Source organism: Scatophagus argus, chromosome 15 (assembly GCF_020382885.2).
Source record: "Scatophagus argus isolate fScaArg1 chromosome 15, fScaArg1.pri, whole genome shotgun sequence".
Lineage (NCBI taxonomy): Eukaryota > Metazoa > Chordata > Actinopteri > Scatophagidae > Scatophagus > Scatophagus argus.
The window spans coordinates 10,985,891-11,128,506 of NC_058507.1; the positions used below are offsets into that span (position 1 = coordinate 10,985,891).

The 142,616-nt window shown below is 42.4% G+C and overlaps 1 long non-coding RNA gene across 1 annotated transcript; it reads right to left on the reverse strand.

Moving 5' to 3' along the window:
• Positions 1-29,465: 29,465 nt before the first annotated feature.
• Positions 29,466-118,279, reverse strand: LOC124072030. The gene is made up of 4 exons (XR_006845437.1): positions 117,755-118,279; positions 69,404-69,643; positions 53,300-53,395; positions 29,466-30,091 (listed from the first exon to the last, which is right to left on the reverse strand). It is a non-coding gene; the product is annotated as an uncharacterized LOC124072030 (long non-coding RNA).
• Positions 118,280-142,616: the final 24,337 nt, after the last annotated feature.

Here is a 142,616-nt window from a genome sequence, read left to right on the forward strand (position 1 = left end):
AATTGCAAGTGATACTCAATGAAAAAATATATATTGTGATGTGAAATAAACCACTCTAACATCACAATCAAAATTCCCTTTTTATTTCCTCAAAATGTCAAGAGGCAAGAGGGCACGAGCTGAAAGTACAAAGAGAAGGAGATCAGAGAGCCCCCATACCACTTTTGTGCTGACCTTAAAAGGAGCGGCGCACTGTGCAAACATCTGGTCCATCAGCTGGATCCTATGCATCAGCGGGCACAGGGACACACTGGGACAGGTTGGCGGCTGCCTTTGACAGCAACAGTTAATTTCCAACATAATCAATTTATGTGCAGCTCCATAATAACCATCTGTGTTCTGCACGAGGAGGACAGTCCTGAGGAACAGAACAGTGCTGGCTGCTCCTCCTTTCCACCAGCTACAAGAGGAGCAAAAGGGTGGAGAAGGAAGTGGAGGAGGCGGAAGAAAGGGAGACACAACGTTAAGGAGATGGGGGTGGGGGGGTTGGGGGGGCGGTGAAGAGGATGAAGATATGAAGGGATGATGATGACAAGAAGAAAGAGAAGGACAACAGCAGTCATAATCCACAGATGTAAGTGAAGACATCGGGGAAAGGATGAGAAGGTAGAAAGGGGAACAGAAAGTAGGTGATGAGGAGTAGGTGGAAAAGGAAGTAAACAAAGGAAGGAGGAAAGAGGACAGATGATGAAATTGGATTTTAAACATAGCCAACAACAAGGACAATTCCATAGTTGAAGCCAACAAGGTTAAGAGGATGAGAAAAAGTTGTCCCTAGTCGTTGTGCTTTTTCTTTATATGATGCAATAACACTGAATGAAGTGGGTCTCCTCCACATTTCCCTGCTGTATATTTGGTTGTCCTACAAGGTTAGCTCCCCTGGCACTTGAAGCCCACTGCATCCTCATCCACCTCCAATGTCAAAATTTGCCAGGGAAGGTGTCACTCAGGCGATTACTGAATCACCTTAGTGAGCCAATTACACAGCGCGCTGTCAAGGCCAATAGCACACAGTGCCTCACACACAGACACCCACAGCTTGGCTAGTGTGAAACAAAACATGAAAACGGAATTAAGCTCCAGTGACCCCTCACCCCACTACATGCAATTTTCATAAGAGTAATCAGCATAATGTGCTAGCTTCCGCACATAACTTCTGAGTTGCTTTGACCTTAAAAGGAATGTTGCTGGGGTTTTTTTTGTTTGTTTGTTTGTTTGTTTGTTTGTTTTTTGGTGAGGGGGCAAAACTTCCCATCGCCTTTGAACAAAAATACCAGTAGACAATTTGGGTATGCAAACATACAATTGTTGCATTAAGATTTATATCTGTTATCATCAGTTTCATGTTAAGTAATTTGCCTTTTCTGTTTGGCAAAACTTTGTTTGGCAAAGGATGGACATTATTTCTCTAGTGAGCGAAGATCTTTTATCACTTCGTATTATGTTGCTGTTTTGGTTTAGGCAAGAATGAAAATGAAAATGAGGGTAGATCTGGGGGAATTAATGGCTGTTCAAAACAATTTCACTTTCTCTTTTTCCAAGCAGTGCACTGCTTTCTCTATTTTATTTCTGTGTACATGTGAGCAACAAAAGAAACTTGACTTCTACATATACCCTCACATAAAAATACAAGAACACTCATGCACACGCATACACACAAACGGTGCTGAAACATCACAAGCCAACTGACATCAGATCCACCTGCCAGTCAGGGCCTCAGGTGTGTGAGGCTGTCTGAAATATATTTTTTTTATACACCAATACTGCAGAATCCAATCTACTAGTGGACCTCCATACAGTCCATCCAACCTGTCATGCATTATACATGTACTGTGTGAATGTCCATGTGTCCCTGTACATCCTCTGCTGTCCTAATTGACATGCAGTGGGCCCTAGCAGCTGTGGAGCTTTCTGTGCATGCACGTGTGTGTGTGTGTGTGTATGTGTGTGTGTGAGAGAGAGAGAGAGAGTGTAGGGTGTGTATAGCTCTCAGTAAAGCCCCTGCATCCTCTAAGCCACCTGGACATAATGGCCTTCAGCTGCCACCATCACCACCAATACAGGCAGCAACAAGAGCCGACTTAGACACACATTGCACCCATTTATGCCATTGTCCATATACCAAAATAGACAAGGCATGCAAACACGCAACTGCAAGAGTACAAATTCTGCATATGCTCACATGCATAAATATATTTTAAAAGAATGATATCCTCCAAATTGATGATCATGACCACATATGACCACACAATTTAAGGTGGAACATAATTCTGTAAGACATAATGTGACTAATATCAAAGGTTAGCTGCTGTTTGTGCATATACTGCAGGTTCAGATGTTACTGTGCTTCACACAGTGGCAGAGATGTTATTTTTCTTTAAGCTGTAGGTTTCAGGTGATGGCCTCTGTGGCAAAGAGATAAAGAAATTTTCAACTTCAGATATGTCTTTTGTTCGCAGAGTATGAGGACGGTCTCTTCTTCTTTTTTTTTAGATTTTCCCTTTTTTCCTCATCACTGAGTCTTGATTCTATATTTTTTTTCTTCCTTTCCTATATCAGAAGCCTTTGATTCTGTCCTGCTTCTCAATTCTTCATGGAACTCCAACATTTCAAAGAGTTCTTCTCTCCCCTCCTCCTTCCCAGGCGGAGTGCTGGCCAAGTCTGGGAGAGGGACTGCCCATCAGAGGTTGGCTGCTATCAGCAGGGGGCCGCATGTCTCCAATTCAGGTCAGCCTTGGCTACAGACGAGGACTTTAAAGCAAGCCACAACGCGTCCTGTGATCCCAGTAAGCACGCTTGTTAGTGGAATTGATAACGGACCCATACACCTGGGTCCTCTGAAGTTGGCATGGCATTTTAAAGGGGAAGACAGGGAGCCAGGGCAGCCAGATACTGCATGCAAACGTGTCGAACCGAAGAAGGGAGGGACGGGGGGAAAAAGGTCTTTTTGGCATGTGACGAAACAGAATATGTTTGGGGGAGCGACCTAGAACATTGTGGAATTATGTACAAATACAGGGCATATGGCATGGAATCATTCTGAGAATCCTAAATATGTTTTGGCTCTATCATGTTAGCCCCTGAAATGTTTTTGCACAAAGTTTGCATAATATGTAAATCAATACAGAACAAAAGCATGCACACATACTGCAGCCCTGTATGTTGCATTTTTACTTTAACATGATGAAACACAAACCTGCATGTCTGTATGTTTAGCACTGCAGCTGATACAGTATGTCCCAGCATTTCCCTTTCAAACAACACTAACACAAGCGCCATGCTCAGATGCCACATTTATGATAATCAGAGTATAATTCATTTATTGGGTCTACCTTTGCCATGTGTTGACCCCACGGCCATGTTGCCAGCTCACATCTGGCTACATGGTACAGCGCTCAGTCCTGGATGGGATTTGCCCCTGGTGATGGGGCATCTGGGAGGCCAGATGAAGCTGAGGCTTGATGAGTGCTTTGTCTATTATGGATATGGGGCTTTATGGAGACATTGACAGCTGCACATTGACAGTCTCCTGAGCAGGAGGCCTACTTCAGCAGTTGTGCTCTATCTGTTGTTTGGAACACAGAGAAAAAAAAACCCCACAGAGCTCTGAATAGTAGCTGGATTCTCTGTTACCAAATACAGGTTTTAAGCAAAACCTTAAATTGAAGAGACGAAAGGAGATGTCAGCTGAGTCAGAAACCTTTTAACACATTTTACTGGACTGATAAAAATGTTAAATCCGCAGTCAAGAAAAGCCTCCATATCACACACATGTGAAAGAAATATTTTCGGTAATTGCAACCTTCCTAACATCAGACACCATGCACATATTTACTGCTGCTCCCCAAAAGTCTGCATGGTTAAGATGCACCCACCAGTATCAATGCATGTTTCTAAAAATTAAACCAAAACGATGCTGTAACTGAATGAACCTATCAGCACATCCGTTGTATGCCCCGGCACTCATAAGTGATAGGTTCAGGGTCGGAGCGGTGGATGGAGAGAGCTTGACGGTGAACGTGAATGAAAGATCATCCAACGACAAGAGACATGTAGCTACAGACCAGGCAAGCCGAGCTGACGTTCTCCAACCTTCCCTCCTGCCCGCCATTTGTGAAGGATTTGGGGATTTCATAATTTCCTGTTCTTTCTGAAAGGGGGATGGCAGCACCTGGTCCACACAGCTGTACTTCATTTAGAGAGCAATTTGAAAAGAGCGAGGGGGAGAGGAGAGGAGCGGAGCAGCCTTGTCATTAAGGGCTCCAGAATGGCCTCCGTTTGTTAGACACATGGCACAGAGTTAATGCTTCTGAATAGGGAATAGGCGCTGTTGATGCTGTCACAAATTTCTCATAAGTGCTACGACATCTGAAAAAGCCACTCCAAGTGCAGGGAGGGGGGGAAATTCAAATTTTCCTTATCAAAGAGGGTTTTTTGTAGGTAATTGACAGCTGCGGCTGGGATGTAAGCATGTGTTTCTGTCTGTTAAGATGGATATTCTATTTGTGTACCATTTTCATCTTTTACACACCTTGAAGTTTGTTGTGCATGCAGGTGATGGCAGTGCTAGAGTTTGTATCACTGAGTTGACAATGAGAATAATAACCAGATTGTTGGTAAACTAAGGTGATGCAAAGGTTTGTTGTGCGGATGCGCAGCTGTCTCGCCTCTTCAGAGTTGATCTAATTGATTTTGACGTGCACATGTGCAGGGGAGAAAAAAATTGTGAGGCGGGATCAAAGGCAAACGCTTTATTGCCACATCACAGGCCCCTGCTGCATTTTGAATTCTACCAATCTGTCCAAACAGTCAGATAAAATCCTGCGATGACAAGATGTGCTTCTCTCTCTCTCTCTCTCTCTCCCTATCTCTCACTCCCGCCCTCCCTTGCTCCCTCCCTTCCTGCCTCCCCCTCTCTCTCATGCTCTGTCACTCCCTAAATCGCTACCTCTCCTGCATCCTTTACTCTTTCTCTCCTTTTGAGTTCATCTCCAGTGGTAATATGCGATGCAGGAGCCATGAGGGCAGTATGAAAACACTGATGCACAAAAAAGGTAAAAACAACTTCCACAACAACTTGTCAGGGTGTAGGCAGATGTTAAAGACCCAAAACAGCATTGCATTGCCGCTTTTAGTCATGATATCAAGAGGCAGTTTGTCATCTAGGTTTGAAGAGATTAAATGATGAGTAAACAACAGAAAGTGGCAGAACAAAACCCATTCATGCAAGGAAGTGACAAATTGTGGGTTGTGCAGCAGCTACTGTAAGTTGTATTTGTTGAACAGTGAATACGAAAAGGAAAGCTATATTGGCTTTGGTTCTCATTCTGCAGGGCAAATGCTGGTGCGACTGCACCCTAAACTTGATCATTCCAAACCTATACCAAATGTCTGTAAAATAGGCTCACATTGAGGCAGAACAAGAAGGTCTTACACAACAGAAACTATCTTGCTTTCACACCTCACAAACACACAATAATGCACACAGATGTCTTTTTCAGTAGTTAGCCATCTTGACTGCTCAGTGAGCAATGGGCCTGCGCTCTGTTCTCATTGTTAATGGGATGTTTGTGTGCAGCTCTGAATGAGTGTGCCTATGTCTGTGGGCAGAGTGTAATAACACAACCACAGTTGGACTAACCATGCTGAGCGGAAAATGAGAGCTACAATGACAAGACGAGGATAATATACAGACAGGCAAATGCACGCACACACAAAGAGACACACACACACCTGCCAGGTGTGCGAGGAGGCTGTGTGTTATGGTGCTGGGCTCCCACAGAAGACCAGTCTCAGAGGGCTGTGCTACAGAGATGAGTCAGAGGCAAATCGTGGTAACAAACAGACCTGTAGAGAATATTTCAACTGAACCCAGCCATCAAATGCATATTGTATAATACATTTGTTCACAGTCTCACCTCATAATGTCTGCCTGTTCCAACATTCACTGACACTGACATAACCATGACGGATTCCTCAGCAAGAACTGGAACTAAGAATCATCCTTTACATCCAACAAACAACTTGATGAGATCTGTATGGAAACTTGAGAGTGGGCTCTGCTGTTTTTCAAGTGTGTCTTTGGCAGGGCAGTGGTGGTAGTGATGGCGGTGGGTGGTGGTGGAGGTGGAGGGGGTCGGGGAGGGGGCTCTTGGCTGCTCTCCTCCCTCCTGTCAGCCCCCTCTCTCGGCCAGGCAGGCAGGCTGTGTTGGGCAGCCCGGCTCCTCGGTAGCAGATGCGAGCCCTCATGTCAGAGGCAGGCAGTGGCCCGACGGAGTGCCGCTCGTGCTCATACCTCATTGAGCCATCTCCCCTAGCAGATGGCGCGCTGCTGCGGGCGCTCCTCTCCCCGATAATTACCAGGCCTCGCCACAGATGGAAATGTCAGTCAGCCTCACAGGTCCTGGTTCCTGCCACTGCCTCCGTCCGCGGCCCCTCTACCTAGGCCGGGCGCTGCCAACACTCACCATGTGTTCTGTGACTGCTGACTAGGCAGGCAACAAAAGAGAAATCCGCCCACATGAATATTCATGCAGGGATGTTAGGTGGCTAGCTGTAGACCAGACTGGGCACCAGCAAATAGTTGGCCAGGTGCAGGTTGTGACACCAATTTCCAACCCCTTTTCGTCTCCTGCTTCTATACAGTGTCACAGTTTTACGTTTCATGACACAGTGCAGTGAAGTGTCCCTCGATCAATCTTGTGCAAACTAAAGAAGGAAAGGTGAAAATTATACCTACTGCTTTGTACAGTTGTAGAATGACATATTTAGGAGATTAGGATAACTGTGTTTGCAAAATGGATTAATTCTAGCAGATGCCAGGACTAACCCCCACTTATCTGTGATAAGGTGACCAGATGTCTCAGCTTGGCAAAGGCAACACTCTCTGAGTTTTATTACTCGGCGCCAAAGCATCCCCCGAGAAATTTCTCCGTGCATTCACAGATAATCTACCTTCGCAGAGAACAAGGCGACAGGGTTTTGCTTCTTTGTGTATTTGTCCATGTAAGAATTTATGTGGACGTGTTGCCTGGTTGTAGAAAGCTCAAGAAGATTAAACTAAAGTAAATACCGTTGTGCCTAAGTGCCAGCAAGGCAAGGGAAAAAGACAGAGAAAGCAAATACCGACTTACTGGATATACTACATTGGTGTACACATCATATAATGATGTTTCCCAGTGGAAAACAGCAAAGAAATCATTATCAGGCATCTAAAACGAGCTTTGGTCTATTCGTTTCTCAGTAGGAATCACTTACTCATATTGTGCATGAATTTGATTTTGAGAGAGAGAAGGATTGTTTTGTGTAATCCTCATTTATTTACCTTTAGTGCATAAATATACTATGAAATCCAGCGTGTCAACACTGCATCATCACCAAAAGAAAGGCTCTTGTTGGCCCTTATGATATATTTTTACCACTGGTGTTTAAAAAAATCACCGATTACAAGTGATGGCTATAAATGCATGTCGTAGTCAAACAGTAACATTTTATGGCCCACATGTCATTATAAACACTGAGATGTGTGTGTGTGTGTCTCTGTCTGAAATGAATTCCTCTTGCTCTTCAACCAGGGTGCGCTTTCGCACCACAGTACTGTTTGCAGGTTACAGAAGCCCACATGACAATAAAAACTGGCAGTGGTTAACTGAAGAAGAGAAATGAGTCATCTTGAGGGTGAATAGAAGCTCATGCGGACAGTGATGTCTTGCTATTTGCAGTGCATCACTGCTGACAGTTTGGAGTCTCAGCCACAGAGCCCACTGTGCAGGTGGTGAGGAGGCTATGCTGTTGCAGAGCAAAGTGTACAACAGCTTCCAACTTGATAACTTGACTTTGTAGTGGGTTTTATTTTTGATTACCACCCAGGCGTAAAAATAAGTAAAAGGCACTTTGGTGGTCAAAAGCATAGGGAGACTGGACTGCACTATAAAATCAAAACACATTAACTACATATTTGGTCAAAACTAAGTCAGGACAAAAAAAAATCGAAATTTCTGACCTTTCTTACTAACTAAAAATGACTATGCCATAGAAATATGTAACTGCAAAAGAACTGTAACTACAAAACACAAGGACATAAAACCAAACAGCAGTGACAGAACTCCAGCTAGCTTTAACTAGCAGTACAGTCACAACTAGCCTTAACTAAAACTAGTGCACAGCCTCTTTCTGAACTGTTTCCTGTAAATCAAAGATACATTTTGATGCTTCAACATCTTCGTAATAGAGTTTGTGATACCGCCCAATGAGGGCAATGGTGAAATGTAATTTAATGGCAAAAAAGAAAAACTGGGCCTTCTCAAAGCTAACTAGTATGGCTTAGATGCCCAAACAGATTGTTCAAATATACTGGCTGGTTTCAGGGTGATCATTTGGGGAAAAAAGATTAAAATTAAGCAACTTAAATAGCTGGTGTACCCTTTGATTAAGTATCCTTCAACTTCACACCGTTTTTTCCATAACTTTTTGAAATGCCTTGAGCACCCACAGGAACGAGTGCCACCGTTGTGTGGCTGAACTCAGTTTGACCTCACTGTGGAGGGTTAGCTGAAGTTTTGATAGTTAAAGTGGTGCAGAAGAATCAGTTTCATCGTAGAAATGAATTCCAGCCCAACTGCCAAGCTCTCGCTCGCTGATCTCGTTAGGCAGACTGAGAGATGAAACTTGAAAACATATGATGCAACATGAGCGCAACGCAGTCAGCATAAAATAACCACAAGTATCCAGCCCTCTACGAGACTGAAAGCTATCGGCGTCTCATTAACTCATACACTGTAACAAACAGTAGCCTGAAAACTGAAAAAGATGCTTTTGTAATTAAAAACTGTCTAAATCCTATTAGCAGCTAACAAAGGAGGACATATAGACAAGCGTGCACGCTTACATCATCTGTCCCTACGTTGTTTGATTATTCACCATTCAGCAGCCACTTACAAGGCCTTTGTCAAACCATGAGAGTGGCAGTGCTCAATATAACCTCTGATCATGATTAAAAGTGGTCAAATGAGACTCAAGATATCACACCTTTGTGTTGTACAGATGCAGTTCAACAGAATGGCATCAGTCTGCCCCCCTTTTTTCTTTCTTCTTTTTGTCTTGGGCTGACAAAGCTGGCCCCTCATTTCCATTCTGCCCATTATGCAAATGAGGACGGATCACATATTGGTTCAGATGAGTAAAGCAAGTGCAGAGGCCAGGTCTCCTTTAGGACCAAGTGGAAATTTGCACTTAAAAGCTATTTTGTTGGATAAAACAATGGCCCAGGTGCTGTGCCCTTGACCAAGGGCTTTATCGTCTCCTGTGAGGCAGAAAGTTGGTGTCACACCTGTTTCAGCCCCTTTCTGTCAGCTCGTGGCCCAGCTCATTCACTCTGGCTGACAACTGAGTACAGATGATGCTGTCAAAATGAATTAAAGGTTTCACTGCTTTCTCACCCCTCCACTCCACTGACTAACAGCAAATTCATTGCTTGTTAGAAGTTAGTCTTATGGGCACACATTCACAGTGATAACTGTGAAAAATCAGGTGTCATTAAATACACACTTGATAAAACAGTTGACATTTTCATTAACTGTTTATTGTTGTCAAGAGGGCACCATGTTTGACAGATTAACAATGGAGGCCATATGTTATTTGTTCCCTGGTAAGATTTTCTATCTTCATACAATCCTGTTGTTGGTCTGTGGACAAAGCTAGATCAGAGAGATTAGCACCCATGACCCAATGCATTCAATCAGCAAATTACCTCAAACGCCATCAAACAATACTGACGCTTGGCACTCAACCAAAGAAGAAATCACCCCTCTGAGGATTTCCTCACATAATCTGGCGAGAAGCTGATGATTTGAGCATAAACAGCAGACCCTCTGTGTCCAGGGCTTTAAATGCGCACTCTCTGAATGTCACATTAACTACACTCTTCAAAACATGCCTGCATACTGGTAATTAATTGAGCAAGAATGTTTACTTTTCATTTTAAACGTTTTTGGAGGATATTTTGATCCATGATCCAAAACACTTTAGATTGCAAATCCTTTCATAAAAGCCTTTCTCTCATTTTTGGGCTGGCGGCCTCACAAAGACAAGTTCAGTTTATGTACCAAAACATAAGCAGAAACATACATTATATACATATAATGTATAACATTTTAACTAGTGATCTTTAAGTCCTGTTCAGAGCAAATATTCTTGACAAGACAATGATACTGACATAACCACTGCCTGCCATTGCAACAGCTCCCTGCACTTTAATTCAAACTGCATTTCTAGTACTGATGAAACAGAGAATTTGACCTGCTGACTTCACTACAAGCTGACTGGCTGTTGAACAAGGTGACCTGCCTTACGTTCTAAAACCAGCCACTGGCGACTTAACAAGCTGAGACGCATGTGACGCCATCAGACAGTTGACACCACTGCAACTTCTTCCCTGCAACGTTCCGAAACTGTTTTGCCTTGCCGTGATTTTCTTTAGAGGTGCTGGCAGATGGATTTTTTTTGTTAGAACCATGCAAGCTGCTTCCCCCCATTTAAATATTTATGCTAAGCTAATGGGCCGCTCACTCGGGCTTCATAACGAACGGACAGAAATAAGATCAATATTGATCTTCAAATCTAACTCTCAGACTAGTCCAGTAATAAGCTAATAATAGCTTTTCATTATTTTCAAGGAAATTTTGGTAAAGTGATTTAGAGCCTTCGCAACACCTTACAATGTTGTTCATTATAAGCCACAAATAAAAAACATGCAAAATGTCCTTTAAATACTTCATGACTTAAGGCAGTTCAAAAAGGAGTCCTATCAGGCCAGTCTTTAAATAGAAGTTAATGAATGTCAGTTCCGCAGTGAATACACACACAGCTACAAGTTCCCCATTGGAATTAGAGCATAATTATAATTTTCACTAGTTTGATAAGATAAGCAGGAACAATGGTTGTAAGAAATATTTTTAAAAAAAATAGTTCTCCAGATATTGGAGCCAATTCTTTTCTTATGATGAAAGTGTTCCTTTATCAACAGGGATCAAACTTTGCAATTAACATTGGGCGCAGATAACTAATGAACCGTCTCTACAGTTTGAAAAGAAAAAGCTGCTCTGTGGTGCTGTGCGCGCTGGAATTGCACTCACATAAAACTCAATTCAGTCCAAATATCACATGCACTCGTTTTTTGCAATCTGCACTGCACTAGAGGCCTGCTGCTTTCACAACCTGTCCTGAAGAGAGAGCGAATGAGCTGTCTGCAAAGGAGGGAGTGAGCGAAACAGGAAAAGAAGTGCAGAGTAGTTCAGTGTGGGTGTGCGTGAGTGAGCGAGAGAAAGTAAGAGTTGGGTGACCTTGTTACCAGTTGGGTTGAGTTGGACAGGCTGGTAGGAGGTTGCTGTCTACGGGGAGGGACAGACAGATGCTCGCTCTTCTCCCTGGGCAAAACATCTCGCCTGGTGCAGGCAGCACACAATCTGGCCCGGGCAGCTGTAACCCTAATGATCACTGGTGGCGCTGCACCTGACCGACCGACCAGCTCCATACTCACTCAGCCCTCCCCCCCTTCCCTTTCCTCCACTCCCCGGCCCTCAGTCTCCTCTTTGACCTCCAAAGCCTCTCAACTCTGAGTAGAAACTAGTTGTGTTTGCAAAGCAGAGATGAGGCAGGGGTTCTCATATGGGAAGGTAAAGAACACAGGAGCTTTTGCAGGGGTGCAGCGATGCAGGAAACAAAACACACAGAGGAAGCATTGAGCAAGTTTGACACATGCTGCAAGTGGGAAAAATACGAGCAATCAAGCCGAGACTGTTTGTGGATGTAAGGAAAATCACAAGAAATATACAGTAATTTATAAAAAGAAATAGATCAAGGAGTATGGGTATAAACAAGGGCGAAGGAATGAGGATACTGAGGAAGGGGGGTTGTAAGGAGCTCCCATGTCCCCTTCCTGCTACCACTGATCCAGTCTGAGCTGCTTATCGGGTCTCTCCCACACCGCTCTCTGGTGCACGAGCTCAAACTCCTGGGGCTCTGACTAGCTGCCTGAAAATGTGTCTGGCTGGACGCACAGTATTTATCTATGGATGGATGGACGGACAGACAGAGATGAATGACTAGATGGATGTATACGTGTATTGTGATGGCTAAACAATGACTGGCGTGTTCGATACAGTAATGTGTGTGACTGAGAGATTCACCAGCAGGGGTCCAACACATTCAGACCAACCAATCAGCAGTCAGTCTTTGTTTGATTTTCTGACAATAGAACAATAATAGATAGAATAAAGTCCTGGACTTAATTCAACTGTTGTCTCTGGTGTTTTACGCAGTTCACTTTTTATCGAGGCAAAGAGTGGCATTCATTGTCTGACACTATAATACATTAGAAAACAGCCCCAAATTCCTGGGAACAAACATCTGATAAAATCAAATCATGAAATCACATCTTAAAACACAGAGAATTTAATAGAGTTCGAGTTGTCACATCACATCAGTGTGCTTTGGGATTTGGAAGAAAAACTGTCACATTAAACCCCTTAATGAGTTGCACTTCCTTTCTAAATCTGCTGTTTTAATCACATAATATCGCTCATGGCAGCCATAGTAGGCAGCTTTAATAACAACTCCTCTGCATACAGAGGATTAACTAACTAACTTCTCAGGAAACTGATTCACATCTCAAAAAATACACAATGTGCAATATACAATAACATTATTTTATGTGACACTGAGTAATAGTTGTGAAAGTTGACTCAGCTGCAACAAAAAAGGTTGTACACATTCAAACAGTAATTATTTTTCTATAGTATTTTTTTCATATTTGAAAAGAATTATGGTTTTACCAAACATGTTTTTGTTCAGTGTGTGAATTATGAGTTGTAAGACTCCTAATCCATATTAATCAAAGCTGAGCTGTTTTCTGTAGCTTGCATCCCATACACACGCATACACAAATTGTACATAAAAGGTCATCCAAAACAGCCTCCTGTGGTAAACATTTTAATCCCAATTAATCGCTAATTCAGCTCATTGCTCTATCCATTCATTTTCAGTGCGATGCTCCAATCTAGATTTGCCTGAGCAACAGAAAGCTCTTCTGCTTCCTAAGTCTCAAACATGATGAAAAGAGGAAGACAGACGATTTTTCTTTTTCTGGTCAAGTGTACGCTTTCAAAAGGGGGTGCTAGTTATCTTCATTTGGCTCCTCTGCCTGCACTACACTGAATGGGTTACAAGTCCTGTTAGACTGAACTACAGAGAACAGAGTATAACAGAGACTAGATGAAGCAAACAATTCAGATCTAAGCACGTTAAGATAATGACATTTAAGGGTTTTTATTTATTTATTTATTTTTTTAAGTTTTAAAATAATGCTCAATCTTTCTATATGTTTTTGGATCATTTTGGAACATCTGAGACTCCTCAAAGTAAATTATTCTGTTGTTAAGTAGTGTATCCTGTCAAAAATAAAAAAAGCCACATGAGAGAGAGTGTGTGTGTGTGTGTGTTTGCTGACAGAGACAGAAAGAGCAAGAGGTCTGTGGACGCAACAGAGAAAGAGACAGAGAGCATCTGTGAGTGAGAGAAAAAAGGGAGGAAGCAGAGTGAGAGCCTGAAAGTGTGAGAAGGGGTATCGTGTGTTTGAAGACCGGCCCGGGCCAAGAATGTGTCCATGACTGCTGCTCAGTGTATCTGCCTTGCCTGGGTGACACCAGTGACACAGACATTTCCCAGCAGCCTCCTCGCAGTCCTGAGCCACTGGTGCTCTTCCGGGAGCCAATCCACATACACACACACACGCACGCAAGCGCACACACAAACACCATCACCACCACCACCACACACTATCTCTCTGTCTTTCTCCTCTCTGGGCCAGGCAACAGGCTCTGTGTTAGCCTAAGTGGACCAGGACTGTCAGAACCATATGACCCCGGCAGGGCTTCTCAGACTGTGCCGTTGCTCTGTAATCATACTCCGCCGGCCAAGACTGCTCATGTTCGCAGTATGTTTCCAGCACAGCAGTTCCTCCGCTAGGGATTGTTATCCATCCATCAGCTTGGTTTGGTGATTTATGAGGCTCTATGTGCTCACTCTTGTGTGCCTGAGATGTCAGTCGGCTCCACAGTCAAATCGGACAGCATGTGAATGAATTCTGAAAAATGTATGCATCTAAGTTGAGAAAACACACCATCATCTTCTCTCAAGAGAAACATTTTTCTCATTTAATTTATGAATGATGTTAGTGGACACATGACTGGACAGGCAGACTGTCTGTCGGTCTGTCTGTCAGGACACTTAGCTAGAATCTGGAAAGAGTTCACATCCTCCTCCAGCAGTGCAGCTGTCTATCTGCCATGTTTTCTTTATCAGCCCCTCGTCATCCGGCAGCCCTGCACATGACCAAATTAGTCCCAGTATCAGCCGTTATCTGGCCGCGGATGGCCTGCCTGCCTGACCAGAATCACTCTCTTCCCAGCCCTTTGCTACACCGACTGCTTCGGACTGAGGAAACCCAGGCTACGGATCCTGCGTTTGAGCCTCAACAGACTCCACAGAGCTCCGGCACAAGGAAAAAGGCCTCGCTTCCTTTTAAGGCGGCTGGCCTTTCTTTGGTTTATAAATATATGAGATCTAAATTATATATTTATACACCAAGTGAGGGTCAGTCAGTTCCCTGAGGTAAAATGAAAAGTGCTGGGAAGGTGGAGGAAAAATAATAAATGAGATTGTTGGGGTATAGACCTGGGGATATTTGCTTACTTTAGGTTCTGCCGGCAGCAGATGTACACCGACCTTGTAACTTTGAGTTTCTGGAATGGCTGTGCTCAGTGGACGCCCTGGCAGAGTGCTCTCTCCTGCATAAGCAGAGCTGAGGGAAGATTAGAATTTGCACTTGGCTGGTATTACTACATGAGTCACTCATGCCCTGCATGTGACGTCTTAAGTAAGTTTCAAGTAGCAAAGTCTCAAAGTAAAAGATTAACCACTGGAATATGTATTCATCTTAATTCATGTAGAATGTTTCTTCTTGGAACTTTGAGCTTTGCAGTCCCATGACCTTAGGTGCACTGGAGATTAGTTTCAATTTCAAAACCGCTTTCTGAATAACTTCTCACGTTTAATTAGAGGAGCTAGTCCTTTCTGAAAAAGTAAAGATAAAAGACTCTATGAAAAATTGATATAAAGCATTGCAGCTGCCTGCCTCTTCTATGTGATATTCAGTGTAGAAAATATTTTAACCGTAGTTCAAAGAATATGTAAACAGGAGCACACAGCATACATGCATAGTTCCAAACACATGCAAATGCATACATACACTCAGGCACAACAGAGATGGGGAGAGTGTATGTCAGGGGGACAGGAGGGATGCAAAGAGGTGCCAAAGACCACAGCACACTGTCTGTGCCAAGCAGAACTGAGCGCCCGCTGCCATCCAAACATAAATAAAGTGCTTTTGGCTCCCTGCAGCCACCAGTGTGTGCCGTGCATCCGCCAAGCATGTTTTTTCTAACAAAGTTAAAAACAGGACAAATTTGATGCAATCACTTGCTGGAAATAAATATGTGCCACGTCTTGGACAGATATGGTGTGAATCAGATGGTCGGTCAGTTATTAAGTTTCGTAACATAACTTCAGGATAGATTTCCTCTTCAGACTTTTAGAGCTTGGAGGGAAAAGACTCAAACTGGGCACACTACATGAGTCTCTCCTTATTTACTTCTTGCAGCTACACAGGATGCCAACAGGAGTTGCACATATTGAACCATACGAGCAACATACTGATCCTCTTCCCTGGGGAAATGAAGCTTAAATGCTAATGCATTGAGCTATTACTGATGGATTTACTCTTTAAATTCCCTTCCTGGTAACTAAGAATGATGCTGTATTTCAGCTAATCAAGCTAGACACAAATCACTAATTCTCCCTTGTTTTTATCTAATTTGTTTGTGCATCAGATGCTGTGTATCTAAGGTTGTGTGGGTGTGTATGCACATGTGTGTACTGGTGCTCCTGTTCCAAATAGCCCCAGGCTCTATTCCCACTCTTCACCCGCGTATCAGTGCTGACTGATTAAGGCCCTGATCTCCACTGCTCCTTGAACAATGCTCACACTGCTGATGGTGCCCTGGCCCATGACTCCTGGGTGGGTAAAAAGGCATATTGCCATATCAACTCCTCATTTCTCTGCCAAGGAGACGACTCGCTACTCAAATAACTAGCCAAAAAGTCTCCATTTTGTCTCGCTCTCTCTCTTTCTAAGATAGTGGTCACACAATCAAAAACTGCACTTAGACTAAGCAACCTCAGTATGCAACGGCAGATTTTACTGACATGGGTCTGCCATGTTGAAACTAAAAATGTGCCAAAAACGTATATTATTATACGTATATAATATAATATAATATATAATAATATATTATAAAATATTATTATGTGTATATATATATATATATATATATATATATATATATATATATATACATAAAAACCTTCAACTGGCCAAAATGTGTGATGCAGATTCGCAGCAGAGTTGGGGTCAGGGGTCATGTGGACAAGCTGGAGAGAGAGCATGAGAATTATTTTGTGTTAATTTGTCTGTGTGTGGTTTATCAGTGAGCTGTAGCTTGTAAAGATACTGCAGTCCTGTGTCCCTATTTGTGGGTCACATATCTAGCCCTTGTCCAGGTGCTGTCTCTCCCTCTTTATCTCCTTATAGCTGTTATGCACAAAAGGTTATTTAGGAACAGACAGGAACCCTTCTAAGCAAAAAAAAAAAAAAAAAGTATTCTATTCAACCACAACCTGATTCTCACTGTCTCTGCCCCAGCAACTCTTCACTGCCAGCCATGATGCCTCTATTTGGCCTCAGATAGCTCCCTGCATGTAGAGGAGGGTATAAAGCCCCATAAGCCCCTGTTCTACTCTACACCCTGTTTGGTTGCTATTGACTTTAATACCATGAGATCAAAGTTGTGCACAGAGAATAAATCTGAGAGTGTTGGAATAAGCTGGAAGAAATCATGGCGGCAACAGTCACCACTGTTAACACTCTGATGCCACATAGCAATAACACTTATAATACACTGACATTTGTAAGCCAATGCCATGTTAAAATGAGTGTGCTATATACTGGGAGCCACATACAGTATTTGCATATGCTTAAGACTAGTTAAAAGATAGAAAAATGTACTGCATAAACCATATTTGAAACAGCATTAACTAATCGTCTTGTGCAAAGTAGGTGAACTCCTTGGTTTCAAACCCTCTATGTGATGTGGGCCAACCTAATTTAGACCACCAGGTTCATTAGACTGGGTATCAGGTTACACAGACTACTCTACTGAAATCCATCTCCTCCACCACGGGTGGTGGAAACTGACTGGCCAACTGTCAGGCTAGCTGAGGCTGGCTAAGTGAAACCCTGGCTGGCCTGCAATCACTCTGATGTGGGGATTTTTTCCGGCATTGGTCACTCGGCTCCATTCCGGAGTTGTGACTCCAACAGGAAGTAACACATTAACAGAACAATCAGGTTCCTTGTTAGGGAGCTTTACACTGCCAGAGCCTACCATTAACACCACTGGGTAATCTGGTCAGCTGATAAGGCCTGACAGAAGAAAGCCACAGTGGGTTTCACAGGATGCAAAGCTATAGGCTCAAACTGATGGCTGCATTTATTTGCATTTGTTTGACTGAATCAGTATCTTGAATTATAATTTTCATAGTGTATGGGCACACTTTGATGGCATAATGACATAATTGGAATTCATTGGCTGTCTTTAATGGACAGCAGTGAATTATACTATGACCTTATGGTATCATTTCAAAATGGTTGGCAGTGATGTAAAATATACCAATTTGAACGACTGGAAGGACCCATTAAATCTATTTTGCTTCACCCATTATTCCAGCACAATAACATCACCCACAGACTAACAGATAGAGGTCTACAAATCATGTAGCCAGATGCCGTAAACATAACACTCGCAGCAAAGCTAACATAAAGCAAGTAAAAACAAGGGCAAGAGCACGTAACCATACTATTGGATTTCATTCATCAGTTTTCGTCTTGGTTTACTCAAACCTCCCCATGATGATGTCATGTGTTAAATGGGAACTCCAGCACCATGTTCAAACTATATAAATTCTCTGTGGCAAGTTGTTATGGCTAACACCAGTCCCAGCAATCACCAGATAAACCAAACTCCTGAGACTAATAACAATGACATGTAAATCTTTCACAGGTCATCAACCAAAAGACACACATCAAGGCTGATTCAGTGTTTGGCATAGCTATAATGGCACTGTTGAGATAATGCTGTTATGTTCTTGTCAGATAACATTCATTTTGACATTTATAAGGCTCCCAGAGCTGCTTAAAATTCTTATCTAATGGGCTATTTGCTTTTTAAATATTTATTGTTGAGGCAGTTATTTAAAATATTCGGTTTGGTATCAGCAGTGAGGGTACTGTATATTCTGTGTGATGACGTGCTTTTTTGTATCACATACAAGGATGCAAGATAAAAGGAAAAGAAAAATCATGCAAGCTGTGTCTCGCTCCCTTCTCACCCCCCCCCCCCCCCCCCCCTCTCTGCAGAATCTCTCCAACCCTCAGAGAGGAGGAGAACACAGCCGTATGTGTGGCAGGTGGACTTCCTGTCTTTGTAATTAGAATCAAATTAGGTTAAACTGCAGTTCTTCCCCCAGCCCACAGTCCGTGGAGAGTCTCTGACCCCGTACCTCCAGGCACACAGAATTAGCCTGGCCACACACTGGGAGCCTAATGGACAACCGCGTACACCATGGCTGCCACTCGTGAGCTAGATAACACCCTGCACCTGCACATATCACACATCCCATGCTCTCTCATCATTAAACATTGCATTATATAGCTCCTGAGTGTTTACACAGTAGGACTGCTGCTGCTGCTGTTGTGGTCATGCAGGTGGGGCTGGGATGTGAATAAAGCTGGGGTCCTGTTGGTCTGAGATGGAGTCTTTATTTTGGGTGTGGGCAGAGCACTAATTGAAGACTGATGGATTTACATTAATTTCCTCCTCACACCTGCCTCCTTTATCTGCTCTCAGATAGCACAGGAGCGATGGGTCTGCTGGCAGGACCGCCAGCCTTTCTATTATGAATAATGGGCAGACCCGAGCGCGTGCCTCTCTTCAACGTACACAACCACACGGAGCACCATTATTCAGTGCAGTTGGTAGCACAGTAGCAAATCTACCTGAGAAATTGTGAAATCCTGCATGTTTGGGCTGCCAATAAAAAAAATGAACAAAACAGAGAAGAGGACAGGTGCAGCTCCTCTCCTGTTGTTGTCTGTGTATATTCCATACAGCTCTGACTGGTCAACAAAACGAGCAGCTTTTTCAAGTGACAACACTGGAAACAGTAGTAACTGAAATACGTTTGTGCAATATCTGGCAATTATGCAGTGCAAATACGTGATAATGAACCATATATCACCCTTTCAAAAGTGGCAGTATGAAGTTTCAGTGTACAACTGAGAGAAACATTCAACCATCCCTCATCTGTCTGTTTGGTGTTGGGGGGGTATCTGACCTAACATGGAGTCTGAAGGCTGGGAGGCCAGAGGCTAATGGTGAAGAGCCCCGAGCTGTCAGATGTGACTGACAGAGCTAAATGCTCAGCAGAGGAGGAGGAGAAGGAGGAGCAGGAGGAGGAAGAGGAGCATGGGAGGACAAAGCAAGCTGCTCTGTATGGGATGTCAGGAAGGAAGGGGGAGAAAGATGAGGAGAAAAAAAGAGGAGGAGCAGAGGTGGAGGCAGTAGGAAAAAGAAATGATGGAGAAAGAGGAGTGCAATGTCTCCTCGATTGGTTCAGGGCAGACCCCACCAGCTGGAGAATAATTGCTGAGTTGGGGATGGGAGAGAAGAACGGGCTCACATGATTGACTTGTCATTGATCATAATCTTAATTGCATGCATCCAAATCCCTTGGGTGTGATTTGTCCACTTGGCACGTGTGTGTGTGAGAGAGAGAGAGAGAGAAAGAGTGTGTGTACATGTGTGTATTTATGTATGGTATGTGTACTTATGTGTATATGTGAAGTTTTGAACATGTTTTTCTGTAACACACAAAATGAACTATAGATATAATAACATAATAACAATTATTAACTACAAATATATTAGAACAGTTTGACATTTTTGTGCTCCCTGACTGAACTTACTGGAAAATATGCCCTTCTGTATGGTAAATATGAAGCTATCACTAGTAACCCATCACTTTGGCTTATGGCAAAGATCAGAAACAGAGACACAGTTAATCTGACTTTGTTGTGCAAAATAGTAGTGCAAAATATGCCTATCTGCATATCTAACTAAAGTCGTTAAAATAACATTTTGTAGTTTTTACAGAGGTTCATATGCCTTTCTTGAAGAGCACATAACAGACTCTAGGAGACCAAAAAAATAATCTAGCACTTAACCCTCTCTTTAAAGTCACTTATATTTACATTCGGGCATTTCTCCACGAACTAAACAAACTAGATATAACAGATTAATCAATAAGCTATAGAGATGCAAATAAAACAAAGGCTGGTTAGTTTTTTCCATCTGTTTCCAACTGCTATGCTAGGCTAAGCTAACCAGCTGCTCGAAGTATAGCTTCATATTTACTGCACCACCATGACAGGGGAATCAATCACCTCATCTAACCCTTAGTGAGAAAGCAAATATACAAAATTCCCATAATAGGAAATGATCCCTTTAACAGGAAATGAAAAAGAAAAATATACTGACTTAAATTTAATCATCACTCCAGAAGCCTTTGATTTGTTTTAACAAAGTTAAAGTAAAGACAGTGTGGTGCTGACAGCCTGCTGCATTTTAATTTTTCTAAGAAACACACAACATTTAGTTGTACTACATCATAGCTTAGTAGTATGTAGACATAACATAGTTTGCCAGTTGTCCATATTTGGCAAAGTCCACTTCAGTGTAATAATTCACAGATGTTTCAGAACGCAAACCTTTACTTAGACATCGTCATTCTTTCAGACTGGCAGGGTATAGAAAATAAGGCAGTGGAGTGTCAGTGGAAATGTCAGGCAATTCTTACATGTAGTTTGATGAGTAAGAGAACCCACTGATTCATCCTTCTTTCCAAATAACATATGTATGTTTCTTATTAGTGACTTGACAGAAAATGATCAGAAAATGATCTCACTCACTCGCTCTCACACATACGAGCACAGAGAAAAGTGTCAGCTTTCTCCCCATGTGTTTTCTCATTTTATGGAGGGATTGATGTGTTGTTAAATAGGAATCCTACAGTGAGAAACTGACCTTTCTTTAATGCCTTCTTTTAGCATTTGCACAAATGAAATTTTCATGTACGGGCCCTGGTGAGCATTTACACAAAGGCCAACAACTGGAACAGTATTGTCAATGCCAATGGAATTACTGCGTGACTAGCAGGAAAAAATATCACCAATCTGCTCAATTGTACACACTCACAAAAAGTGGGGGTAACATTCAGAGATCCTGACATGTAGGCCTGGTTGTATTATGTATATACATATTATATGTACTTTTTGTACATTACTTTTATCTTATTCTGAGAACACAGAAAAAACGTTGTACTGCAGAGGATGTCTTATGTAAAAAAAATATTATCAATGTCCTTTGGTGTGTAAGAATGTAGCCACGAGTGGTGTTAGCTCATAGCGGGTGATGTTGTTGTGTGTAAGTAACCTCGGGGAGCTCAGGTCTGGGACAGCAGGAAGGCCTACAAACGACCAGTCATGTGACCTTTGACACTGAACAACCATATGTTGTGTGAAAAAGAGAAAGGCAGATACTGTGAAAAGACAATGTTTGACAAGAAGAAGGTGAAAATTTTTCACCTTGTGAATTATGGTATCTTAGAAGTCCACAGTAAGTTTATAATTAAACAATTTTTTGCTGAAAAAACACGAATGAAAACGACGCTGAAAATTTGCTGCTGAATTTATGTTTTTTTCTTTTTACTCCATACTCGGGTGGAGGCCCGGAAAAATTAAATCAGTTTTGCTTTTTGTTCTTGGAATTTGGTTGAACTAACCCTTTAAAAGATAAATGGACATATAAAGAGTTCAAAGGATAGTTTTCCCGTGTGCAGAAATGCATGCACACGTGTGGAAGTTATGGGGGGCGTGCAATAGAGCGAGTATATGCGTCAGCGGCCCGAGAGAAGCAGGAAACAGGACAAGGTTAATGTTCTATGACAGACAGAAGCCAGCAACTCTCTTTAACGCTGCTCCCATTAGGGCGCTCCTGGTGCTTGTATCCCACTCTAGCATCCTTTAGAAGACGCCTCTGCCAACAACTGGTGGGAGAGCAGCAGCGTGCCAGCTGCCAAACATGACATTTGCTGGCTAGGCCACTGAACCCCAGCGGGTGACATCTGCAGAGCAGCCTTTCATCCCCTCGTTGGGTACCTGTGTGGCCCCCGGCCCCTGAGAGCCAGGATGAATGCATTCACTCTTCCTCCCAGCTGGGTTCCTCATAGCCACAGGGCCACAGCACTGACACACATGCATAGAAACAGATATACAATACACACACACACACACACACACACACACAGAGCGGTGCAAGTACATGTGTTCATGCACCCACACACAACCAAACTCATACTCACACAAAAACACACCACCTCTACGTCACAAACACCTTCACACAACAAACAGCTTGCAGCATCAACATCTGCAGCTCTGGGGGTTGCTTTTGTTTCCCCCTGTCGTTTCATCATCAGGGGCTGGCAGTTAAGTTACGGTGCTATTGTTATTATTTCAACCACAGGCCCCACTACAACTGGCACCTAGCGACGCTATCAAATCCTCAGCAGAGTTTGATCAAATATGCAAACACAAGCTGGGGCCGGAGTGGGTGAACACAGAAAACAAACAAGCTGATAAAGAGATACAGAGGGGAGAAAGAGAAGGTATCTGAGCTTTAGGGAGCTGGTAGAGGGCTGGTAATGGAGGGAGAATAACAATAACAGCAGTAACATAACATCCAAACCATTTGAAAATATGATTCAGACATCTGTCTACAATTGTTTTCATCATGTGGTTCATCTTAATGATGTATAAATCTGCTGATTTGCAACTTGCTGATGTTTTAGTTGTGCATATAAAGAGCTGGTAGTAAAATAACTTGTTTGTGGAAACATGTCAAAGCATTTCCAAGCTGTGGGTTATTAAAATGAAATGCTAGCATTGTTTTTCATATCCCAATCACGTATCTAATTTCAAAACCATAATGTCCCACTCTTCCTCTTCCTATCCGTGAATGCTGCGATATATCGCTGATAGTCAGGATTCATAACTCCCAGAAGTGTCTGCTTCATCAACACTGGCAACGTTCTCCTGTTTGTCTTCTCTATCTCTTTAATCAGGCTTGATCTTTGACCACTTGTTGTTATGAGAGGTTCTGTGTAGGGGTTCTGCTCCCGGCTGACATCCCATTAGCCCCACATTAGGAAATTCTAATCACTGTGCCACCGGGATGCTGGGACTCACAGCTCCTATTTCACTTAACCTCCAGCAGGAGAGATCAGACTCTGCGTCTCAATGTTTGTCCCTAATTACCTCCCTACAGTGAGCTGCCACACACAATTTAATCCAATTTTCATCCCCTCTCATCTTTAACATCTCGGAAAGCAATCGCACATGCATGCTATGGTTTATATATCTACAATCCTGGTGATGTAATCACATGTTGGATTTGCATAATTCCACCAGTGCTTGAGTTGACGCCTGACACTTATGGTTTTATTTTGTTTTGAGGTTGGTCACCTCTGTAACATGATCTTTGTTGCAAAAAAAGCCCAGTGCTGTTATCAAGACTAAAACTAAACTACTTTAATTTTTAACTCAAATTAATGAGGCTAACTTAGCAGTTAGCACAGCTGGCATTCACAGCAAAAAGGTTCTGGTTTAAAAGAGAGTAGTTTTTCTGAGTAGAGTAGACCAGACGTCCAGCTTAGTGAACTGACAACTGTAGATTATCTGCAGGTTGTCTAGGAGGATGCTACGTACAGTAGAGTACAGTACCATACATACTGTACACAGCCCTTTGATAGAATTGCAACCAGCCCACAATGTACCCTGCCCTCTTGCCCGCTGGATGCTGGGATTGAATCCAGCCACCCACAAACCTGCAAAGCATGAGCAAAAATGAAGTTTGAATTCCTAACCAAGATATCATTGTCACTCCTTCATCTCTGCTGTGCTAAACTGAGCTTAGTGTATACTTGCAGTGAGCACATTTGATCATTTTGAAACAAATCACTCATTTTTGCACACAGATGACTAATTCAAGGTTTGTTTCCACACACAAGTTTCAAAGGTTTTTCAACTGTCCGGACTGTTGCCTACTGAAACTAAATCTGCATCAACACAAAATTAAAGGAAAAAAGAGGAAAGGAAAGAGTGACAATACTAGTCATTCTGACTAAATGTCAAGTGATCTCAGGCAGTGCAAAGAAAACACGAATCTCCAACATTACCGCTAACAAAGAGACATGACAAATCATGGAAAATAGACAGAATTTTACCAAGGCATAATGACTTCCCCCAAACTAGATTACAACATTGTGTGTGTGTGTGTGTTCGATTATTTGCATCCCTGCCAGCCTGATTATGAGCAGGCGTGCTTGTGCACATATGTTTCTATATTTGCATGTTTACATCCTGGTGTGTGCGTGTGTGTGTGTGCGCGCATGTGTGGTTTAAAACCTGTGATGGCGTCCCTATGTGTTATCCTGTGTAACACAGCCTTGGTCCTCATTATCATTTCTCCCTGGGCCTGTTCTGATGTTCAGAGCCCCACCAGAGGGGCCTTTGGCTCGGTGGGAGTGGTGTTGGAGGCGGCCTGGCCCCGCTGTGCTCCTTCCTTCCCCCTCCGCGGGGTGCCAAGCACAGCGTGTACCAGTGGCAAGCCAAGCCTGACGACGAGGCTGCCTGCACAGCCAACGCCGTGTTTGAACAGGGCAGGGGGTTGCCACGTCATGCCGAACACACACACACAGGAAAGGCCTACGCGCACGCACAAATACATGCACGTGCACACACGCACATGTTCATAAGGCCGACTCCTGGTGGGTTCGACACATGTTTGGAAGATGCTGCAGAGGTGAATGTGCGGAGCCTAATTTAGAGTCTATCTTGCAGTTTGTGAGAAACATCACAGACGCATACTTGAGAATCGGAGGCTCTGGATTGAGATTGATGGTACTGAGTATATTTCTGGTCTATTGTTATATTAAGTACACACATTAATTTACTCTGTTATTTATGCAGCAATGAAATTCTTTAGAAAGTTTCAAATAAATACTGACTGCAGTTCAGGTTTTACTATCCAACTCTGTCATCTTTGATGCAGCAATTCCATCTCCTCCTCCCCCTGACTTCATCATTTCAGCATATTGCGTGTTCCACATTAAGTTTTGATTCAGTCATATGTTCAGCTCTCAGGTGCGCCTCCGAACCATGAAATATTAAACCTATGAATTCAAGGAGATGTCACATTCTGTGTTTCATGCATTATGTATACTTACACTACATTGTTGACTCTTTGAATTCTAATAGGTGTGGATAGGAAGAAGTAGCGCACTCTTCATGTTGGCTTTACAACTTCTTCCCGGCATCTGTTTTATTTTATAAAGTCTCAACTTTCTCGCGGTTTGTTTCAGTCGTCTTCTGGATCAAAATGAAAATCTGCTGAATGTTAAAATGTTAAAAGAACACTAGGAAGGCATCCTAAAAATGTGAATATTGGCTTGAAATGTGTTAACAAGTGAGCGAGAGAGTGTGTGTGTGTGTGTGTCTATGTGCGAATGTGTTTATGCGACCTCCTTCTTTTTGCAGTCTCTAAGTGTCACATCTCTTCTCACAGCCATCCGTGGGAGTCAATCCCACTCAGTCCCAAATAAAGTAGGGCCACTGGTATCAGATATCAAACAGCAATGCACACGCAGACACACAAGCACCATGAGGACACACACAAATCACTGCAGCCCTCACGTATCAGATTGAAACAACAGAAAGAGAACATTGTGTCTGTCTCAGTCCACCTCTGTTCTGCACAAACATCAGCAGCCCTCACAGTCTCCCTGCACTCCTAAACTCTCCCTCACTCTCACAGGCAGTCAGGGGAGACGGGGAGTTCAGTAGGGGAAGAGATTGGGTTACCATGACATAAATCTCCACAACTCCCGTCTCCTGTGTGTGCATGAGGTGGGCAGCAGGGTGACGAGGCTCTTAGCACCAGTGTCTTTGGGAATGCCGGCATGTTCCCCAAAGGAGATAGAGGAGATAGGCCTGGCGCCTCCAGAGGAGTCCTTCACCGCCCCAGCCCCCCCACCCCACCCCTCCGCCCTCTCTGCTTATCTCAGGGAAACCACAATAGGGTTTTGTACACTGGAGCAAAGCACGGAGGCTTCAGATGGCAGCCAAGTATGATATGCAGGAGGACAGAGGGCTAGAGGATCCCTCCCTCTCTTCCACACAATGGTGCAGTGCAATGCAACACACCACACATCTGTAATAATGAAGCGCAGCTGCATGTTCACCCTGCATAGATTACATACACAATGCTTTTGCTGTTTGAACAGGCCCATCATGGGCAAGATGCAATGCTTGTTGACTCCATGTCAACTGTTCAATAAAATCATGAGTGATTCTACTTTTAGTTTGAAGTTGAGCTATTTTACAGGAAAGTTTTTTTGCTTTTGCAGCAGTTAATGTTGTCTGGCAGCCTTTAACCAGACTTTGAAATGCTTCCAAATATCTTTTTGCCCACCATGTCTGGATCAGGCTGTTCACATCACTGGCTCCAGTGCCATACTATTATTTCAGATAAATGGTTGCTGTTATTGTTAGCGGGATGGTACAATGGGGACGGGATCAGCCACAGCAGGGCCGGACCAGGTACCAGCTAAGCTATGGGGAATTAGATCTGGTTCAGTAAAGATCTGTCTACCAATCACCATGCTTACAAATGGGCTGTTTGCTGCTGCATGAAGGCGCACAGGGCATCAAAGTGGTGATGACACATAAGGACGGGCTGCTGTCGGCAACAGGAGTGAGCTTGTGTCAGTATTTGTCACATTAGCACAAGGAGTGAAGACTGTCATGTTTCTGCAAAGAAGGTCCGCTTAGCCTGCATGGCGCTGCACAACCTCAACCTACAACATAAATATGTTTGGCATGGTTTCCACGAGACGATAAAAAGTTAACATGTCATTTATGTTTCCGATTTTGTGTCGTAAAGGTCAAACATTATCAATCTGCAGAATACTGCCGGCCGATCACACTGAACTCACCATAAATCTTATCTGCAGGAAGCTTCACAACCTTGATGATCACACAGGCCAAAGGCTGTGCCCTTTCTGTATTTTCTCAGGGCAGGTAAATTGGAGAGCCAGCAGCTGTAATAGGAAAAGCCTTGGAGACACTTGAGTCCCCCTGACGAAGAGAATAGCAATTATTCTGGAAAATCAATTTTCAACCCAATCTCTCTCCCTTATCGACCGAGAGGCTCCTTGGAGGTAGAGAAGGTGACAGGAAAATTTATATCCCAGATTCTATTAGTGAATCTCTACATTGAAGAGAGGCCCCCTTGTTTTCAGCGACATTTTTACTAAATGTAAACACTGGAGCTGAGCACATTCAGCCCATTTTTTATTTTCTTTTGAGCAGCTCATTCATTTTCATTGATTGAACACTTGGATAGACTCAGCTTGCCATTAGATTACTGAAGATTACTATGAAAATGGGCACGATGATTTCTACCACGACTATCTATGGAAGCAGACTAAAACACTGGATATGAACTCTTCTCCATCCTCTCCTGAGTAGTTTGCATCAAATGACATCCAAACAGCACTGTAGGTGCTGCTGTTGGCTCTCCCTGTCTGGCATGTGTGTGCACTGGCATGAGTATGCAACACATGCACCCAGTGCCGTACCTCTTCACCAATATTCCCACAGTCTTATCAGTGTTTATTTTCCTACTGTGGAAGGCCTAATGCTCCCGCATTCTTTGCATGTCCCTCTCTGACCAAGATTTATTGTTGTGTTTATCCCATTAACACTTGAAGCCATTATGTCAACCGGCAACAGAGTGTCGCAGTGATCATCTTGACTGGCTCTCCATCACTTAGGTTTGCTTTATATATCTTTTCTCTTTTGTCTTCTGTGCATTTGTCTTCACCATTGCTCTTACTTGACCCACTCCCCTTTCTGTCCTCCTCACTTCTGGTACTTGTATAAATGTGCACATTAAGCAATGTATATGAATAGGTGTGCATGCATTAATGTGTGTGTGTGTGTGAGTGAGAGAGAGAGAGAGAGAGGGAGAGAGAGGGAGCGATAGACGCTTCATAGACGTAAATCACAAGTGGCAGCGCTCTGATATGGGCTAATAAAACTCCCTGATCTGGAAATGCTAAGAGGCTCCTTCAACATTCACCATGCAATACAGCCCACAGGCAGTTCCTCTCTATCTCTCTCTCTCTGTCTCCCTCTCTCTCTCTGTCTCTCTCTCTCACACTCATACTTCCCCCCAAGACTACTATGAGGCCATTTTCATGATTAAGCAGGACTCCTCGAGAGGAAATTCATTATATGTTTTCTGTTACCCAAATACACACAGTCGTATGAACAAAAACACACACACACACAACCAGCATGGGGGGAAAAGACAAAAACACACAAATAAATGCTGTCCTCCCTCGCATGTCTTAATATCCTGATGAAACACTGAAAAAAAGGGGATTGGAGGATTTACAGTGCTGATTCTGAGAAGTTGCATTTGCTTTTGGTTACCAGGGACCTCCCTGCACCCCCTCATCCATTCCTCAGTGGAGAATAAATGTCCGGCAGTGTGAGTGTGAGTGTGTGTGTGTGTGTGTGTGTGTGTGTGTGTGTGTGTGTGTGTGTGTAAGAGTACTGACTGTTGAAACAGATGCCGGTATGTGTGTGCCACCTATGTCAACATGGCCGGTCTCCGGACTTGATGCTGCTCGTAGATAGGACCCTGCCCACAGAGTCACAGAGTCTAGACTCCAGATGTGTTCACACACTCACACACAAATACACACATACTAGGACCAATGCCAGTCCAAAGCAATAATTCTACCAGATGACGGCCGCTTACTTATACTCAGTTAGGTAATATGGATAATAATCCTTGACTCCCCGCTCTTGAAATATACTACTGACAAAATTGCAGATTTTCTTGTTTATGACCAACAGAGGACATCTTCACTGTACAGTAAGTGGGAGTGGAGTGCAGAAACACCCTATCACGATGACATTTGGATGTAGTTAGGCAGTGAAATACCATCGGCCACCACACGCACTTTTGAACAAACACGCTGAATCAATTTTCCAGCATAAAAAAACATGTGCGAACACACAGACACAGCAAAACAATGCCAGGTAACGCTTTTGCTGTTACAGACTTTATATGATTGTTTATAACTTTTGCTTAACATTTAAGTAGATATCAAATGTGTTGTTTCATTGTATTGTTCATTTAAATTACCCACTGCGTCTCTCAAAACTGCACTGAAATAAACAGAAGCATATGCTAGCTGCATATGCTCAACACCGCTTTATTTAGACTCTTCTATAGCGACACGACAACAAGAGTGTTTTTGTGAAAAAGACACATGGGTAAATTGCAACTGTTATACAAAACAAGACTTGGGAAGAGGAAAAGTAAAGAGTGAAAGTGTTCAGAGCACAGATGCACCCGCTCTCTTGCTATCTCCTGTGCTTGTGGGTATACTGCCGATCCAGCTATTCTTGTTGGTTTGTTAATTGTTTGTCACCCACCAGGTGCCATCTGTCTGTAGTCCCACAGTCCCCGAGCCATGTGGGCCGGCCTGCCTGGCGCCTGCCAACGTCACTGACCTGCAGCAACCGTCCACACCTCCGTCACACACCTCCTGATCCGTCTGGGATAAATAGCTTCTCCCTCAACTTCTGTGCCGCCATCACGGCTTCCCAATCTGTCCTGTGTTGCACGGTGGTGGTGGGGGGCGGGGGGTTGGTGGAAAGAAAGAAACACTGAGGGAGAGAGAGACAAATGAGAGGAAGGAATGAATACAGAGATGGATGGATGGATGGATGGGGTGAGAATGAACAAGAGATAGATTGGATGCCTGGAGAGCTACAAGGGTGAAATATACAGTTACAGACTGTTAATGCAAAGCAGCACGGCTCAAACGATGTACGGCCTGCTGCAATACCACAACAACAACTGCCACATTTATGTCCTACATAGTATAGATGTTAAGGACTTTGATGGTGATTTTAATACCCGTGCATACAAAAATGAACCTAAAATCAAAACAACAATATGTTACATCATCAGTACTTAAGGTATTTTGGATTTGGTACAGCAGTGGCTGCACCTCACCAATTTAAGAGGCACTCCAACAGGCAAGGGAGGTCACCTTCACCTGGGCCTGATGTTGGGGCAGCTGTGTGTTGAAAAATGAGATCAGCTGCTTGCTCACCGGGACACATGCGGCAGTCTGGAACTACCCAGGGCCCAGTGCACCAGCTAGCATACGGTGGCCCCAGTACAATAGAGACAGAGCAAACAGCCCCCTCTCTCCCAGCCTGTCTGCCTGCCTGCCATCCTGGGGCATGTTGGGTCACCTTGACGACTGGGCCCAGCGAGGGGAGCCGCACCCCACTTCGGGGCAAAGAAGGAGGCAGTATGGGTAATGAGGCGTGGCCATGCAAGTGGAACAGCTTTTGAATAACCCCATCCACACACACACATACACACACACACGCACACTTCTACAGTACTTGTGTTTACAGAAGGGACAACAGCTTGTTGGAGAAACCTCTCCGGAGTCTCAGAAGAAGGAGATTCATGAGCATCGTGGTGGAGGTCAGCAAGTCATGTGGTGAACTGTTCATGCACAGATACCTTCGGTTATAAAAGAATAAATGTGATGAATGGTAAAAGATACTACTGCAAGTGTGTTTTGCAACACTGACCCCATTGGCCCCTATTATTCATGTTTGATTTTCAAGTTTGCAGAATTATTTTTCCACTTTTCCACGTCTTGTATCCTCCCCCCTGCTATTCAGAATGAAATATTTGCAAGGGTTAAAGGAAATGCTAATCTAGCCAAAAAGAAAACCCAGCGGACATTTACGTACAGTGGAGCCAACACATATAGATGTGAAAATAGTGTAAATCAGTCACCCATGAAACATTCATTTGAAGAGAAGGAGAAGAAAATAAAAATAAAAATCCCATTTCAAGTACGCCTAGTTATAATGAGATGAGGTTTTAATCATTTGGCATGTTTGTCTCATAAAGAGAGGGAAGGAACTGTATTTCCTGCATGTTGACTTAACATTAAACATTCGCTAACAGCCTACGAAATTGTGCGGCATCCCATGAAGCCACTGGAATCCTGGGACTGGTTGAACAAGACCCAAAGGGAGTTTCTGCCCACCTCTACTTACACAGACACACAATCACAAGTAACGTACACTTATAATCGCAAACACATACTTGCCAATCATTAGCAGATGCAGTAAGTATGGAGTTACGGTTGAAGGACTTAAAGTAGTTCAAGAGGTAGGACATGCCATTTGTCAGTGGTGGGAGAGAGAACGAGACAAAGACGAACCTTAAACTGGTTCATGAGAAGAACAGCAACTAGAAAAATATCCCCTTAAGTGAAAAATGAAAAACTGAAGGTTGATGACCACATGGAGACGCAAACGCTTGAGTTTGTTTTTCATTAGCTTTGCTTGTTTGAAAGGAATAAACCTCCACCCAGAGTTCTGCCAGGAATCCATGTCTTCTGGTAACATAATCCAAAGTGGCTGCAGCACACAGGCTTCATTCCAACTTTTGAACACAACATATGGGTCATCAAACATGTTTTTATTTATCAAAAGTGTTGCTCAGTCTATAAGTATAATACATCCACTACTACTAGCACTGTAAATATGAAATGACTTGTGAACTTTTTTGCCTTATCTTCCTGTAGAAAACCAAAAAGGTCCCACTTCATTATTCAGCTATCCCCTCTGTTTGCAATTGGAAACAGCCCTTTACAAATATAAATTGCTCAAAATCTTGGAAACCACATTGAAATTCCACAAAAGCGTGCTCCATATCGGTATTAAGCTATAAAACCATACTGTAAAAAAGGGACCACAGAAAAAGTTTTTTTCTTTTTCTAAAAATGATGTATGATTAAAGCACGTATGCTCTTTTTTTGTTACACTTTTTTTCTTCACGTCTGTCTTCTCTGAATACTAATAGCTCATCTCTTGCAAGCTTTACTACAGATGCTGGCAGGTCTAGCCTGAAATGATTTTCAGAGCCAGATCCCACTGGCCAGCTTTCCAGTAACACTCCTACATGGAGATGGAACCAGAGCCGGGGATGAGGCTGAGGCTGAGGCTGGAGCTGGGGCCGGGGCTGGGGCTGGAGTCGGCGTTGGGCTGCCAAGAGAACAGACGCCAACAGGCCCAAGAAATTAATACCAGCACTGGGGCCTCACTGAGGTCCAACATCCAGCTCCAGCTCTAACAGAGGAGACAAAATGGATGACTGGGAATGATGTCACGAGACAAGGTGGCGCGAGGTTCCTGTGACACTGCAGGATGCCCTACCTGGAAGTAATAGCAAGAGAACGTACGTAGGCTCGCACTGATGTGGTAAACCCAGAGATGGAAGCATGATTTTGCATCGCTGAGAGAGATTTGGATTGTCAACATGGCAAAATATGCTGAAAAGCAAACTTAACTTTAAGATCAATGACATGTAATTATCAGTCAGCTTTTTCTCCAGGTAATAAGATTTCATTCAAACTAAGACTACGCTTCATTACATTGCTGTGCTCCACAACAGCACACATCCTCAAGCCATCCTAACAACGGGGAGGAGAAGTATGACAATGATGAAGAGTTTAAGATGAACCACAGCCTCCCAAACCAAACCACAGCTTCCTGACATTTGTTGCACTGATCATATTAAGCTCAAGTTTCCAAACATTGATTCAGTTTGACACGACATATTAATCACTCCCAACGGGACATTACAATGTTATGAGATGTTGGAAAAAAACTTGATGAGAAAATTATTTGATAAGATACAGATGACTGTGTTATTTACATTAGGCTTGTCATGCATTTGATGCGTTTTGTCCTCCGTCATTAAGTCTGAACACAGAGCTGTTGAGCTTGTACTCTAAAAACAATAAAATCAAAACACAGTCACTCTCTGCCATTGCACATTTGCAAAGAGTTAAGTGTCACCTTTGTCTGTGTGTTTTGTAATGAGCCCTGGGGACAGTCCAAGCAGTTTATACTCTGAAATCTTGACCTTGTGAGTCTAATCACAGCAATGATGGTTTAAAAACATCGGGAAATCATTTAGGTTGCTTTGGCTCATTGGGAGTGTCAAAGTATCTCAGCAAAGCTACGGCAACACAACACTGCTTGTACATGTACACACACTAACTGAACCCAAGTTTGTGTCATCCGACTCAAAAAGTGTTCTTTTCATACTATAGAGCCTTGGGTTCAACAGACTAATGGACATAGAAAACAAAACTATTTAAATTCATTTCAGATTTTCCGTAGGAGAAAAAAAAAAGTCAATAGCTTCATTTTAATCTATTAACTTCATCTCTCAGAATAATAGCGTGAATGCCAGCCTTTTAATTAATTCCGTAACTCAAACTTGTAATGAAATTTTTTTTAAGTGATCAAAACTTCAAGTGGAAAGAAACAATCAATCACATTTGCTATAATACTAATAAAGAAGACAGATTCTTGTTTCTTGTTCCCATAAATATGTTATCCTCGGTTATGCCAAATCTGGAAGACGTCCAACTCGAGCCACGAGACAACATATTTTGTGTGGGCTCGCTAATAATGTTTGCCCCCACTGCAGCTATCTGTTCCTGCCCTGGAAAATAAAAACTTTAAGACTAGGTGGAATTCGTGTACAGTAAAGGGAAACATTCATTTTGTCATGGAAGAATGGAGTCATGTTGTAAAGTAAAATATGAGTGCAAAAAGAAAGACCTTAAGCCAGCACAGTTTACAGCAGGATAAAGAGTGAATTTTGCTCACCCACACTTTTAATGGAAACAGACGCCGAACATTCAACTGGGGAGCAAATACACAAAACAGCAGAGGTTCTGTTTTCTTTTTCCACTCCACTTTGCTTTTTTTAACCGCCTAACACTCCCTGATGGCGTATTGTCCTAAAACTGACCAGGCTTGAAATATGACAAGTTTAATATGTCCTACATCACCGTTGAGCACGACTGAGTTACTAGAGCAACAACTGCTCTGTCCTGGGCCTGCAGCAGAGCCTGTGGAGCACCAGTGTGAACATAACCCCTCATCAAAGGGGTTCAAACGAAGAAGGAGACAGAGGCCTGGGGAAGGCATGAAATAAAGAGTAACGGAAGGAGGCTTCTCGGGTTTGTCCCGGACAGCCACTCAAGGCAGCAACTCTGCTGACAGGTAAGGAAGAAGACGACCGGTTGCTTTCTGCTGCTGCTGCAGTGTGGGTGGGTGGGCCACCAAGGGAGGCCAGAGAGAGGAAGGCGGGCAGGAGGGAAGGCGGGCCTACCGGCGCTGTCACCAGCACCGGCATGTTTGGATAAGACCCATGGAACATGTGGGGGAATCAGCATGAGGCATCACACCTGGAGGAAAAGACAACTAAATCCAGCCCCCAGTACGGCGGGCCCCGGCTCCACCAAGTCTAGCCAGCATCTGGAATGGATATCTGGAGATGCAGCCGACTTTACAGCCCCTTCACGGGTGCTTCTCACTCTACCTTTGTCTTAAAAATGCACAGCGAAAGGTTGTGTTAAAAATAAAATAAGATTCTCACCAAGGATTTGTGACGGTGAAGAAACATTTTTCTCAAAGTTTTTATTTTTGCACCGCATCCCATCTGCTTTGCTTATTGTGCTGTTGATAAAATAATACTTGCTCAACTCCCTTCACCCTCAATATGCTTCCGCTTGACTCCTCTTGGCTTTAAAACCGTGTACAGATGCCAACAGTTTTTGGTTACAGTAGCTTCGGTGTGGTTTGCCATCTCTCAGCATGTTGCACTTTGAAAAGGAACAATACATCTGCTCACAGTCAAAATAAGATCTTAATTTCCTGATGTACGTTCATTACACTTCAGTTTGAGAAGATTGGACGCAAAGGAGCTGCTGGCTCTCGCTTTCTTGCACTTTTAAATTGAGAATCTCTGCCTATGAAATCACAACTGATATCCACAAAGGTGAATTTAAAAAACGACCGAAACCCACCAGCACACACCAGGAGGAGCATGATGCACCACAGTGTGTGTACTCTCCCACATGCTCGTGTGTGTGTGTGCGTGTGTACGGCGTTTGTCAGGGGCCAACCAGCCGTGTTGTGACTGGAACAATGCCGGCCACAATGTTTGTTTACACAGAACCGCTCACTCACCCAAATAATCAGAAGCTGTGGGCCTTTCTAATCCCCGCACAAAGTCAATGGAGCCAGGTTGAGCTGGCGACAGCCGCGATAAGATACTCAAACACAGCCTAGTGATCTGCGATCCGCTGCCTCTCCTTCCCACACCCTCTGTCCCCCTTTGTTTCCTCTATTGCAATTCCCAATGTGACACAGATCTGAAGTTCATGGGTCATATTCAGACACAGAACTGCCTGGCTGCGTGCTTACATTTTCTACCTCACTTTGCCTAGTTGGTCAGTTGAATTGTGTTGTTGTCCCCCCCCCCTCCCCCCTTCCCCATTCTTTTGCACATACTTGCAGCTCAACATACAAGTCAAAGCAAGCTGCCATGCTCCTAAAAAACACCCACTCACTTGCGAAGGAATGCATATTTGAAATAGTGTATTGTTATGGTTTTGGCTAGGTTGGTACTCACTCGGCAAATCCTGGTGAGCGAGCGGGATTCTGTATGTGCGCGCGTGTGCGTCCACTGATAGAGGTATGTGGTAAAACATTCATTAACATTCCATTCATGACCTCAGTATTATGTCCACAGTGAAGGAAAGCATATATTTGCCTTTCACACCTCTTGCACGGGATGAGGGAAATGATAGAGCATTATGTGTGTCAGTGTGTATATGTGTGTGTGAAAGAGATAGAGAGACAGAAAGAGGGAGACAGCAGTGGGGAGAGGGATAAAACACAGCTCACTGATACAACATAATCTATCTGGAACCATGTCTCAATATCACAATATTTCACACATTTACGTATCACAAATTTGGCAGTGGCAGCCCGCTCCTCAGATCAGTGGAGTTATTTCTGCCTTGTGTACTGGATGCTGCAGGACCGAGATACAGTTTGCAACGGCACAGATGGGAGAGGCTATAGCTTCTGTACCACAGTATCGCACGCAAAAATGTTTGGTATGTTTTAACACAGATAAAGATGACATATTCCGAGGCGTTTCACAGACAATACCCATGAAGGAACAATCTCCCATCTGGCAGTGCAGTTTCTCTGAAATCCTCTCTGTCATGCTCAATAAGAACTGGAGAGACAAAACATTCGCTGTCTGTATATCAGTCCTTATCAAGGCTGTACCTTGGGCCTCGCTGCATATCAACAAAACATCACCCCTCAGGCTAGGACTTCTCAAAGAAAAAAACTAAAATCCCACACTTTCTGTTATTGTTTGAATTTATAAACATCTCTTCACGGTTTGATGCTATACAGAAACATTTCACGTATTCATCCTCAGGGTAGAAGTACGGGATTGGACAGCAGCAAAGCGGACAAACTTCTTAGATCTTAGAACCACATGTACAATTTCCTGGCTGGGATCAAATCAATCAGCTCTACACTGTGTCCCCTTCCTTGCCACATCTCAGCATAGCAGGATTACTTTCTGAGGCCGGGTTAGCCACTGCCTTTATGAGAGGAATGTCAATGAAGTCCCTGCTGTACTGCTTCTCTCCACATGATGGTGCAGAGGACAAGTCTCCCCCTGGACGGCATGAAAGCTGACATTTACCTTCCTGTAGTGTCCACTGCACACAGACACACACACACACACACACACACACGCACACTGAAATACTGCTGCTTACAGCTGCACCAACAAAAGATCTACAATGAAAAACATTCATAAAATTCTAATTTGCTGATGTTAAAGTGACATGTACAGTATGTAAATGGTTTGGGTTTCACAGAAAGTAAACACAATATCCAAATAATCACTGATAATTATGTTTGCATTGTTTGTACTCAACAGATGCATATTTGTATAAAGGCTTACATTGAGTGGGCAGTACATGGTAGAAAACATCCATGTCCTTGCTAGTTTTAATTTGAAATAGATTTTATTCATTCACAGCTGTATGCACATTGTATCCCCTGTGGTATGACGTTACTGTCTTTTGGTCAGCGAACAAAGAGCTGTGCCATCCAATATGACACACAATACGTGTCTGTGCATGTGTCTATTTGTGTGTGAGTGTGTCCTTCCTGTCTGTATGTGGTCACACCTGTACTCTCTGTCATGATGTTATCAGACCCTAAACACCTGCTCCACAGTCTAGGGTCACCAACTACATCACACTGTCTCCTAGCACAGGCAGAAAGGCATCTGAAAATACACTCTGTGTGTGTGTGTGTGTGTGTGTGTGTGTGTGTGTGTGTGTGTGTGTTTGTGTGTGTGTGCGCGTGTGTGTATAAATAAAAAGGGGCATGTTTTTTGTCTACAGTCATTTATATGCAGCTCATGTCACCCAGCACATCGCTCACAGGTGTCATACAACCCTGAATATGACCTGAAGGGAAGGAGAGGTGGATAAAGAGAAACAGAGAGGGTGAAGGAGAGAGCAAGAGTGAGAGAGAGGAAAGCGAGCAAGGAATACATGGTTGGTTATAGTTCATGGATGTACGCCATACCTGAGCTGCATGCTCAAATATCTACAGTGTTTTACAAAACATTAGGGGTCCAGGTGATAGAAAGTCTCAGTCTTTATCATGACAAAAGAAATAAGTAAACAAAATAGCTTACATGTACTTAATATATGGACCTCTGCTAAAAGTACTTGCAAGGGTAAACAAAACATGAACAGTGGCTAAAAAGAAGTAGATGTTGTTGAATTACAGTACCATAGTGAAATGGTAGTCGTTATAGTGAAAACAAGCAGTGTTTACTTTGTGTATTTTTTTAGTTTTGGTTTATCTATTGATTTTTCCGTAGTACCTGAAAAACACACCGTGTGGGTTGTTTACCTACTTTACTGAAGAAAAAAAAAATTAAACTAAATTTGGAAAACAAGGTTGCAAATGAAACATAGTTAAAATGAAAGTGCAACTGAATGTCTTGAATGACTGCAAAACAATACTGAAAGAAAGCTCTCACTAGACAGACAAGGACTGACTTTGGCTAAAAAGAATTTCTGAAGCAAAGCATGGGACTAAAGTCTATTGGAGTATAAAAACAAATTATGAAATTATCTTGTAATATGACAAAATTTTAACTCTAATTCCAGTGACGTGGCAAAGCAAAGTAACCTCCGGCCAAGTCTGGATGTAGTCCAATGTGAACAAAAAGCATGAGGTGTTCTAGTGACATCATGCTGTAAGTCTGGGCAATAAAACAATCTCAATACAGGATTGTGATGAAATTTACACTGACAACAATTATAAACCTTTGGTTCTCTATATAGTTCGATCTGACATCCTATCACGCAGCAGAAATAAATGTGACAGCTAGTCAGTGTGCAGTTTTGGCTTGCATGCCAACTACATGCCCATTTCCTACCACAAAGCATTGTAACCTATGAGCGAAGAAAGTAGATGTGAAAGTGGATGTCACCTGGATAAAATGCATGGAACCACAAGGTATGTAAGTAATTTTTGCCTCTCTCCCTCTGTCCTCTGTGGTACTGCCTGTTAGCACAACCACACCATTATTTTAATGAGTTACAATGTTACGCAATTGCGTTATTTTGTGAATGCGGATAAAGCAGATTTTTTATTTTCTGCAAGTATTTAAAAACTAGTAGTTAAATATCAAAATCATTTAAAATGCCCATCTTTAATCATGATGAAAGAGGAGTATGTCATCGGCAAAAATGCAGAGGCCACAACACTGGACACTTTCCAGTTCCAGCTGTCAATCAAAACTCCATGCATGAAATCCAAAGTCATAAAAGCTCAGCAGAGAAGAAGCTCGAGACAGCTCACTCTTACAGGAATGTTCATCTGCAACAACAGCCCTGAGATGTGCAAGCTGAGCAGGACTCACACAACATTTTTATTCTTTTAATCTATCTCTCTGAAATCAATAAAAACTACGGTAAGTGATATCAGTAAGTATTCTAATACACAGGCAGTTGCACAGAAAAACATATTCACAGGTATTAAAAGTGATACAAGTGGAAACATGCGTTTTGGGATGTTATGTGTTTCAGTTTCTAAGAATATCAGGTTTGCTAAGTGTTTGTGCTTAGAGCTTACTCATTTTGAAGAATACGCCTCTCTAACTAAAGACAGGCTACAATCCAGTTTTTCTGAGTCACTTGCTGTTTGTTATAGTCCAAACCACCTACTGTTGACCACAACCTTGCCTTATTATGTTTCATTCACTTCAACTCAAAAATGTAAAATTACTGCAGCAAGACACCACTTAGGTATTTACATACTAAATGCTGCTGTTTGGCATTTAAATTTAATTTGAATTCCAAATTTAGCCTTTACCTATTACTGATTTACTTTGTATGTATCGCTGTTCCCATATACAAAATTAAATGAAATCTGTTTTGCATGGTCCTTTCATGGTAATACTTTGTTGATGTCAAGAAAATAACACCAAAGAAAAGTTTGTTAGCTCAAAACTTAAGTGTAGTTTTTACACTACAAACTATCACCCAATAGGCCGCCATTAGCGGTACACTTTTCAGACAATTCATTGGTAAGGCACAGTTATTAATAAACAAGGCAGGCCTCAGAATATTATCCTTCAGGTTGTATAGCAAACTGTATGAAAAAGCTCCTATTGTGAAACACGCTCTAAACAAGGCTGCAGGACATCATCGCATTGGTTGGCTGGATTACTGTGTGTACATAGTGTGGAAAAAATTGCATTACATTGTTGTGCCTGTTGGTGCTTTTGCTCAGAAATACTTTCATTTCCAGTTCTTAATGACAAACAAGAAAGCTTTTCTGATTGAAAACAATTCCAGCACTTCAAGCCATAACAAAAATTGCGACAAGAGCATTTTCACCAAAAGGAAGACATTTCACGCACTGGGAGCCTTTTGTGATATTTTCTCTCCCTCCCTCTTACCCACCCTCTCTCTCCCTGTCTCTCTCCTTTGTGTGCGTAAATCATCTCTTCCCTGCGGCCTGTCTGTGATCATGTTGATGGGAAACAAAGAAATCATCTTGAATGGCACATTAATTTCCTCCGTTCTCCCCCTGCCCTCTGCCTAATGAAATCCCCTCTGCCACGGGGCCTGAGGAGCCACACTGGCAAGCCATCACCAGCCAGTAAATATGTTTACCTTGGAGCACTACGCTAATGGACTGTTTACTAGGGGGAGGCAGCGAGGGTTCTTGCACAGACCAGGCAGCAACTGGGTCTGGGGTGCGTGTTCCTCAGACCAAATGACAGCTCCTTTACACCCCCCATCTCACCAAAACCAACAAACCACCAACCAGCTGATCTAGAGTGGATGCCACCAATAAAGAGTTCAGCTGGTGGACCAAAATGCAGAGAAAAATGAGCTTATGCCGAGTTAAATTAAATCCCCAGTCTGATTTGCGACATTGTTTGACAGAATTGTGTGGAGGACTGAAACACTGTCTCCACACAAGGTTCAGGCTTTTTTGTCAGCAAGTCTTTAACATACAAGGAGGCTACTGGTGTGATTCCTGACCCATTTTCTGTACTGCTTATCTGTCAGGGTCGAGGGGGGGCTGGAGACTGAGAGACAGGGTACACCCTGGATTGGTCGCCAGTCAATCGCAGGGCTGACACACAAAGACAGACAGCCACACACCACACACTCACAACTAGGGGCAAAGCAGAGTAACCAATTAACCTAGTGTGCATGTCTTTGGGACTGTGGGAGGAAGTCGGAGTATGTGGAGAAAAGGGAGAGAACACAAGGAGAACATGCAAATTGTTGAACTTGGTACCCTCTCGCTGTGGGGCAACAGGACTAACCACTTCACTACCGTGCCGTCAGCATTTTCTATATTTACTGCTAAATTTCTTCCAAATCATTTTATAATTGCTTGCAGTATATAAGTTTGTATACAAGTTGCCGCGATACCTATTTTTGTTCCAACATAAAAACTCAGATATCTAGTTCATATCAAACCCAGCCTGCTGGCCTGGCTAATACAGACTCTTAAACTGACTGTTCTCCAATTCACCGAAGCTCCACCTAAGTAAGCCTGTGCAGCTTCAGCAGTCATGGCATGATGCTGCAATTTATGCAAGGGTTAGCAGATAAACCTTCCCTCTGGTGTTTAATCCAAATACATGCAGGAGATTGATCATGGATCTCCTCTGGCTGAAGAGGATCGTCTGTGAGGCACAAACATACGATTGTAGCACGTTTCTTTGGCTTAAAAAACCGTCGTCACTTTGAGGACATTGGGCACATACTGCAAAAATGACACCAAACTGAATGTAATGCAGTATGAATGTAAATGAATGTCGAGGTTACAGAGACAAAACTTTATGTCTAACACTACACAGACACCACTAAGACTCATATGAAAGAGAATCAACCTATGAAAGTGCTAATCCACAGGGGGAAAGAAAACTCCTGAGAATTTGTGCAAAATTCACTTGTACCTCTTCAGACATACGCCACACATCATGTGATGTCTGAAGTGCCATGCTGCTCGCAAACTGTCAGCCAAGCATCCAGACACCCCATGGCAAACACACAGGGCCCTTTAACCATCAGTGGACAACTCCTGATAGGTATGTGAAACTTGCCCCATGTGACAAGGCCAGAAAGATGTTGAGGAGATGTTGCAGACAGTGAGCCATCTTCTGCCAAAGATTTTCCTGTTTTGGACTCATCTCTGCACTCCAACCCAACAACAGTTTGCAATATGGCCTTTTGTCTCCTTATATAAAATTGCTTGTGCTGTTTTGTTAATATAAGACTTGTGAAAGGTACAGAAAATCAATATAACATAAATTATGTTAAATTTGAATATACTTTGACTAAATATTTACATATACATTTTTCTGTTCTGTATTAAGGTGCAATAAGGTGCAGTTGAGGAACAATTTATTTTATGGAAATACTATTCACAAAATAAATTCCTCAGTGTAGATTTATTCAAGCTTAACATTCATATTGAAATCGCTGCCTCGACTTCTGAAGTGAACCTTTCAACACAGCTAAGCAGTCGCTATTCATCGTTGAAGGTTTTAGGCCCAGAGTGCATATTACACTCAATAATCTGGTGGATAAATTTGTCCCCAGCTTGCAGACAGACAGTTTACAGGTATAGGAGGAAGCGAAGTTCAGCTCTGTGTGTGTATGCATTAGAGTGCATTAAATGCCATGTCGAGGTATGGATGTGCATGCACATGTGTTTTTGTGTGTACCTACCCACATGACTTCCAAGGGCAACAGCAGCAGCGGTCTGCGATAACGCCCCCTGTCTCATCTATGGCTGTCTGGCGCCTGGCAGCACTATCTGTGACTGTGTGCCTGGATGTGTCCCTGTGTCCCATACACACAAACACACACATACACTATCACACAGAGAGGGCCCTGCAGCTGGTGACAGGCTGCTTCTCTCAGTCTACTGCCAGCCTGTTCAACACATAGCTCTCTATCCAACTCTTATCTTCATTGATTTCCTCCCTTGCCTCCAAACTTAGATATCCACTCTTTAAAAACAGGCCAACTGCAGAGTTTGGGCCCTGAGAAGGAAGGATATCTCACTACTTGGGCGGCAAGTCCAAAGCATCAATGCTACTGCATTTAGCCATCCTAATTTTGGTGCAATAAGTTCTGTAGTGGTGCTGATATCTGCAGCAGAACAGGAATAAAAGTTTGATTTTGCTTGTGGCTTCCATACTAAACATATGGACTCACAGCAAGTTGAATCAGATTGGATAAAAGCAGCTGCTAAATATGCAGCTAGGGAGTTGCCTGTGATGTATGTGTTAGATCTGCGTTATGTCCATATATTGACACGGTCATGAATTTCCATGTCAAATGTCTCTGCAGGATATTGCTCAAGGCTGTGATTTCTATCCAGCTGAGATGGGAGATTCAACCCCCCCACCATTTGCCTCTGCAACATTTTCTTACTCCTCAACTCTTCTCCAGAGCCTTTATTTCATTTCCCCATGGTTCTTCCCTGTCTCTCTCCTCATCTCTCTTCCTTTCATTCCCCTCTTGGGTCCTGCTCCTCTTTCCCAGTCCACCTTCTTCTTCTCCTGCTCCTCCCCCTTCACCCTTCCATCAGCTACCCCCCGCCGCACACGCACACACAGACCCTTTATGCCAGCAGACTCCATCGATTGATTTCCCCTCACTGTGACACATTTGGTGCAGCCGCATGTGGCCTATTAATTATATCCACAGCAGACTCTCGTCATGCTCCCCTTTTCCCAACAATACAACCCTCACACACTCTCTCTCTCTCACACACACACACACAGCACATAATATGCACTACTCTCACAGCAGACAGCATCCGTGACCCTGCAGATCACCCTTTAACCACTGAATCTGAGAGAGAGGCAGAAAGAAAAAGGGGGAGGACTTGAACCTGAAGCGTTGAGTGGAGGCTAAAAGACAGTGGCATCTGAGGCAAGGTTGGGCCCATGTTGCGTGTAATCTGGCTAACATCTGTTAGCCATCATGTGTGTGGCTCCATTTAAAGTCCAGAGTGGACTAAGAGCCCGAGGAGGCTCCCTGCATCCCTGCTCACAGGCTTTTAGCGATGCTGCTGCAAATGTTTTCCTCTGCACATACAGACAGACACACTGAGAAAGAACAAGAGCGAGAAGAGAGGGCAGAAGAGACGGAGGCTGACACGCACTCAACAGAACGCAACAGCACTTAACGCATCAGACAGTTTCTTCTTCCACCGTGCATGTGCACGTGTTCCCGTTTGTGCAGCTCACTGTGTGAGCGTGTGTGCGTGTGTGTGCGTGCGCATCTGGCAAACAATACAGTAAGCCTTCGCTGCAGGCCTCTTACAGCCTCAAAATCCCGGGTTTTTATATTTAGCTCGTAATCACTATAATTTCCAAATTAGATACAGACTGGCCAAGTACACATTCCTTCTGTACAATAGCCCTAAATGGTTGTACTATCATCTCTGGAGACAATCTCAAGAGAGAGACACTTTAAATATTAGAGTGATATTCAAAGACAATCCATAGTGATGAAAACAAGCAGAGCGCACTAAACAGCTGCTGTTGAGGATATTGTGCGAGGACGGGGAGGGGAGACACAGATTAAGAGCAGATTACAGAGCCTTTCCCTCTACGGCCTCCATATTCCAGATTGACAATGTGGTGGGATTGGGAGATCAACCTGGAGATTTTCATATGAAAAGATGTTTTCCATCAGAGATTATCGGCTGTTATTATTCATTAACTGCCCCCCCCCCCCCCCGCTCTCAAAGCCTTGCTTAGCCTGGCTGCCAGCACTGTGAGCAGAGTAGAAGAGAAATGACAGGAATGAGACAAACAGGATACAATATATGTTCTGTGAGAGGAAAGGAGAAGGGAGGAGAGGATGGAGAAGCACGTTATATTGAGAAGCATTTCTTGGCATGAAAGCAGAATACTCAGAACCATGCATTACATCTTACCATAAACAAAGACTGAGGCTCATGCATTATTTATTGCCAATAATACTGAAGAGTGCATGCATAGGATGAATACATTAATCGTATGATCATCTGGAGTTTACACTTGCTTATATTGTATCTGCTGGTTTGTTTGTGTACCCTCACTGATTAAGATGCTTATTCGTTTGATCATTACTGCTGGGGTTGTCCATGCGATTACACGTGGGAGGATAAAAATGCAAACATTTTTTATGTTGCCTCTGTGTGACGCTTTGTGTAATAACGTCATTTTTGTTTTGAAGGATGTACTAGATGTACTAGGATGTACTAAGATCTACTAGAATTAAATATTTTTTTCTAAATTGGGGAATTTTCATCATTACATAAGCAACAAAACAATCAAAGAGCAGGAACGAAAGTTAGATGGATCATTGTCATATTTTCGAGCAAAATTAACTTGATTTAAAAGGAAAGAAATAATAAAATATCAAACAAACAGAAACAATCAGTCCTATAATGGTGACAAAATTAAAACTAAAACCATTTGTTAATCCCATTGACACTATCTGATTCATTTTGAAAACTGCCAAAGTAATTATAGCGTCAGAGATATTCTTTATGGGTCCTTGCCCATTGCTATGGTCTATAATTAGAGAAAACACAACAGCACAGCAGCACCCAGCAAAGTGAAAGGGGGAGGGGGGTCCTTTCCCAATGTCAGAAGGAAAGACTATAAAATAAAGAAAAGAAAAAGAAAAAGAAAAAAGGTCCCAGATCCCCCCCTTGGCTATCGATCTCAGCCCATGCAGGTTCAAATGTGTGTGTTCCTTTTTTTTTTCGGATGTGTTACATCTGCGCATACATGTGTGAAGGTGTGCACATGTCCGTTTGCATGAATGTGTCTGTACGTGGGGTTGCGTGTTAGTGTGCTGCTGTGTGTTCACAGATGATCCCATGCCAAAGAGGAAAAATCCCACAGGGTGAATCAATAGATAGTGCTGGATAATGGAGGCCTGCTCAGACAGCTGTGTTCTGCCTCTCTCTGTGCCTGCCTGCCTGAGTGAGTGGATGACTGGCTGGCTAACACGCTGGCTGAGGGACTTCAGTTAGCCCACATAGCATCCCACACCTGCCAAGGCATAACTTGCTATGTACTGGTCAATGGACAACACCCACTCACAGCTCAATTCACACAATAATCACGAATGCAGACGCACACATCGGGGCGTGCAAATGTGCACAAGCAGGAAGAGGATGAACACACTACCAAATAAAAAGCGTGAAGCCGTCATTGTCGTTGTGGTGCTCAGTTCTGGAAAACTGACCAAGTTCCTGCTGGAAACTTATACACAGATGCACACAGTCCACCTGACATTCAAAAATGAAAACACTGTTAATAAACCACAGTGCTCTACAGATATTCTCCACTTCTTACATGTAAGGGCCACAATTTTTATCAAATTATACAAGTCAGTGCAAAAAACAAAACAAAAATCAACCTTTATAATTCTGTTTTAACATGAAAAAATGCATTCTTTATATTGCAGTGAAAAACTTCTGCATGTTTCTTGATTGTTTGTCTTGAATTCTTCTAATTGATCAAAGGCCATAAAATAAAATCTAAATAGTCAGACAAATTAGTCAATCCATCAAGCATCTTTTCTGTCTCTCTGTTTCTTCACAAAGGTAATAAAGAACAATTCCCTCTCTCCCTTCCTCTCACCCTCCTGCTGCCAAAGTTCATAATCAATACCAAGAAAAATAAATCCTTTATCTAATTTCCTTAAGTGCACCCTTTTATTGATCTACGATTTACGACTTAACAAAACTGCCGATAAATATTAACAAGCACACCAGCCCTGATGGAAATTATCAACAGATTACAGCCATGTATCAAAACATGAATCATAAATTCCCTCTCACTTTCTAACCCCATTAAAAAGTATCATTTGCAAAGATCATCTGACTGAAGCTTTCAATTAAATATCTGCTGAGAGCGTGAAGGCATTAATGATGAGACGGCGCTGCAGCAGCAGATTCTCATGTAAGATTAAAGCAGGAGATAAAACAAAAAAAAAAAATCAGATTTCAGATGCATTTATACATGCAAAGTCCAATCTCCAGTCTCACGGTCTATCTTCATCCTCACACCCGCCTCTCCCATTGGTTGGAGATTTCAGTTGTGGTGCCATAACAGATAAAGAGCACACACAAAATTCAGAAAAATATTCCTTAATTGAAGAGTTATGAAAGAAGACTGAGGGTTCGTACTACACATCTAAATACACACATATAAACACACACGGGGGGGTGTAACAGGAGAGTAACAGCGCTACTGCAGGCTTGATGTACTGTGGCTAATGAGAAAGGACAGTGGACCACAGTTAACGTCTCTTTCTCTCCAGTAAAAATGAGTTCATCGTTTCACATCATTATTCAAATCAAGCCCATAATTCCTAAAATATTTGCATATTTAAAACTGCCTGGCTTTTTTCTTGCCTTAGGCCAACGCAAGTCGCAGTGATACGGGGGAAATGAAAATCAGTTTGATATGAACACACTGCAGAAGTCATTCACGTAGTGCAGCTGCAGACAGAATAGCAGAGACCCCGACACTCTAAATATTCCTGTAGGAATGCTTGTCACGGGCCAGCAGAAAGCTCACCTCTCTTTTATTTATAATTCATGACACATCACACGTTAAATGTCGACGTTACTCAGCTCATATCTTGCTCAATCATCAGTGCCGACACGGCATGGCTAGTATGTGTCACATATATATCATGTGAATTCATTTTTCTATAGAGCGCTTATAACCACAGTTATTAGCACAGACAAGTAGAGAAACAGACAGCTGCTCCCAAGACACTGAATATGAAAACAAGAGCGCAACACCGTGTTTTCGCTTCAACTAACACATATTTTCATAATAAAGTAATCCATTGATTATTCTCTTGATCAACCATTTAGCCAGTGAAATGTCACAAAATAGTCAAAAATGCACATTCACAATTTCTTGCAGCACAAGGTGACCTCATCAAAGGTCTTCCTTTGTATAGTAAGGAGTCCAAACCCAAACATATTTAGTTTGCTACCACATAAGACAAATCACAGAAGCAAAACTCTGCATTTTTTAGCATTTCCTGTTCAAAAATGTCAATTCAAAAATTAACAGTTTGGTAACTGATTCAGCAAAATGAAGCTTTAAATTAGAACCTATCAGATAAAAGAAAGGTAAATAAAACTATAAATATAAGTAGGCATTCATCAACTACTTTTTGGTAACTGACAGTTATTGATGTCCATTACGTTTCTCTCCATTAACAGTAACAGTACGAGTAACAGCTAAATTTTACTTTTACAAATACAGAAGTAACAAAACACAGTTAACATATCAAACCTGAAAGTTTTAATTTTGCAGAATAGCCCCCTTCAGTGTTAGATTTTCAAATGAATGGGTAGTTATTGATGTATTAACAATTTTTAGCAAATTTTTAGCATTAACTGTTCAGTAGTTTAGGCATTATACTTTATAAACTGATCATATGTTTCGTAACATAACTTAAGTTGTCAAATAAATGTAGCAGAGTATAAGTGTAAGTAGCTTAAAGTGGAGCTACTCCAGTACAAAAATTGTTCTAGAATAAATATGCTTTGTTATTGTTCACTACTGCATTTCAGGCATTATAAAACTGATACACAGCCCCGTTTTCCAAACAATTAAAAAAAAAACATGTTAGTTTTGCAAATCTTCCTTGCAGAATTTGCAGCCCGACGCAGAGAGAGAGAGAGAGACATGGAAGACATGGGACACCGTGTCTCCCGGTTATGGATTCACTAACCTGATCCTCTGAACAGAGCTGATACTCAACACTGTGTCACTGTCCAAACAGGTCAACAAAGCTCCAGGAACATATGGGTCATATAAGACCCGCCGTGAATGGTGCGAGGCTCACCGTGCGTATATCTATGCATGTATAAGTGTGTGTGTGTGTGTGTTTGTGTTAGTGTGAGTGTGGACACCAAGCGTGCTGTGTTCACATCAGCTTAATGGAACATCTCTGAACCAGGTCAATGGAGCAATCAATAGACAGACATCTGGTTAGTGATGGTATGTAAAGTATGCATGCGTGCGTGTGTGTGTGTGTGTGTGTTGGCGAAGGGTATTGTCCAGAGCCCTCTGAGTCATGTAACACTGCACCACCTTTGTAATAGAAGAGGAGAGTTCCTGTAATGATTTATTCATCCCAACATCAAACATACATTCAAACGCAGGTGTCAAAACTCCCATATTGCACGTCTTTACCACGCAGGGGTCAATTTTTCAACATTTATTGCCACTCTAAGGAAACCCACTGCTTCGGATTTCTTTTTCCTTTTTTTCAAAAGTAAGCTGCATTACTTTCCGCTCGGCCCATGCAGTGCACTAAACGATGATTCACACGTAACAAACAAAAATGAAAGAAAACAAGAAAAACAGCAAAAGAGAGTGAGACCGCCCGAGAGACAGACACATACACGCGCACAAATACAGAAGCAGAGAGAGATGAGTGCTAGTGTGAATAGGAGGGAGAGAGAGTATGCTGAATCCCACTCAGACCACCTGCTCATCAGTTCCTCTGGCACAACAGATACTGTCATTGTCCACACAAACACAAACACGCACACACACATACTAAGCTCAAATATAAAAATCTCCCGGTGCGCTCACAGAAAGCCTTTCCCAGTCCCTCCCACATCAGATGCTGGGCACACAGACTTGATTTAAAACTGTTAGGTGCCATTCAATATGGGCTTGGTTTGGAGCCAAGCCTCGGACATTTCTCAAAGGTTCTGCTCAGTTACCTGCTCAGTTATTTGTTCCAGCACACTTCAGAAAAGTAGCCCGCGGTGTGTTTGTATAAGCAGTGTTGATTTCCTTGGGCCTTGGGTTTTTTTTTGGTTTTTCATCGTTTGGTTGTTGATGAGGAATTTTTTTTTTTTTGTCTTGCTTAATTTAAAAAGATTGTTAACGACTGGGAACAAAGAGGAGATTCTGCTTGGTTAAAGGTTTCAACAATTAACAGAAATGTCACGGCTACTGCAAAATTTCATATAAAATAGAAAACAAGACATGTTACAGAATCAGTCCCTAGAAAAGACTAAGCGGGTCTTTTCATTAAGATAAGCCCACAATCTTAATCAGAAAGGAGAAGTAAGCATTCTGAATATTTTAATGCACTGGGGTCAAATCCAGATCAAGTCAACAAAATCACAATAAACCAACAGTGAGGAGCTGCAGATTTTTAAAGGAAAACATTAATGTTAAAATAAACCAGGGAAAACTGAACATCTTGTTAAAAAGAAACAAAATCACCCAATTTTTTTGTCATGAACCGAGATGTTACACACTGGAAAAAATGGTCTGTCTCCATGCTCCAGCCCACTGCCACCTCCCCCCACCCATTATTCTCCATTGAGGGGATTCCATTGAAGGGACAGGTGCAGCTATGTATCAGCCCTACCCTATAGTGAAAAAGACAGTCTACTGCGCACATGCGGTCACACAAACACATATCACACAATATATGAAACACACAAGCCTATGTACAAGCACCCCCCGCCCCCACCTGCTGTGTATTGTTTGGTCAGAGTGTGGGAGAGGAGGTGGGGGGGGAATACTCAGGTACCCAAGGTAATAGCACCTGGGGTTATTCAGGCCTAAATGGCAGCTCTGGCTACACTGCAGCTCACAAAGTGCCTGTATGAGCACCGCAGAGACTAATGCGCCTGTGCACACAATGTCTCGCTCAACTACAAAGGACAGGTGTGTGCGTGTCACTAAATTGTCCCCCCGTTGTCTGGGCCTCTCCGAGTGGCAGGCCCTGTCCATTAGCCGCAATTTAACAGGATGATCAGAGTGCTTGAAAAGGGCCACATCAAACAGGTCTGGAGAATCCCAGGTGCCCGACGCAAACGCAAGCATCGGCAATAACCAAGCCCACTTACAGGCCTAATGTATTCTGTGAGGGAAATGAAGATGTTCCTCCTCCATCCAAGGCCCTTTTGTTCTGCAGCGAACAGACAGGAGGGATTGTTCCTAAGTTCACATGGTGTCTGGGTGATGAGAGCAGTGAGGGCAATTATCTTTCTGAGATGCATATTAATATTTCACTAATGGAAGGCTGATGGTCCTGTTATGGTAAAGTAATAATGTACTGTAGAGAGTGTAGAATACAAAGGCTGATGTTAAGTACAAAGGCAAAACAAAAGCTCTGATCTCGCTGTCAGATATTCGCCTTATGTAGTTAGGTTGCAAGGACATGAACTCGCTTAACACTGTAATTTTTGTGTCAGGGAGCTTAGGACACAATGGTCAGCGCAGGTAGTAGTTTTATACTTTTATATCAGAGCACAGAGGTTGAACAAGATGAATGCACAGAGTATATTTGTATGAAGTCCCTCTGTCATTGTCCTTTCTACTTCTCTGTCTTGTGTTTGGAATGAATCTTGAAAAACAAAGAAGGATCATATCTTTATAGCAGTTCAGTTACTTGGGAAAATATGTATGCTTTGATCTAAGAAAATATCCAACTACTTTATGCAAGCAGCACTTACAGCACTTGTGCCTGTAACTCAAATCTCTCAGCAAAAAATCACATCCATCTAAGCTTTCAGGAAAGGACATACTTCCAGCTTTCATTTATGTTGGAACGCTCCATCTCGTATTATATCATTTCTCCTCCTGAATCTAGGGCAAGGCTCACGCAGGACAGATGAACTGGGACCAAAAGGACACCTTGTCCCAGGTTACTTTACTGATTTATGACATGAAGTCTGCCCCTGTGTTGACCTCTATAGGTGTCACCCAGACAGGGACGTAGCGCTCAGGCCGAGATGACAAAGCTTCTCTCCGAAGGTCATGCCCTGCCCCGCAGCCACTTTCATCACCGGCCCTGGACACACTTCTCTAACTGCATTAACTTCTTCTGGGAAAAGTGTCTAGCTGCAGGCCGTAGGATTGTGACACTAAAGCAATCATAACCACCTGCTCGTTGACGTGCCCAACTGTGCTGAAGTGCACCATGCTCCTTTTTTCATGTTTACTTCAGAACCAGGATGTCATGCTTCTCACAAATCTCATCCACATCAGCTCCCTCATAGAGCCGCTTTAATCGTCTTTAGCAGTTTTATTGTAATTTAAAGAAGAAATGAAGTCAGCACTACCAGCGATTAAAATATATAGTGCAGGCAAGCATACGCACAAGAGCACCAGATCGCAGAAAACTGAACTGATTCTCTTTGAGGCGGGAACACTCATCACATCTGACTGTAGTATGTGACTGATGAGCTTCAGACACACAAGCATAAAGAGAGGAAGAAAAAGGCAGACAGCAAGAGAGACTGGGTCTTTTTACACTGACAGGTGTGCAACACTGGCTGGCCCCTTTGAAAAGCATCCATTTCCTTAGCAACTGGACGTCAGCTCAATTCAGCCGGGCGATTTTAGCAGATGGCTTGGTAAATACCTTGCCATGTGTTCCTGAGGAGAAACTATAATGCATCATGACAAAACACACGCACATTCGCCTGAGCTTACAAACCACATTCACTTAACCCACCCTTCTTCACGTCATCCTCTCTCTTCTCCTGTTAAAGGCTTGTTTGGATTACAAAAAATATTCTTCCTATTCTTCCTATTTCTATTCTTTATCCATGTATAAAGGTTTTACACTTTCTGAATCACTGTTATGGTGGCCATTCCGAAGTTAATAGAGAATGTAATTCAGTCTTCCGTTGTAGCAATCAAATTTAGCCAAAGGTCTCAATTCATTTAATTGTGTAACCATGGCTACCACTATTCTGTACATACTGTACAGCCAACAGCCAAAGGTTCTTCTACTGAAAAAACAAAATATTCCAAGGGCAGGGCAAATGCCTTGAACCCTGAGAGATGCACAATAGCTTTCCAGCTTACACGTGTGGAGACATATAAACAAGTTGACGAGATGCGGTGCAGAAATGTTGTGGACAGATGTTTCAATAGGGGACCTTTAAGTTAATAGATTGAGGTTTGTACAGAATGTGAAGGCCGATTCTTTATTTCCAGCTATTCTTCCCCGTACTGTTCTGAACTTGGCACATTATATTGACAGCCCTTGAACCCGTCCTTTACCTTCCCTCTAATCAATATATTTCAGTGCCTCACTCTCCTTCTCTCTCTGTGCTTTCATTCATGTGCTGTTGTTGTTTTCTTTTGTCCAGTTCACCTACTACCATATTTATATATCTCTTCTAATTCCTCTTCTTCCTTTTCTCGGTCATTGAGTTGCAGCTGCAAAGGGTAGCTGGCACAAGCTCTATAGCTTAGTTTAGCTACAGACTCTGTCATTAACATTAAGCCCCCTGTTTGTGTGTGTGTGTGTGCACATCTGTGTGTGACTGAGAGAGAGACAGTGTGCAACAGACCTGCAAGCAAGAACATCTCCAATGGCTTCCATGTATGTCACCGGATCACATTATGGTGCTCCTTGGCCTCTTCTGGCAGATGTGATGGCATCAAATCTGCAAAATATGTTGATATACTTCTGAGTTTGTAATCATTTCTGAGACAATGCATCTCTGACTTCAGACACAGACACACATGGAAATACAACAACAATGGTGTGGAGAAATGCAAGCTAAGACTAATGTTGATATGATAAGACTAAGATTAATGTTGCAAGATTACAAGGCTTTGAGCACGAGGACTAAAAGATGTGCTTGGACTCAGCTCCTCATATTAACCTTCAGTCTGATAGGATCCAGGACCTGCTTCCACACAATATGGACGTTTATGGTAGCCTACAAATTAATGTTATTAGATAATGATAGGCTAACTCATGGCCTTGGCAGTAACACTGTGTTACTGCTGTAGGTAGTAAGCTTGCAAGTCAAACATGTTCAGAATTGCTTCACATGCTGCATGGACATCGTCAGCAGGTCAGTGTGGTTTCGCGTCCTACAGTCCCCACCATGTAATGCTGTGGCTCCAAAAAATATTTGGTTAAGATTAAGAGAAGATAGTGGTTTGGGTGAACGAAAAGCCAACTCATCCAATGTCATGCTTAGTATCTAACCCTGACTTGAGCTAACCCAGATTTTTTTCCTAAGATGATGAACATGACATGATGACTATAACACTGGGAAAAACCCGGGAAAAAATGTTAACAGTGACCACTTTGTCTTGATATTAGGTTCGTTCTAACATGTCTCCAATTAGCTGCATTTACTTGTGACAAAAGTTGACATCTTAGGGATGACATTAACAAATGGTGCACAGGTTATGCTCACTGCAGCAGGTCGTGAGAAAATGGCACTTCTCTGAGCTCCTTCTTATGCACATTAAATTCGCACAAATAAATCCTGTCCCTGAATAAACATGTCCATATGTTTGCTACATGCTCTATATGCAGTTCTATATGCTCTTAAAAAAAGAAATCAAACATATCTGTCAATATGTTTGCACCTGGGCATGTCTGTGTAGAGAAGGTACGAAGCTGGCTGACTGCTGGCTGTCTGTGTGCCTGCCACTGCTACTGTACAGCATGTTAATGCACATGAACAGAGCTTTGTGTCTCCCTCCCTGCCCACTGCCTGTTCACCACTCAGCTCCCCATATGCTGTTCCCCTGCGCTCCTCTCATCCAGCCACTGGGAGCTTGATTAAGCCTGACTTGTCACCAAATTACACACACAAAGTTTACATGCATTCCCCGGCTCTCCAGCTGTTGCAGATTTGTTACAAAGAATAAATCTTGAAGCACTTGACTGAGCAGGTCTGGGATGTCTGCTGCCTCATTGATAGGGAGAGATGGGAAAAGGGCGGGGGGTTGGAACTGAGAAAAAGAGAGACAGAAAGGGAAAACAAGACAGGCAGGGAATATGCGGGAGGAGCAACGTTGATTCAGAAACTGACCGACCTTTCCATCTACTTTTAGTTTTATGAAGCACCTACAAGCAGAAAGTATAGTCAAATAGACATCAAAGATAAACAGTAGAAGGATTAGACTACAGTAACAGTTTGATGTTAGGTTTTGCTAGTTTAAATCAGGCACAAACAATGGAAATGTGTATAAATGCCTCAAAAAGAGACAGCCGTAAGGGTTTTGTGTAGTACAAATGTCTGCATAGGCTGCCTTCACATGTGGGAAACTGACACAGACCCTCCCAGACATGGATAGATGATAAAATTCATGTCAGAACAACATACATTTTCAATTCTACAAATCTCTTAGTGGTTTGCTATACATGCAGTCATAACTATTGTTAATCTAGTTTTAGTTAGTATTCATATTGGAAATACAAGCTTGTCATGCTGCACCAGGGTATTCTCAATTGTGTTTGGAAAATCAAGATTTTAGGACTCTATACGAGATTTACTTATGAAAGGTTGGTGAAAGTTACTGAGTTTTTCCTGAAGTCAACACTATTGACATCTTGACGTTTGCTAAATAGGTTTTTTTTTTTCCCTTCTCAGATAATGACGTGATTCTTTTTTGTTCTGTTTCTCCTCCATCTTTTTATGATTATGATTTCTCTCTTAGATCTTCTAAATGGTTGTGGCAGTAATTGCTGTGTGGGCATCATTACCCAAGAAAGCATGAATAAGACACAGTAATGAGCAAAAGCCCCGGAGCTCGCTAGACCGTTGATCAATACCATTAAACAATGTGCACTTTGAGCTGAGCTGTGTTTGAGAGCTCCGCCACTCAAATGGATATTTCTTATAGCACTAATGGCTTTGAACTAGGCCTCCATTACCATGTATAAAACGCTGCTTATTAACATAATCAAATCTCTCTCTGTGTTTTTTTGCATCAGAGATAATATGAAAAGACAGGAGGTTGCTAATGTAATTAAGCGTATGCTATAATTACTATCCCCTGATCACATGACCTCTTCTCCTAACAAAGCTGAATAAATAGTCCCATTACCCTGACTACTGCGTTGTGATTTGGTGCATTGCCGGTTTACATGTTGTCTGATGTTCAACTGTAAACAAGATAGCTCCAATGTGCCATGCCAGTGCTGCACTAGCATTGAAATGCTAACCTAGCAGCATCTTAATACAAATAAATGATATAAATCACAAGGTAAAAAGCAGAATATATGTATTAAATTTTAAAAATTCTGACACTTAAATCCATTTCTGCAGCCAGAACCAGCAGGGCTGCAGCACGAAAGCCATTATGATCAGTGGGTTTAATTACAAACATTTTAATTTGCATCTCGGGGCTCTATTCATCACATCCATCTCGGCTAGCAGCCCCGTTCTCCCTCCATATGCCCAATAAATAAATAAGGAGCTAAAAGAGATTCTGGGGCCTGAGAAATGATTTCACTAACAATTACCAGGATGCTAATGGCTATTGTATTGATTGCTCTGCCCTTTGAGATCAAGGTCATATGAAAATGTAATCAAAAAAGCTTTGATAATTCCTGCTGAGCCATGAAATGAGAAAATGCAATAGTGAAGCTTGGTTGAAATGTCTTACCTCCATTAAACTTGACTAGAAGATGTCACACAACACAGAGACAGCATCATTATTCTCAGTATTCCTCATTTCTGATCACAGTGCAACTTTTGTGTTAAGAGTTTTTGGATGTAAACAGAATATCTCTAGAATAGAGAAAAAGAACAAAGCTTATAGAAAGGCAGACAGACTTCACAGCATATCTGTCAAGTGTGTGTACATTTGTGTGCGCCACAAACAATAGGCCAGTTAGTGTGTGTTGTATCATCATTAACACGCATCTTTTGTGCTGCTCACTCGCTTTAATACGATGTTAATGTGACGCTGAGAGCTAATGGAATGATTGATGAGGTCGTGAAACTGATCAGTGAAATAGTGTCAGCTAACAGTCACCAAAAGTACAATGAATGATAACGATGTGTCCTCATGACTGCAGATGGTTCTACTGTATGGCAGAATTAAACAATGGCCTCATAAATAACCATTTAACCCTGGAAGCATTTGCTGTCATTCACATTTTGAAGTCATTTCCACAACTCAAATGTGAAATTCACTCATTAATTCACTGAGGCAGAGGCTCAACCTCAGTATATCAATTCTGTCAACTCATTAGAAGCACATTCTTTAATAGGGGGTTGTCCTAGAAATGAGGTGTAGTTTGCCAATATATTAAGATTTATGTTGTTTGCAGTGCAACCACCAGTGTTTGCTGTGTTTCTGTTGTGAAATATCACTGTACACAACCTGCAGTAGGAAATGTATAACTATAAATGACAAAAATAATTCCCAGGCACTTAAGGAAAAAAATATACATCCATATGTCTTGATGCAAAGCATTTCCAAAGCTGCAATATTAAGGAACTCATACACCAAGTACACACCAGCCCCAGCCCTGTGCATGCCTATACCCTCCAGACATCCTCCCCCGTATCCCAGAAACCTCTGTGTGTTTAGGAATCAGGCTCCACCATGACTCTGCGTAGCGCCTGGAAAGATATCGCCACACGTCCAAAAATTTCCATCAATGGCGGCTCAACTCCTCCGCAGCAACTCTCTGATAGGTTAATCCCTGTATCACACTTCAGCACCAGTTCACTAAGCAGCTTAAAAGGACACATTAGAACGATGACAATGACCCGCTAATGGTGTTACATTTCTCTGAAGCATTATGAGCTATCTTTGTCACGTTTATCTTATAATGAGATCTGTCAATTTGGGGGGGGGGGGGGGGGGGGGGGGATCCCATGCAGCAGCCAAGGACGTTGATATTTCACATAATAAATAATGACCTAGAAAAGGGAGAAAACAAACCTTGATCCCTCTTCCCTGATCTGTTTTCTTTGCAGGCAAAAGAGCGGGCAGTTCCACGGAGGCCTTGGAGCTAGGTGTCACCGTTTAGATTACTGGCTGCTGTGCAGACCCAAGTCCTCAGGGCCACCACAACACCCCCAACCACACCATGTGTGATTGATGCCTGCCGATTCCCATGGGCATTTCCTCAAGCAATGTCCCCTGAAGAAATGCACTACAATTCATCATGCTATTACTGTACCAAATGCAAATAGTAATTTCTTTCCCTCTAATTTTATTATGCTGTGCATTTTCATCCCCCTGTATGCTTTTATAATAATAGGAGAACACATTTTATATTCAAACAAAAACACCAACACTCCTTGCAATTTGGATTAGAGCATGCACACCTTTCTTTGGCCCAAAAATATGTTGCCTTAGTGCTGGTCACTACTATGAATCCTATTAAAGGAAATTGTAACTTAAACATCCAAGTAAAGTCATTCATCTGGAGACATTTTTCTGAATAATAGCTAAATTAACTGTGTCCAGTGGAAGTTCCTAATAACTGTTTGTGCTAAGAAAAGCACATCACAAGTACGTTTTCGAGATAAACATCAGCTGATTCATTAAGTGCTGTGTGCCTGTTTCCACATGAAAGCATAGTATTTCTGAGAGTTTCTGTTAAATGACCTTTTGATTAAACATTTTTCCTTAATATGCCCACATTTGGTTTATTTAAAGTAATCAGTTTTAATTTCTTTGATTTGTTTTTTTTTTTTTCCAAAGTTCCAACCAGTTCTGTCCAGAAAGGTTTGACATCTAACACCAGAATGAGTGAACTGACCTTTCATTTTAAAATGAGTATATTATGAAACCACATTGACTGTGCTAAAGAATAATAATGTAGATGCAGACACAGCAGATTCAACAACTCAACAGCATAACACACCAAAGCCCTTCTCTGCCAGGAGTGGGAATTGTAAGAAAATATTTATGTCCACACATGATGAAAAACTGCAATGATTTCAAGAGGATATACGTTAAATCTTGTTTTTCTTCAATTTGTTGCCTAGTTAGTCCATTATCCCAAATATAATAGCTAATACGACAATGACAGCTCTATAAAAGAGAGTGGTCTACTGTTAGTGGCTAAAGCAGAGACCTCAGAAGTCAGTTTAAAGGTAGCTGACAAATTGCATAAAGGTCACTTAATATATTGATGAAAAGCTACAGAAAGTAAAATGGGCTATAGAGTCATATGTGATGCCAAAGAACTTTAATGTGGTAATTTACTTTGCATAGAATCTCATTTTTAAGACGCTCAAGCTAACAAAGTAACTACTGAGAGAGTAAACAAACAGCATTATTTATAAGATTGTTGTGGGAGGAGAGACTGATGGTTGAAATGACCGAGCAAAACCATGTCAATTATGCATCACGTTTTTTGCATGTCCTCCGTATATTAATTACTCTGTCTTTGTTATGCGTTTTATGTGGGTTACTGCACAGTCACAATTAACTTTGCCCAAGCAACCATTTAAGTGACTGAAGAACAGACTTAATGGGATGAGAGGACCTTGTTGTCTTGTTCTCTCTCAGACAGACAGACGCACACACACATACACACACATGCACATTATCATTAGTTCTCAACATTATGTATCACATGTCCAGATGTTTTGTGAACATCCATTTGTGCACATACTATATGTACACATGTATGGACACACATATCGCCGCCACACACACACACACACACACACAGGGAACATAAATAAACACATTTACCCAGACAGCAGTACCACGGTCTAGGACACTAATCCAAAAAGTGCTAAGCTCTATTACTTTTAATTATTCCTGACAGCCTCTTGCTTTAATCTACACAAAGCACGTGCAAACGAGCTGTTACACTCTGCCTCCAAGAAAAGGGAGACAGGAGAGGACGGCAGGCTGCCTGCCTGCCTGCTGAGAAGGCCTTCTCTGTGCATGACATGGACATGGGCTTCGGTGACCCGGCTGGCGCTCGCCTACGTCTCCTCGCCGGCTGAAGGCTCTGGGGCCGCCATGTGGCATCTGCTGCCATGGGGCTGGCCATGAGTCTGGGGCTAAGACTGGTCCTCTGTTCACCAGGCCTGTCTATAGAGCTGAAGCACACTTCAGGGGCCTGGTGCTGTGTTACCAACCACACCAAATTCTACAGAGAAAGTGGCAAGGTCACCCCTGGCTCTGCCTGAAAGACCTCCACCTGCCACATTCTGCCAAGCTGTCATGTTACACAGAGAGAAGTGGGGGTTGGAGTGGGGGGCACTTTGTTCAAAATTCAAAAGATAAGCCACTGTGCACACTGTTTCCATACACAATATTATCCATCGCAGTAATACATCCAATAAACAAACAATGTGCAAATTATGTAAAAAGTGAAGAGAGCAGAGATGAATTAAGCATAAATCTAAAGGCACAAATGTGTACTCAAACCGGTGCCCATCAGCTATCTATCAAGATCTGTGTGACATCTATAGTCTCATCCAGTATGGTGAAGTTAGTGATAGAATGCATTCATAATGGTAGCTATTCCCCGGTGAGGGAAGGGGGCGTGTTTACCCCTGAAGGTTACTTCTTGTAAATCCTTGCATAGTTTATTCAAATAGTGCCCTAACCATGGTCTCCAGGATTTTCCCCTTACAGCAAGCAAAGCATGACCTTTACATTTGATGCTTGACAGTTCTTCAGATTCTCCCAACCAGAACAGATTAATGCATATTTATGTGTTTGTTACTGTGCAGTGGGTGCTCTTTATCTCTCGGAGAACAAAAGACAGAGAGCTCTTTCCAGACACACACATGCACCATATGCAAGTGCTAGTACACATCATTACCTCTATATTGAAGATATATTTTGACTTGGCAAAAACAAACAATGCTGAAATTTGTTCAAAATGAAAAAAGAGTCTTTGGGTTTTGGGGAAAAGAAGCAATTAGAAAATGTCACTTTTGTCTCTGGGAAAATGTGATGGGGACTTTACAACAATTTTTTTGACATTTTATAGATTAAACAATCAGTCAATTACTCATGAAAAATCATGAAAATTACTGGTAGCGGTGGCCATACTTCAGTTACAAGAAAACAAACCCTATACGACTGAATCCTCTTTATTATTCCTTCACAGTGTTTGTGTTACCATGAATACAGCAGGTGACTGTGCGTTTTTTTTACAAAGTTGGTCCATTTTACACATCGGCACCTGGACAAGGGACGATGCAGCCAAGATAATCTATTTAGATTGGCCTGGTTGAAGGCTGTCATTTATCATGAGTGTATGGCCCCTCCTCAGATGGCAGTCTGACTGCTCCGCTCAACCAGAGTCTAAGTCTAGTGGCCTTTACGTCTACCACAGCATATGGGCGACTGTGAATCTCTCCAGCCTGGTCCGAGGAATAAAATTGCACAGCACGAGCAAGGATCTGGCAGACATGTCGATTTCAGCAAGTTAACATCAGCCTTCTGTTTCCCACTCAATGCCACTCCATTAAAAGTCCATTCCCCGGAGGTTGAAAGCATCTGTATATAAAAATATTTTGCTATAAAATACTTTGTTGCTATAAATTTTAACACTATTAAAGGTAATTAAAGACAGAAGAAAATAGGCATATGTGAGGTTCTGCACTTGTGGGCTCTTTTTATTTAAATGCAGCTGAAAATAACAGGGATATTAGCCCTCTTATTTCAGCCTACGCGTGTTCTATTTGTGCAACAGTTTATAATTTCTTCCCGTGCTCATGTTCATACGACCTCTTCACGCTGTGTGTATGTTTGTGTATGTTTCTGCGTGTAAGAAACAGATAGAGAGAGCATGCATGAGCGTTCACTCAAGGTCAGCTGGGTAAGGTCCAAAGAAACAAGGTGCAGCAGTCTAAACACAGGCAGCCTTTCCCCTCCATCTTATCAAGGTCTGAGATGAGAGGCACGACGAAATTAGAAAGTCAGCCTCACCCCTTTCAGATAGACAGCAGCAGAGAGCCAACACAGAGCTACCATGTAGCAGCAATAACCATGTATGTATTCCATATAATGTTAGCTATAGCATATTCCAGTAGGGCCATCTTTATGGTATTAATTTTAAACAGGGGCTAGACAGATCACACCTTTGTTACAAAACTAGAACAGGTATTAAATCAGCAGTCAGTTCAGAGATGCTGAAAAAAACACTATTGAGAAATGGCTTTCAGTGGAGTGCAAATCACATAGAGTTTCACAAATATCTAGTTCTGCTGAAACATTCTGCACCATTACCAAGCCACCCACTACCTCAGTTATTTGGACGCACTAACCTCCACGCCTCAGTACCCAGGGTTCTCTGGCGCAGCGAAAATCTAAGCGGCCACATGTGTGGGAGCGCAGAAATAGTGCACCATTAAAAGGTCCTGACTCACCTTGTTTTAAGTGCAAGGTCTAATTGCCAGCCTCTTTTCCAGAGGGCCAGAGCAGCAGCTGGCAGCAGGATGTATCTACAGGGATAGCCATTAACGATGGTGAAGCTAGCAAAGGAATAAGGCCTGCAGACCCAGGCTCCCTCACAGACAGTCACTCTACTCCGAGACAGGCAAACACCACAGGAGACAAATACACCCAGAATGCCCTCTGTGACTTCTCACCATACGTTTGACTCATAAATGGTGCTATTATTCTAGCTCCATTTCAGTCAATCTTAAGTGTCTCATACAAAAGGAGTCATTATTCACTATGTGGCACACACTTGTTTAGTAATTTAAATTAGTAACACTTTAGCCCTGCACAATTCGCCAGAGACTCATTTTTGCAAGATATTAAAAGTTGTGATAAAGATGTGGTCTGTTCTTTCTTCTTCAGGTGATACATCATTGCTATTAAAGGGTAACAGCTGTAACAGGGCTTATTTTAGACAAACCAAACAAGACTCATTTGTATGCAGTGCAGAGAGCGGCATCTTCTCCGAGAGCTATGTCTCACTGGCTTTCTCTTTCAGCTTTCTCATTGGATATGTTGGAGGTGTTTGAACGTTAGATGAAGTCAGATACAGACAATGAAGTAATGTATATGTGACTGACTGCTCATGATAGACTTGGGGATGGCACAGACAAAGAAAAAGAAAAACACAGGCAGACACAAACACAGCAGACAGCAGCTGGGGGCTTTAAATGAAAGCACAAATTCAGGTAAAGATTTCTGTGTTGACAGCACGGATGGGAGAATGTGCACGGTTTATATACCCTACAGAGTCTCCAAGGTTTAAGTCCACGATTCATGGTGGATGCCTCCCTTAGGGCACAGTTGACCACATGCACGTCAGGAGCAAGAGGCCGTCCCACAAAGTGCAAACACAGCACACTGTTGCCTTTCTTTCTCTGCTGGCCTCACATCGCAAAAAAAGCAGACACGGAGGTGTACTGTGTCTCACACTACACGCACCTTCACTAAGCCTGCATGGAAGTTTTCGAAAAGGATTTCACTTTCAGCTACAGTGTAAATGATTCCAGCTTAGAGATACTTCACTCTAGATACTTAATCTAACTTCTGCCACACTGCAGGTGGGCTGAGAAAATCTCTCCACCTAAAAAAAACAAAACAGCACAGATTTCAAACCTGTGTATGGGGTTTAACTAACAGTAGAAGTGCTGAGACTCTGTCCAGCTGGCCTTGTAAAAGTCACAAGCACCAGTGAGGACTAGGACATCACCATTTGTCATAACGTCAGCAAATTCAATAATTAATGGGCCGTATCCTATCACAGCTCTCCAGTTCATCCCACCCCCACCCCCCACCCCAAATCCCCCATCCCACCCTCGGTCTCAGTTCTCAGTCCCCCCCATGTTCAGGAGCATATTGTAGTCTCTCTCAGTGGTCTACCACGGACGTTTAATTCCTCATCATTAAGAGATGTCCAGTCGCACCCAGACAGTTATTTGCTTGCAATGACAAATGTACACAGTCACTGTTGACATTCACACTGGCTTCTCGTAGAGCATCCATCCCAGAGGGAGCCAGCATGTGGAATACAGTTCTTATCCGCATGGACATTGAGACAGAGGGTGAATTGTTCTTTATTTTTTTGCTTACCCCACTTGGTTACTGTGAGGTGTACTTGAATTAACTTTAGTACTGATTAGTATATCATAAGCTACCCTAAGATAAAAATATACATATATAAATTAGTGCACCTTTGGCTCTAAGAGTCTCAATTTGTATGCATAGACAATGTGAGTGATCTATGTATGCATGCATGCATCTGTGCACAGGAGTTCTGAGCGTATGTGACCCTGAATTTGATCAGCTGTAGCACACTTGGTGTTTACAAGGCCAAAGGAACAATGACAGTGTGTGATTAGGGGCAGGCAGGCCAACAGGGTCCGTCCCAAACACAGCTGGCACCAGGGGACTGTCAGGTGAGCTGGGAACCTCCACATCCTTTTTGATTAATGTGAGAGAAACCGTGGGAGACTGTGAGGATGGCAGCACTGTGCCCCGCTCTGCTCTCCTCCAGTCAAAGAGGTGCATGTAGGTGATGAAGGTCCACTGTTGGCCCAAACATCTGACTGTTTAGCATGTGAGAATTGTGATATGGTTGACAAAAGAAGGGAGTTAAACATGTTTAATTAAACCTTGAGTCCCTTGACCTTTAATTTTGAAGCAATTTTTGCCTTATATAAACAATGCTTACACCTTATAGTATAAGGAGGAAACCAGGAACAAAGACTTGCACAAAAAGACAGTAAATCTAACAAAAGTTACTTCACAGACGCTCCACAGAAAAATACATAACATGAATAGGCCTCATGAATCAGATACACAGATACTTTAACGTAAAGATTAGCTATCCAGCTGAGCAGCTGGTAATCAAGTTAGAAATCTAGCTAAACAGAAGCTTGCAGTTGTTTCCCTGCTACTCTCATCTAATTTAGTTAAATGTTACTTTGATAATATTGACTAAACAATACCGTGTGGGCTGAAACTAGTCTCAATATACTTGTATGTCATTCAGCTGGGATAGTATGCAATCCTGAGGTGGGGCAAAACTGCTACCGTATAATTAAAATGTCTCAAATGATATGAGATATGAAGAGATGAAGAGACAAATACTTTTGTCACCACAAAACAAACACAGAAAACATCTGTTTTTTTTTCTACTTATACAAATGCAGCAGAGATTAGGAAAAAAAAAAAAGGTAACTGAGCACATTATATGTCCTATCCTCTTCATCAATGTCCTCTCCTTCACCCTGTGACCATACAGTTCAATAGAGCACCTTTTCTGTGTGGAGAATCTACAGGCAGAATCACCCGGTGTGAAAATGTCAGCCTCCCCTCCATCGGTCTCTTTGTTGATGCTGACATTTAGGCTGATACCAGAGGGGGGTTTGCCATAGTACATCACATCAAAGACAACATACAATGCCATTATATATGGGGTGTGAGGGGTGTTGAATCATCTGATATGGACCCCGTTTCATAGTTTGCATTGTCACAAACCATTTCAATATAGTATGGAGAAGCCAGATATGTTTTCTCCTTCAGCAAAGCATCAGTGTGCTCTGAGACAGCATGCATGACAACCTCACTGGATGCTGTCTCTTAGAGACCACATTCCCCTCTCTGCATCTTCTCCACCTCTCCACCCCCTTTCCTCTCTCTCTCTATCCCTCTTCATCACCCCCCTCCTCATCCACCCATCACTCTCTCCCCCAGGTGGCCATGAGGCCGGCCTGTCTGAAATGTGATAGGCATAATCCCATTTAGTCTAATTGCATCTGCGGGAGAGCAGCCCTACGTGTCCCATCGCGTGCCTACCGAACCCCTTAGAACACATTATACACAAATATCAAATAGAAACAAAGCAGAGCAGAACATCCGCACACAGACGGGTACAGGCATGCATGTTCTCGCGGGGCTCTTGCACGCCACATGGACAGCAATGCACGGTCCCTGTGCAGTTCTTTATTTTTCCTCATTGATAAATGCTCCAGAAATCTCTTTTTCTCTCAAACACATGCTGGTGGGGGTCTGTGCACTGTCTGCATTAGCGTGGACGAGACAGGGAAGTCAGACAACCATGTTAAAAGAAGCATGCTACAGTAAATGGCCTAATGGAAAGACTAAGGGTTTAATTTGTGCATGCTTGTGTGCATCCGCCTTAGGGGACCGTGGTCCAATGGGTGAAGGGAGATGATGCTGCTGTAGGGAGGATTCGGGGAGTTGTCCACTGCAGTGGGAGTCATAACGAGACTCTCCCAGGCAACTGCTCACATATTATTCACACTAGAACGGAGAGGGCAGAGGCATTAGGGCCAGTGGCAGAGTTGCACGTTAATGATCATGTTAGAGTCAAAATGGAAACGCAGTCACATCTATGAAATCATTATTAGTGTCTCCCACAATGTAGTTCATTAAGAATGTAAGTTGGGCAGGATATTTTTCATGATATCTGATCCTCTCTGGATGTTCTATTCTAGTGCATGTTCATGCATCGGTTTTTTCATTGTGGCCCTTTTGCAGGAAGCCCATGACATACTGAGCTCTAACAGGCCACAGATCAATCTGAAACACAAAGGAAATCAATGCCCCGGAACTGAGTTACTCCGATGGTTTGAGAGCAGATCATTAGATTTTCAGTTGAACGAAGGACCATTACCATAAAACCAAATCTCCTGTGCTGGAATTTAGCTTCTGACAATGAATATAAGAGTAATGTTCAAGACACAGATCATCACAAACATTGTTACTGGCAGTGGATAATAATCATAATAATGACTACTACACTTACCCTCTGGTAGTTTCTATTAAATGCCATGCTATTACTGAAACCAAGCTTGTGGGGGGAAGAAATCCCTGTGAGTCATAATCTGCGAAATTAAACTATTATCTTGAAAATAATAAATAGGCCCACACTGCATACTGTGATATCACACGTGACAGTGCCATTCAGTGCATCATATTCAAATAAGTCCCATGTGGACACATTGTTTTGGAGATAAGGATGAGAGAATGCTCAATCACCTGTTATTCTTAAGTATGGATAAAACCGCAACGCTGGTTTTCAAATGAGACAGCTTGAGTGCACCTCTCCTATATAAGAATAGCCACTACATTACAGAATCTCCAGCTGTTCCTTTATCCCCTACTCAATCCAGTCATTAAAACTTTCACATCTTTTCAAACATTTGTTGAGAAAGCTGCCAAACCATGAGCAGTTAAAACAATTCACAAGTAGAAAAAAAAAGGAAGAAAGGAATGAAAAAAAATATGTAAGACATGAGGGGTACTCGGGGAGCCCAAGAGTTTGAATACAGCATCCATCTGAGTTTCCATATTGTGGTAGTGTTCATTTCTTCAGGTTATTTTAGAATGCTTTCTTTCTTTATTTGATAAGTATGCAGTGCTTGTGGATTTGTGTATTTTTATGTACTATAAATGTATATCCACATGCATGCGTGACCTCCAGGTCTTCCAAGTCAAGGTGTGTGTGGGTGCAAATTCGATTACACTCAAGTTAAAGCAATTTCCTGCAGAATTCAATTCTTGTCCTCCGTTGCAGGTGAGCTCCCCGCGGACGTCTGTGTCTTCTCAAAGAAATAAAGCACCTATAAACAGCAGCCTTAAAGGAGGGAAGTAGAGCCAAAATGCAATTAATATGCAAATTCAGGGGGAGACTTAATGGGGAGCCTTAACAAACATTCATGTGTGGGGAGATAAGGCTGTTTTCAGGTTGTTTTCCTCTAACCTCTGCCTGTCCAAAGTCAAAGCCTTGGGGAGCTGAAACTCTTGAAAAGGTGTGGATGTTGCTGGTAATGGATTATTGCACTGGGAGAAGTAGGGCAGTCTAAGGCTATGTTTCACACCGCACACTGTTCGTCATGTCAAACAGACGAGCAAAATGGCAGTCGGCTAACTGAAACAATTCACTTTCTTTCTTTTATTCTGCTTGTTTCCAGGGGTGAGCAATTTGCTCTGAATCCCATCAGAGTATACCATGGATGTAGCGGGAGTGGAGGAAGAGGAGGACAACAGGGAGGAGAGGTGGAATGAGTAGCCCAAGGCAAGAGTGGAGGGTGGCAGCAAGAGGAGAGGGTGAGAGTATGAATTCAGACTGGGAATTCATTTGCCATTCTCAGGCCCAGCCGTACTTCAAGAGGCTTGCGAGAGACATGGAGCAGGGAGAGATGAGGCCTCTGATGTGGAATGACATGCCTGATGACAGAAGCAGAGGAAAAAGAGAGAGACTGCTATGGATCACAGTGATAGAGGAATAGTGAGGCCAACAGTTTGCAAAAGGGAGAGAAATGAGAAAGAAAGACAGTCGGATTTGTGCTGTGGTCCTTCAGGTTGATGCTGAAGTCAAGCCACGGCAGTGCTGTCTGATGGATCTAAGTCCCCAGGGACTCTGCTCTCCCTTTTCCATCTCTCCATCCTTCCCCTGCCCCCACCCTAATGATTCATCCACCACCTCCTGCTCCCCCCGCGCCTTCACCATGATTCACACCCACTCCCCGAGCTAAATTATCGTGGTGGTCCCTCAGAGAGCTCCATCACTCTCTCCATCTTCGGTTATCATCAAACAAGTATATGAGCTGCGACGGGCGCCTGATTGCATTGAAGAGCCAAGCTCAGCAGTTTTTATGAGACTATGCGCATTTGATCGCACACTTGAACTCACACACCGCTGGGTTTGATGGCACTTTTTGCAGAGGAGTTTTCCATCTTAAAATGCATGAGTGTTTACAAGTGATGACGCAGAGTCGATTTAGTGGGGGACAGTGCAAGTCCACAGGCAGGACACTATAAATGTTGATTAGATGAAGGTTGAGTGGAATATCTAATCACCAGGGACCCATTGGTATTCTTTTTATACAAGTGTTACATCATGTGGCCACATACGTATAAAGCATTGAAACAATTCTAGTTCACATTCTGCACCATTGGGAAAGTTCATGAACAGAATGATGTGAAAAACCCCTGAATATTTGAGCAAAGGTTACAATGCAACAGGCAGGTTTAGGTTTCAGCTTGATGATGATCACTTTAAACAAAGAGGGAATAATGTCGGACCAGTTTGTCCCAAAAACCCCAAAACAGTAAGGTCGGCATCCAGATTAACGTTAACATGGTTGCTGTTGAGGGCGTGGCACTAGGCATGTTGGTGGGTCCGTCCTCCACTTTGGCACACACATTCATGTTATCCTCATGATGAATTCAAATAGCCTTGTTGAACAACTGACTTTTGAACTTATACCATCATGAGGTCAAAATTAAGTTTTTCCAATACTGTACTAAGTACTCACAAAACTAATGACATTATCATCAACCGCTGCTGTATGTTGTGTAACTCGGCAAATGTTGGCATGCTAACACACTAAGCCAAGCTGTTGAACCTGGTAAACATTATACCTGCTAAATATAAACATGTCAGCGCGCCGATGTTTAAAGCATCGCTTTGACTAAGTACAGCCTCACAGAGTCACTAGCATGACTGTGGAATCTTAGTCTTAATCTTAGTAGAAAGCCAAAAACCTCAATCTAAGAGCAGTATCTGTAATCCAAGCAAGTAAAACACAAACTTTGTGAATGGCCATAGCCAGGTCGAGGAGCTGAAAAAATATTTATTTGTGTGTTTATTTGTAATATGGGCAAACCACAGAGACCATCCTCTCTCTCTCTGCCACCACACAGTCACACACCGATACAGAGGGGATGATCTGGCATGTACTGGCCCCATGATTAAAGTGTACTGCGCTCACCTGCCCAAGTCCAATCAAGGTCTGCGCTGATTGCAGCAGCTTGCTGGAGACAAGAGATGGGGGACTGGGGGTGGGGGGTATCGAGGGGCTGGGGGCTCCATCACTGGTGAAGTAACACTGCGGTGGTGCCATGGCAGGGCAGCATGAAGCTGCAGCCCCGGGGAGGATCTAGCACCGCTCTCCTCTCCACTCCTCTCTGGCCAGACGGGGTGAATCAATCATCTCCAAAGATGTCAGCATCTGCCCAAGCAATTTCAGATTGGAATAAATGGCAGATGGGGATGTTGTTCCCTCTGTTTAATCAGTTCCACCAAATGTGGTTTTATCTCTTATAAAATGAAACCATCTGTAGCACGTAGGTGTAAGGATCAAGTGAGGGAGGACGGAGGGAGAGGGTGACAGAGGGAGAGACGAGAGTTGTGTGTTTGGTGTGTGTGCGTGCATATGTGCATGTGTACGCTTTTTATGCGTGAGTGTGTGTGGTGATGGAGGGCAGAGAGAGAGATGGAACACTGTGAAACAGAAGCGGAATAGTGGGAGTGAAGCAGGGAAAAAAAGAGAAGCACTTATCCATTAGAAAGAGGGAAAATGTAATCTTACTGCAAGCTCACACCTCCACTCTAATCTCCTCTTTCTCCCTCACAGGAGTACCACCCAGGGGCCATCACCATTATATCTGGACCCATCTATTTCCTTCTCCGCCTCCAACCAGACACTGGGGGTGTAATTTGGTCCCCCTAGCCCCAGCAGAGGCAGACATCCCTGATAAATCCCCTTGTTTTTAACCAGGGATGATAGTGTGTAAGCATCTCAAAGCTCTTGCTTTAGGGATTGTCTTGGTAGCACTTTGCTTTAGGATGGCCTCATTCCAATGTATAGTAAACTATAGAAAATTGTAAGGATGGTACACAGCAAAATTGCGTTCTGGTGAAAATCCTTTGATTACGTTAAGTAAATGTAAAATGCAAGGCAGCAACAGTGTAAAAACAAGCAGCTACATCTGCACACTTGCTCTTAGATAGAGTTGTTACACACTTGAAGGCATATTACGCACAAGATAGACTTTCACAAAGCAGAATAAAAATAAAGTGCTTACAGGGTTTTATAAAGAAGGAGAAAGGCGGATGGAGAAGAGGGGAGAGAGGAAGGTGGCAGGAGGACAGAGAGATGCTGTATGTAGTTGTGTCCTACTACATTTGTTTTTCATATGATCTGCCTTATCGATAATAAAAGTCTGACAGCGTAACTCACTGCAGACTCTGTTCCAGCACGACACTGTCACTCATATCACTTGTAAATGTAAAGAGAAGAAAAAATATGTGGAACAAATTCACCATCAAAAAGTGTTGTAGTTGAATTGCATAAATTTCAAAATGTAATGCTCATATGAAAGTTAATTTCAAATGCATAAACACAGATGACAAATTTGAGAGGAACAATTTGAAATTGAAATCACACATCTAAAAAAAAAAATTCCCAGAGTGTCGACTGGAAGACGGTCGCCTCTTTCCAGACTGCCAACATTAGGATTTACACCCCCAGCCAACAACAAGTGATGGGCAAACTGTTCTTTGATCATTTTCTCAGCCAATCATCAAGCCTTATTTTTCCACTTGGCAAAAGGACTTGTCTTAATCTTAATTGTTTTAGATTCATGGCAATTATGATAATCAAAGTAAAACTGATAAATGCACACAGTATGTCAGTAATGTAATATATTATAAAACTAGCGTTATATTAAAAATAAAAAAATAGACTCACATGTGCGCTTGGAGCCTGAATCTAAATTAAGAAAATGAATTCAAAAAGGAATAGAAATGGGAAGTATTGATCTGAATTTATGACATGTAATTCAATAATAACATAACATCTTTTAATTTAGTTTTATAGTTATGCCTACTTTGTTCACTACATTTCAATTATCCAATTATTACAATGTCTGCTGTTAACTCCTTAATGCAAAAGGATGATTTCAAATTATGTTGGATGTAAGTTAAGTTTGCACTTTCTGGATTTTTTTGTCCAATATTAATTTATGAGGACACTTTCATTCAGCACGGTTGAATCAGCCAATAAAATTGGATTTGAATAAACATATGAAATATTACAAAAATGTTTCTGCTTTAAGTCTTCATAACCCTAAAGAGGACTTAGGGGACAAAATGTTCTTTGACACAGAGCGTTCTGTACTAGAACTGAAAGACATTTAATGAGGGCAGATATTCCTTCATCATCTGGTGATTAAAAAGGAATTTCCATGTACAAACACTTCAGAACAGCTGAGGGTCATTTATTGTTAATTTCAGTTATTAGAGGATAGTAGGAAATGCTAAATCAAAATTAATTTAACACTCTTCAAGAGCCAAAATATGGAGGAAACTTTAATTACAATAGTTTGCCATTGGATTTCAGTACATTGCAGAATACATCTCTCACACACGGCTGTAAACACTGTTCAGCCCATCAGAAAGATGATTTCTTCTGAATAAAGACCTTTCTGTCTAGCTTACTGTTTTTTACCGGAGTTCTATTTGCTGAGGCTAAGGATCTTGAAGTGCTTCATGTACACTCAGCCTTTTCATTCACTACAGAGTAGGCAGCCTTAAACTCATAACAACAAGTGAGACGTAAATCAGATCTAACACAGTTGTTAGCTTTAAACTTATTTAGTGTTTTATTGCTCAAAACCCTAATAACAATGCAATGGTACTGATAGAGCACTGTTTATTTTGTTATAAAAGAAGTCATGCATCTATTCTAACATCTGAGCTGCTTTAACATTTTTAGACATTTTTAATACTGACTACGGATGATCAGAGAATACTTCAGTTATCTGCATTTCAGTGGAAAAAAAGACAATATCTGTTCCATATATGATTGAGTACATCTCCACATAACAAAAATGGTTCTAATTAAATTGTCTGCTCATTTCAAAAGGCTATCTGCAGACCGTTCCTCTGTCCCACAGAGACCCTGTCCCCGTTGGACACCCTCATGTGACGGAATGCATCACGACATAAGCTTTGCTCACTATTTGTTCCAGAAGATGACATAGACTCCTGCTGAGTGCTAAATGGATACAAAGAGAGCCTGCTATATCCGGACAGCACAGTTCACATCCACTTTATTTTCTAGCTTTATTAATTTTTAATTTTAACACAGGCCAAAACGGCTCCCAGTATTAGAAAGACAAAGAGACTCTCCTCTGCTCGCATTTTAAATTGATGTCAAGTGAGGCCTGGCCATTCCTCAAACATTATTTTTAACCTTTGAATCAACACGAGGCAACGCACAATGGATGTACGAGGAAAAATAGAGTCATGGAAGATGAATTATTAGGACAGCAATGAAACAAATATCATACAGTGAATCAATGGCCCCCTCTTTTACTCTTTGTCTTCTCTATTTTGTGGGATAATAGTGCTTCAGAGATGATTTGTTAATTAGACTGTCTAGACATTGTTCAACTGTGCTCAGTGCAGCTGGCCAAATTGGAGATTGTGGCGAATAAGCGTATGTGACCATTAAAAGGATATCAGGCCAATCCCATCATGAGTGACAAATCACACCCTGTTGTATCGGAGAGTAAAGTGGGGATGAGTGAGAGAGAGAGAGAAAGAAAAAGGTAAGAAAAGAGAGATCAAGTGAGCTAAAACCAATAAACTACATTCACTTCACAAAGCTGGGCTAATTGCAGCAGTAAAGAAAAAAAAGAGCATTTTCATTTGTCGTTTGTAGTGCATTCTGTAGTATCAGAAGGTTTAACCGTGTCTGTCTGACAGGACAACATGGTAACCAGTCATGTACTGATAATCCATTCCAACTCTTCCCAGAGTTAAGGATAGCACCCGTTTGTGTTCCTCAGTCTGCAAATGGAGCCCATTAGCTGCTGCTAGACATCCAGATGCATGGTCTGAATAATCACCCTGTAAAACTAGCCCTGCTTGTCCTTTGTGTCGGCCATGTCCCCTATTCTATTTCTATCTTTGCAGGACGAGGAACCAATTTGGACTCCAGCAGGCCTTGAGACAGTCAGGTAGGCAAGGAGGCAGAGCTGAACAGAATGGAACAGCCAGCCATACATATGGATCAGGTCGACAGGCTGAGCATTAATGGTCTCCCTCTGGAATCTAAAACACCGGCACAGGCCAGAGAGGAGCTCCTGGGGGAAATCAGAATACCAGCAGCCATTCAGGTCAGCTTGTACGTGTTCGCTGCGTGTTACAGCTCCATTTTCCTCCCCCAGCCAGAGAGACAGAAAGCCTTCTCTGAGGTGATTTATATGCTTGTATTATGTATTGAGTGGAGAGCATTGTTGACCGCTTTCTGGACTACAATTGGGTTTCTGTTGAGAGTGATGCGTACCAGGCTGAAATATGGTTTGGGTGAAGGGATTGATTATGTGTGAAGAAGAAGTGCTGTTGTGAGCTGTTTTTACATCAATTTTGTGGAAGCACAGTATTTCTGCTTTCTTGGAAACTGCACTGGAAAGAATCAGGGGCAATATAAAAAGCAAGAAAGCATTGTTAAAAGATTAAATGACTGGTCAATTATCAGATAATTATTCCATAACATTTTTTATAACTGACAAACAATACCTTAACTTTATTAAGACTATGTAAGATTTTTGGATAATGCAGTAAAATAGACTCAAGTTATTGAAACGTTAAGAGCATCTACTACCTGGTAGGCACCTTTTAAAGCTGAGTTCACCACAGGGGCCATGGGTTCAAATATTTTAGGTGAGTGGATTTTGGCAGCATGAATCAAATCTTTGTGTACAAATTTTAGGATTTCATTTCCCTTTTCTATGATTTAAACAAAGTCGTGTTTCAATGATTCATGACCAGACCTTCATATGAGCTTTTACGTGATTTTTTACATGTATTTCAGACACTTGCCAAAACTATTCGAATTAAATTATTTCAATTCATGAAGTATGTAAGATGGCATTACTACTAGACTGAAAACAAGCAAAAACAAATAAGGATTTACTGTAACAACGTTTGGTTTTCCTCTAAACATTCTAGGGCTTCTACCTCTTTAAGGCATTTAATTAGTCTTTTACAACAGTATAGAAAAGCATCCCCACAAGTGAGCATTTCAGTTCTGTGTGCACAAATGCTGTCTCACAAGCACAAGGCTGTGACGAGTGCAGGCTGTGAGGAACACGAGCAACTGCTGAACACTCATCGCACCTCAAGTTACCTTTTAAGACGTTGGAGGCGGGGACGGAATAGACAGTCCCACTCCTGTCCTCATCTCTCATTAGACTCATTCATAATTACAATAACGACAAAGTAGGTTGAAGAAAGTATGATAGCTTGAAGAGCCTCCTCCGAGTGCTTCAAGGTCACCTGAGTCTATCTGAAATTATTAGAATGTTGAGTAAAGATTCTTTTCGATTATATTGTGAAAAATCAAACGCACATTTCAGCAGATTACAGTACAAATAAGATTAATGGGAGAAAAAGGGGAGATATAATTTGTCTAACAGTAACCTCAATATTGCATAATGCAAGCCAAACAAGTTGTGCATTGAGTTAGGGACTTCTGTAACTCACTATGCCATTCAGGCTTGTTTTCGGGACACTGTTGAAAGTCATTCAAAGATATGCAAATGCTACATGAGTCAGGTAAATCATAACATCACCTCATAACATAACTCCCAAAATGCCTTGAATATGTTAAGACTGATGACACTGTATATTGCAGAGTATGACATGGTGGAATTTTCCACTAAGAGTCATGGATTACGGTTTCACTCAGCCTCACTCTAATGAGTAACAAACTCGCTGTTTGTCACTTACAGAATCTTCCCAGTGATGCTTTTCACACACTTTTCTATATGTCAGACTTATCAGAAACTGAACCCATTTCGTACCCCATCAAATGTAGTGGGTGTTTTGCAGAGAACAAAGGGCTTTATCCACGCTAGTTAAAGAATGCTGACAATGTGACTGTCATAAGCAGGACTTGTGACCTTGCTGAAGTGCCATTCCCTCCCACACAGTCATTACATCAATACTGCCTATGTCCTCACAACTGAAACGCTGGTAAGCTATGTGACTAGGGCAAGACATTGGTAGCTATACAGTAATGCTGTGTTATTCACCAGGGAAATGATTATACAATCGTGATTGCATTGTTATGGTGACAAGAACCAGAAATGTTTGAATGAATGAGATGATAGCTTATTCTATATAAAAAGGTCAGTAGGAATCTGTAGAAATCCATTTTGTCTGCAATAACAGAGCTTACAAGAACAAGAATCCTGTCAGTAATGGCATAAAGAGACAATTTCCGGAGCTCAGTTTACACAGAACACAAGACAGACTTTGTGAGAAAAGCAACATACAGATCATTGTGCTGCTTGAAGTGCACCTGGATTAGACCAGCAGAATGTGAATGTAAAAATGTTAATTTGCGTGAAGGAGCTCAAAGTAGTATTGCACAAGTCTACAGAAGAGAACCAAACAGAAATTGCTTTTTGACAGCTTCACAGATTGGAGTCTGGTTCATTTTTTATTTATTTATTTATTTAGGCATTTATTTTTGTCCGGAGTCAAATTTTAGAAGACAGCAGGTCACATTCACAAACACTTTTTGAATTACAACAATGGAGAAACATGGATCAGTGTCAGAGTAGATTCTCTCTGCTCTGCACCGATATCTGTGTATTACAGTGTGCGTGTATGTGTGTGAGAACATCCACCATCTCTTGGACTCTCATCATAGACACCGACTGGTCAACTCCTTCTCTACTAACTCTCCATCCAGCCATCCATTCAGATCATCATGCTTCTTTGCAGTCTCTATCGCTGTCCACTGAGTGTGTGTGTGTGTGCGTTTGGATGTGCATGCCTGCTGTCGATGAGGCAGGGATGCCTATGTCTTGACGCGGCGGCGGCAGCACCAGCAGCAGCAGAAGCAGCAGCAGCCAGTGGAAACAAAGGCAGGGTGATTTATAGCCCCGTACTGAGAGCATAAATCACACCTGCAGCGCCGCGCCTTTAAAACGCCCTGCGTCCTGACAGCATTTACCTTTTATAAATGATTGGGCTGAACCTCCCATGGAGCCTGAGACCACAAAGCTCACTCACTCCCGATCTAACTCTCCCTTTGTTTCACCTATCTCTCTCTCTCCTTCCGTCTCGTTTAAATTTTTTTCTCTCTATCTATCTCACATGTCAATCTGTCCCTTTCCCCTGCATCTCTCTCTGCTTTTGCCTTCCTCTGTCTCTGTCTAAATATCGCCCTCCTCCTTTGTCTCCCCTCCATTCTCCTATCTGTCCCCACCATGGCCTTCCTTTCTCCATTTGCAGGGCATGATGGGATGCTCCCAGTGGCGCCTCGCTCTGCGCTCACCCAGTGTCTGTAGGGGATATACAGCTAAAGCTGCTTAAAAGGCGGCAGCACTGCCACCACATTCATGGCCGTTAAGCAAATGAATGTGTCAGTCTCAGCCATATCTGCCTTCCTCATGGCCACTTTTGTGTGTGGCAAATACATAGGTGGAGGGGGGCGTAGTGGGATAAACGGCACACACACACACACAAACACACATAACGCCACACCTGTGTATCATGGAGGAAGTGTGAGGCAGGGAATACACAGTCGCAGCTGCAGGAGTGTGGCTACAGATAAAGGTGACGTCTTGAGGCCATTACTTATCCAGCACAGCGGCGAAGGTTTGCAGATATTATACCTGCTGTCTCCACATAATAGCTCTGGGTTGGAAGCCATACACACACACACACATTTGGATACACACATGACAGGATGCACATACACACAAAAATAAAACAAGCACAAACAACGCTGTTCACAGACAGGCCCACACAAATTCGGTAAATTTATACACATATTCTCACTGCTAAATCACAAGCATGCACACGGGCGCACAGACACACTCTGTGCGATACCTCGCCTCACTGAGTTAAAACAGATGAAGGGGCTGGTAAATGAAATCTGACTCAACAGTTTAAAATGCAGCACTGCAGCACCGCAAGCATCAGTAGAATAAAACGACAATATTTCTCAAAGCTGCCACAGTAACAACCAGAAGGAGGATCCAAATAAGGGTTTGTTTTAAGATCTCGCTTTTCTCGTGAGCGCTGCCTGTAGCCTGGTACAGATGAGAGACAGCGAATGTATTCTGTGTAGCTTAAAAATTGATTTGAGTGTAAAACATACACTATAATTTTCCTTATTTTAGAATAGTGGTAGTGAATTAGGCACTCATTACAAGTCACAGCACTATTAAAATACTGGGGAAACGTGAAGTGTCTCCCGATGCATGGTACTCGAATTTGTTATCCCACAGCTGAATTTCTCTGCAAAAACATCTCCAAAGTGCGCTGAGTGAAATGTCAGTTTTAAATGTTTTGAAATTTTAAATGAAACAGGTTCCCCATGACGCATTTACAATTGTTGCTGCTGTTTCAACACACAGTGATTCTGGTTAGCCCGTATGTAAACTTGGTAGTAGTACTAGTATTAGTTTCTCAGCATCTGATTTTCACCGCAAAATTACGGGTGGAAAGTGCACTATATTACATAAATCATCCCTGTTTTTTCTATAAAATATCCTGCAAATAATCTGCAAATTATTATGTATAAAGGTAAAATCTGACGTATTATTTTAACACAGATATTATATTTTAAACACATATTCTGTAAGTGGAAATTAAATCAACAACTAACTTCCACCTTCAACAGAAACCATCTCATCCTGTCCCTGTTAAAAAATGCACAGTGGATTCATACCATCCATGCATTAGCGCTTCATTTAGTCCCAATTCCATCTGTTAAATCCTTACACACTTGATCTTCTCCCTCTTGCGCAGGGTTCTCATACAGTTCCAACTTTTCATGGCAGCAAATAAAAAAGAGAGACCCGGACAGACAAGATGAATCGAAACCCAGCCAGTCATTTCAGCTCCAGTTTGAATGTGACAGTTGTTCTTTGTATTTGCGTTGGACGGTCTACAGTGGAAACGAGAGATGCCCTGCAAATGTGAGCTTTTCTGCTGCCAGGATGCCGGTTGTTCTACTGTAACTGAGCAGGAGCCTCTGTGTGTGTGTGTGTGTGTGTGTGTGTGTGTGTGTGTGCAGAAAATAAATACCAGCACCCTCGCTGCGAATAAAGCTTTGCAGATATCCTCGAGGTCTAAAGAGATTTTTTAAAATTTTGTAAGAGACAATCAGTATATGTTTATTCAAAGAGACGGTAAATGCTTTATGAATTAGCAAGAACATGGTGAGGGCTTTACGTTGTTGGCAGAAAGAGCTGTTTATCAACTGTTGTGTATACCGTTATGATGCTCATCATCAGGGAGAGAAATGAAGGCACGTCATGGGAGTGAGCTGATGAATGACAGCCGTGACTTTTTTTATTTATTTTTTTTTTTTTGTGGAACATATGAAACAAAATGACTCATTCAGTAAGTGAGACTAATAATTACATTCAATAACAAAGAGGAAAAACAAACTCAAATGTTCCTTTCCTCTGAGAACAAGCCAAACCCTCAGTGGAGGATAAGAGGCTAATGTCTGGCGGCTATTAGCATGCCCTCTGTTAGTCTTGCAGTGAGGCCTCGCATGTAGCAGACCTGACCTCCATGTTGAAAACTACACCTCTACACAGAGCAGGGTGTTCACTCCACTGAACCTAACCTTCCTCTGTCTGATGTAAGGGATCAGTAGAAGCACTGGTCCACTGTATTACCGAGCTGCATACACACCCGACCTGCACTGTTTTCTGCCCTGGGTTAATTGGTTTGATTGTTGCCCAAGGCTGTGGTGGATTCTGTGGGGCACTTCAAGCCTTGCTGTTGCTAGGGCATATGAGGAATTCAGATGGTATTAATTAACTATTCATGGGAGTCTAGCCCCTGCCTGAAGTATGTGTTTACCTCATCTTCATCCCCAGCAGAAATATATCCTTTTATAGTTACAAAAGGCTACACCTCTACACCTCCATGAGTAAAGGCTTAACTATTTCTGCTATGCAGGCAAATTAATGTCAACCTTGCCCACTCTGGTACAAACATTTACAGAAATGACATTTTTTTGGCCACGCAAAAAGTGTGTTGATTTGACATGTCTGTCAAAATGAAACCTCATCTATTTCATTTTGCCAAACCCTCAGTAGACACAGTAACCAACAATAAAAGCCAGGCAGCGCAAGACAGGAGGAAATGCTGAGCATAGCTTGAAAATACCTTGAAACGTATGAAAAAATAACCCTGTTATGGTTGAAAGAGATACTTGAGCTACCATTTAATGAGACAGTTCTGCCTTGAGATTAAAAAATACACTTTTTTTTTTTTAAATAAACACACTGTTTGACCTGTGCCAATTTTAAACTTCAGTCTGCTGATTAGGTAGAAATACCTCTTCTGTCAGGGAGTGACTCTTAAATCACTCTTTCTCTTTCTGGCCCATTAGGAGGCAGCTTACTCCTGCATGAGTAAGCCAAGATTTTCAGGGGGATGACTAAGGTGAAGCTGTGGAACACTCCAGCGTGCCATGCAGTGCTGGATTTTCGGGCATGGTAACAGTGAAGTGTGCCCTGAGATGTCAGGTCATCTTAACCTCAACCTGTGCCATGTCAGGCTGAGATCTCACTGCTCTGTGATCAGAGGATCTCCACACGACCCGGCCAAACTTAGCTCATAAGCAGCAGGACAAAGTCAAGAATTAGTAGAGACAAATGATTGTGGCTAAACCTCGTAATGAGTGCTGATGCCTATATATACAATCATTTCCACTGTTACACACACACACGCAGCACTTCTGCAATAGCACAATATTTGTATGATAACATTTGGCTGTTTACAATGAGTTTAGTCTTTCCTTCTCCTCCTCCTCCTCCTGCTCTCAAGCTGCACCTGCTAAAGTCTCCAGCCCTCCGGTATAGCTGGTATACATTATGTCGCTCAACATCACAGGTAAAGAAATATATAAATAAATATAAACACTGGCTCTGGAACATGTTTTCTCCCTCCCTCCCTCCCTCCCATTCCCTACACTGAGAAGTAATGAGGGGCTACCTGTAATTACAAGCAGCTGCTGTCTTCCCTGACGAACGCTAATTGCCAATAATGATTTTGGAGAGCTGTAAAAATTCACCGGCTGACGATCTCTCCCTCCCTGCTTACTCTCTCTTTCTCTGATTTGTAGAGTCAGAGAATGGGGAAGAGAGAGAGAGAGAGAGAGAGAGAGAGAGAGAGAGAGAGAGAGAGAGAGGAAGACAGAACTAAAGGAAAGGAGGAAAGGGAGGGAGGGAGGGAGGCAGAGAGAGGAGTTGGTGGGTTTATTCTCTCCCTGCCTGTGTCACAGCCGGGAGTGTAGTTAGCTAATTTCTGTTGCTGACATATCAGAACTCTCAGTCGCCTGTTTGCCATTTCTCTCCCTCTCTTTTCTCTCACCTGTTTGCCATCTCCTTCACGGGCTGATAACAGCTTTATTAGAGCTATAATGTGCAGGTGGAAGTTTAAAGGTCCCGTATGAGCACAGCGAGGAAACAGAGGGGAGTGTAGACGGGAAAGCTTGGGTGAATGGGTGAGGCGCCTAATAAGCCACATGCATAATTAAAAGACAACGATGCCACTAATTAATGAATGCTTGTGTTTGGCTGCGCGTTGTAATGGAGACGGCGTCTGTGTGAGAGAGTCTGTCTGAGGGAAATTAAATTAGCCCCAAAATAAGGGAGACAGGCGAAGGTAGGGGACTGCTGCATCTCAGCACAGTCTCCAGCAGCCGGTGTATCAACTCATCTTTTTGTAACTTTTCTCATATTCTGATTTTACTCCAAGTAAGTCATAAAGTCGGCCTCCTCTAGTCTTGCCATGGTAGATTTTTATGCAACATAAAAGCCTGCAAATGTGTCTTTTGACTTTTGAATTTACTTTGAAGCGTCTAACTCTTGATGGTTGAGCTGTTCAAATCATTTGCCAAATCTCCATAATACACGCAGCCACAAATGTGTTATTAAGACTCAGACCACGCAACATTGATCGGCTCATTTCTAGCCATCTCTGTCTTTCTTAAATCCCCTGACACTGAAAATAGGAGGTTCTAAGTTTGACACAGCGGAGAGAAAATAGCATCGTTCGTCCGTGCTTTTCATCTTTATCTGCTCCAGTACTGAGTGTCTTGTCACAAAGATAAGTGTTCAATAACAGTGAACAAACAAGCTGATAGGGCTGCATCACTACATGAAGTCCACACATGAAAGACTTTGCCGGTCAGTTTTACAGCAGTCAAATCTGCCCACCTCTGAGCTGTTATCAAAGAGATTATAAAGCTGGCTAAGAAATCAGGAGTTCCCACCATTCATGGGACACTTACAGGCAATTATCACAGAATAAGCAACTAGTACAGCCTTTTTATCTCACTACCGAAACTATAATGGCAAGTCAATGCACAGGAATGTTTTTGAATGAACTAGGACACCACTGGACTATTATAGAAATGTATACACAACAGAAAATCTTTGCTTCTATAACTACCTTGATCATCAAGAAGAAATGCCAAACATTTTCTCGTAAGAGCATCTTACGTCTGAGCATTTGTGCTGCTTTTATGTGTTTTAGTTCATTATAAAAGAGGTATGTTGTAGTTTCAAACTGCTGGTGAAACAAAAAAGGGCATTTACAGGTGAGACATTGCACTCTTTTCTTAACATCAGGTAATAGCAAAAACAAAAACAACAGAGGGATCACATAGTAGATTAATGGACAAAATCAAGCAGATCAACCAATAATTATCACAGCTGAAACCCTAACTGTACGGAAAGTAACTTTTCTGTCATGACTCAAGTAAATTTGGCTTCTTCCCTCCCACAAGAGTGGTGTTGCACACTCTCAGTTCATAATAACATTCAGGTCAAATCACATCTGATTTCATTCTGCGAGATAATACCACACTGCATCTCCTCACATCATAATGATACTTGAAATTAATTTATCCTATTAGCCGTAAAACCTAATAAGATCTGAGACAGTTTGGCCAATCTAAAACAATTCATTTTCAGCTAAAACCTCGGTGTTTCAAATGACCTGCTTGGTTGGCTGAAACATCAACATATAGCGTTCAAATAAATTAAACACACGAAATACAGAAAAGGTTTTTATACCAGATCAACTGATGTGTAAGATGAGGATGATAACTGAGTATGAATCTGAAGTTGATTTTACTGCGTGGGCTGGACTGAAAATGAAAGGGACTGCCTTCTGTTAACAAACCTAATCACTAGTAGCTCCTCTCTGACACATATTTATTCACTCTCTGCCTTGATCAAGAACTGCTGTGTTTTTTTTATGGACATCTGTGGTTGTGCAAGAGACCTTTGAACATCCTGAACTGTGGGAACCTTGTGCAATAAAAAAAAAGTGTTTAAACGCTATCTTATCTCAGCTGCCTTGAATAGTTTACATGTTTATTGTTGTGTGTTCATTGCCCTGTAATTATTATGCGACTCTGAGTTTTTCCTCAGCGGGAAAATTGTCACGGCATGGACTCATACTGATGCCATAATCCACTGAGAGGTTTTTATGTCATTTTCAAAAGCAGAATATTACTTTGAGCTTTTGGGAGGCAATAAAACAATATGATACACTGTTTGATTGTCTCATTGTTTTCTTTGTAACATTGTACAATACCCGGCGGATGTATCAAACTCCTTACCTCCTTATTCTCGTTTTTTAATAGGCATTCAACCTGGAAAAGCTGCTTGTGATGACTGCATTGTTTGGAGAGCTCAATCTCTCCTTTGAATCCACTGATGTCATGACAGTTCAGAACACATTACCAAAATGTAGTAAAAGGCACTATCAAATTACATTTTTGGATTTAGTCTCCTTTTGAACACCATTACATACACTGTCAAATTCCAATTATCCTCCTAAGACTACCTGTTCTGACTCACATCGTATGTAAAGAAAAACAATTAAACAAATTAAGAGATACACCAGGATTGCTGAGAAACATGTAAATACATTAAAATTTGTAACATTCAAAGCAAATTCCCACATCTCATACAGTGTGTGGACTTCATTTATCTGTGTAGGCTGGTGCAAAACTCTTAACAGGCTGAACCAGTTTAGGCATATTCCCCACAGGCAGCTACTTTGGATTTGAATATGGTGGCTGATATTTGGTATGTAATAAGGGGGCTGCAGCCTTTCCCTCTCAGTGAGCAGTAAGGGCCTGTCTCCCTGATAATACCATGCATGGATAACTGAGTGAGACGCCATCAGATACTGGAAGCAGCGGGCTTAAGGGAAATGAAATTTATTTGGAGGCAAGAGAGTGAAGGCGCAAAGGAAAACGGCGAGGATAATTGAAACGGGGAGCGTTCAGTTGGGGAGAGAAATTGAGATGTTGTCACCAAGTCCTCCTTATCATCATCAGGGCCAATGTGCAAAAGCAATTAAAGAGTCAAAAAAGAAAATCTGGAGTTATGCAGAGTCCAAGGAAGCAGAACGCAAGTCAACAAGGTGCCCTGTGCACACAGAAAACACACACACACACACCAAAGAAGAAGAGGACTGCAATGACAGACTGCAGTCATTTGTTTTTGCTGATATGTTTTAGTTCCAACAACAGCTTACAACAGGCCCGACAGCTATTTACTAAAGAAAGAAATTATGTTTTGATGATCATTATTCCTGTCTACAGCATGGACACATAACACGTGTGCAATATATTTAAAAATAATAAATGTTTTTTTTGTTTTTGTGCATGTTTTCATGACAGATATTTACATTTCTTACATGCACAGCCCACAATGTGATTTCACTTTCATGGTTAAAAATAACAATTGGCTGAACTGATAAAAAGTACCACATTATGTACAGTGAAGGCATAAGCCGATGCCAAGTTGCTCTCACTGTGGTACCATATGAAAGACTGCGGGTGCAATTTGTTTTCTTTTTTTTTTTCTCTTTTGTTTTGTTTTGGACTAGAATTATGGTATAGAAATAATGTGGCTAAAAAAAAAATACCTCCTACTATCAAGGAAACTGTTGGCTGTTTTGATTTAGATTTTTTTTTTTTAAAGATAATGTCCGTCCAGCAACAGTGACAGGACTGTGAGACTGTCAGAAGTAGAGGCTATTTCATGATTCACTTTAGCTAAATAAATGATCAAAAAGTACAGGGAATATTCAGTGCTTTTTTTCCACATGGTAACAAAGGGGAACGACGATGAGGCTTGTACAGTCTCCCATATTCCCATGTCTGATTTTCATGGATGTTCTGGCATACCTCAATAAGCTAAATCTTGTCATTTCCTTTGTCCAAATTGAATTTCTAAGGGGATTTAAATGGGCCAACTACGAATGATGCCATGGGCGAGAATAGTCAAATTACCAACAATGTGGAGAAAAATGGGTCTGAAAGCAGACAAGAGGCACCAGGGGGTTTGAAGATGTGAGTAGACTGATGCACTTTCACAGACAATTCATCAAAAGCCTCTTCTTCTCCCCCTCCACGTAAGCTGGTCACTTCTTTCTCCTTTGCACTGGTTAAGACAACCTGTCTGATGGCCCCTTCCTGTTACAGCAAGACCATCTTTCCATTGGACACACAAATTTTTAACTTCAACAGTAAGCCTCTTCCGGAAGAGACAGTGAGAGGAGAGATAAAGCTGCACTGCTGAGAAATTTAAAAAAAAAAAAAGCAAATAAATAAAAGATAGCAAGAGCGAGAGAGAGAAAGAGAGAGAGATTGGGTAAAAACTGCAGGATAACAAAGAGAGAACTGGAACGAGTAGCGACAGACAGAGAGAGAACAAGAACAAGGGAGCGGGTGAGAGGAGAAGAGCAGAGTGACGGTGGCTCGGTGGGGGGGCCCATAGTAATGAACAGGTGGTGGGGGGAAGAGAAGGTTAAGCCTGTTTCTGTGGGTGTCGCTGGAACCCACCCCGTGCTGTGTGGACAGATGTGTGGACGGGCCGCTAGCTAGCTCTCCCTGTCTCTCCCTCCCCTCCTGCCTGGCCGGTGCTGCCAAAGCCCACTAGCCTGTGCTCAAAAACTCACTCATTTATCCGCCTTTGTTCTTTGTTATTTTTGGACTCGGACGCAGCTACGAAAAATTGCCTCTCTCCAAGGAGAATCACGTTCCTGTCTCCCTGTCTCGTTAGCTTCTGTCCGTGTATGATACACAATAATGTGACATTTGGGAACGCTGCGATGTTTGGTTTTGTTGTTTCGACGAGGATTTGGATCTTGTCTGCCTGTGGCATATAGAAAGAAAGATTAGGAGTGTTAGTTGCTTGTGTTTGAAAAGCCAGGTGGCTAAGGGAGTCCCAGACAGGTACTATTCTAATGAACACACACACACTTATACTGTTGTTGCTTCAGGCCTGTTGACAACCAGAGAGGAACAGGATGTTGTCGCACAGACCTTCCACTGGGTGTGTATGTTACTCACGAGTGAGTCGTTTGACTGAGGGCTGTGTGTGACAGGTGTTTCCTTGTTTGTCTGTCAGACTGGTTTTACATTGTCAGCTCAAAGGCAATGATTTATAATTGATCAATGAGGGACCCAGTGGAGAGAGTGGAAGTTCAAACTCTCAAGATAATCTAAGTAATCAAACTGTCATTTAGGCCTAAAGGCGTTCTCTGTTTGCAAATGGAAAAAAGTAAGACAAAATGCTGAAAGTGGAAAGGATGTGTGTTTGTGTGTGCCTTTCTGGGTGGAAATCACCTGTGTTGGCACAGCAGAGTCTGTATTTTGTCAGTGCATAGAGATCTGGTCTGCACCTGTTGTCAGACACACACACACACACACCAGATGAAAATCAGTTGACAGCACGGCCAGCTTCATCAGATGTGCCCACTCCTGTTCCGTTCATTAACGTCCAACCGAAGGCGGCTGGCCTGGGGCCTACTGCTAGTCCCACTCGGCTAAACAGCACCCCCACAAAGCAAACACAGAAAGAAAGACAGAGAGAGAGAGATGAGCAAGCGAAGAAAAAGATACTCAAACAAAAGTAAAGCACAAAACGCACGAAATTTGATTATTTAAGAGAACATATCAATGCAGCTGGCAAAACAAGATAGCAAAAGAAAGATACACGCAGACAAATCAAAACTAGCGTTTGCCGAAGATTGGCGAGCACAGCCATAGCCTTGGTTTGGAGGTCAGCTGGGAATTTTGGATTGGTGTCGCCTGCGTGACGCCCACGCGCTCTGCCCGTTCTCCCTGGGATGCCAGCGCCACCTGCTTACATTGTGGATGGCAGCTTTGGTGCCCAGCAGGAGGGCTGGATGGACGGACTCACAGACAACATGTTTCAGCTAGTTTGTTTGGAAACCTGCGGCCGCCCAGCCAGAGAGAGGAAAACTTTGGGAGAGAAGGGTGAGAGAAACAGAAACACAGAGAAGGATTTTCAGGAGTTTGCCACATCTCGTACAGTCTCACTGTCTGACTGGTAAGACGTGCGGCAAACAGTGACCCGGAATGATTGGCAAGCCCGTTATAGAGTGATAAAAATCCAAGCGCTAAGATTTTCAGTGGCTCATTTTATCAGACATGGGAATGAAGGTGGCATTTAGCCATTTTGATGGGCAGGTTTATCATATAATCACCACCAGCAATGTCTATCTTAAACCAAAATTATCACACCATATGAAAGCATCTGACCGTTAAAAGAAAGCTGCTAGTGCTTTGGCCAATATACAAACACGAACGGTTCAAACCTGAGGGAACGAGAGAAAGAGGTGATTTCCCAAAGCCTCCCACTGAACATCAACTCTTGCTCCACCATCAGCATACAGAGTCGGCACCTTGGCATGACTCATAACAAGTGATACAACCCTCAAAGATATAAACATGACATAATCATCGGCGGCATCATCATCAGTACCCAGCTTTTGTGGTTCATCGTCTACCTACTTCTACCTTCTGAGATGAGTGAGCAAAGACGAAGACGGGGTGCTAAAAATGCACACATTGTATGCCCTATTTTTATGACTTATTGGAAAACTATTTGCGGGCAGCAGTGTAACATGTGTGTGTGCATGTGTGTTTTTTTTCCTGAGGCAGGAGTGAAGAAGGTGTGGGCAAGAGTAAGCGAGAGAAAAGAGCGAAGGGACCGGAGGGGAAACCACCTGCGGAGGAGAGGAGAGCACTGGGGCCGGAGAAGATGAAAGAGCGAGGTTTTGATAACTTCCTTCAAAGCCCCTCCAAAAAGGTAAAAGTATCCCGGAAGACACACACAACCACACACTCCCTATATCTAGAAGTAAGCATCCGGTGTCAGAGTTTCTGAGAAAGCACTCTGAGGCACTGAGGTACTCTGATTCTTTCTTTCTTTTTTTTTTAATTTCACTTCACTCTACTCTTTCACAGAACGAGATGTTTCTTTTGTTCTTGAAGCAACACCCAGACAGGAAGCCAGGGCAGGAGATGCAGATAAAATAGTTTCCTTCTTTAGAAAAATAGAAAGCGTCTCTCTACGATGTCAGGGTTTTAGTGTTCCTGTGCAATGTCCCAGCAGTGATACACATGTATACTTAGGACTCATGAAGCAAGATGTTGATGTTGTTTGTGAACGGATAAAAACTTTCAACAAATGAAGTGCTTTTGAGGTTCCTTAACCTTTGCAGTCATTTACTTCATTTACCTCTTCTCCTGTGCAGCATCAGTAATGGTCATTAAAAGAGGAATCTAAGCAGTTTTAATTAAGCAGAGAAGGGAAGAAGTAGTACTATGAAATGCCCTTCGTAGTACAAACACACCCTTGATATTTATGCATAGCCATGACAGGTCTAATCAATCATTAATATTCAACTGGTTATATCCTCCTCAAACTCATGCAGATACACACACACACACATATGCACACACATCCAAACAGAGGAAAGGTCAAAACAATCTGTCATCTGTAGACCTCAAATTAAATATGGAAAATGATGCTTTAGAATCTCTATCACACTCTCAAGTTCACACTCTCCTGTATGAACACTGATACATGCAGAAATGCATGTTCATTAATAAATCATTATGAATACAGAACAGTAATAGGTCACATATGAATCAGGGATACACACATGTACGCAAGTCTATTTTAGATAAACTATGCCTTTTTATTTTTCCAGACACTTTTATTAAGTGAGTCTGTCTGATTTGTTTATATTTTGAGCAGAACAGCAGAAGAAAAAAAGTCGCTTGTGCTTTCCAGATGATATATGCAGACTCACTTTTGTGAGGTAGCCGAAGTCTGCGTTCACTGCGTCGCATACCTTTTCCGTTTCTTAAAATTCTCAGTAGCAGTCACAAATTTAGATATCTGGAAAGCTCAGCAATTACACATTTCTAACCACTATAGTTTTTTAAGTTGTGTTTCCATTACATCATAATGCTATTTCCTCTAAAATTTAAAATTTACTTTGTTGGCATCACTATAATTAAGTACAATACAACTAAAGCAGGTTGTACAAAGTTTACAATGTACTAAGTATAATAGTCTGAAATCTAGGAGAAAAAAAAAAACAATGGTTTATACCTCGTGATAGGATGAAAGAAAGGCAAATCATGCTGAAACCTAAAAAATATGTAACAGTAATATGTGATCATTCTCTCTCTCTCTCGCTCAGTCACATCTTGTTAACTCGCTGCCAGTGGCAAATGTTTGTGGTTTCTGTCTGTCGTGAATCCAAGCTGCTGTCGACAGTCTCTGGGTGTCGTTTTAACTTTCTAATCTTTTCTCTTTGTCCCAAAGGCACAAAGTTGAACCATGAGAAATAAAACAAGGCAGAAAAAAACAGATGAACTGAGCGAACGAGCGAGAGTGGTCACATCACACAACACTGCAGGAAGTCTTCCTCCAGTCAATCATAACCGTCAGCCTACTCAGCTTCCTGCACAGCAAATCTCATTTGCTGCCTCTGCTCCCTCGCTGGTGCTACTATAAAAGGGGGATGTGGGGATAATGTGCATTATTACTTTTATCCAGTGAAGCAGGCCAATAATTGTGCAATGTTGGAGTTTTATTGTTCCCAGCTGCTGTGATCATTACTAAACGTCAAGGAGATGCAACATTTCCTGTCAGCTTAACGACAGTAATCACTTCCCTCTCCCTGCGCTCCCTCTCCCCTCACTCCACTGAATACTCTGCCACCCAGCCCAGCCCTGCGAGGTGCGGAGATGAGGCTTCTTCATCATCTTTATTGGATTCCTCCTCCAAACCAAATCATGGTAAACACACACTGCATCATTTTCCAATATTTTTTCATATAGACTGACTGCCTGACTGCAGCTGCTGGTATTATTGGCTAATAATAAACTTCTCCGTCCGTTCTTAGAAATGTTCCTGAGTGAGTTAGTGCACTCCGGCGCTTAACTTCGAAAGCAAAACCCACAAAAATATGCCATGATCAATGTCGAGGAGCTTGGTAACAAGTTGCCTCTCTCCCTCTTACTCTCTTTCTCTCCTCCCTTTCCTTTTCCCTCTCCCTGAGTGTCTGTCAGGCAGGTGAATGCCCTGAAGACAACACACCAACAGGCTGACTTTATTTTCTGAAGGTGTTCCTGGGTTGGCGGAAACTTCACAGGAATCACAGCTGAAGTGAGAGAGAGAAAAAGATCTGAGGGAGACGGTGAGGTTGCGGTAAATGGCACGTAAGGTTGCTCGCTGAACTGTTTTGAAGAAAATTGCCAGGTGTTTCTTTTTTTTTTTTTTACCATTAGGAAGTGATTTCTTTTTAGTGAGCTGCTGAGAGTCGAACAGACCTCTTTTGTCTATTTGCGGCAATGGAAAATGTAGGACGGCTTTATTTTCACCATCATTTAATACATATATTATAAGCGTTCAACCAAGGCGACGTAGAAAACATTGTGTGTGGGTGTTTGTTCATACGCTGGTCCCACAAAGCCATAATGAAGGAAATATCCTCTGAAGGGGCTTTTAACTGTGTTTGGCTCATCCCACACCGGGCTCACTCATGTAGAAATACAGATAACTTACAGTATATTCATATGCTACAGGTGAAATGTGTCTTAAATCCAAAGGTGACCGAAAATCTACATGTGTGGCTCCCACCTACTCTTGTAACTGCTGACAATGTGGTGCCATCTCCTGTGCATCTGGGCTGCTGAAGATCTTTAACCCGCACAGCACGTTGTTCCATACGCTGGGAACAACGTATACAGATGTCATCTCCGAAGGTGAACACATACGCATTCACTCGTCATATGAAAACATCCTCACTCTGTCACAGAGACACACACACACACCTTGTTTTTCGATTTATGATGGGGAGGGTTATATTCCTCACACAAACATTCCCGCCTCCCCCCTCAGCTCGACGTGTGTGTTCAGTCTAAACTTTGCTTGGCTTTTGATCTGAGCTGCAGGATGGTACTCCTGCCTCGTGCCCTGCTCCCAACACCCACATACAGGGTGTAAAGAGAATTATTCATTGTTTTCACCACACAACAAAAGTGTTTGAGCTCAAAGAGCAGCTGCCTTCACATAGTTAATTTAACAATGCTGGGGCACAAAGCTGCAGTGATGATTGGAGGTGTCCTGTTCACTGCCATTCCATGACGATGGTGTGCTTATTAAAAATAGATGGTGGTGAAGTTAGCCAAAAGCATGTGAATTCAGATCAAAACGCAGCTGCGCCATAAGATAAGATAAGATAATCCTTTATCAGTCCTATAACTGGGAAATGGCAGTATTACAGCAGCAAACAGGATATAGAGTGTGCATTCAGAAAGAATAAATACACAGGAAACAAGTAACTGCAGCTGTACACAGTACAGAAAAGAAAAAGACTATTTACACTAGCGTCCCTCAGTTATGATTAGTGGCCATGTTGCTGTATACTAAAGAATGCATACAAACAATCCACACAGTAACCAGTTCAATCACACATAGAAACATTTGCAACTGTACATAAAGAGATGTACAATCTCCATCAGGAAACATCAACATTGTGAGAGGAAAACACAGCATGAGGGTGTTGTTTTTTTAAATGACCTTACCTATTTTAACTTACAAGGTAACAATTTATTCCACAATCATTTCCTTATAAGTATTTGTAACATTTTATAGACAAAAGATAGATTAACTGTGAAAATAACTGATAGATTTATTGATTTTTGAGCAGAATGTAACTTTCATTTATTGGTAATTTTGATTAATTATAGATTATAATCAAATTGGTGGTTTAACTTTGATTACAGTTATAATTTAATTGAACACATATGGAGCATAACGTTTACAACAAAAATAAATACACAGAATTAAATGGTTCGAGCACCCATTCTTGCAAGGAAACCTATTTAGATATCATCAATGTCTGGCAAACTCTGACAAATTAGTGTAACTGCAACATCATCTTAAAAACTTGCTGCATATACTCTCCCTGTGTTCTATAATGAGCACCAAACTACATAGTTCTCTTCTTTTCACTGAAATTTGTTAGGTTATTGCAGGACACAAAATGTGAATGTATTTCTACATCAAATAAAAAATATACACGGGACTCTGTCTCTCTTCTCTGGGGTAAAGAGAACACAGAATAGTGCTAATTGAGACAGGAGGACAGACAGTAGCTGATCCTCATGCTCATCACTGCATTTCACTGCTGTGGAGAGAAGAGGCAGTTGAAAGCCTGTGCCAGATCTCCTCATGCTTCACTGATTGCAACTACTTGGCCTGATTTTGGCCTGGACTAGCCCTCCACTATTGTGTCCCAACTCATCGCCCAATGCTCAGAGCCTGCCGCCACTAGCCTGTTACTCTGTGCCCAGTGCCCAGCGGTGGGTTGACCTGAAGTCCCACAGGCTTTTACCCAGCACAGAGGAAAGGTTTGTGCCAACATTAAAGATGTGCAGTGGTGGGCACCATCAGCTGCCCGAACTGATCACCAACTTACCACAATAACAAACAGTATACACAGAACATGGAGCCAGGAGCAATTGGCGATGTGATTTCCAACAAAGCTAAACTGGAGGTTTATATCCTAGATGGACAGTTTCCTGTCATTAAAAATAGCTCGTACTAAATGAGGAGCCACAGCATTTAAAATGAAAATAATACAAGACAAGCTTGGCGTCATTTTGTCTCACACAATACTTTTCAATATATGATAATTGTGCACACTGTCAGCTGGAACAACAACCCAGCCATGACTTCAGTCCATCACAGAGAACCAGTCAGCTGCTCAAGCTGTCAGAAAGTTTGCTAGTACACAATCCCAGCAAGGAAGCATCTTGTAACTTCACTTCTTATTCTGTTCCTGTGCCAAACTCCTTCCTGAGCCAAACTAGGAAATGAGACTCTCTCTGAACCTGGTAGACTGAACAGAATGTGAGAATTGACAGGTATGGCAGCGTCTGCCAAACTGTGAGGCTTCCTGCCTCTGCCATCCCATCGCACTCAGGATCAATCTCCATGACTCACTGAGCTCATATCCACATGCCGCTTCCTATCAGCTGGGAAGTTAATGTACAGGTTAATTATCCAGGCAACTCTGTTTGGAGAAAACAGAATCCCCGCCAAGTGTGGTTTGTTAGGCCGGCATTGTTGTTGTCATCCGTGATATTCTCAACTTACCACTCCTCTCAGCTCATGATAAATCAGTCAATAAAGAAATGCCAGAAAGCAAGTATCATTTGCAAGGCCACTGACTTGATGGCCTGGACAAATGAAGGCAGATGTTGTAAAATCACTCAACTGATGCTTCTAAGTCTATAGTAAACACCAACAAATGTGCAGCCAAATATTGCTCGTGAAGAGAATGTAATTTGTCATCTTCATCCTAAAGAAGCCTCTGCACTCAAAGACTCCTGAGAAATTACCATGTCATGATTCCCAAATCAATTTTCACACACACTATGAGGTCTCTATTGTCTTCATCTATCTCCATCCTACGCTACATGTCATGTAACCATCAAGCATTGTAAGATTACCAAAAGAGGATACAGGCACTTCCATCTTAATTTCTGTCAAAACTATATGACAAACAGGATGGTCTTTAAGTCACCCTGATTACAGTTTCAAACTGCCTATTTCCCCCTCTCACTCCATCTCTGCTTTGCCCCCTTTGACCTGCTCAGCTCCACCAGTTCCTCCAGCACCAGGCCTGATCACAGCTCAGTGCTTCACAAAGCATTAGCCTGTAGATTAAAAGGAGTCTACAGTGGGATTAGGGAACTGCTGTACATGCCCCAATGATTGAGGAATGCTCTCCTGCCCCACTCAAGGACAGGCTCAAACACTTCAGAATCCAGGCTCAAGTATGGACCAAAAAAAACCCGGCACTCTCAGATCTGGACAGCAGTGAGAGGGTCTTACTGTAAGCCTCATGTGAAAATGTTCACGTGCATGTACTTTGGGGCATTCAAATAATGTATGCTACAGAGACTGACGATGAAAGAAAGAAATGCTGAAAAGAAATGAATATAAAAGAGCTAAATGTTTTGTTTAACATTTTAGTTGTATCAAGCAAAGAATTCTGGGGACAGCTACACTCCCTGTATTACAAGACAAAGTAGTGTGTAACTGCCTTTCCATCACCACTGTGAAAGGACTTTGATGATGCCTCACTGACAACATTAGGGTGAAAGTTGAATTCCTGTTATACGGCTATTCTTATCTCACCTTTAAACTAAGATCGGTTAAAAAGGGGGTAGTTGTTTTGAGCATGGCCGAGCCTCAGTGGCCAAACCCTCATTAAGATGCAGACACAGGAGTATGGTAATTTTACCCTACATCCTAGAGAAGTAAAAAGACAACAAAAAGGCTTCGTTAAAAAAGCCATGCATTATTCAGGGAGCAGCAGGCCAGAAGAATGGCTTAAGGCCAATTATACACTGTTGGAATCTTCCTCTGGCTGCTGTGCTGAATGTCTATCTCTTCTCTTCTCTGATGTATTAAAGCAAATACAATGCAAATTATGTAAGGTAGTGATTAAGCAGAGTTACTTGGTAGCCTGAAGTCCTAATGAGTGACCTATTTAACAACAAGACTACTTATATGATATTCTGTTGCTCTAAACTCCCTCTCTCATACTGTAATTTTCATTTAAACATTACAAAAGTGTCACTTATGTTAGAAATCTCTTTTCTAAGGGAGACCTAACAAGACAGCAGCAAAAAGATATACATTAGGTGTCAGTCAAATGATCTAGCAAGCCATCCATATGAATAACAATGAATTGCACTGGTATTTTGCAAGTACTCCCTTTTATTGCTAATTATGTGTGTGTTAATGTTTGGGGCCAAACCTCAGTCTAGACCTCATGCATAGGGTCACATCTGACTCCATGGCTCAATGAAATGAACTCGGACTTCAGTACATTTATCAACAGTATCTTATTGTGCTGCAACACCACAGTGCAGCTCTCAGTTTAGCGCTCCATGTTCATCTGTACTGAAACACTCGTTACCATTATGAGTTTAGCTCCATTAGCATCTTTTTTTTTTGTTTTTTGTCAACGGAGGGCAACCAGGCCTTTGCTGTATTAGAGCCACCATCCGTAAGGGTTAGCTCTGTTTGTTCTGTTGGCTCTGTTAGCTGTTAGCACCATTAGCTGTTAGCTCTGTTAGCCAAACACACTGCAGTTCTCCGGTCCTGGCCACCAGCTGTTAACAGCTAACACCTAACTACCTGGTGAAAAAAATGGGGGCATTTCCTATCAATAGTGAGTTGACTGCATCCCTTTAACAAAATCTGAAAAAATCAGAGATCAACATCCTAAAAGATAAGCAAGCGTGTATGTAAGGTATTGACCATGAAGAAGAGGGAGAGACAACAAAGAAACAAGCACTTTCATGAACACTGGCTGCTGTTAGCACTCCAATATGAAATTCCCTTTTTACGTCCATAAAGGTTTCATCAGTGACTGGGAATCCAGTCACAGAATGGGTAGGTTCAGATGGACAGGAAGCAGGAGAGAAACAGGAAGGAGGAGAGTCTGTGGCTATTGGATGTCATTGCCAGATCAGATCACGCAGCAGACGGAGGCTACAGTCAGAGCACACAGCTGCTGGGGAACAATTTATTAACACTGGAACATAGGGAAGTGTGTGTGTGTGTGTGTGTGTGTGTCTGTGTATACAGAAAGAGGGGAAGTCATGCGGCCACAGTCTGTCCTTCTGTCAGTCATCCTGTCACAAGACTTGCACAGTGCGTCCTATTGTGGTTGTGTGGTAGCGTAGTCATGTGTGCGGTGTTGGGAGTTACATGAATCTGGTTGTACCGTGAAGGTAATTCAAAATGCATCAATTCAGGGCTGTTTTCCAGCCGTCTCCTTCACTTTGAGCAGATTCTTCCAGTGTTTCCAGTTGCATTTAATTGTCCCAGCAAGTCCACGTATATGTGTATGTGTTTATGTGTGTGCGTGTGCATGTGTGTGTCAAGCCTGGGCCTGCTCCTGGGCCTGCTCAGTAATGAGAGAAGACAGTGCATCAGCAACAGAACCCCAGACCTGTCTGCTGCATTGGAGATATATGGGGTGACCAGGCATCTGAACCCTGCTTGATACACACAGGCAGCCACACAACGCACGCACACAACTGCGTATACATGCATGCTGGCTTATACGCACACAGAAACACAGACAAACACCCCAGGGACAGCAAGGGAAGGGCAAATGAGGACATGTCTCTCACACTCTCCAGAGGTTACAGTATTCACCAAATCGAAGGAAAACTGCCAAAGCCATCTTTACATCACAAAATTCTTCAGCTGAGATCAAAACATCGCTAATACCAACATGATAAATGGTGATGGAAAGGGCTGCACTAACAGAAAGGCAAATTAATAAACTAGGCGACAAAACAAACCATGACAGAGTTTGTGTAGATTGAATGTAGAAATTATTTTGCATATATACAGATTTTTCAGGCTTACAGAAGATTCGCAGGCATACATTTGCATATGGAAGCCAGAGCCGTTTCTCTATCAAAGTCAAGGTGCAAGTGAATTATCACTATCAAGAATAAAAAAAAAAGTGAGTTACAAAGAATACCTGTACCAGTGATCTGGCAAAGACACCTTCTGTCTCTCACACAGGCACACACAAATGGGGCTGTGTACCAACTAGCACAGTCGTCCTAATTGACTGGGCAGGGGGGTCCAGAGCCTGAGTTTCTGCCAAATACATGTAGACTCAGAGACATGTAAGCGTCAGCAGTGTAACTGCCACTAACCCCAAAAGACTACACAAAACAAGCCCAGGTACAGCTGGCAGCAGGGCTTTTGTATTCACACACACACACACACACACATGCATATGCACATGCACACTTTCTGCACTGAGGAAGAGGATAACGTGCAGGTTAGAACTGAGTTCACGTGAGTCTATCCGTCCTCAAATACTATATCCAAATGTGTTAGAGTGACGTAATGTGTACTGCCACAAAAAAGGTGGGTTAACTAAAATGCGCCCCCACCTCGGGGCTGCTGTAACTTCAATTAGTCCTCTGAGATCCCCAGTGTCCTGGATTCACAGATAAAACTGAGAGGGAGAGAGAATTCCTGCTCCTATCCTCCCTTCCAGGCAGTTCTCAGCCAAAATCTGGACTGACGATTAAGTAGGATTATGTGCTCTATAGCGAGGTTTTGCGACAACCATGTCCTGTGCTCAAACCCAGCGAGAGTGCATGATTGTGTACGTGTACGTGTGCATGAGAGAGAGAGAGAGAGAGAGAGAGCATGAAAGAGAGACACTGAAAGAAAGAGAGCGGAGGAGAGCGAGCTTTTGTTCCAACTGAGCCCCTAATTAGCCAGGCTAATTGAGCTGTTAATTGATCTGTTGTCTTAATTAAACATCTCCTGACGCTTCTTTGCTCCTTGTAGTTGGGAATCTGAGGGATATGCATGTGCGTGTGTGTGTGCGTGTCTGTGTGTGTGCTTGCGCAGGAGCATGGAACACAGAGGTAGGTAGCCTAAACAGATGATGATAATCTGAGTGGGCTGATGACTCCATTAGACACTTTGGCTTGTTTTAGTTTGGGGCTAAAGCCATCATTATAGATTTGTTTGGGGTTATCGTGGCAGTGAAATGCATTTATAGTAGAATCTGATTTCATTAATCTATGCAAGATGTACTCTGATAAAGCTGCCAATTTAAAGAAAATCTGCTGACTGACAGGCGAGGACTTTAATCACAAATCAGATCCTTCGGTTCAGAAAACAGACCCATGAGCTTTCTTTGCCTATTGTGTTAGCACTGAATTTCAACTCACCTTTATCATTTCCATCCAGAAAGGAACTTAAGACAGAGCAGAAAGACAGTTCCCTACATTTAAATCAAAATGCTATCTTGATAGAGAAACCAAGCTGAAGAAGCACACTGGAAAAGATGTCCAGTGAACGACTGTCAGTTTCATTTAATTTCTTTCAAACTCTAATTGCTCCTGAAATCTAGGTAAGATTATGCAAATCTGCAATTAAAAAAAAAAAGTTACAGTTGCAGAGTGGATAGTCATCTTTTACCAAGTCTTTTCAATTCTGCATATACTAATGTATAACAATGCCTGATTAGTTTCTATTAATATATATTGTGGAAAACAAAAGTAAACTTCAATTTATACCACTGTAAATACTGTCTTGTAACGTACCCAATGCTACTAACATCTACTAAAACTCTAACAGGGTTGAATAATTCTCACACTGTTTTCTGCTGTAATTGGCTTTTCACTGAATTTATTTTGAAACATAACTTATTTTTTTAAGGGTTCATTGAGCTAGCATTTATTCTCATAGACAAATCCCCTCCTATGTCCCTTAATTACCTTTTTTAATTCTTAACTCTTTCAACCTTTGTTGACACTAGCCATCATCCTACCCATCTATCACCTTCTTGGTGCCCTCATCTTCTCTCTTTTTCATTCAACTCCATGTTTGTTTCTTGTGTCCACCTCTGGGGAGTACAGGAGTTGGACAGCTTTCAAGTGGTCATTTTCTCTCTCAGCACACAAACAAATATGCTAATACCTGGAAGATACAACGTGTGTTGTATGTGTTTGTGTAGGTTTGTCTCTGTTTGCCAGTGTCCAGGGGGAGGAAGCAAAGCAGAGATGCTAACTTTATCATCTGCTTGGAGGGGCGGTGGCAGATGGTGTTTCGGGGCGCTTGCAACACCGGTGTTTCCGTGCCGGCTGGGGAGCACATGAAAGGCAAGCTTTGTGGCCACGCGGCCAGCAAGTGTCAACAAGGATGTGATGAAGTAAGACCAGTGGCATGAGGAAAAAGGAAAAGAGGAGTAGGAGACAGGCATCATGAAATTCTCATATAGGCTAAGAGAATGATTAATTGAGTATGGTAATGGTTAACCAGCATGAAGTGATTTTGTCTTCCTGAGAATGTCACACAGATTAACTTAAGTGCTTGACTGAGCTGACCCTTGTGCTTAGTGGGAGGAAGGCAAACTTGGGCAGAGATATGAAACATAAAACAGAAACAACCTCACATTAATTTGGGGTTGACAAGCTCTTGATTCTGCAGATCTCTGAGTAGTAAAGGTTCTGTCAAACAGATATATTGGTGTAAGACAGTGAAAGAGGGAACTTATGACAGTTTGTTAGTCTATTATGACAGACCGATTTCATACTTCACAAAGTCCCACATATTAGTAGGAATCAGAAGCTACTGTCATTTACTGGTGAGAAGAACATTTTCTGTTTTAATCAATGGGTCTTTGCTTTGAATAATCAAACAAGCCAAGCACTCCATGGCAGATGTCACGTCCATACTCTGTGGCCTATTAAAGAGGTTTCCATGGCAGCACTGGGTGGTCAGACACTGACAAATCTATTATTGCTGTAACCACTGTATGTCATACTGAAGACACTTCATGAATTCAGATGAATGAACCATTTGTGGAAATTTAAAAAAAAAAACAATAAAAGATGAAGACATAATAGACTACGTAGACCACAAAAGACAACTTATTACTATATTCAAGTAGGATCGCTAAATTGAACTTTAATGTAAACACACATTTACACCTTTATGTGAGGGCCACAAAGAAACCTCCCTCCTCTGAGGCTGCAGTGTTTTTTAATGACTTTAGAAAATCAAGCTCCCCAGAGATCTAACCTTTAACTCTTCACTAACATCATGTTTATGAGCTCAACTCAGTTACAGATGCCAAAGAAAATCCACGTCAACTCAGACTTCAGTGCTCATGACAAGTTCAGAAAGCTAAATGCACAGAAGTACTGCAATGCTCCACATGCAGCATCTCCTGCTGACAATATTTCAATCTTAATTGCATCTTTGTCAGGTGGTAAAAAACAGCAGATCTAGTTGTGTGATTTAGAACTTCCGTCTGTGTTGTGCCCCAAGTTATCAGAGTGCTAGCCAATAGGATCTACCATCAGAGAGAGAAGTGCAATATATCAAATTCCACATCAGCACAGAGGAAGACTGCATGGCAGTCTGCTAGTGCAACATTGCACATCTGCACACAAAGCTGTTATGTTTTATCGACAGTGACACTCACACTGCAATGTTTATGACAGATATGACCACAGCTGTAACTCTAGGCTTTCTGGTTTTCATCTTAGGTGTTAAAGATAGCAAAACGTCAAAGTGTCAGTAATATTTCTTCATGCCAGGTTATGGACAGTTACCGCCCTAGCTAATATTTCATTCTGCTATGCTGTGTGAAAAAAAACAGTAACAGTGTTATAGCTTGATATCAGCCATCCTCTTGTGTTAGGGCAGGAAGGTTGCTTAGGCATTCTTCAGACTTAATGTAAACAGATTGGCTTGACAGAAGATTCAAGTGAACTCCTCTGGAACACATTATGTATGTCAAAATAAAGGCTCGCTAAAAGGTTTTCCAGGATTTTTTTTTTCCCTCTATCCTTTGCTCATGCGAGATAGTGTGGATGTGCCTACAGGAGCTGAACAGAGAAAACAAAGATTAGATTAGGAGGAGGCTTGGGCGGCGTTAATGGAACACTGATTGATCAATACATTAAAGGTGTGAGGTCACTGGAAGTTCAACCTCGCGCACAAGTATCTGGGGTGTCATCTATGTGAATGGACCACATCAGCTTATGTGAGCAAGTGAGAGACGGATCAGGTTTAGGGTAAATCTTGATGATGCATGTCTTGTAGGTGTATATTTGGGTGTTTAGTCTGCCATAGGTTTGTGTCCAGTGCCAGTTTATTAGTGATGGACTTGGTCCAGGCAGGACCACATGGCCGGCTGTAACCGGTGAGTGGGTGGGAGAAGGCGGAGTAAACAGGAAGTCATTATTACACTTCCTGCAGCTGCTTTACACCTACCAACCACATGGACTAACTGGAAGAAATTCAGTAATAAACCCAATATTAACAGGTGTTCCTCTCCACAAGCACAAACACATGCATGTTTTTTTTTTTTTGACCACATGCTTCATTTAGTTTCTTTTTTTTTCCAGGGAACTATTTCTGAGTTTGCAGAAAGAGGAAATATCCAAAATTACATCCGTTCGCTCAGTTGAACTAAGAATGGGAAAGTCCATTAGTCTCCAGAACAGAAGGACAAAACGAGTGTGCATATGTGGGTGGAGTGTGTGCATGTGCATGTGTGTGTGAGACTGTGTATGTACATGCGTTCATGGCGGTCTGCCTGTATGCGTCTGCTCGCGATTGAGTCAGGGTGCATTTCTGTTTGAGGCAAACTTTGACAGCCTGGCGTCTTTGTTCTAAAGTTCAGACAGGGAAGCAGATGGCTCTTCTCAGTGTGACTTAGCAAGCTAGCTAGCTACAGAGTGCGACATCACCGCCTCTGGTGGTGCCACTGATATTGCTGTATAGAAGGCAACAACCGAGCTGCAGACCGAGTCTACATGCCACAGCCTGCCACCCATTTATTCTAAATGAGGAGGGGGATATAATGTGACTAAAAAAAGGCATAAATTCATCTGTTCCAGGTTTCTGCTACTTCAAACCCACTTCAATTGTTCCATACATGATATTATCCTCTGAGCCTCAGAGTTCAAGCTATCACATTTGTAGGCCCTTACATCACTCCAAATATAATATTCATGAAGGTAGTCACAGCACTGAGCAGCAATTTGTTTCTTGTAATCAGATGTAACACTGTGGAGCAATCTGTGATAAGACGATAGTTCTGTATTTATGAACATTATTTGTGTTAGAGCGACTGCAAACAGAACATGAACATCAACAAAAAAGGCCACAGTGATGAGAAGGTGAAAGCAATATCACTATTTTACATCAGTGTCACTGGAAACAGCTACTCTATCATAAAAACATATTGGTATATTATAGATTTTATTAAACCTGTAAGTGCCAGATTTACTGGGTAACATTTAGTGGCTTATTAATACCGACATAATCAAAGGCAAATTTAACTAAGCGCTTCACCAGAAATTTCTCCTGGTCGTAAAAGCTCCTGATTTAAAACAAAGCTTGCTCGAGGTTGTTCTCTTTTGATGTCTCTCACTCCTGTAAGCCACATGACTCTGATCAGCTGATTAACCCCCTACAGAGACATTGTCTCTAAATAAAAGAAAACCAGCACAGACCTCGAATTCCACTCCTTATTTGAAAAACACCAAACTTTATCTACAGTGGCGATATTATCCCTCTTTTACTCTCTCTCTCTTTTCCCCCTTCACAAGACGTTTGGTCTTTAATGTATTTCAGAGAACATCTGCTAACTATCACTGAACCTCATGGGATTTCCATTTAGCCCAGTTAATTACTCTATCAAGCCAGGTTCATTATCATATTCCTCCTCTTAAAAAATGCAACCGACACTGTGCCTATGTGTGTGTCTGTGTTTGTGTGTGTATAGGTGTAGGTGTAAGGGTAAGTGTGTACCCAGGCATGTGCACACTGGTGTAAGTGTATGCGCTCCATCTTAAACACATTCCTAATTGCAAGTGGTTCAGCCATAATACTGGTGTTAATGAACCAGAGTCGTCTATAGGAGAAGGCTATAGAAGTCAAGTAGGGAATCTGTTAGTTTGCCTCTCCAGGGAGGACAGTGAGCTGTTATTAATCTTGATGAACAGCAGCCCTGTGACTTCTGCTTGTCTCCATCATTCCCTACAGAGGTTAGTTCAGGTGACTAATGGCGCAGCCTCTCTGTCTCATAGGAGTAACGTATGAAGAGTTTTATTTGAAAATGAGACACAGACTGTTTAAAAAATGTGACGCTTGGTCTTAAAAATGGTTCTGAGCTTGTTGGTTAAATTAATTCTTTTTGTGAGTGATTCACATGACAACAGGGAAGCCTATGCCAGCGTGCAAGACACACCATGGACAGGTCATGAGTCCCACTGCACTGCTACCATAACCATATGGTTAGAATAATAATGATCAATATGGTTATTGTAACCATATTCCCTACAAAACTTTTTTCCACCTCAAAAACAGTGTTTCAGAAAGTACAAGACCAGCAGGGTGTGTACTATAGCGAAAAAGCAAACATTTTTCATCCAGAAGGTCAAATTTCTCCTTCAAGGATGAATAGACCATCACAAAAAAAACCCAAAAAAGAATAATACATCAAGGAAAAATTGTCTTTCCCAACATGGATAGCAAGTACTTCAAAATGACACCCTTTATAATGAGTTTACTGTCATATCATTTATAAAGTGCTTTCAAGTGAGTGACTATTGTTTTGTTTCTGGAGGTCACAGGATTTAAAGCATCGCCAGCTGTTCTGCTAAACAACCATCAAAGGAAAAACAATCACAGATCCATCTTCTATAATGTATGAGCTCGAAGCTTGGCTGGATCAGTGGAGCCATCTAAAACTAAAAAGGTTACTGGTTCAAAAACAAGTTTTATCACCTCAAGGTTCAACACTGAGGAATTAGTAGGATACTAGCGTGTATATAATATTAATGTTAACCTTAAATGCCTCAATATGAAGGCACCAAAAAGAGAAAAAGAAATAAAATAAGATAGCTTGTCGAGACCACGCAATACCAAAGTCTTGATAATTAAGTAATGATAAGCTTTAATATTGCGCAGGTAAGGGACAGGTTTATATTGTGCTTTAAGACAGATAATAATGCAAGATTTAATGCATTAGAAGGGCTTTAGAGTGTGAGTGCTGCATCATCTCAGCTTAAAATGTATTCTCATGCAATTTTAAAACAGTAATAGGTCAGATTTCCATTAAACAGGAAGTTTGTGAAGTCCTTGCATTTGTATGATAAAGTCCACAGTTTCAATTCAGTATCAGTCAGTTCTCTCTCCAATAATTGCCTTTCCATTTTGATTATGAATTCAGCCCCCACACTGAGAAGCTGTCCAGTACGTACAGACTGCTTTCCTGTATACGAGGGTCTATATGGCAGTGGGTGTTCACTGAGTGCAGAGCAGTGAAATCTACCCTTTGATGAGATTAGCTGAGTGGTGTACTTGAAATAACCTTTCATGCGCTGCCATTATTGTATTAATCTATTCTAAAACAATTTGGTTGAATTAATTAGGCCCTACATATTTCAGCAATGCTCACAGGCTGCCTGGAAACAGATGGCTCTGAGGGCGAGCCACTCTCCAATGGATGTGTATGGCTAAGGAGTACAAGGCAGAAAAGAGAAATGGGAATGTTGAGGAAAAGGGAATGAGAGGAAGAAAACAGTGGTGTGAGAGGAAGGAATAAAGAAAGTAAAAAAGATGTGTCATCAGCACCTTTGTATAGTGCACCTGATAGGCTGACAAGAGAGAAAATGAGTCAAAGATTGTGTAAAAAGAGAGAGAGAGACAAAGTTGCTAGGGGTGTCAGGTCCTAATGCCTATCAGTTGCTCTGCAGCTGACAGGAGATTGGTAGCTTAACAACAGTTGGGCGAAGAAGGCTATTATCTCAATCCTACAGTGTTCTGGATGGGTTCAACCTTGAACAGCTTGTAGATGATGAGCCTATCCATATGGTGTTTAAATCGCTCAGCGTTTCCGAAGCCATTAACCTTCAGGACACCTTGCACTTGTCCTCCACTTTGACTGACAGCTCTGTGTAGATTTTACAAAACATCCTCACTTTTAAATAAAATTTCACAAATGTATGATATATTGAATTCAATCTGTGTTCCCAGGCTTTTTGGACTGTGAACCCTTAAATGAAGGAAAGTCTAATATTAAAGTATCCAGAATGTCACAAGAAAGTGTGCAATTTAGATTTAAGTCAGGATAAATAAAAAGACGTTTTCAGGGCCATGTGATTTGAAAATATATATGATGTGACAACAAAAAATGCCAATCGTTTCTTGGTATGATCCGTCTTTTATCTCACTGTGTTGCAAATCACACTGTTTACAGTAATATTTTTCGTCATTTGGATGATGCTTTGAGTACTCCTGAACGGCACGGATGCAGGTAAATTTACATGAAAGCAACCAAGATAAATATGGAGGACAGGAAACACACAGAACAAGGTAATTCTAAATAGTAAGAGGACTCCAATCAAGATAAAACAAGGACCTTGTACCTAAAAGAGGGGCTACTTCTGTCACATGGATGTGGTTTGGATATGAAAAGTCTGACACAGACCATACATACAAATGATGCCTCAGACTGGCCTCCATGTATGTAGGAGAAGTCTGTCTGCAGGCCTTCTGCCAGAAAGCCTTTAGGAAGTCAAGTGAAAAGTATAAGGAGGCGATAACATCTGCAGAGGGAGGTCAAGGTGGACAGACATTCACCCAGGAGACTGTTGATGCTGTTAACGTCCCGTGTGAAACCAAAAGTCAACACAGGCTTATCATTTTAACCCAACTCATGACCTTTTCCAACTGACCAAAGTGGGGCAACTTTCTCCCATGTGCATTCCCCAAAACGAACTCAAACAACCATTGACCTTTTACAACAGACATGCTGTATAACGCAATTGATACTGATACAAACTGTTTTTTATTGCTAGTTGTACTGTTAATGCTGGTCAAATATCTGCCACATTTTGCGTGGTGTGAAGATGCTGACTCATAGGCTGTGTTTCAGTTTCAAAAGGATCTGCAATTGTGCAAAGTGGTGAGAACAGTCAAGATGTTTTACAGACTGTGGCGTGCAGATTTAAGAGCAGAGGAGCTTTGAGTGCCGAAGTGCCGAGGCTTTTACAAGCCGCTGCCACATCTTGAAGGACAAGTTAATGGATAGAAGAGAGGAGGTGGATCATAATGCACTTTGTGGACTGCGTCCAACCAAGTTTTGACTTTTTAACAGGGATCTCAACCTTGCAGATGAGGATGCCTTCAGAAAGGAAGGACAATAAAGGAGGGAAAGTAAGAGTAAAGAGGGAGGGAGGAAGTAATGAAGAGGCAGAGAGACAATAAGAAAGATGATACAGAGGTTCCTGGGGTGAGCTAATGTTGCCATAGAATGTTTAGTGCAATCCAAGTCCATGTCAACTCTTGTTTCAAGGGTTGGGTAATGGACATCAAACCTCTGGCACTGTCTCCAGAGCCAGGGAAATTAAAGTTTTCCAACTCCTGACTTGGCAGGAGTCGTGTCAAGTGATACCTTTCACCTGAAATGGGAGGGAGGGAGGGAGAAGTTGTAGTGTGAGTGATGTCATCGGCAGCGCTTCCTCAAGCTACTTCAGAACCAGCATGAGTGGGAAACACAATACAGGAAACAAAAGACCAAGGGTGTGACATGCCAGCGTCATCATCTATTGTATGCTATATATTTCTATGACACGAGCTGATAAACTACAAATTACTATCTCACATTACCTTAACTGCCCTCTCTTTCACTGACTGTACAGCAGGTTGTGGCCCGTGCCAGTGAGTTCTGTCTGCCCGCATCGCAACCGTTTAAACTAACATGAACGACCCACTGCCCAACACGAGTCAGCCAGAGTGATCTCTCGTGCCTGCTTTTATTACCTTGTTGACACCAGCTGCTAGTTTTAAGCACTTTTAAATGCTGAGCCTGAGTGGTGGCTCAAATCACAGAATTAATGCCGTTATTCCTGCCCAGCTTTCTTTTTGGCAGTGTTTTTAAGCCCCAGACTTAACAACAAGCCTGGGTTTTATGCATTCAGACAGCTGGTGGGAATAAGGCAGTTGCCAGTGGTATAAAACAGTGTGTGTGTGTGTGTGTGTGTGTGTGTGTATAAATGTGGTCAGCGTGTGCCTTCGCGTGTGGGAGGGCATCTGAATATTAAAAACTGTCTTTTAAAAGTTGCCTGTCCGCAGGCCAAATATTAAAATTGCACATTTGTCATATTGGTCAGTCTTTGTAAACAAGGATTTATCTCTCACGCTCAGTATTTGGCATTAATAAAGGTGATTAAAATGCTGTGGAAATGTGACATACTGGAAACCAAATGTTGCAGATTCCTCCTTCCTCTTCACCAGTTTGACACTCAACTTCCACTCTCTCCACACTGGCACGCTTCATTACTACTATGCCTGTGCGAAGTCACTCGCCTCTTCTTGCACACACCACCACCACGCTGACGAAAGTGTGCATTCCCGTGTGCCCCCCCCACACACACACACACACACAAACAGACACACACGTTCCCTCACTTCACACGCACAAACTAAGCAATGCTATCTAGCAGCTGTAGCTCTCCTTATGTGCAGAGAGTGTTGATCCCAGTTCTTCTCTCACACACAGTGAACATATGTCAGTCAAAAACAAGGCAGACTCTGTATTCCTTCTTCTGAATAAAAAGTTTGCTTCTCTTCTCACAAAGCACTTTTAAAGTCTCCTCAGACTCATGTACAAAGACCTTAAGTGATATGTGGAGGTGACCTTGTTGTGACTGCATGCGTGCATGTGTTCAAATATGTAAACGTACATGTGCGTGTGATTACAAAGGGAGGATCTGAGATGCCTTAGGTAAAACAAATACAGACTCTGATAGATGCCAGCAGCACCTGTCTGATTTACATTTCCTAATTGCAAATGAATTACCAAAGAAACATCTCACCAGCATCGTCAGGCAACACGGCACAGAGATGTGTTCTAACTGAAGGAGAAAGTGTTTTCACAGAAATATTTATAGGAGGTTTAGAAAACTTCTACATAAGCCAACAGTCCCCTGAAGTCTGTCTGAATGTATGTAGGAATGCAAATGTACGTGTACATGCATTATCAACTGTGGAATTTATGCACAAGTTTTGACTCTGCAATGCAAGAAGAAACCCTGTGTACAATCTTTGTGTGCCACACAGAGCTCCTATCATTTAACAGGCAAGTAGCAATGATGCAAAATTGCCTGAGACTCATGGTACTCGCCTATAATTTGATTTTCTGGTCTTTGCCATATTTTAAACATTTATATATCTGTTCATTGCCTTCAAATTGTAATTAAGATACCAAAGTTTGGCCTACACCAAGACTGCTATATAATAAAACAGGGATGCAACTTATGTTTTTTTTTCACTATGAATTATCCTATGATTGCTTTAACAATTAATGAGTCTACTAATCTGACAATTTCCTTAAGCCCAAAGTGATGTCATTAAATTGATCCTTGTATCAAACAACAGGTTATACCCCAAACATATTCAGTTACTATGACCAAGAGCAAAGATAAGAATGTAATGTTTGTTTATAATGCTTAGCAATTTTGCTTAAACATAACAGAGAAAAATATTATTAAATAAGTTATCAAAATGCTTACTTAATTTTATGTTAATCAGCTAATCTTTTCTGTTGTTTTTTGATGTGGTATTAGTTCTGACAAACAGAAAACAACCATAACAGCAAATTATAATTATATCGTGTATATATAGAATAATTTATTGTTTAAAAAAAAAAAAAAAAAAGTCAGTGTTTATTGATGGGGGACAATTAACATTTCAATTGGGGGGAAAAGTAAACAGCAGCTAACCTGTTAAAAGTCACCAAAATGCAACAAAGTCCCAGAATGTGTGAAAAAAAACTAACAGTATTAAAAAGAAAAAAACAGCAATAGCATAGTGGGATTGAATTCATGTTGTGTGGCTTCTATATCATGACTCACCCTAAATTCTTTATTCATCATGTTTCAATCTTAAAACACACCACCTCTCCAGTTCAACCACCATCTGAGGTGAGAAGTAGTCCTGCGGGTCCAAAACAGATCCGACAGGTTTAGTCTGCCATTCAAACAACCTCAAGGCCCCCTCTCCCAAATTTCAGGACAACAGCAAACAACACCTGCCCTGATGATGTCAAGGGTATCCTATACTCGCCTGCAGCCATATTCAGCTCTGAACCTCCTCCTTCAACTTCTTCTTCACCTCCCTTTGCCCTCCCTGAAACCATACACATCCTGTTCCCATTAGCCACCACTAGTGAGCATCGACTCTGTCAAATACACTTTGAAAATTAAATTAACACCCCACTGACCATAAAAGTCACACTGTTGTCATCTTTATCTGTGAACTGTGAAGGGACTAGAGCCACAGACAACTCACAAATGACCAAATAAGCACAGGATTTCTGTCATTCTGTTAAAGATAAGGCAGGATATGACAACAGAGAAATGCAGGACAAAAAGGCTCAGGTGACACAGGAGGATGTGTATATTTGTTGTGTATGTACATGCACATACGTTAACCATGTGGACAAGTGTCCACATTCGCATGTTGGAACAGAGTGATTAAAGTACAATATAAACACATGCTTGCTGCTTTCATCTGAACTTTTCTTGTTTCTGCAATCAGAGGTGTGTTGTGGTGGCGAGCCAGTCGTCTTTGATTTGGGAGCGTGGCGCTGTCACCACCGAGCACAATGACACGACATACCAACACAAGAGCGCGCGCGCACACACACACACACACACAGAGAGACAGGCAGACACACACGGCCCAAGCAGCAGGAAACAAGAGAGGAGCAGCTGTGAGTCGCACTCATCAGTTCAGATTGAGGGAGACAGAGGCAGGCTGGTAAACAGACACAGATGTACAGCGCTGAGCAGAACAGAGAGTGGGAGAAAGAGGAAGGTCACCCTTTCACAATGGGAAGGTAGTGACAAAGTCAACAACACTAGACTGAAGCTACTGTTTTTAAAAAAAAAAAAAAAAAGGCTGGTCAAAGTGGCAAATGTCTATTATTTTGTCATTGTCGAAAGAGAACTTGTTCCTTTATTTTGGTGAAAAAAACATTTTTAACAAAAAAGGGAACAACTAAAACTCTGTGATATTTATTTTCCATTTGCATACATTTTCAAAATATATCTGAAACAGTGACATATGACACACACAGAATCATTGCAATGCTTCAACATGTCAAACCATCATCGTCCCAGACCTACACTGTTGCTAATAAACAACAACCAAATAATCTTCATTCACGAAGAGAGAATCTGCCAAAACCTTCTCATGTGATACACACACACACACACACTCACAGCTTTGTTAGTAACTGTTGCCTCCCCCCGGGGGTGACACCCCACCTGGGAGCACAATCTTGTCAATGCTCACTATCTCAGTTTCCCTTTCAGTCTAGTATGCTCTCTCATGTTACACTCATGCCCAAAGTCTAGCCCAACCACCACCCCGAGTGAGCACCAACCCCAGCCACAGTTCCAGATACTTAAGAAGTTAATGAAGTATCTTTGTTTCTTCAAGTCCCCTTGAAAAAAAACTGAGAATGTGAGAACGTCCATTAAAGGGATTAAGAGAGTACGAGAAACAAAATAACAGCTACCTGTAATCATCTACATTTTGGCAGAGAAAGGATGATTCAAGCCTTCTGTTGATGCGTATAGAGACAGGATCATCAAGAGTTCATGTTAGAGATATGATGAACTTTACTTCATAGGGGTTTTAAATGAGTCTTTCATGTGGGGCTGGTGCCCTGCAGAACTGTTGGTTGTGCAGCTAGTTGATCCTGATAGAATGTTCTCTATCAAAATGAAAGCACAGTAGGTCATTGGATTATTATGCGTTTCAACTTTAATTTCAGTCCTCCTTTGACTTTCCCTCTCACTCCCCATGGTCTCCCCTATGAGAAAAAATACACACTGTCATGTTTTCATAGAAAGCAGGATGCTCTGGAGTGAACGCCATGAACTGCAATCCACTTTCCCATTTTGTGTTTTCTTTAAATCACTCTTTTCCACCAAATTATGTTGTGCAATATCATGTTACCCATTACCATAAAACAAAATCTGCAGCAGTTTCCTTGACTTTTACTCATTCTCAAAATTTTTGTCCAAATAACCATGCTTTACATTTACCTTAAATGTTTGCTGTACTTGTTTACACAAGAAACAACTTAGTTGTTAATAGTGACACTACACACAAATAGTTGCAAACTGTTACAAATACTTGCAACAAAGGTTTAATGATCCTACCCTCCGGGCTTCAGTAATGTCTAACCAGTCTGAGGTAAACATTTACCTGCAGAACTGATCAGGCATTAATGACTGATCACCACCTGGAGCTAAACCACTCTCCGGTTCCTGACTTAACATGCTAATAAGTTGTCCAGGTGTGTGTGCATGTGAGCACACACACAAGCTGGGATGTTTGTAGTCCGCAGGAGGTAGAAGTGAAAGACCACCAACTGAACAACGAACCAGGTGGTGAAATCAAAGAGAAGACATGTCGCTCCAGCAACTGTTATCCTAAAAGAGCCAACCTAAAACTTCAGGGGGTTGGATTTGTATTCTTTGCAGCTGAGATTCTGGGGAAAAAACATGTCATAACCAAGCAGTAAGAAGATTATTTTGCAAATTTTCCTATTTAATTTCCTATAGATTTTCTTCCAATCTGTACTTACCCTTTTCTGTTAATGTGCAGATTTCTTGCTAAATCTGCCTGAGTGATTCATGTGGGGTTGTACTGCAAAAATTGGAAATATGACTTCCCTGACCGGAAGTTGCCTCATCAATGTAATGCTGTTCTGATGACACAAAAGCTGGTATGTAGATGCTAGAGACCCAGGAGAGGACTACAAGTGAGGACAGAACTTTATTGGACATTACTGCAATACCTCAGATTACATTCAGTTATAACTTGTAATCTTTATGACAATGTTTTTAAAATAACTTATTTCTATAATATCATGACAACTACCCAGGCACACCATCAATTTTATATATGGAGTTTAATATCCTCGTCATGTAGTAGTGCGCAGTGAGAAGAACAGTTTCGTCTGTGTGACTAAAGCCAGTGCAGGGCTAATCCACACACACACACAGCAGAGAGGCAAATGGCGGACATGATGAAGCATGTACTTGCATTCATGCAAAATCTGGCACCGTGGCACCTTCCTGCAGGGATGTGCTGAGGTGTGTATTTATTTGTGCATAACCTCTGCAAAATAACCACAAAAATAACACAAAATAATACTTGATTTCTCTGATTCACAGCTAATGCAGCTGTCTCGTCATTTACTCTCTAGCTCATTCAACCACCAGTGCTCTCTCTCTCCCTCAGTCAGTCAGCCAGGGACCAACACTGAATGTACAACAGACAAGTCCTCCAGAGAATGCCTTTAAGATATGATTCATATCAAGCAACCAAAACTTGAACTTCCCAGAAAACAGCACATCTTCAGCATTGACCCGGGCTGCACTAATGAGTGTTAATAAAAAGTCCAACCGACAAACTAATCCCGATTTCACCTCTAATTAAACTACATTTCTCTTCATAAGACACTGAATTGATCCCTCACTGTCTATGTCCTCTCCCAAGGACAAGAACAGGACAAACATTACATTAAGGAAGTGAGAGCCACATAACCTTTAAGGTTTAAGGAATATGAGACAGTTTAAGTTTGATGAATTACATGCTCATCCACTAATCCAGTCATCACCTTAGTTTCTGAAGCGCTAAAGGCACGCTGCTCCCTGAAATGTCACTGGTACAACAAAATGGTCCATTATGAATAATTCCTGGGGATACTGGACTGGGATAACCATAACTAAATTCTTAGTCAGGTACTAAGTCAGCTGAGAGATGCAACTTTTTCTTCTTTACTCTTAACATCACCTTGAAAGCGAAACAAGCGCTGAGACTCTGGTGCGCCCACAACATATTCTCATTTAGCGGCTCTGCTGTTGTGGGATGTCATGGCTATTAATTCTATCTGAGCTTCATTAATCCACATTTTTCCATCCAGCCCCCCTGTCCTTAATCATCATTTCAGCCTTTGCCAGGATGGCCTCTGGTGGCCAAATACAACTAGGGTCACAATGTGTTCCCTCAGCACTCTGGGAGTGTATGCACACATGCACATACATACAAAACACAGATAATAAAACAGGTCATCCATCTCAATCACGCAGTATTGGACCCATGTCATTACATTACTCTCACTGGAATAAAGCATATACACAGACAACTGCTTCACTGCATAGAGAACCATTACAAAGCTGCCAGGTTGCGACATTCACTAGACCTAACTCATCTTGTATGGCACTCCTGAGTGATATCTGGTTTGTGAAGACGCTGAAAGTCAATCAGTGAGAGGAGAGGGAGGTTAAACTTGAGTCAGAAGGGATACTCTGAAATGTTAGCAGTTAGAAAAAAAGAAGAACCACACCCTTGGCAATTGAGTGGTGCTGAAAGAACTATCAAGACTGTCTTAGCACAGCTCAGTCCAGGTGGGCGATTGGTTGGAAACCGCTTATTGTTCTAGCAGATCTGAGCTGTTTGCTGTTATCTGAATACCAAATGGTTCCAATTTGCTGCATGGGGGGAGGGAGGGCAGAAATACCACAGAGGAGGCCAACACACACAATGGAAACTGGAGAGGGTAATCTGATGGAAATCTCTGAATGTTCCTCTCCCTGCTCGCTAAAGGTTACTCTGCTTAACTGCCTGTCTGCTGGGTGGTTGCTTGTTAATCGTTCAGAGAGACAAGCAGAAATACAAGAGGGAATAGGTGTATGCATGTGAGTAAATCAAGATGGGTGGTATTTTTGTCAGTTTCAAATGGAAAACATAATATCAGCTGCTTTGCCTTCACCGTACGATCTCATACTGAAAAGATTCCCCTCAGCTGATCTTTCACTTTTGACTCAAGCTGACCTTTGGCCTCTAAATATTTCAGCAGTGCTTGTCAGCCAAGTCTACTACTCAGCCTACCACTCCAACTGGATTCTTGTTTTCTCTCATTCACACACAAACGCAAGTAATGATCCCAACATGCTGCTCCCACTCATCTAAAAACCATTTCATCTCACTAATGCAGAAAGCATATACAGAAAGAGGGCAGTAGATGGGGAGGGGGGTTGTCTGTCTGCATCACAGGACGGTAAGCACATAGAATAACTGTCGCAGAGCACAGCCAAAAGCCCTTAGCATTGTGACAGAGCAGATGTTAAGAGTAATGACAGTGGAGATTACCCAATAATTGTTGCAGTGTAAATCATTTCAGAGAGGGTAAAAAAAGAAGGGGAGAAGGGGAAAAGAGGGGAGAAGAGAAGGAGGGATGGAACAAAGGGGGATGAACCATAGCTGAAGCAAAGAACACCTTATTGTTGGTATGTAAATGTAAGATAGGACAATTTATACGCTGCGCTATTACATTCTTCCAAATGTTTATAGGCATACAGCTCATCTATAGTTGCATAAAAGGGGGTGGAAGCATCCAAAAATGAGTCCCTGCCATGTTTTGTGGTGATGGTGGTGGGGGGGATAATGGCGATTATGACAATGTGGCTGCTAGTGTTATTGTCTGTGTTTGGGAGCTAATCGCTGTGATGCAAGCTGCTGCCTGAGGCCGAGGATAGAGGATAGAGGGGCCTCTCCACCTAAGAGTGTGATGACACATTTCTCCCTAACATCCCTTAACAACAACGTCCTACCCCCAACCTGGCAGCATCACGGCCTTAACACCAGCATCCTGCCTCTCACAGCCACAGTTCACCAAAGCCCACATGGGTCAACAGATCAGGGGCCCTGACGTCAGCTGCAACAAGGAGGTCCTGCGTGTGTGCGTGTGTGTGTGTGTGCACGTGTGTGTAGTTGTGACTGAAAGTGTCTGTGTGTCCCTCTCACTCTGTTGTCGCCTTGATTGTGTAATAAACTTTATTCAGTTAACCGTGAATTATTGTTAATTGAACTAAAAAGTAATTTTCTTAATTGAAGCGGGTGGGGGTGGTGCTGGGGTGGGGTGGGGTTGGGGGGGATGACACATGTAAAGGAGTATTCCCCTCTCTCTCAGTGACTCTAACTCCCCTGACATCTTGTGAATTTTATCTTGTCTAATTCTTTTTCCTTTTACAGTTTTCACCATATTTTTCTGCAACTGCAGTAAAAATCCTGTAAACCTACTTGGACTCGTGCCCATCATGAAATCTGAGAAAGTTCTACATTGTAATATTTCTGAAGAACAGTACTGCTACTTTGTGTACTTTTACTTTGCTCTAAAATCCTGTATCCTTTTTCATACATATATTCAGATATCAAGACATTAAGCACATAAATTGTTTTGGCCATTAGTAGAAGTAACACATTATTATTTTTTAAAAAAATGTGACCTTTCTAACGCAAACACGAACAACACTGAAGCCCTCTGCTGCCAGAATTCAGAAGTGTTATACATCAGAGCATCCAAGTGTTGTGTCCACTGTTGTAACACCTTTGTTAACACAATATTCACAGACCTTTAGCGTTAATGTTGCTATGCCAAATTTGTCTGATTTACCATCGTTGGAGTTGATTTCCTATCCATATGAGCCCTGTTATAACATATGCTACAAAATTATATGTAAAGGCTGCATGTGTTAACGCAGTTGTACATACCCCATTAATACATGTCTGTGCACAATAAGGATCACCCATACACCTTGTCAGTACTGTTGGGTAGAAGGAAAGCTGAAGAGGAAGGCTACTAAAGCATCGCTTTTCTCCTATCACTCCTGTAGAGACTGTGTTCGATTAATACCCGCTACAGAAAGTGTATGCACTATCAAAAACCCATGCAAAATTGATACTGCAATATCTTGATTTCGCAAACATAAACTTTTTAATTAATTTTTCTGTCACACAAGCAACACCTTGACATTATTTGACAAAAGGCGACAGAATTTCACATCTTTAATTTCTAATAAATATCTAGAAAATATAAAAGTTACATGTTAGTGTTTTCTGTGCTGTTGAAAATTTATCACAAATATTCTCACGAAATTGAAAATCATTATCTCCAAGTCTCCACAAACGTCATCCATAATATACTACAAAATCTATGTGGAAGAATGAACTATGCCACAAAGAAGGGGAGCAATGTTTTGGAATTCAACCCACATACCAGGCTACTGCAGCGTTTCAGGAAACAGTCACATTCCTGTAAACACATGTGGAATTACCAGGGTAAGAGCTCCTGGTCGTGAGCCTAGCCAAATATTATCTCATACAGAACAATATCACCCCCCTACACAGCAGCTATTGGCTGAGAGGGAGGAAGTGATGTATATTGACTTTTCATTTGTGTCTTGCTGACTCTGCTGACAAAAAAGACCAAACCACTTCCAGCTGCTAAACCTAGAGAAAACAACCACATTCTGCTGAACATGTTTCAGCTGCATTTTGTCTCTGAAATTATTATTCATCAAGCACTTCTGCTGCGCTACAGCTACAATTATGAGTCATCCAGTGGTTAAAGTAGCTAAATGACATTCACACTATTATCACAGTAACATTCACCTAAAATGATTAGTACATTACGTGTAATACAGCCACACTGTGCCTACAAATGGCATAGCTGCTCAAGTTAATGAGATCCATGTACACATTAAAATAAACATTATCAATCTATTTCAACTGATCTCCCCGCATTAACACACGACCTTTGTAACATGAACATTCTTGTCTAACAATACCGACTATCCTCCAATATTTGTCTATTTACAACGGGTGTCTGGGCCATCTCACACCTTGTCAGTCATAAAAGCAATAGGGGGCGAGGGGGGGGGGGGGGGGGGGAGAGAGAGAGAGAGAGAGAGGAGGAGGAGGAGGAGGAGGAGGAGGAGGGAATAAGAAGAGTGCCATTACCAGTGTTCTGGACCCGTGTCTTCCCAGGGTGAATAATTACGTCTGACATGTCGTGAATAGGGAGGGACATTATCGCAGTGATCCTCTGTACCCCCTCTGTGTGTACCCTTGCACACGCACGCACACACACACACACACACACACACACACACATTAAAGCCCCTTTGAATGATTTAGGGGGTCTGTTAATAATGCACGGGCTCCTAGAGCTAATTAGGTAAGTAGCAGAGGGCGCCGACTGTGACGCCTCAGCTCACTGATACGAGCTGTAAAGGAATGAAGCATCAACTGCGCACACATACTTGCACGCAGAGTTTAGGTTTATGTTTCACCCCCCCTCAACCCCAACCCCCAATCTCAATAATAGCCCTGATTGTTTTCAAAAGGGATAGATAAAATTTGCACTCGCGATTAAGTTTCCTTATTGATCGTGGAGCAAAAATGAAGGCCTGCAGTGGATTCATTATTGTCTCATTCACATACATAATCAATTAAGTGGGATCAGGAAAGGTAATAAGCAACAGGTCTGTATGCTATGGCCCCAAGATACTTTGACAAGCAGCATCAGAGAGGCTGCAAGGTAACAGGGATCTGAGTGCTCCAAAGAAAATCAATAGAAAGTGATTATCTTGAGAGGGAACAAGTGGAGAGCCAAGGTGGGCCTTGTCACGTGTGCAGTCTCTCTCTCTCTTTCCCTCTTTCTGGCGCCATAGCTGTCAGCCCTGTAAGTGCAGTGTCAGGGTGATTAGAGAGCGGCACGGCCCAGACAGCACACAGCCAACCTCCAGACAAGCCCTCCAGAGACAAAGCGCCACAACAAGCCTCAGCCCAGGGTCAAGCCTACTTTGTCAGCCTCCCTGCTTGCAAGATGGGCCCCTTCAGAGCACAATCAGCAACCATCTTGTGTCTATATCATCTAAGGTCAATGATATATAGCTGCTTTACAGTACCTTCAGGCTAAGAGCAATTATATTTACAGAGTTAATTCACCCAAATTGGAAAAACACATATTTTCTCACTTATCACTAGTGGCATGTAGGCATCCAGATGATTTATATGCCAAGGTTCTGAGATAACAATTCTGCCTCCTCCACAGTAAAGTTCAGATGAATGGAATCAACTTCTTTCTACATAAGAAGCACTTAGTGTGAAAAATGCTCAAAGTGTATTCTGTGGATTTCAGAGTAATGATGGGACTTTTTCTGGAAAATTAGTACCTGTTACCAGCGAGGCATCAGTCAAAAAATAAAATAAATAAAAATAACTAAGATCATATTCCACATAGAGATGTAACTTAATTAACATTGGCATAGCGGAGTGCTCTTTTGCTCCTAACTACAACCATCCCACGATTAGAATCACAAAAAAGCAAAATTGCAAAAGCTGTGCGCAATTAATAAACAATACTTTAGCAAACGTATGTCATCCAGTGTGCGCAGGTCAAGTAATGTTACCTTGTTTTCCAGCGTCCAGAAGAATGTCTCCAGGTCAGGTTTAGGCTTTGACGATAAGGACACAGCGGAGTTTCCGAAGAGAAAAACTGTTCAGCATAGAAAATATAAACTATACCGTAAATACGAGGTTTTACTTTGTCCAAACGCTTTAAGGAACTAACGTGAAGTTTAACTAAACGCAGACAAAAACGAGGAGCGGAAAATGGCGCAGTTTTGTTTTGTTTTTGTTTGTTTTTTTCTAGCAAAAGGAAGTTAGCTTGATAATGACACTAAATATTTAAATTACACTTTTCACATCTTGTAAGGTAAATGGGTAAAACTAAATGTATTAATACATCTTTTAATGCCATGAAAGGGGGATCAAATTTCGACAACTAACCACAACATTTACAAGGAAAAAATAATTATATTAACAGATTAACTATCAACTAATGTCAAACTAACTTCCGTCAGGTCAAGTGAAACTACAGGAGGCCATTTGGCCAAAAAACCCCAGCTTTATTTTATGTAGTACGAGATTTCACAGCAAATTTTTATTTACTTATAGTTACTTATTTATTTTTAAATAATGGTCTCCACTATTAATGCGAAGGAGAAGTAACACCTGTGTCCACTACAATGAGCAAAAGGTTTTTGAAAATTGTGTAAAATAGTAAAAACAGTTTGCCTTGGGAACAGGAGTTGTCAAAATAATCTTTTTATCTGTCCACTTTTAGCTTTTTCCTGAGCAGCCAGCTGCATCTGTCAAAAACCTCTGAAGAAAACCAAAGGCAAATGAGGGCTATTGTTTAGATTGTGTGGGCATATAGCTATTTTATTTTTTTTTGCGCTCTTACGTTAAATAAATAACTTCCACCCCATAGTCTACATGCTGCAACAAAAAATAGTGAGAGTTGTGAGAGTTAGAGAACCATCACAAACCATCGTGGAGGTTTGTGTCTGCGTGTGGTTGGGAGTGGGATTCGTACAAGGATTTCTGCCATATAATCTACATTTTTTTCATTTTTTTCCACCCCAAGTTCCCTGTAGCGCACACTTGTTGACAGACTGCTCATTAGTGTGACACAAACTTTCAGCGCCGTCTGCAGTTTCTGGAGTTCACCAGTTCTCTCTCCCGTCACGCAGCATAAGGCAAAGCTATAGCTTGACTGTGCTCTACCTGTATGTGATAGCTATGGCCTGAGGGTTGACAGTATCTAATCACAGCTTCAACAGGTGAGGAGAGGAGACGGGGCAGACAGCACGGCACCACATGGAATTCCAGCACTATCATAATGTGGATCAAACCACACACGCAGAATCCAAGATTTATGATAAATATATCCTGCTTTTTACTGTGATATAAACACATTAAATAATGCACAGTTCTGGCACGTATAGTATTCTAATGCATCATAATTTGTTATATTACAGTGTAAAGTCATTTACTTTCAGCATCTACTAACAGAATCAGATCCACAAGGATTTATAACAAGTTGAAGACAAAAGAGGCAGTGCTCAGGCATTCGATCAAATGTACACAAACATTATTGTAATCTTTATTCATTTACAATGTGATGTTTCTCAGCACGGTGCTTGAAGTCATTTGACCTCATCCTCACCTCGACAGCACAGAATCTCGTCAGACATAAAAGCCGTCAGAGGGGGAAGAAGAAGCCAAACCTCCCCAGGGGAAGGAAAAGCAGAGGAGTGGGAGGAGATGAAGGAGGTGAAGGAGGAGGACGTCACTGTCTCTACAAAAGCCTTCTTATCCTCTAGATATCAAAGTTCTGTACTCCCAGCATAAAATATTGTCAGAATGATATGACTCACCATTGGGGGAGCTTGTCCAATGCTAAAAAACAGGAAGAAAGAAAGATGTCATCACTATAAACAAGGGAGAAGGATTTCTTGCAGTTTTGGCAGTGCATGGGCGCACAACTCTTAAAAGATGTTTTTGATATCAGACAAAGAAAGTATTGTGTGAAGCGTCCTCCATAGATGAGGTGGACTATGTGTTTTGGGTGTGAGCAAGAAATGGAGGGCATAAGACAAAAGAACTGTTCTCTCACAGTGCTGCGTAAAATGTGATAGCATTAAATAGTGGCAAGTACAATACAAATTTATTGTTGTAACTACAGCAGTTCTAAGTAACAGGTCACAAGTTACTTTAACTTGTGACCTGTTTCTAAGGCACTCAGTGTTCGTTCTCTTCTCCTTTTTTATTTGCTTTGTAAAGAGGAAGTATTTAGGATGTAGGCCAGATGGGTACACAGCACTATTGTATGGTTGACAGAGAGATGACCTTGTTGCGCTTGGGTGTGTGTGTGTGTGTGTGTGTGTGTGTGTGTGTGTGTGTCTGTTTAATCAGACAGAGAGGTGGGGGATTAGAGACCAAGCACCTGGCAGGTGGAAACAGTCTGTACTCATCTCATGCCCTCCTGTCCTTCTGTGCTGTCTCATACACACAATATGTAACTTGGTCATAAGCATACTGTCACATTACAGTGTGTACAATAACCTGAATCGTATCATTGCTTGATATTGAAAGGCCTTGCGATGAGGCAGCCTTCTCTACAGAGAGTAGAAATGAATTAACAGAAGCAAGAAACATTATGCAAGAAGCACATGCCTGCACACTTCAGGCAATTTAAATTGTTTCCTAAATCACATTCTAGTGTAGCGAGTGAAGGACGAGATAGGAAGAGACACATTAGCTTTTTGGACATAGCTCAGTGGTTGCTAATCTTGGACCTGCTTCCCCACAACCGGTTGAGAGGTCATGTGATCATGATCAAAATAAGAAAGGTGAAAAAAAGTTTCTGCTACATAATTAAAAGTATATTTTGTCTTATTTTCCTTTAATTTCTGTTGATTAATTTTTAATTATTGGATAATCTTAACTACACTGCAAGCTAAATATCCTTCACTCGTTCACTGGTAAAAAAGTAAGTAAATACACTCATCACTATTAAGTACTCCTCTTTATTTTAGAAAGATCAGGATGAAGATTAAAATGTTAACACAGAAATAAACCAGAAAACTGTGACATGACTATTTTGGCCAACGGGCCTGTTCACACCACATCAGTCAAAACAAAAGTGACACATCATTTTAGCCACAAACCAGCCATTTTTCTAGTGCAAAGTATGACTAAATAATTTCATTTCTAGCATATTACCATCCCCTTAAGAGGCTTCACTTCCTATGAGGAAGAATTTAGAAAGAATTGCTGCTAAACAGGTTCATAAGTTAAATTAAGCTGACAAACATCAACCTCAAAAATCGTACAGCTCCATCCTGACTCCCGTCAGCCTTCCCAAAAGAGTATTAAGCACCCCATCTGTTAGGGCCTCCTCAAAGATAGTAGCTCGTCATCAGAGTTAAGTTAAAACAAACACAGTAATTACCCTAATTAAGATCTTACAGATTCCTTTAGATTAATTGTTGCTTGTACAGAATACAAGACAGAGAGTTAATATCAGAGCAGAGAAAAGAGTCAGAGAAGGGCAAGAAGAGGACCTGAAAGGTGGGGAGGGACAAATAAACTAAAATTTTAGAAATAAGTGTCATTGAAGAAACAAAAGGGGGATGGGTTTTTAAAAAGAAGGGATGGTAGTTATGAAGAAGAGGTAGGGAAGGGGACTGGAGAAAAGAAGGAGGGAGGAAGGGTGTTCGTGTGCAGTGTCGGGAAAGCCAGCGATCGAGGAGGGCTTTTTTCGGCTGCATCAGGAGTAAATGGCTCTGCAGGCTCCTGTCACTCTGAGGGCCAGCATGGGACGATCAACGATGATGACAGGGGCACGGACCTGTGTCAAGATGCTGAACCCAGCTGTCAATCAAACCACTCTGCCCTATGGGATGACAAGGATGGACCTTAATCCTGCTGGAGAGAGGCAGAAGGACGAGGAGCACTGGGACGGCAGGAGAAATCAGACAGGGAGAGATAAGAAAAGATCAGAGAAAGACAGACAGAGATAGAGAGATGGTGGAGAAAAAAAAAGAAAGCAATACGTTATTGGTGATTGTGTAACCTCATGAAGTTTGCACCATTCTGTAACAGACAGTCAAAATTGCAGCTATTCACTTTTCCATTTGGACTTCACCGTGGAGCCTGCTATCATGGGAAATGAAATATTTGATGTCCCTCTCCTTAGTAGGCAACATGACACTGTGTGAACTTGTTTTTTGACGGCCAGAAAGGCTTGTATGAGTCATCCTCCAGCTATCTAGGACCATAACCCCTCAGGCCTCCTGGGAGAGGAATGACCAGGGAACCGGTCCATTAGAACACAATAGAAAAAGGGACTATCCCACAGTCAGTATTCACTAGAGCTCCAGCAAGCTGTTTTCAATTAGTACTCAATGATTCTCAGCGCTGGTCTACCGCATCATTTCAAGTAAATACAACCATAACCTAAAGTCATAATGTTTGGGTTGGCCACGAGGAAATCCGTGCCTCTCTCCTTTCTCTTGTCAGTGGTAGCCACTGAGTCCTCTAACATACTTTTGTGTAGTTTCTGTTTTTCAGTAGTACAGCGGACAAAGTCTGTCTTGTATGTTTGGCTGTGATGTAATACAAAACTCATCCACTCAACCGCAGCAACCGCCAGATCATAGAAAATGCCAATGTCCACACAGAGAACAAAATATGTCAATGTTAAATTCAGAATAAATTCATAAGCAAATATAGACTTCATGGAAGATGTTTTCTCAGACATCGGACATGAGCAGAGCAGTATTTTAATAGTTAAGTGAAGTCACATAAGTCCTTGCATGCAAATGGAGAAGAAAATTTTATTGGCACATGCTTCTTGAAGCAATGATATGAGGGAATAAAGGAGTCAGAGTAAATAATGGCAGTGTATGAAGCACAACATATGAAGTTAGAACATCTGCAGAGAACTGTGTAATTCTAACAGGCCCTTCACAGGTTGACTCTGTGCATGCTGCTTCTCCACAGATGCACTTACTGCCAGTTTTCGTCCATATCAACCCATTTTCATTATCAAGTCGATATACCGACATTCTGTCCTGCTCCTCTGGGTCTCACACACAAGGTACCCTTTACCATCAGTATAACATATCCCAGTTTTTCAGCTAACTCCAGTGTAAACCCATCCACAGCAATGATCGAATGTAGTGTGTCTTTCTCATCTGAAGTGACCAGTACATGGCACAGATGTGGTCAAAGATGTACATATTATATATACACATAATAGCTCACTGCCAGGATTTCATCTAGTGAGTGTTTATATTCACGCATCCCTAGACTTTGCTATGCTGGGTCACAATCCAAGAGGGTAGACCAGCCAAAACCTTTGATCTTGAGATCAGAGTCTGAAACTTGCTCTTTATGCCAGAAAAAAAAATGCATTTATACTGTGTACATATGTGCATTTCGACACTACAGACAGACATACAGGTAGAGAGAGACAGCAGCAGGGAGACAGTTAGAGACAGCTTTCAGGGGACATTACAAGAGAAAAAGCCAATGATCTTTCAGGCCCCAGATGTACAGTGTCCCTGAGGTGATCAGAGCTGTGACCTGACACTCCAATGTCCCAGCATGCTCGGCAGATGTGGGTCAACTGACATCTGTTTCTCACTACAGCCTGGGCTCAGCTCAGCTCGGCCCGACCCAACCCTGCTGCCATATTCATCCTAATAACCACTCCCATAATCACCAGGGATTATTCTAATATTAGTGAGCGCGCGCACACACACACACACACACACTCACAAACACAGTGACTGCTCTGATTAAGGTATAGTGGTCCATATGGTTTTTCGGAGGGTTTTTGGGGGGGATTTGTATGTTTTTAGCTCTTCAGTGAAAAGCCTTGAAAAAGCCAGCTTAGAGAGGACTAAAGAGAGTCCTTGCATAAATAATATTGGAAAATAGCCTGGGCGGGGAGGGGGGGGTGTGTTCATACTGGGATGAGATGTGGACTGCAAGCTCTGGTGCTCTGACAATGAGAAGGCATCGTAAGGCTGCAGCGCGGATATCTGGCCTTGATGTCAGGCGTTGAAGTGAGACAGCAGTGCGCTATTCTGCCTCCATAAAGGAGGGATTATGAACCACTGACAGGATGTGTGAATCAAGATGGCACACTCACCACACAACAGGACTAGAAAGAGACACTCCAGGGGGCTGTCAAGACAGACCCAGAGTGAGCTGGGAGGATTACCATATAATGATGAAAGATGATGAAGACTGATGAATAGATTGTTGGCGCTTTAGCTATGGGGGAGGGAGAACGACATGCTTCTGTGAGGAACTTGACATTTCAGGCGTGGATGCCAGAGCTTCGGATTTCGAGTGCAAAGAAATGTGCTAATTTTTTTCAGCTTTGCTCATATAATTGATTGCATGTTTGTGCGTTTTTCTTTAGTGTAAGCTATTTTTTTTAATTCGCCTTATACGACTGCAAACTCATTATGATCCGAGCATTCTTGTGCTACACGTCTTTCTTTTTGTGCTGTGTGTGAAATCATCCCCCCCTTCTCCCACCCTCCTTTTTTTTCTCTAAGAGGTCTATTTGTGGAAGTCATGGCCTGCTGGTGTTTACGATTCTCACTGGGCCCCTACTGCTGGTGTTTTTTCCCGCACACACACAAACATGCACACAGTGGTTCCTTACTGCTGACACTCAACTTCATTCTTTGCTGCAGCTGCATCTGTTGTCACCATGGAGACCTTGTTTATTACTTAACCCCCCCTACTCACAAACACATACACACACACACACACAAGCTCACTATGACAGAGAAATAGGCAGGCTGCGTCTCCCTCTGTGTTTGATTTGGTGTTATAGGACCCATCGGATCACAGCCCCAAGCAGGCCCAGCCCCATATGCACAAACACACAGACAGCAGTTGGCCTGGAAGGATGTAGCAGGCCCACGCTAAACACAGAGCCATAAGCAGCACACTACCTAATCACCTCCAGGCTGGTCTGGATAATGACATTTGTTAAGGCTTTGACTCAACCTGCGTGAGTAAGGAGGCCAGTCTGGCTTTCCTCTCACACATCACTGATAAAAACTTAATAGAAGATGATGCAAAACAATGCAGCTGAGCATCTTGGTGATGGGGCCTCACAACGAAATTGCAAAGTGTCGGGCGTGTTCATGCATACGTGTCCGTGTGCGAGTGCAGAGGGCGCTAGAGAAAGGCCATCCTGCTTAGCGGGCGGCAGCATGCAGGCAGGTTTTTCACGAGATGGGGAATCTGTTATGCAACATGTGAGAGCCTGCTAATCTCGCTGAACAGCCTGCTCCTCCTGGCCACCTCTCGGCCCACATACACACACACAAATAGACACACACTCCCACACCTCCTGGCCATCTTTCTAGCTATGCATGGCTACACACCCAGGTGGCCTTAATGGGTTTAAGAGCAGTCAGAGATCCTCCTGCACGTCTGTCCAGACCTGTCTCCTGTCTCTGCATGTGACTGCACAGGAAGTCGCATGAGGAGGTCAAGGAGCCAAGAAGTGACCATAGTGGCACCCTGTTTTAACTTATTATGAATGAAATGTAATACAGCTTGACATACATTTCCATTTCTTCATTTGTTCTTATTTGATGATGGTCAAAGAGAGTGTACGGTGGCCAGCAGGTACACAAACAGAGGCATTTAAATGTTATTGTATCAGAAAGTTTTGGCAACATGGCTGACCCTTACTGATTGATCTGGCATTTGGCACTTGGCAGTTGGTAATGCTGGACCTTGTGTCTGCGGCTCCACATCTGAAGTAAAGGTCATTAGGTGACCTATTGGAGTCAGGCGGCTCCACTCTCTAAGCTAGCTCTCTGCAGCATTACTCAGCTTGTTGGCATATGCTGACAGGCTCTCAGCTGAGTGGCTCAACCTGTAAGAGACACACACATGCACATGTAGGTACACCCACACAACTGTGTCAGCCATGAACACGCAGCCAGAGGTCCTGTTCAAAATGACCTCCAGGGGATAGTCATCCTGCAGTCTGCTCTCGACTGTTAAATCCCGATCTCACATGTGCTACTGCGTAAGCGCTACTGAAGTAGTGCAAGGGCCTCAGTTTGTTGTAATTCATTTAGTTTGACAGGGGAACAATTCTAAGTTTGGCTTATTAATCAGTTGCTTATCATTGTTCTGCAAAGCCAAGCTCCTTTCGAATTAGTTAACCCTTTGCAAATATGAATGGAATATTGAAAAGTCAGTGAGGAGATAGAAGTGTGAGAATATTAACCAGTAGCCCAAACTTACAGAGTACAATCACTACAACACTGAGAGAGCCTTTTAAAGTGGCTTCTTATCGGTAACAGTTCGGGCTTATTTCATTTGTGCCCACAGCATTTTTTGCCATTTGGTCCCTGCTCCCTATTTGTGACAGCTTTGATGTGCTGCGAGGCTTCAGGCCCTCTCCGCATCCACAACTGCAGCACAGCGGCACAATAAATACTTTGATAACAGCACAATCTGTAACTTGAGCAAAAACAAATAACACAGCGGTCCTTACAAGAGTTCTTTTGTCAGGTTTTGGTTCTGGATTCATGAACCGAACAAAACAATTGGTTCCAGATTGAGGCGGGCTTCTGTTCTCCCCAGGGGGATGGTTTAAATATATCAGAGGAGAGGAGAGAAAAGCAGGAATAACAGTGGAAATGGTGAGAAAGCAATTGACAGAGGAGGAATGAGTGAAATGGAAAAGAATTCATCCATGGCCAGTGTGGGAACATTTGAAGGGGCTGGATGGATAGATGGTTGAAAAGACGAACAACATGTAAAGTGTTTACAATAAAAGAAAACTTTCACAAATAAAATGGGGGGAAAAAACTAATAAATAGCATTAAGAATTCAGACAAAAATGCTCATTTTTGAGGGAGACACATAAGTAAATAAATATCTAGACCCATTTTAAAAAGAATTTAAAGGTAAGGTAAAGGTAAAAACTCAAGTGAATACTGGACAAAGAAAATGTTGTTATACTAAATTAAATACATTTATGTCAATAGTAAGAGGTAATATGGTGAATTTAACAAGAGAATTATCAACATTCCTTCACCATTGTAGGACAAGAGCAAGGTTTGCCCATTCTTTACAGGATGATACATGAATGCTGAGATGATAAGTAAAAGATGAGATGTTAACATGAGATGTTTTCAGGGACTGGTCAAAACAGCAAAGTTTCTTCAGGGTGAAATCAGCTGATATGCATTCAACTGCATTGCAACAATTAGTGGATTAGCTTGTGAGACTGAAGTAAATCAATGCAAATATTTTGCATTAAGTTCCACTTTGGTAAATATCAACAAGCAAATTCGCTGCATTGACTAATACTGTAACAAGCTGCCTTGACAGTTTTAACCTCTATCACTAACCTCTAACTAGCACTAGCATATTCCTGGCTTTTCCATAGTGTTAGCCGTTAGCTCATAAGCTACAGTGGTATACCAACAAGCCCTGTGAGCTGGTGTTTTTTAATAAAAAATAAAAGTTATAGCTGCATAATTGCATACAAAGGGTGATTCCTCTTTCATCATAGAAAGAACCCCTGCCTGCAGACTGTACTGACCTCATATTACACACAGCTTAGCATGACTGTACAACACTGTCTTTTGTCCTATTTTTTGGACAACTCCATCTGTACGTACACAGCAAGCTAACTGGATGTTTGAGGAAAAGGGGTGAGTGTGGTTGATTTATCGGGGTCATGTAGGGGGCACTTTCTATCACACATGTCTGATTGAATTGGGTCTGCTACTCTTTCACAAAGATTAGCAGGAATTTCCCATAACCCACCTCCACGCCCACTCTAAGCATTTAACACAGCTTACTTTTCATAGCGTAGCAGTTTTGAAGGACCAGGTGGTACATTGTCACTGTTTGACATCGAAATTGGTCTATTTTGTATCTTGTTTGCAGCTTGGAGGGAGAGAAGAAATGGACATTTTCTTGGGGTTAATTATGTTATAAGACTCTTAAAGCTCTCTTTCTCTTACACACATACACACACACACTCTCACTCTCAAGTGCATGCTTCATTCTTGAGAGGATGCACCAAAAAGGACCTGGTAAGGGTTTGGCTAAGGTCCAGTGGCCTTCTCACATGCACACAATTACTCACACACACACACACACGCACACATACAAGGCATACTTAGTCCCCATCTTGGTTGATTACATAGTCTTTCAAACTCATTTACACACACACAAGCAGTCAAGCCTAAAGCTAATTTGTCCCAGCGTACACAAATACAACTCATGCACAGAGACGCACGTGTTTTCTCACACCCACTAGCATAAACACAATATCAGCAGAACAAAAACAGGAGAGGTAGGAACAATGTCAGAACAACACAAATACACAAAATGCATGCTCGCACACATATGAACCATAGCCGTGTCCAATGTCAGTTCCATGATGATGATAAGTGATGGTAATTTGACGTGACAGCGATGAATTGCAATATCAACAGGAATCTGATGTCACAAAAAGGACAACATTCCCGTTCCTCCATTTTCTATATCCGCTTTATCTGTGCAGGATCATGGGGAGGCTGGAGCCTCTCCCAGCTGACAACAGGCAAGAAGCGGGGTAGACCCTGGACTGGTCGATGCAGTTGCAGGGCCGACGCACAACGATAGACAATAACACATGCTCACACACTCACACCTAGGGGCAGTGTAGAGTAGCCAGTTAATTTAATGTGCATGTTTTTGGGATTGTGGGAGGAAGCTGGAGTACCTGGAGACGGGCCCAGACCGGCATTTGAACCTAGAACCCTCTTGCTGTGAGGCAAAGGTGCTAACCACTGCACCACCCTCCCCAAATGGATGTCAGACCTAAATCAGCCCATCATCTTATTATTCTTGAAGTCAAACTCACATTCTATAGGATGATGAAAGATGAAGTTTGCTCCTCCCAACTTCTCTTCTTCCTATCCCCCAGAGTCAATACCGCACTGTCAGTCGTTAACTAAGGCAGTACCTGTTTGGTCGGCTAATTACTCATTATCAGAGCTCCAACAGGCGTGCGTATGGATTTGTATGTGTGTGTTTGTGTATGTGCCAGCAGATGCAAAGACACTGAAATACACACCTGGGAGGAAGGAGGCTGCCGTCCACTGAGCATTCATGCAGGGCACTGGGGGAATGAAGACAAACTGCTTCTGTGACGTATAGGCAGCAGTGTGTGTGTGTGTGTGTGTGTGTGTAGCAGACAGGCATAAACAGATTTGCAGTTGTTTTGTCCCAGAGATGGGTCCTCCGGCCATCTGACACCTCTTCCTGTTTGGACATCAGGCCCCTGAGGACACACACAGCTGGGAACGGGACAAAGCTAACTCCCTCACTGCATTCACACAGACACACAGTGCCACCAATAAGGTCCCATTTATCAGCCTTGTTGGTGACACATTCTCCTTTTCATGTGTGACTAGCGGCCCATGGTCACATGAAGGATCTAACAGCAGCTGTGAGGAACACACAGAGGAGCATCTGTATCTACACATGGGTGCATGAATATCTACGTAAGCATGTTCTCGCCAGTTTTGTCGGAACCAAACAAGTTCTTTTTGACACCACCTTGTCATCTCTGTGAAGCCACGGTATCCAGAAAATGACTGTGCCAGAAGAAAAAAAAAAATGCATAAAATCACTGTAAAACCACAGCTGCATCTCTGAGCACAATGAGTCAACTGTCACAAAGTGTAGCGACAAAAAAAGACAAAGCAAGGTCTCACACCTGTTTGATTTGGAGCAGTTAATGTGATATTTTTCTTGATTAGGAGGTGAGAATCTGCAAAATAGCACTTGAAGTGTGTCTGTTGGAAACACCCAAATACTACCACTGTGCTGAGAAACAAGCAGAGCAATCACATGATGAATTACATTACTGACCGTGTACTGCACGACATATACTGTGAACTTGATGAGTGAAAGTAAATCCAGACATTTTCATGGCTTGGGCTTGGACCACTGGTTTAAATAAAACAAAATAAAAATAAATGCCACAACATACTATAATATTTCAGATTATAGTGCAGCTTTAAGGCTACAATTTGGGGATGGCTCTTTCCTTCTGTTCCAACATGAAAATGTGTGCCCCTGCATGAAGCGAGGTCTGTGACTAGCAGCCAGTCAATCAGTGAAGACTCCAAGAAGTAACTGGCCCAAACCAACAAATAGTTCAGCACATGATCCCATGTGAAACAGCGAATTGTTGCCATCACCATTGCTAACCCATGCCCTGTGAGAGTAGGACGCACACTGGCCCAAGTTCTGTTAGTGTAGGGAACACATATATTCATATTATCTGTTGCTTCCAGACTGCCAAACTCCTGCCACAAAGCCTTTCCAACACGAGGTTAACATCAAACAGCACTGTGGCAAAGTTTAGGCACAAATTTTGTGTGCAGACTGATGGTCATCTGACTAATAAAGGTTCGCCAATTATTAATGGGTACAGTCTACCATCACCTTTTTATGTCCATAATGGCTATACCAAAATAATAACTGTAGGAAATGGGGTGAATCTGGTGCTTCAGTGAAATTCTGAATTACCGTGATCTCACTGGAGTAGCTTCACATAAAAAATCTTGCCTAGTGTAGCTTTTAAGAATATATGACCCTTAAGATGCTTGTCTAGATTCACAACAGCACTTCCACCCATGTTCTTGTGTCAGCAAGCTTTGGTGCAGTTGTAGCCTCGGGCACTTTAACATTTAGCAAGGCGTAGCATTTTATCCCAGCCACACATGGCCTGATAAGAGAGAAGACGCGGTGCATTAATATAGCATCTTAGCCAGCCATGCTAGTAATTCCTGCTTTGATATGAGCGAACCTGAGGAGGATGAGAGAAATATCTTCGCCAGCCATACCAGCTAAGCTAGCCTTGATATGGGACTAGGCGTGTGTGGGAGATAGAGGAAGAAGCAGAGAGACTCTTCCCCTCATCTCTGGGCAGCAGGATTAGAGTGTTTACCCACTAATGTCTTTAGCTACGCTGAAACAAGAAACACTCACAAATATACATACACACTCTGATTTAAATAATGTACATGAACACATAGATGAAAGGACAGACATGTGTTGCATATGCGCAATCACACACACACACTCTCCTATAGATCCAGTACATTCAGCTGGCCTGGCCTTGCTTTGTGTGTTTGTGGGTGCTGAGGTCTGCACCCATCTGCTCCGTGTGTGTGTGTGTGTGTGTGTGTAATCTGCCTCAGACAGGCTACAGCGCTTAAAGGGGCCAGACTGTAAACACTGCACTGGGATGAGACACCTGCCACAGAGCTAAGACCAGAGCCCTGACGCACAAACACACACAGATGGAGAGGCCACAGTTACCATGGACAAAGAAGTCACTCGATTACTGCCCAAGCAGTGTCACATTCAGGTGTTTTTGTACTGTTTAGAACCATATTGTCGTTCAGACTCGTGTGTTTCCTGCGGCGTATGGATTTTCCGTCCCTGTGTTGCAACCATCAGTCCTAATTGGTTAGTATTAATCGTCCATGGAGGAGGCACATTTGACAGTTCTCTCTAACTACGGCGTTCATAATGCTCCTGGTGAGGAGGGAAAAATCTCTACTTATCCTCATCTTGAAGTCTAGCTTTGAGCATCTGCTGTCAGAGTGTCACGTCTGAATTTAGCAAATGCCCAGGCACGAGGTGGCTGCGTTCTAAATGCCCAATGCTCAAAGGAGTGTCTGTCGTGCCGCGGCTCGGCGTGCCAAATCAGAGCTGGCTAGGAGCTCCCTATAGGCGAACAGATGGCCATTACTATCATTTATAACTTATTAGGGCCTATAATCCTACCTGCGTCAATACGCCCCGACGCTTAGGGCTGGCTCTCTTTTTTTTCCCTTTTTTCTGCCTCATTTAAAACAGTTCTACATGCCAGAAAAGTCCTTATCACGATTTTCTCTGTTGCTCTATCTCTCTCTGTATTTTTAATGTGCAAACTGCGTGGTTGACACATATGTGCAGGGATAATATAATATAGGGTTATCTTTCCTTTAAATCAACAGTCAACAGATTGCCCCACGATGGCGCAGAGCTGGAAGCTCATAGTACTGGATGGTAATGCAGGCGCAACATGCGGTGTACGGTCATTTTCACCAACTGTAAAGGGAGAGTCACACAAAATAATATTTATTTTCATAACATTGCACTGTTTTCATGTATATACTGCAATCAAAGCATGAATAAACAACTCTTCATTTGAAATCACATGTCACAATGTTCCTGAGTGTGCCAGTGACTAGAGTCATTTTGCAGACATATTTGTATTTAATAAAGGGCTGAATGTGTGCCACGGTAATAATTCACATTCTACTAGATTTCTGCATCCTAACAAAGTCCTTCCTCCTACTTTGTCAGTCTCTCAGCCTGCTCCACAGAGGCAATCATCAGCGATGCCTCACATTCACCACCCAAGCAGGTGTGGGCATTGACGTTTCTGCTGTGAACAGGCTGCATCTGTCATGTGGCAAAGCAGAAATAGCTCCAATCAATGTCCCCCTCGGACACACACACACACACACACACACACACACCCACATACACATGCTATGCTCGCGCACACCCCCGGCACCGCTGTTCTAGAAAACCAGGATCAGTAGAACAATCATTGTAAACCACCGTGGCCGTGAGCAGTGAGGGCGATCGATCAGCTCATCTCGCGCACAGAGTTGACGCGGCTGCTGCATCCAATTTGAACTTGACTCAGAGTTCAAAATAATCACAACTTAGCTGAGGCCGGAGACAGATCTCGAAACCTTTGACTCAATGTTACACCTCCCATCTGTCGCCATTTTGTAGCAGCTACTTTGTTGCAGCCATTTTGTGTCCCTGCCATTTAGCACTCTATTGAGCTTCAGCTGGGGATGCCAAATGGCACGTGTGAAACCCCCACCCACCCGCCCCACCCCATCATTTGTGACCGTTTGGAAGACAGACAAATAGATGGGCAGACACGCAGGCAGACAGAGAGACAGAAGGAAGGCAGATGACTGGCTTTGATGAGCTTTATGGGGATGTGTGCGGAAAGACAGACAGACGAATGTGTGTCTGCAAACAGACAGACAGATAGACAGACAGAAGGTATATATACTTGTGTTGTTGGTGCATGCATGAGTGTGTGCGTGTGTGTGTGTGTGTGTTTGTGTGTGTGTGTGTGTGTGTGTGTATGTGAGAGCGGATGTCAGACCAGGTTGTGTGTTCCTGCAGTGGCAGAGATGAGAGAGAGAGAGAACAGGAAGCTGCTCTCCTGGAGACAGATGGACTGCCATGCTGTGGACACACACACACACACACACACACACACATACACTCACAGAGAGTGACACACAACAGTACAGCCAGCATGAGAACATATCAGAGCACGACTGCTGAAAACAGAGAGACACACCAACATGCTAGCCTAAACAGACGTCGCAGACACACACGCAGCACATTCGAGGAACAACGGAGGAGATACGCAAACAAAAGTTCACTTCACAGGACATCATGAGTTTCAGCTGTGTCCATTGTCTCTTTACTCAACAGAGAACTGACTGACAGAGAACTCTTCCTGCGGTTTTGAGAAGGATCTGAGCCTTGCTTGACTGATTCGCTACGCACATAAAATGTAAAATCCACACTGAATACAGTCAGATGCTCACTGACGAACATACATGACACACTGGCGCTCAGAACAGGTGTTAATCCTGCCTGCCTCAGGTATGTGGTGACAACCTTCTCACACCCAACTTGAGAGCTCTGGCGGATCTAGGCTACACCAGGTTGTCACACAGGATGTGTTGTGTACACACACACACACACATGTTGTGCTTCTTCACTTTTCTCTGTCTTTCTTCTGAACAGAGACACACAGGAAATGGAAGGAACAAGACAGTGAGGGAGCGAAGATGAGAGTCTGCACAGACATCGACTCCAGCAGCGACAACAGCAGTATCACACCGTGTGTTTTGGTGTTTCTGCGAGTGTCTGCGAATGTGTGTGTGTGTGTGTGCCTGGGCGCGTGTGTTAGGTGTGTTTCACAGGATTGCCAACACATCTCCTCGCAGCGAGAGCCCTATAGGAACAGAGACATCTGTGGAGTGAAAGGACGCCAGCTTGCATGGCCGTCTCTAGAGAAAGAAGAGGATGGGAGGAGGAGAGGAGAGGAGAGGAGTAGGAAGAGGAAGAGGAACGGGCAGGAGGATGGAGGAGAGTCGGTAGGGGCTCCAAACCTTGTCTGTCAGCCGATAATTAGAGGAGGAGTCCTGTCTCGTTTCAACAGAGATGAAAATGTTTAATCTGAGCAAGTTGCTCACTCAAGTCCTAAAACAAGCGAATGTGGCAGACAACTTTAGGTATTTTTTAACTTTTAACTAACTAACTTTTGTCAAAATCAAGTCACATTATAATCTTACTGAAACAAAAGGATTCACAGTCAGGTATCCCATCAATCAATTTGTTTAAGTCACTTGTACTGAAAGAGCAAATTCAGGTTAGCATTCGCAGGTTAACATGTCGTACGCAGCATACTGAGAAATAACTGAATGTGATTTTGTGGTGATCCATTTCTGTGGCTTTGAGAACATAAACATGAACATAACATACCACAAACTATTGGTACCTTACCTTAGTGCTAAAATTGTTTGAATAAGAGCCGCTGTATAGAGTAAAAGCTACCTCAGTGAAAAAAAAATAGTTCACAAGTGCCCTCAGTGAATATCAGAAGATCAGCAAAATAGATAATGGAGATGCTGGCCTTCTTCGGCGATTCATCCATAACCCTGCAGCCAGGGACATCCACCGCAAATGGAGCTGATGACAATACAAGCAAATATCCTCCTTGTGTGTACAGGCAAGTGCACTCAAGCAGATGTGCACAGCAGACCTTGGGGGTATAAGCCAGGGAACAGGACACAGGTGCACCTGCTCTCTGCTCTCAATGAAAGGTCAGCCAAATTCAGAGAGGGATGCAACCTTCCAATGTTTGTGTGTAAACGTTTGTGAGCCAGTAAAATAGCTGAAACTGTGAGAGAATGATAAAATCATAATGTGAATATCTACTGTAAATATCTATTGAGCTTTGTTATAGTGCTGCAGCCCATTCCCTGCCGCTCATCTTTTTTCTATAACTTTCTCCAGCACACACTTTCTAAATAGCCATCATTGCCACACGTGGCTCCGTGTCGGTTGCCAAAGTACATTTCCAGCGATCTGAGCAGGTATACAGGAGAAAACATGTGCAGCCGGACCAGTGCCAGAAGAGACAGAAGGTCCGCAATGATGTTTCACTACATAGATTATGCAGATACCGCGGTCAGAACGAGGAACAGACAGAGAGAGGGAAAAGGGGAGAGGGAGAAAGAGAACACGAGAAACAGACAGAATCGGAGAGCAGGCGACAAACAAAGACAGACAGGGAGATAGAGAGAGAGGCAGAGAGGAAAGAGGTGGGAGCGAACACAGAGAAACGGAGCAAGTGTAAGCGTGAGAGGGAGAACATGAGAGACAGAGAGAGGGAAGTGAAGCGGGGAGGGGTGTGTGCAGGCTACAGCTGGCAGAGGGATTCCCAGAGCCAACTGCCAGTGTAGTGGAGCTCCTTAACAACTTCACAGGACTCTCAGAAAGGAGCTTTAAAGTGGCCACATGGCCTGGCCAGCACAGCAGAGCAGAGCAGCAGGCTTTACTAGGGCTCTGCACACACACACACACACACACACACACACATACACATTCATGCACAAGCATTCATACACACACAAGCTCAAACAAGACTCAGCCCGCCAGCTGCTGACAGGGACAAGAGTGTCCAGAGTGATAAATCTGTGAGCATGTGTGCGCGTGTGTGTGTGTGTGTGTGGAAGTGGGGTTAGGAAAGAAATAGCAAAAGAGCAAAAAGCCTCTTCTGGCTTCACATGCTACACAGACGTCACCGTATAGCATAACAGTCACCAATTTGCATGAGAATATGAAGTTAGCCTGATATGCTTGTCAAAGCCGCTTCAAAGATATTTGCCTCGCTCGCACCAGCAAACTCTTTCATCTGCTCGTAAGCTACCTTCTTGCACAAAACGGAAATATAAATTCCAACAACTGCTGTCCTCCTCCTCTGTACCTGCATTACACCTCCAGGAGCGAAAACATGCTACATGCTGCTCAAGCAAAGCGGCTTTGCTATTTTGCCGTTTGATTCCTCCGATAACAGCAAGAGGCGGCTGATCATCAAATGTTTTCAATGAGTTAAGCCTCCTAATTTCGGAATCGCCGCCTGATCCTCGAAATGCCAGTGCTTGGTGCAAAGTAGAAATTGGTTCTTTTTTCCCTCCTTCCATTCATATGCTCAATAATCATTATCCCTCTTTTGAGCTGAACTTTGAGGAGGAGATGGAGTTGGGGGAGGGGGGGGGGGGGTACAGGGGGAAAAAGGGGAGGAGGCCAGTGGATGAGATGCCATCACACACACCCTAACTCTGTGTGTGGTGGGACAAATATCTCCCTCTTGCTTTCTCTTTCTCAAACCTCAACTAGACGCTTGTCTGTCTGGATCAGCAGAGTATATTTTCCAGGGGTTGTTCAGCAACAAAGGTTTTTCAGACGGGATCGCGGTCTTTCCTTTTTTTCCCACCATCACTATGCTAGACCACCACTATACTAATGGTGGGGCATTAGCATTTCAAGGAGCCTCCATTAAGGAGGGCAAGAAAAGCTGCTCTCAGCAGGGGGAAATCCATTTTGTCCCAGGCTCCAACATCTGCTGCAGCCGTCCCAGCCAGAAGGACGCTTGGATAAAGCCAAAGAGCCCTCTGATTTACTGTAATGACAGACAGACAGATAGACAGGCAGAACGGATGACCATATGCGGAAGTGAGGGGGAAAAAGGAAAAGACAAAAACAACTTCTGTCTCACTGTCTGTCATTTTCTGGTGCTTTCTATGTGCATGTGTCAGTGGTGGCGGGTCATGGGAAAGGCAGGTTGCTACATCAAACTCTGCTGAGTAAAAGCCTTGATGTCCAAAGGTGTGTGCAGGAAAAAAAAAGACAGTATCTTATTAGAAATAGAATGGCATAATAGAAATAGAAACATAAAAACTGTTTAAGAGCAGGCATCTGTGGTCTTAATGAGAAAGGCTCACAGGCTGGGTGTCATCTGGTCCAACACAATGGCTAAAAGTCGAAAAGAAGTGGCAGAAATGCAGATGGACAGAGCGACACATGGCCTTGATCTGTCCTACTTCTCTCAGATCACTCCACGGTGGTCTCCTGTTTGCTGTGGTCTAAACCTGCTAAGTCCCTCACCATCCTAAGCAGCAAAGAGTTGAGCTGAATCACAGCCTAGCCAGCTGGGAGTTGAAGCTTTTAGCAGGCTGACAGACAGATATACACACAGACACACACACACTTTTCCAAACTGGGAAAGCACCAGCAGAATCTTGAGGTCAAACCAGGAGAAGAATGTGTGTGTGTGTGTGTGTGTTTTTTTTTAAATCGTTGTAGTAACTTGTGATATAATGACACTCTGCCCTTCTAATGACAGAGTATGTTGCAATTATATGACCTTTTCCCCACCCAAATGGAGCGTTTGTGATGTCATGGCGCCACTGCACAGATATTTTTATGCTCATCTGCGTAGAGCATGCCTGATAATAGCACATTCTCTGAGATAAACACCGCAGCAATAGTAGCAGACAACCTCTGGGCTGCTGCGACTGAACGCCACCGTGATGGATAACGACTGTTGCCACACACCAAAACAAAAATCTGACTCTGGCTGATAAACACTGTATTTTTTTTTTTTTTTTAATTTTTTTCAGAGCAACATATCTGAATGTTCAGCCAGATGACAAATTCATCTGTCTCTGTACAATCTAGGAGCAACGATACAGATACAAGGTGTCGACTGGAGTTTAAACAGACGCAGGGCCTCTACTGAGAAGGGCTTTTAAAGAGTTTTCTCCACTCAAAAAAAAAAAAAAAGTCCATCTTAACAAGCCCTTTATTCTCATACTCAAACTTAAAATCTTGGTTTCATTTGGAGACAGAACAATACCTGCTGTTAAAGAGAGGTAATTGTTTCCAAAGCAGTTTCACTTCAAAATGGGTGAAAATATGTTCAAGATATTATTTGAACTCGGGAAAATCTTGAAACAATTTGATACGTATTGGAAACAACTGAAATTATCTGCTAATTAGCTTTTGGAAGATCGTTTTCATCGGTTCTAGGAAAAATATGATTTTATTGTTCTCAATACTAGATTTAATGACTTAATTAAGACATTTTCTTGTGGCATGCACACACACACACACACACATACACACACACAAGCTGCTTGGTTGGCCCAATCAGGTCTGTGAAGGAGAAGGACAGTGATGATGTCATCAAACATCAAGTCCATCACATCAGCGAATGACCCGGTGATGTCACCTGTGGTGAGCACCTGGCTGCTTTCACCACAGGAGCATCATCATGTGTTGGAAAGGTGTTAGCAGAGTTAACATTACACACACACACACACGCACAAAGTGAGAGACACACATATATTAACAGAGCCAGCAGCTGGTATGAAACTCCAACTGGACAAAACAATAAAACTTGGAACATGACAATGCATTGGATGGTACAGAAACCTGGTCAATTTGGAAAGCGTTCTCTCTCAATGCCTGTCGTTCTATCAGTCAGTCTGTCTGTCTCTCTCTCCCTCTCTCGTACCATCCAGCCTCAGTTTTGCAATGCCACAGCTTTTATGTAGCACCAGCCTGATTGATGCCTTTTACTCTGTGTGGTCCAGACGTAAGTCATCCAGGCCACTTGCTTCACTCTGTTTACTGGTGGGTTACTTCTTACACACACACACACAGATGTGAACACACACACAGACACACGTCATCTCTTACTCTGTCTCCACAGGTCTGGTTCTGAGCTCCATCACTCCTAACAATTATCTTTGGCGTTAGCTCACAGATCGGGCACCTCAGAGTCTGGGGCTGTTTACAGACAAAGCACACGCTGGCCTAGAGATGTGTTTACAAGAACTGGGGCTAAGTGTTGTCTATGTGTGTGTGTGTGTGTGTGTGTGTGTAAGTGTGCAAGGAAGAAAATGTATGAGAGGTAAGAGCAGAAGGATAGCTTATAGTGTGCTACAGTCAGCAACGCTTTAAAAGGAAGGCTTGAAGTGTTCTTTCCACTACAGGATCACGTCCAGTGTCTACACACAAAGACACACTACAGACATGTGCGCGTGCACACACACGCACACACACACACAGAGCCAGATGGACAGCAGTGCTAAGGCTTAGTTTAATGACAAAAGGACCCTCAATCTGGACACGGATTTATCACTCACTTTAAAGTCCATCTGCGAGAAGTTTGGACTGAAAACACAACTGCTCAGTCTCTCTGCCGTCCTCAGCGTGTGTTTGAGCAACTTAGCAACTCCCTATCTTCCTCTCTGCAGACCACACTCATACACTTTCCCACACACACATACCTCTTCCGCATCTGTAATAAATCTGAATGATAAATGTTTGAAGACAAGGGTATGTGTGTGTGTGTGTGTGTGTGTGTGTGTGTGTGCGTGTGTGTGTGTGTGTGTGTGCACGCGCGTGCTTGGTTGGGAGAAAAAGAAACGAGAGGACGACTCAGATTCTCAGCCCGGTGGCGGTATCACAGAGGCATGCAACCACAGGCTTTTATTTCCTGGGTTTAGTGGTGTCCAGGGGCCTGGCAGCACGTGGGGTGGGGTGAGGGGAAGCTGGGAGGCAGATAGACAAGAAGAGTGACAGCACGGAGATAGACTAGCTACCTATTTATAGCCCGGGCCATCTGCAGAGCTCCCTCTTGTCTTTGGTCATCCTGTTCACAAAGGCTTGGAGGCAGATTCCAGCAGCCCAGCGCCCAGCCGCTCCATTCACTATTCATTCCAGAGCCGGCAGCACCATATGGATCCGGCCCCACTGCTGGGCCCTGGCCGGCCTGTTTCTCCCTCTCTATCTCTCTCTCTTCAGATTGACGTGGTAATGAAGCCTGGGTGGCTTGCAAAGCGCTCTCCTTTCTTTTTTCCCCTTTTTCTCCCTGTGTCTTTCCCCTCTTCTCTCTCAAAGGCGCCGGACTTGAGTATGACCGGACACCCCACCCTCCTCCTCCTCCTCCTCCTCCTTCCCTCCTGTTCTCTTCCTATTGCTCTCCCTCCTCCCTCCTTCTGTCTTTCTTTATATGCAGCCCAGACACTCTCCTCTCCTCCCTTAACCCACTCTCAGACATTTAAATGATCTCATTTCATTCCCTGACACCTGCAAGGAGCTAATGTGACCTTAAGTGGCCGAGATGTTCTGTTGCCAGTCCCACTATAAATCTCCTTATACTGACACAGCAATGTGTCAAAATATAATTTTGTTAATCATCTGTGTCACATGTCGGTATAAAGATTGGATACTCCCAGACCACATCCTCTTTTTTTCAGCTCACATCCCCTTTCCAGCTTGACCATCTCACTTCAATGAGGCCAAACTTTCAATAAAGCGGAAATGGAATCACAGAAGGGGATTCCGCACAAGGAAGCTGCTAATGATGCTACAAAGAGCAGCCCCTTGGGGGAAGTAAGAGGACTGTGAAACTAAACCCAAGCTGAGCTTCTGTGAGCCTCTCTCTCACCCACTTGGTCCTTTAGTCAGCAGACAAAAAAAAAGGAAAAAAAAAAGAAAAAGCATTTTTAAAGGTCTGATAGTTACAGGACTCTAAACTGTGCACCCCAGCAAAGGTGATTTTGTGAATTTTGCAGCTTAAGGCAAATCTGGGTGAAAAGGATAAAACTGGCTTCAATTTTTATAACAGGCAAACAATTCTTCATGGTAGGGCAACAAACAAGAGCAGTTAAATAGGTTTGTAGACAAAGTCACTTGGATGACAAATATCCATTACATCCATCCATTACATCAAATATCCATTACATTCAGTTTGCACACCAGGTTCTGGTTTGAACTTCCATCACACACGCACACACACACACACACACTCACTTTACACTGACGGATTACAGGAAACATCACAAATGCCTTCACTGTCTAATAAACTGCTAATCTGGTAAAACTGTTGAAATGGAAATTGATAATAAATTCTTAATTTACGTTCACACCTCTTGTTACAGGAATTGTTTTCAGAATCCTAATGTTAAGAAAATATGAGCAGTCGGTTAGACTGTTTCATAAAAAGTAAAAGGACCTGTAACTCTGACAGACAAAACTTGGCTTTTGTTTGAATCCCACCTCCCACCACATTTATCAGACTCTGCCAGCATTGAGAGTTTTACCTGCTAATTGCAGTGTGGCTGCATGCATTTGCTGGTCATATTTTTAGAAGATAGATAAAAGTACATTAGCAGTCGTAGGTATCATTCCTCAGCTGAAGTGTGCCATTCACCTTGGGATCCGTGGAGCCTGAGGCCTAGGCCAGCCTAGTTAACCATGCATGCTGTGCTGGGCCTAACCTAATTAGGTGCCATCCCAATGTCAACACTGCTGTGTTCAGTGCCTGATAAAAGACGAGCCTTTTCTTCCTCTACTCACACTGTGAAAGGGCGACAAAGAGCTGGGTTAGAGAGACCCTACCATCTGCAAGCTCTGTGTGTGTATTTGAATGTGTGTGCGTGACTGTGTGTGATGCATACATGCTGTCATTCGGCTTTTAAGCATTTGCTGCGAAACGTAAGAAATAAAGCGTCTGCAGGTTCCGCGACCAACTTCTTTATCTTTACAGGAAAACTGGCAGCGGTGATTAAACATCCAAATCAAATTTAGAGCCGCTTCCATCTTACTCGCGGCAGCTAATGCACTTCATACATACAACAACATACAGCTGTATCTCTTTCACTGCTGATTTCATGCCACGTGTATTCTGTGAATCTATTCCCACTTCAAGTCTGTGTGCACTTTAATTTCATACCAATGAGTTTCATTTATCGTTTTTTTTTTTGGTTTTGTTTTGTTTTTTTTTTTCACTTCACATCCTCAGCATCATTAAAGCAAAGAAACATTTTGCTCAGAAATCCCATTTAGGGTTGATCAAATATGGCTCCTCGGGCACGGCGGCACATGCACGCACACACACACACTCACTCCACGTTGCGTTTTTAATGTGTCGTCAAACCATCCACTAATTCCATTTATACGGATAAACCACTCTCACAAATAGATTACCTGCTACATACGATCCCCTCTTTCACTGTGAAATTGTGGCACGGAGCCACATCCTCCCACTGCTTCGTAGTCCATTAAAATACAGATGAGAGCGTTTTACAGCCTGGGCCAACAGCAACGCCTCCCAGCTAATCCACCAACAAACACAAACATCAGATGAATTATCTGTAATGGAGAGGACTCTGTTCTGGCACCGCTGACGGAGAAATGAAACAAAACACGAGTTTATTTTGGTAAATATTTGGATTTCGTTTTGATTCTGCTTTTCATGTACGTAATTAGCTGGCAAATATAGATCTGTATAGAAATCCTCGCTGTTTCCATCAAGAGGGTGCTGGTGTCTTTAGGTGTGCTTCCAGCAGTTCTTTTTAGAACTGCTTCATAAGTAAATGAGATGGGAGAGGAAAGTTTCTCTGCTTTCAGCATCTGAACACTTTGTCAACTTCAGCTTCTAAAAATGCAGCTTTCAAAAGAGAAACCCGCTCTCTGAATCCTCCATCCATCCATCTATCCGTGGCCACTAGCACACTTGACAGTTTCACTGGCTCAGGAGCCAAGCAAACAATGCTGCTCTGACAAGCGAATCTCTCCCGTGTCGGAATCTCATCTACTTAAAGCACTATTTATTCAGCACACATCCTTTTAATGCTGAATCTTGGCAACGGCGCATGAAATCCAGCACCTTAATTCCAT